The following is a 144,179-nucleotide window of genomic DNA, read 5'->3' as shown; positions in this document are numbered from 1 at the left end:
TAACCCTGGGGTTACTTGAGGACAGTTTCTGGTCAGCCAGCTAAAACATTATATTTGTTTTTGTGCTCCCTCTGCCCCATCTGGTGATTAGCTGTAGGGCATTGTTTACTGCATCTTGGGTGTGGCAATTTCCCACCTGCCTGGGGAGAATTCCTTGTGCAACAGCTAGGTATATAAGGATTTCCCCAAAGTTGAATAAACCGTTTTGGGTGATCTCCTTTTGAATGACCCAGGTCTCTTGTGTGTGTTCTTTGGATCTCCAGGCCCTTGCCTGACTCGCGTATGGTACAGTGAAGCGTGAACTCTACCAAGGGGTAACACAGAATCGGGAGTAACAGGTAGTGACTATGTGGGAGTGAGACTGGACATCATTTACTGAAAAACTCTTGTGTTGGGGGCCTTGTAGTGCCTACTGGGTACACATTATCTGCAAAGGATTTCAAAGTCAACAAAGTAGATGCCATTGACCTTTCCCTACTATAATGCTTGATGTTCAGATAGTTTACAGAATTTGCTTGGGGATAAGCTATCCTTCACCAGAAGAGAAGAGTAAAGATACCCTCTGACTTCGCAGGCAGCAGACACAACAGGCTTACACTATATGGCATTAGAAGTTAACAAAAAAAATTCTGATGAGAAAATATTTAAAGTCCAGTGGTAAACAGAAAACAATGAACCCTCACAGCAGCATTGCTGCATTCCCAAAGTTATTTAGAGAGCCTTTCCTTGACCTGAACAGCTAGCATACAAACTCAAGGCTCTCTAAACAGAAGACCCCATGTAAATATAAAGGGACAAAAAAAAAATCTTGGTTACTGTGATTTACACTTAATCATCCTTAACCAAGATTGGAAATATTGACCAAGTTTCTGAAACCTTGGGAGAACCTATCAATTACTCAGTTGCTGTGTTACGCCCATCTAATTCTGTTCCACACTGAGCCCATCTGCTATCTAGTCCTTGTTCAAAAACTGTAAATGGGATTGTCTCTATCAAATCCCTCCACTTAGAGCTCAGGGAAAACTATAGGAAGGGAGAAAGAAAGAATGTTAAGAGCAGAGGGAATGTAGAATGAAGAAGGACACTCAAAAGAAATCCCACACTTGCTCAGAATTGAATATAATAGATGGTTATTTATTTATGGGTAGATTCACAGATCACAGTCCTCTGCTGGAATGGGAAACAGCAACCGAATCCTGCAGCTGGAAAAGAGGCCTGATATGCGCTTTTACATCGGCATAAATAGTATAAAAGGCCATGCCCAAGTGGGCGGGTAACTTAAAGGCTACTGGCGATAGGAATTCCTACAGCACCAGGACACCAGAAGAACAAGGCCTTCTGAATCAATTGAGCAAGTCTCATATGAACTCACAAGGAGAAAAAGCAACAGCAAAAGGACCTACTTGGTCTGCTCCAGGACCTTTGCATAGATATGCATCTATTATTGCTTTTAGCTTAGTAGTTCTATATGAATGCTAAATTTTGGAATAAGTGGGTCTTTGATCCTTGTACCTGTTTTTGAGGCTCTTTTCTTTCTGTTGGGTTGCCTTGTCCAGCCTCAATGTGATCGCCCTTATTTTGTCTTATATTTTATTTTGTCATGGTTGGTTGTTATCTCTTAAAAGCCTGTTCTGTTTTAATGGGTGACAGAAAAAGACTGGATTGAAGAGAAGATGGGTGGTGAGGGACTGAAAGGAGCAGGGGGAGAGGAAACTATAATCAACATATTGTATGAGAAAATAATCTATTTTCAATAAATGAAAAAAACTTGACAACCTTGTACTGTGACGTTGTTACCCCGTTTAAAACGTTCGCCACATTCAAACCAAATGGATGACAAATGGGCATGTTAAAAAGGATTTTAAGACATGTGTGGATGCATATTCAGACAAAATAGCAATCTGACCACAAAAGGCTTTCACAACCCATTTTATTTTTTTATTCTCCTTGCTGTCTTTCTCTGTCTTTTCAATCAAGGTAACGGAAACGTTTGTCAAAAGCAAACATCCACATAAACTTTAAGTGCATCCTGTTAGCTCTCTCCGTACACACATTACAGGCACACTTGGAGAAAATACAACATTTTCTCCAGAAGGCGACTGTCCTCTGAACTGCCAATGCCATCTCCCTCCTGACAAGCTCCACCAAGCAGCTGTCACCAATGGACACTAGCTCTCGTTTGTCTAAACTGGTTGCCAATCTGCTTTTCTTTTTCCTTTGAAATTAAGAGCCATGGTACTACGAGGATGGAGCTGTCAAGACCCAGACACAAACCCTGGCCCAGTAATCAAGCAGGCAGCTTCTGGGTGGCTGCAGGGAGGAGGGATTGGAGCCATCACACACGGCACGGCTTAATATGATCACTTTGAGGAGACTTGAAAAGGAGTTCAAAGGCAACAGAATGTATTAACCAGCCAGGGCTTTCGTTTGCTGGAGTTTGATGTTATCCTCCGTATCCAGCTCCTGTCCATTAGCGTAATGAAAGCAAATCAAATTAATTATTTAATAAAAAAGATTTTCTTTTTAATGAAATCCATTGCTGATCAAATTAGATAATGGATGCATGAACAGTATGAACAGCATAATGCATGGCCCTCTCTCTCACTCTTTTTAAGCATTAGGCTGAGCTTTGCTCCGAGATTGGACAAGTGCCTCCTGGTGTCCATCAGCATATAAGCTGTTCTCTGATGGAAACCTTGTAGCTTTGACAAAGCACTGGTGTAAGAATTAGCTACCAGTTACCCCCTGGACTGATGTAGCAGGTACCAGATCCCTCTGTAGTGAAAATCCCAGGAGAATAGAGAGAGCCTGGTACCACTAAGCAAGTTAGTAGGACTGTAATCTTTGCCAGGTCATTTCTTTCTCTTGATATCAGATCTCTCATCCATATGGTCATCTGAATATCTACTCCACACATTTGTATAATAATCTTCAAAGAAGCCTCATATATAACAAATATTCAGTCTATGAATTTAAGTTTGCTTCTCTGTTGTTGTGATAGATATCACAACCAAAAGCAATTTAGAATTTGACATGCTTTCAGGTATCAGTGCATCACTGAGCCAAGCCAAGGCAGGTGTTCAAGCAGGAACAGTGGCAGAAACCATGGGTGAAAATGGCTTACAGGTTTTCTCTTAGGTTCACATTCTTTTATAGCCTAGGGCCTACCTGCCCACCAATAATACGTCCCACAGTGGACACGACTCGCTACATCAATTAGTAACCAAGAGGATGCCTGACATATATGTCAATGGCCAAGATGAGGGGCAACTCTTCAATTGAGTTTTCCTCTTCTCAGGTGAGTAAAGTTGAGAAAAATGTTTAGCCATCACAACATACAGTTTTGACCTTCTTTCCTGAACACTAATCTGTTGTACCCAGGCACTAAGTTTAGAGATCATTCTGAGAGGTGAAAGACATAGTGCAAGTTATGGCTAGAAAGGGTTAGGCACTTCCAGTTTTAACCAGACAAAATAGTGCCCTTGCTGCAGCTGCCCAATTTCCAGGTCATAAGCTCCTTACACAAAGATAATTCCTCTTTGTCACAAGAATTCTTCACAGGGGAGACATTGTTTATGTCTCCCCACTTCTCATGTGGTCCCAATGGTAAGTCAAAGTACTACAAAACCAAAGTCCATGTGAGAGGACCGAATCAGTTTACTGGGATTACAAATGGGGCATGGGTAAGGGGCTAGTAACGGGTAAATACATGGATACCCCAAAGCAAACACTTTGGAATGTCTTCACCCATCATGGATAATAGCCACCCCCAAGTTGCATAGATTTAAACCACTTCCCTTAGTTTTTCTCAGACTATGTACTCTAACTTCTCCCCAAGACCTCAAAATCACGGCGCAATTCAGATGGAATTGAATAAGAATGTCTAGAGGGTGCGAATTCAGTGGCCTTCCCCTTCTTCTTCCTTCTAGGAGGGAGTGCCAACATCTCAGAGACCCTATTTCCATGGACTATAAAAGGCAGGCCTATCTGATTTCATGATGATGGTGAGACTTTGCCTTTGAAGGTATTGCCTTACAACGCTACCACACAAATGTCAAGATAAACATGGTATGTTCAGGCAGGACCTACTAAGCCAGCACCATTTTACCATCCATGCATATGAAATACCTACAGCTCTGGATCTTGATTTCTTCTGAATATATTTTAAACAAGTTTAAGAATTCCATCAATGAACGTAATTTCTTCTTTAGCATCCTGCGTGCACTAAGCTTTTGTAAGAAGTATTCAAATAGGAAATATGGGACTTATAAATATGGAATCCTGCTCTTTATATTTAAGCCATGGTTTTATTCTTAACCTTTTAATACCAGCCGTAAGTCATTTGAGAGAAGGATGGGTTTGATTGCAATTTCACTATTTATCTACTGAGATTATGGACAAGATCTTCCATGCATATTGGAATATCAATATTTTCAAATTAAATCAGCCATCACAGTCTAAAGGTTAAATATTTTAATTGATCTTCAGCAAAATGACAGGATAATAGTTAAGTTCTTTTCTTAAATAGGCTACTTACGTCTTTCTTGTAATATGAGCTTCCTCATACTGCACACTCCCAGGCAGCCTTCTTCTGACACACAGGATATGATAACTACCCCCACAATATGCTAATTAGTAAGGGAATTAGTGAGTGGACTAGTTCTCTTCCTTTTAGAAAGAGATAAGCTCTTTCTTTTTGCACAAATAAGTCATTGCCTAAAAGGACGATTATATGACATTTAAAGGGACATAGCCTTTATTAGAAGACTGTTTGAGGTAGAGAAAAATTAGTTGACAGAGTTCAACATTCTTTCATGATTAAAAAATGTTGACAAAAGGAAGAATTCACAATGCAATAAAGGCCACAGAAGACAAAAGCACAGCTAACACCAATGGAAGGAAATTGAGAGTTTTTCATGTAAGTACTGGAGCAAGACAATGATACACATGAACACTGCTTCTAAGGGACGTGGTCCTCTTGAGCCTGCACAGAGTACTCACCCACAGAAAACAAACATAATTTCATCTGAAAGAAACAAGTGGAATTTTCAGATTATATTCACATATGCAGAGCTAGAGAAATTGAGATACATAAATATCTACATGTAGGGAACGGGATGCTTTGGTGTGTTGTACAAAACTGAGCTCCACATATTGAATTGAGTTTTCAAACCAGCATCCTGTACCAAAGATGGGTACAGGGTACCCGCCTTAGACAGGAATTTCTGAGGATGGCAATTCTAGCAGACTATTCTGATGATAAGTAGCATATTGAGAATATCTTTAGAGAGCACACCATCATCTGTTTACAGAGGAAGAAAGTGACAGCTATGCTATTATTGACCTTGACTAGGACTTCAAAACTACTACGGACAACAAGATGGGTCTTATGTTCCTCTGCAGCAAGGGACATTAATAGAGGTACTAAGTACTGCTCAGAAGCTGCATCTGACAGAGAAGGAACATTGGACAAACTGCAGCTTGTATATTCTAGTGGACAGCAGAGAGAACTGGATTTCCTGAACAATTGACAATAGTAAGATATGTGTAATAAAAGCAATGGACTCATTTATGTATATTTAGGAATATACATATATGTGTATACACAACCAGTGAAAATGGAGGCCATGAATTTGAAGGAGAAGAGAGGGGTGAATTAGGGGTTTTGGAGAGAGGAAAAGGAAAGAAAAACATTGGCATTACATTATGTTGAAAGAAATTTAAAAAAAAACAATGAAAGTTATATATGAAATCAAGGGCATATGTGGGTCATTTGACAAAATTGGAAGAAAGACATTGGAATAAGTAATTTAAAATATTGTCCGGGTATTAAGTTTCTAGTTGCCTTTTAATTATATTATGACAGTTTTCCTGCTCCTAGGAAGTATGCATTGATGTTATTAGGTTTGAAGCACTATATTGCCTATTATAGCTTATCCTTAAATATCAAGAAAGGATGTGGAACATCTGTAAATATTATGAAATGTTAACAATAGGTAAACCTGGGTAAAGGGTAGTAATTGTTCTTTTTCTGTACTTTCTTCCTCATATGCATTCCCTACACTGAAATAAAATGTGGACAATGTTTCAGAATCTTCTTTGCAATACAATGTGAAATAGTTTAAAATGTGAGCTATTTGGATGGAACTGCTTAGAGAAGGGTAAAGTAGGGGAAGGATGAACAGGCCAGATTTCCTAGTTCATTCCGTCTTTATCCCTTGAATGCTGTGTGTATGTCTCTCTGTCTCTGTCTCTATCTATCTGTTTCTCTCTCTCTTATATATGTGTATGTGTCTCTGTCTCTCTGTCTGTCTCTGCCTAAGTCTCTCTCTTCATGTGTATACAGGAAAGTATACATACTTACCCATATAAGGCTATGAAGGCAGAAAACAAACTCAACTATTCTTCATCAGGTGCTTTCTGCCTTGTTTTATGAAACAAGCTCTCTCATTGGCCTGAATTTTGCTAAGTAGCCTGCTTGGCCACATAGTCCAAGAGATATATGTCTGACACCATCTCCTCAGTTCCTTGATTGCAAACATGTCATCATCTGCTTTTTTAAATAAATATAGGTTCTGAATAATTGAAATCAGGTTTCAAGTTTGTAAGACAAACAGATTACTGACTGAACTAGTAAATCAGCACACTAATTATTTAAACACTTTAAATATGTGCGTTCTTATTTTATATGTAGGAGTAGTTGTCTTTTGTGTCTACATATGTATTAACTGCATGATATTCACACAGTACCCAGAAATGCTCTTAACCACTGGGCTATCTCCTCAGCTCATGAACTTCATCTCACAATATTGTCTAATTCTGATGTGCAAGCCAGAATCACAGGATTTGATGAACTTAAATCAGATTCTTCTACCCTTATAAATCTAAATATTGTAAGTACTATATTAAACAATGCATAATGAAATAAATTAATGTCACCTGATTCCTTTTAGTATATACTCAAACTGGATTGGTCTGTAAGATAGGCCCAGAAGGGTCCTTTATTTTTCTTTTATTGCCCCTATTTTGGGAATACCAAAAAGAGTTATTATAAATCATTCAGGTATGAAACAAATGACTGAACTAAACTTTTGAAATGACTTCAATTTAAAAAGTCGCAAAGCGTGTGTGTTCCCGCAGAGGCAATAGTCTATAATAAGAATTGCTCTGTGGTTTAGCGGTTAGCATTCAGGTCCTCGGCCAGGAGATACAGATGGAATTGCTCAAGAGCCTCATCTCACAATTCTCTCTAACTTTGTTGTGTGATACAGAACACCAACGCTAGGAGCCACCTTAGCTGAATGGAGGGAGAGATTGGAATTTTCAAAGATTAGTTTTTGAACTTGAATAGCCACTCAATATTCAGTTTCCATTTTCCTGGGACTGTCCATTTCGCCACTCCGACTGGATGGCAATACTGATATTGCAATTCTCTAAGATATTAGAGAATGTTAAAAAGAGAAAAGAGAAGGGTGAGGGATTTAGCCCAGCAGGGGATGACTTACCAGAAAAATAAAATCAAACAGACAAAACAAGCAAATGAACAAAAACATCCTACTCAAAAATATTGGATGTTTTGAGCTGTAGTTAATAAGGATGCTCCTAGAAGTTCTTTTCTTCTTCACTAACATTTTGCCTATGAGTGAGTCTCAGTTCAGAGTGAGCTTGTTAGAGAAGCATTCTGCCAATGTAATGCTATTGCCCACCAAACACCAGGCACCTGTTACCTTGTTGGCACTGCACCTGCTATGTGTCTGTCTCTGCACCAAGGGTCCCATAATTAACACAAAACAGCTTCATTGAAAATTCAGATGAGTTTAGAAAACAATTATATAAATAGGTCATTGTAATATGATTTGATGGGTATAACTAGGAAGAGGGCCCTTGGAAATGTTATAAAAAACTTCACAAATGACAAAACTGGAATCCTAAACGCACTGCAGAACACTACAGTGGACGATTCATAGCAAACAATGAACTGTCGCTTACGACTCGACAGTCAGGACTTTGGCGGACACAAGAGTTTCCAGCTGTCAAATACCATAATCTAGGGCCATGCACACTCGTGAAAACAGGGATAGGGTAATAACAAAGAGGTGTGGATATTCCTATCATAGTCACTTCAGAAAATGAGCACACAGAAAAAAAAAAAGTGAGGATGAAATTTGCTCTCTGAAATTCACAATTCTATACTTCAACTGCCCGTAACTGAGAACATGTCTATATTTGGACACAGGGATACTAGAAAATGTAATTGAGTCATTGAACTGAGTCTGAATTTAGCATAACTATTGTCTTATTAATAAGAGATTAACACACAGTGATTGAGACCCGAGTCTTTTGTAAAAGTTACAATTCATTTTAAAATAGTTTCAGGTTTAAAGAAATGCTCAAGTGATCATAAAGTCACCTATGTTCCGCTATAAAAACATTCCATGAAAATGCTATATTTAGTATAGTGAATGAACCAAGGCATCTGTATTAATGATGCTCTAAATTTTATTCATTATATTTCTTTAGTTTTTAATCTATGGACTTTTTCCTTTGAGAAAAATGTGATTAGGATACCATGTGATATGTAAATGCCATGCTTCCTTACATTCTACCTAACAATGGCAATATTTTAGATTTTGGTGATTTCCATAGTTTTACAGACTGTTGTTATTTTACAGATGATGTTTGAGTTACATTTTTCAGCTTTCCCACCAGCCTTAGGGTAACTTTTGGGAAAATATGACTATGTGCGACCTCTGTATGAAGGATGGGCTGATATGCACGCCTGTTGCAGTAGTACCTTTCTTTGGGCCACAAGCCAACTCACAAACAATTTATGACACAGAGATGAATTCTTATTAATTATGGATGCTTAGCTTTTAGCTCAGGCTTATCTCAACTAGCTCTTATAACTTAAATTAGCCCCTTTATATTAATTAACATTTTTCACGTAGCATTACCTATGTCTTTTCTTCTATCTTACACCTCATGTTTCCTTTCCATGTCTCTCTGGTGGACTCTGTCTTTCTTTCTCTCTGCCTGGAAATCAGACCTACACCTCCTGCCCATCTATTGGCCATTCAGTGTTTTATTACACCAATCACAGCAGCTAGAGATGACTAACAACTAACCTGTATTTCTTAATTATACATTACATTTTTAAATGATTTGCATAAGTACAATATCTTAAACAAGAGTTTGAGCAACATGTATACAGTATAACAAAATAGCATTAATTTTGTATCAATATACAAAAATCTACACCAAAGCAAAATATCTGAGATTGATGGTTGATTTTTAGTTTAAAGTAGACTCAATAATTAACATTTTTATCCTGTCATTTTTATATTCCCCATTTCTTTCTTTTCAGAAAGAGATCCCTAAATCTAACCTATTTTGTATAGCTTTATTCTGACCATTACCAATCATAACTTGTAACCCCCCCCCAAATGATGACAAACATCAATAACCTACCAAATGAACAAAAACTATCTACCCTACTTCTTTGGATTGTGGGCATCATATTCTCTGAATTGTTTCCTGCTCTCTAGGGGTGATGACATCTTTGGGAGACCTTGAGAATGTTTAGATAATTGTCAAGACCTGGAAAAGCTAGCTGTAGCATTTGTTGTCCAGTCTCTGAGCATTGGGAAAGTGCAAGGCATATCTATAGTCCTGGATAGAATAGTCTGAGGCTAGACCATCTCAGCTATCAGCTTTGAAGTTGTTCTAGGGGCAGAATATTTAGGAAACTGCAACATTTGCAATCTAAGAGGCTGGATCACCTGGATTATTTTTCCTTATTATTACCTTGTCTTTTTTTGAAAAAATATTCAAACATTAAACATATCAAATATATCTGAATGAACAAACATGTTAATGGAATATGCATATGCACAGTCAATTATATATGATTTTTTAGTTTTGTGTTTGAGACGGTAAAAGTTATCTTTTAACCTTTTAAGTTTGATTGGACTGTATAACCAACTGGTAAAATAAATCTCTATCTATGGCATTTATTAAATGATGGCATGTAATAATAAAACATGAGGACTCTGTAACTCACAAGATTTACCATATTGCAGCCGTTGTTACAGCTGTTCCCATGTAGGAGGACTAGAACGTACAGGACTCTATCTTGTGGTTTTTCTTTTGTTCCTCTCTTTATATTTATAGCAAAGATTTTACAGGAGGTCTCAATCAAATCCAATCTCAATTAACTTTGGAGGAATCCATTGCTTTTTATTTCTTTTGAAAAAAAAAAAAGCACAAACTCTCTTCCAATAGAAATTTTCAGCTTCCATTCTGAAGTCAAGACATCCCTAAAGTATAAGCTTGTTTAATTCATCAGTGCCTTCCACAGTCTAGTGTCTCTCAGGAGCTGCACTTTGCTCATCAGCATTCAAAGAATTCAATTCAAAGCCAACAAAGTAACATACAGGATCCAGGAGCCCTGTATATTTTCCATCTTTATATGACTTATTGTTTTTGTTATATTAATTTGCTCCTTAAGACTTTGTTAGTTTTAAGTATTTATTTTTTTCCTATTATGTCCATTCCATGTTCTTTCTTTAACATCTAAACACATTTTTTAAAGCATATCTGTCCAGCTTTTTTCTGTCTGGACCTTACTTTCTGCATATCTGCATCGTTCTCTGACCATGTGAGCCAAACCTTAAATGGCTAGACGACTACTGAGCATTTCCGGAGGCTGACTCCGACCCCCTCAGTTCCTACGAGTCTAGCCTCATGCCAGGGGGTACCGACCTGGAGCAGCATGTATCTGGCTCTGTTCTGGTACTTTGCTGTATCTACCTACAGCAAGACTTTGTACCCAGTGTTGGCTGCTCAAGTGCACATCTGTGTAGCATGACATCTGAAAAGAACCTTGTCTCTCTCTGTAAGATAAGTCTACTTCAGTGAGCACTTTCTCAGGTCCTATCTGGATATTTGAGGGCCCATGTTGGGCACCATAAGTAGTGAGTCTTTCTTTGTCTCATCAGCTATCTCTCAAATTATGATGCAGAGACTTATTAATTATGAAAACATGGCCAATAGCTTAGACTTGTTTATAGCTATTTTTGTAACTCAAATTATCCCATATTCTTTTATATATCTTTGTTACCTTTACTTTGTAATGACCATGTTGCTTGCTCTGTGTGTCCTGGCATATAATGACTAGATACTCAGAAACATTCAGTTTATCTATTAACAACAAAAGCAGTTCTAATATTTATACTCTAGCTTCTTCCACTGTAGTTTTTAATTATAAAACACAGGGCCACTTTATTTTTTTGCTTACCATATATCACTATAAAAGTAAATTTCAACTCCTAAAATTTATCTTTAAATATTATGAAATTGCCAATTTTTTAAAATAGTTCTTAGATACTGAAAAGATAACACAAAAAGCAAAGATTCTCATCACTTTAGGTTTGTATTAGATGAGTAAAATCCATGTACTTGTTAAAGAACTGAAGCAATAGTTTTGGTAAATGAAAATGAAATTATTTTGTACTGGTACTGATATTTTACACTTCTTAAAGCTCAGTGAAGGAGTACCTCTTTCTTACAAAATGTGTAATGTCTGAATATTGTATGATATTCATGCCCCAGAAATTTAAATTCTATTTTTTCCAGATTTTTTTTTTTCAAATCTATAATCTAGTTTAAGGTCAGAAACTTTCTGGCTTCTGAATTAATTCTGGTCATTAGAATGGTGACTGGGATTTATCATCTTAAAACTCATGTAGAACAACTTTCATGGAGTGGGCAATGTACCAGGCATTGAAGGGTGCAGGATGGATTAGACTCTGTCCCTGACTTTGAGAGGCTCATCAGTCAGTATAAACTATAGAGCCACATAACTGCAATAAAAGGAGGTGGATGCCAAATTGCAAGAAGTTTTGTAGGGCATATTATGGGAGAATGAGCACAAAATAAGTGTGAATTAAGGAATGGGTAGAATATAGATTAATCCAGGTTTTGTAGAAAGAAATGCATTCTTGGTATTTAGGACCATTTTTATGAACTGATTTGAACAAAAGAGAAACACAACCAGATCCAGTCCTTGTCCTCAAAGCCATAATTCTCTCTTTTGTGGAAGTTTAGCTCCAGAGCTGAGATTTAAAAAAAAAATGGCATGCTACATTTTAAAGCCCACCTTAGGATATTCATATTCTTGTTAAATAAAAAATAGTTTAGTAGAATAGTAAAATATTTTCTATAAAAATATCATTCCACCAGAAATCATACTAAATAATTGGCTAAGCATTTCCATTCTTTAAGAGAATTTTTTTTCTGTTCAGATTTTATAATATACAGGTGAATATTAAAGCAATAACAATTATGGTCACTTAATAGTATTTTTTTTTCTGCTATTTTCTAGGCAAGGCAATTTATTTTCAAATGCATTCACTGCAAATGGAGAGCTATTATTATGGTAATGGACTAAATGCAAAACAAATGTGGTCCTGACACATGGAAAACATTCCCACAATACTACCCAGCAAAGATGTGCAATTTCACAGATATTAAAATTATATGCTCCTTTATCAGTATGCCCAGTCATTACTCCACAGAGTGCTTCCCATGTGTCCACACTGTACTTGTTACCAAGATTGAAATGCCTGCTTCCTGCCTCCCGAATTCTATGTGTGGGATTAAAGCATAAGCCTTCTACCATGGGAGAATTGTTAACTTGAGATCTACATGCTATTGCTTTGTATTAGCCTAATAATGTCAGAGAAGATCTCAGAGGATATGAGAACCCAAGACTGATGGAATGAATGGAATTTTCCAGACTCATATATAATGTGGCAGTATTGTATGCAGCAGGATGGACGCTTACATAGAAGCAGAGAGGCTAGCAAGAGCTGAGAGAGGAGCAGTGGAGAAAGCCCCAGAGAACTTGTTCTGAAAGTGAGCGTCAGGGAAGATGGGAGATGCTTCCAAATTCTGACTCTGGGAAGACGGAGCTGGAAGTGATGTTTTCAGACAGATGCTTCTTTGAAACGACCATAATCCAGAACCGTATCATGATCCTATCTTCAGTCTGAACCTGTCTTGTCAGTCATTCACCATTTGTATTGTGCAAACATAACCTTGCCCAGCTAACTGTTCTCCATTCCTTCACACTGTATTTTGAGGCATAGGTGGCTTTTTATCTGAATAATCCCCATAGAGCATTAATGTACATAGAATATTGATGAGCTGAATAAAAGGAAAAAATTGATTGCTGATCTAACACCATGATGGCTCCAGGGAATCTCAGTTATATTATACTGGGAGAATGACAACTTTTCTTTATCAATATTTTAAGTATAAAATTGCTGAACTTCAATGGATACTGTCAAGATTAAAGAGGATAGCTTATAGAAATATGTCAGTACAAGTGCTTTCCCTATGAATCATGCTTAATAAACATGCTAGATCACATCTTTTCTTCTTTTCTTTTTATCTAATGGCCAAATCTCAATACCCTCAAACATGAGGCATAAGGAAGCAATCAACTGTAGTCAGGTTCATTCTGTAATTCTGCGCTTTGGCATGCTTCAGAGACACTGGCACAGCACTCTCAAAATTTCATTGTTATTCAACCTGCAAAAATAATCTGAATTCACTATCGGCAACTGAAGTGATACACTAAACATACATATATATAGTCTTATTTTAAAATGGAAATAGAACACAAAATGTTCTGATTATGGTCCCCCTCTCCCCCCCCCCAGAAAGCCTCCTAGATCCTCCCAGCATTCACACTCACCCCAATCTAGAAGATAAAATAAAAAACAGACCTGAGAAGGACAAGGCACAGGTCTGGCTGCTGGGGTCCTAGTAATGAGGGGTTTTTTTTTTTCTGGTTTACCTCTTCTCTTATCAGAGTTCTGTTGCTTAACAGTTTCCTCCCAGGTTGAAACATTCCATCTAGCAAGGAATCTCATTAAACTTGATATTGAATAACTCAAAATAATTTCCGGAAGCTCCTGAAACTAACCAAATTCTCTAGGCCCCACATACTGGCCATATACACAGTAAAGTTAGCAGAGGATCGTTCTCAAAGAAAGACTACCTTCCTAGAACTAGAGACTTGGAAGAGGTGTAGACCAGCTGAGCCATTTGGGAATAAGTACCCTCCAATCTGTTCATCTCCCTGCAGGCTATATGCAATGTGTTCCAGGTTCCCAGCTTTTGTGAACAGTCATGCATTCGAGGTTGAACCTTGGTGACACAGCAGTTTTGGGTCATTTCTGCCTCTGAGTAACTTCTCACCCATATCCTGCAAGTAACCTCAATAAAGCTCATTGGTTCATCAAGTTGGCCTCTTGTTGTATCTGTACGTAGGCCTGTTATGGGCTTCTTATCTGGGGAGAGTAGACATGTGTGTTGCTTCTCTCAAGGAAAAATCCTTTCCCACAAATGTTCCCCAGTAATAATTCCTTTGTTTTTCTCCTTGATTTTCATGGTGACTTATCCTCATGGTCTATTCCCTAATTTTGAACAATTTAGAAGCTATTCTTCTCTGTGCCTCTTATGGTACAGCATCAAAGTAACAATTTATCATAGTAACAATTGTTTCTGTTAATTTCTCCCTTTCTAATTCTACATGAACATGTTAGCATTTTGTTCTAGCCCCTAAGCAGCAATTAGCAAAGATCCCTGACCTTTCCAAGAGAAATAGCACCTATCAGCTTCCACCTGGATATCTCTACTTTATCCTACCACGTTTCTAAACTGCAGTGGCTGATCCCCTTAGGACAGTCATTTTCCAACCTGGGCCTTTGTTTATGTCCATAAGAAATGCTATCATTTTTGCTAATATTTATTGGATCTTCTGGTTTGAACATTCTTAACTTTTCAAGAATCATTATTCAATAATTGCCAGTGTTTTCACTTCACAGTACATGAAGACTACTACATGCTCAACGGACAAATCATTGCCATCATTGTGTGGTTATGCAATTGTGTAATCCTAGCAAAAGAAGCTTACGTGGAAGGATCACCATTAGCCCAAGATTAGCCTTGGTTACATATAGGGTTCCTGGCTAGTTTGGGCTACAGAATGAAGGTTTTCAGGGGACCAAACCGGACTCTCTGAATGTGGCTGACGGTGGAGGAGGACTGAGAAACCAAGGACAACGGCAATGAACATGAACTCTACAGCATGGACGGGCTCACTGTGAGCCTTGTCAGTTTGGTTGCTCACCTTCCTGGACTTAGGGGGAGCTGGGAGGACCTTGGACTTAACATAGTGAAGGGAACCCTGATGGCTCTTTGTCTTGGAGAGGGGTGGAGAGGGGGTATGGGTGGAAGGGAGGGGAGGGAAGGGGGAGGAGGAGGGAAGGAGATGGAAATCTTTAATAAAAAAATGAGGAAAAAAAAAGACGCAAGACAAAAAAAGTAACAAACACAAAACAAAACAAAACTGCCATAGCCTATATCTAGTGTCATCACCTTTCTCTTAGAAAAATCAATAATTTCATTTCTCATTATGTTGTCCTTCAAATGTCTTCTCTAACTCACCCTAAAACCCACGGTAGCACGCACTCGGTATAAAGCACAGATCTATTCACGGGATTCTCCAGTCAGCACGCGTTTAATTGTTCCCATTATTAAGAAAGAAAATACCCACAGCATTACGGCCCTGCAGTTTAATCTTTGAAATATCCCAGGTCAGTGCCTTAAGAACCGGAGATTATTCATCTTGCTTCCCTTCCGTCCTTTCTCCTTCACATATTTTAGGAAGACAGAACTCATTTTCACTGCCATGTGATCTCCAGACTGCTGGCTTGTCTTCTGCCTTCTCCTCCAATGCCATCATTTCTGGCCTGTCAAAGGCCTGTCATCTACCACAGCTCAGATTCTACCTCATGGCTCAAGGTTGGTCTGTTGCCTTGAGTGATATTTTCCAATATTTGAGATGGAAAACAAATTCTTTTTTTCATAACTCTGAAAAGAGAGTTTCCTTCATATGTCTGGGTTATACTCATGCACAGAAATCATTTAGAGCGATGGTTTCATTCGCTCTGTTATTTTAGTCTCTACATTATCATCAACATTAGAGCAGGGCCGTTGACTTTAGGTGTAAGATTAGTGAGAAGGTTTATTACTTCAAATTAGACCTTCTGATGAGATTCAAATGTTCCCATATAATTATTGCCAGCAAGAAATGATCCACCTCCATACATTTAATTGCAGTCTTTTTTTTTTTTTTTTTTTTTTTTTAAGGGGAAGGGGTGGAAGGGAAGAGTTACGATATTGATTCATTGAACTGAGTCAGGTAAATAACATTTAGTGCTGGCGGCTTTAAAGGTTCATCCGTTTCTATTTATTCCTGTAACTTAAAGAGCTCAATTAAATATAATGGGTTAAAGTATTAAAAATCTGATTATCAGTACTTACTGAGTGAGGCACTGATTAAAGCTTAGGGAAAAGACAATTCTATTCATAGGACCAAGTTCAGGAGGAAGTTCAGAGTGGGTTTAGCTACACTCCTCAACGACTGGTTTTCAAGTACATAAAAACTTGAGAAGTTGTCCTAATGAGATGGAGTGGCCCGCAAGAATGCAATGTTACCATCTCGCTCAGAGATGCCAGTCACATCCTGATACACACGTGCAGGGAGATACTCAAATTTCTTGTTAGCTAAAAAAAAAAAAAAAAAAAAATCAAAAAACGTATTGCCCTTGTTTTCTTGCAACTGAGTCTCAACATTTCAAGTCATTCAAAGAAATAGACTCTTCAAAAGAATCATTTGGCTGAACTGTCTATCAGCAACAAAAACGTATGCAAGGAAGAGCATTGTGCATAAATTCATAAGACATGGTCCCCATCCATAGTTGTACCTCATTCTGTCTTTTTTGTTCATGCATGTTTTAAAAAGCCATATATGGGATGTTGGCCAAGTTAACTAACCACAATAAGGTTCGTTTTCTTTCTTCCATAATGTGGATATGACCATTATGACAAACCTGGAGGTTTGTTGTGAGGATTGTATCAAATCTTTAAAGTCAAATTCACTTGTCTACTATTAACAGGGAATTAATCCATCTTTCCACACCTCTGTTTTTTCTAGTCATATTTTTAAATTGCCTACCACACTCATCTATTTTTTAACTGTATTCAGTTAAGAATTTATTTTTCATTTTATGTGTGTGTGTTGCCCGCATGTATGACCGTGCAACCACGTATGCATGCATGGTTCATGCAGAGGCCAGAGACAGATTTAGATCTCCTAGAACTGGAGTTACAAGCAGTTGCAAGCTATCATATCAGTGATGGGAAAAGAACCAAGGTTTCTGGAAGAAAAACAAATGTCCTTAACCACTGTGGCACCTCTACAGCCCTGTAGTTTAATATTTTTAAAGGGCCTACCATTGATATCCAGTTGGCACTCTTCACATATGTGACATGTGACACCGATACACTCATCTTGTGACCAGAAGTAACACACTCTCACTACAGAAGCAATACCGTTATTCAATAGATTAAATTTAACTAGGAAAGACACACATAAAGCAGGCATTGTTTGCACAGTACATTTGGTTTCAAACTGATTTCACAAGACTATCATTTGATCATTTTTATTGCAGCTAATATTATTTTATTACCTTTTAAAGTTTCCTCTCTAGTTCATGAAGTTTTCCATGTTGCTAAGTCTACAATTCTATATGAGAATTTAATTATAGGTGTTCCCCAGACACCCCACCCACACTGGTCCCACATGATCAATCCCATCAGGAGTCACGCATGAGTCCAGGCCATTTGAATGAGTTCACCAGACCCTGATCTGTGCTACCCTCCACTTACAACCAGGAGAGATTGGGCACAAATTTCCAGTTTTAGCTAATAAGCTCTTTGCAATTGATGGTGGTGGGGTGGGGAATCATCTTTCTTGCATGGCTTATCACTGGTTATACAGCCACAGGTAAGGAAAGATCTTATTCTCAGGAGTATTCAGCTAATACAAGTTGTATTATATTTTGTTGTTGTTTTAAAAAGAAACAGAAAACATGAAGTTCAGGGGATAGGGAGTCAGAAGGATCGAGGCAGAGTTGGAGAGGGGAAATATAATCTAAGTATAACATGAAATTCTAAAAGAATAAATGAAAAATTATAAAACAAAAGGACAGACTCAAATTTATAGAAGCAGAGGCACACAAGGAAACATTACAACGGACATCAACCATTTACAGAATATTTCAAATGACTCCTGTATTGAAAAAGTGGGTCTATGTTGTTCTCCTGTGTCTGGGCTCTATGACTGTGGGGTTAACAGAGAATGGTGTAAGTAACACAGCGCCAGTGTCTCCTTGGGTTTTACCAAACTGGAAGCCTCCCAGTTTCTGTCTTTGGGATGTTTGTGTTTTGGTGCAACCATCCCCTATGCCTTCAGGATGGCCAGAAACCCTCCTTTCCTTGTCAAACCACTTCTGTTCAGTATGCTAGACACTTCCCATTCTCTCTCTCTGCCCGCCACCATTGACACGCGCACACACAAGCTGTATATGTTCATTAAACAAAGATAAGGAAAATGTGATATTTTCAGTCATTATCTCAACATGATGATCTCCTTTATAATCAACTGTTCACCGCAGAAAGATATCCAAAGTAAATTATTTTAAATGGGCAAGATAAATTTTCACAAAATAGTGACAGAATTGTTTCAGGCATAGTTGGATTTATGTGTTATATTTTTTTGCCTTTTATTAAATATTTATTTTGAAGAAATTTATTATGAAAGCATTGCAAATAAGATGTTATTCACAAAAATTAACGGTACAGAGAGACTGCAATTCAATGAACTTTTAAATTGCTGTATTAGAGCAGGTACTCCAATTAGAAACTGTGGAGTATTACATACATCTTATATGCTTACCGTAGAATATCAATTTATGCACTATTCTACCACAGAAACAACAAAATGATCCACTACAGAATCCAAATTAGAAAAACGATTAGCAATAAACATGAGCTTGCTAATTCCTTCACGGTATGGCAAGCAGTTCTCTGCATATATGCTCCAGAGTAAAACAGCCGAGTCACAGTTTTTCGAGAAACCGCTGGACTGATTTCTGCAATGTAATAACTTGCACTCCAACTAAGAAGTGAATAGGGGCTCCTTCCTCCCTCCACCCTCCCCAGCATCTGTTTTCCATTTTAATGAAATAGCCATTTTGACTTTGATGAGGTGATATGTCAATGTAGCTTTAATTTTCATTTTATGATGGTTACGTAAAGTGAACACTTTTAAAAAAAAACCAGCTATCATTCTTTGTGTTTCTTTTTTAAAACACTAGTTGTTCAGTCCATTTGCTCATGGGTTGATGTAAATTCTATTGTGGTTTTATTCATTTAAATACAAGTACCCCTTGTTTCACAGATAAATGTCTATACAGTTCTCTAACATACGTCAAAGCAAATGCTTGACCTTAGTTAGCTACTTCTGTGAAATTCAGAAGAGAAAAACCTAACTTTTCAGAAAGGCTATAATTTGAGACGAATCTAGTCAAACGTATCTATAGAAACGGGTGATAGATAGATGTTGATGATCAGATGCTGTAATGTATTTCCAGGCCTCAGTTCAAGCAAACAGAATTCATTCAACCTTCTATCATTTTCCCTATTCAGATTCTCAACAAATTCAATGATACTTCATGCATGTTGGAGCCTCTCTGTGCTATGATGAGTCTACCAGCGGAAAGCAATAGATTTCTTCCACAAGACTCTCAGAGTCTTGTTATTAGTAACCTAGAACCAGGTTCTTTGGCTCAGGTGAATGATTCAAGTTGATATAATAATTTAAGCATCACATCACCTATGTTTGCTCTGCGATGTTATGAGGTTGGGGGTTCTACGTGAGACTCTGAATGACTTGGGTCAAAATCATGACCAGCTTTCCCTTAACAAATTGTGTATCATGACAGTTCTCTACATGTTTTCTATTGTAGCTATTTCAGGATTTTATTGAAGGGATTAAATTTTATCACTTTGTTATTTCAGTCACAACTATGTAAGTGGCACCATCAGAAGAAAACATTAATGTTCCATACCGGTATCATTACACTAACGCTTCCCATGTTACATTTTGTGGAGAATGTGCTAGACGCCAAACACCAGTGCTGGTCTTTGCACGCATTGTATCATCCAGTGTGGAGCTCAGTAAGATGTGTTCTACTGCCATCCTCAGATGCAAAGATTTCCTTAGCATAAGAATACCTTGCTATATATAAAAATAAAATAATAAATAAAACTATTTATGCTGTTGCATTATCTCTGGCATGCCTGTTAAGAATTTAACAGAAAAAAAAATAAGGTCAAGGAATAAAATCACCATAACATTATCCTAGTCTTGGCAAAATAAAATTCCTTTGCATTTGACATATGGCTACCAGATAAAACATATAAAATACAAGAAAACCATTTAAATTTAAGCTTCAGATGAGCAAATACTTGTGGTACCATCATGTCCTAAATATGCTATGATATTTAATAAAAGTAAAGTTAATCATTAGCTGTTTTTCTTGATATCAGTTTTCACAGGACAATTTCTATTTTATCTGGCAATCTCATTTAATAAAATCATTGGTAGATAACGTGTTTATACTCTAAGTGCAGATTTAAACCAAATTGTTATCCTGTCGTCTTGTTGCTTGAACAAAAGTAGAACTTCGCTGCTTTAGTTTCTCTTCTGTAAACTATAAGTCACACAGATTTAGAGGAAAATTAGCTGAATTAACACACAAGTTTAAGCGTTGGCCACTAAGACATTGCAGGAAAATAGGAGTTGTTATCTTGGTTTTCATGTAATAAAGCACATTTATCTCAATTTTTAGTTTTTCATGATTCTTTATTTTTCACACAACCTAAGGGATGTGAGTGTAGAAATGTGTATAATGGTCTCTCTGAATGTTTGTGGTGTGTTAGTTATCAATACTCAGTTTTCTGCGTCACTCTGGTAATCGGATTTTTTATTATTTTTCACACAATATTCTTCATTAAAATCAAACATAAACCTATTTAAGCTTGTATTTAAAGTTATGAGTTCCATCTGAGTGGTGGTTGAATGATATCTGCTAGTAAAGTTTAGTTTGTTTTTCTGTGACATTTGGGAGGCAGAAGGCGTAAAACACCTTCACAGGTAGAACCAAGTAGACTCTGTCCCATGGGTGCTCTTTCTGCTCTCCCTAAATGTCGTCTTCTGTTCTGGTGACCACTGCGTCTTTCAGTAGCTTCTCTAAGGCTACTGATTGTCAGGCCATGCCTGTCATCTAAGACCAGAACACATGGATGCCTTTTTTGTACTCTTCTCCTTGTTTAAGGCTCCCTACCCTACCCACTGTCTGCTCATCAAGATCATCTCACAATAGTAAAATTAATTAACAGTCTTGGTTGTAATTTACACCTAGCTCCCTGCTCTTCCAATAAGCTTGAAGCATTTCCTAAGATTTCTGAGTCTCCTTCAATGAACACTTAATACATACTCTAGTTAGATTTTTTTTTTTTAATTTAGTTGAAGGTTTTCATTCCTTTCTCCAGAATCTGCTATAAAGAGTTTGCTAGGAGCTAGGAAGAAAGTTTGGTGATTAAGAACATTTGTTATTCTTGCAGCACTCCTGTGCTTGGCCCACAGTACCCAGATAGTGGCTTACAATCCATCTATAAATTCCAATTCCAGAAGATCCAATGAATTATTCTGACCTCTGTGGGGAGGAGTCACATATGGGTTGCAATACATATATGCAGACAAAACACTAATCCACATAAAGTCAAATAAATCAATCAAAATCATTTTGGAATCACTGGAAACAAGATTGTTGCTCCTGGTTCACCGTTTGTTAAATAATAGGATAGGCCAGGGTTTTTACAACTATTACTCATTTGCCTTTAGAGCATCACAGATGCGCTAAATGCTTCCCACATGTTCTTCTCATAATTTTATAGCACATCTACACAATATGGATTAGTTTCTCATTTTATGTAAAAGGGAAGTATTAGATAGCTGAAGTAATTTTCCCAGAGACACAGTCCTCCAAGGCAACTGAATAAAAGTAGGATGTTTCCGTACTATCTGCTTTAACTGTGCATTCTGATGTTTCAGGAGAGTGCATCTTAAAGAGAAATTGGAGCCCAACTTCAGGTTCTGCTATTGGCTGGCTGTGAACACTGGGTCAATAAAATCCATTGAACTCTGTTCAGCTCAGTCCTATATTCACCAAATACCTTCTTCATATTTGAATCCATGCAACACAGCATTATAAGCAAATGTTGAAAAGAATTGTTAACTTCTTATTGAACTGTGAACCCAGTAAAGAAGACTAGGTTTACTTGCAAAAGTCCCACTGTGGAATACTATATGGCAAGTGTGATATATTATATCAGAGGTGAAGGGTTAGCTGAAGAAATAGAGGAGTAATAGAAAGCGGTATAGGGATGACCAGGAAAGTGGAGAAATTGAGCAAGTACCCCAAGTAGAAGTAACTGTGATCTTTATATTGTGCCTTCTTGACTTGGCTGAAGAATGCCCAGATATCTGGCAAACACTATTGTTGTGTGTGCCTGGAAATATGTGTAGAAGAGAGGACACCAGAATCAACAGATGAGTAAGCAAATTATCCCACAAATGGAGGAGGAGTGGGCTCTGGTACCATGCATCTTCTTGTATAGGACACAAAGGCAGCGGAGCAGAACAATTGTTTTCTGTTCATGTTGAAAATTCCTTCTTCTCCTTCCCTAGAATATTGATGTTCTGGTTCTCAAAATTTTAGCCTAAGGCTACATCAGACCACAGCCTTTCCCCTTTCTCCAGATCCTGATGTTTAGCATCTGTACTCAGAAAAGCAAAATTATTTTTTCCTCTTTCTTCCTCCCTTTTCCCCCACACCGTGCTGTTCCGTTTTACTGTGAAATCTTAACACGTGATATTTTTCCAAATTTGAGATTTTAATTTTTGAAATATTGACCTGTATTCAAATCATAGATATACCATGCCACCATTACGACTTTTAAGAGCAGGTGGAAACTCTGGTGGCTTTGTCATGGAGATACTAACACTTTCATTTACTATGAGTACAGTGTGATAGTGAGAAACAATTGTAGATAGCATTTTTTATCAACACACTCTTTGTGGATCAAAATAAACAGCCTGCAAGGATTCAAATTTAAAACAAGATTAATTAGTTATTGATAAATGCATAAATAAGGTAAGTCAGCATTTGACTCCCGTAACATAATGAGCTAATACATGAAAGCATAAAATGATGGAAGAAATATGTTTGTAAAATTGACTGCAACTGAACGTGGACTAAATTCAAAGGAGGATAACAGTTCAGAGAATCACGTTTACTCTGTAAGAATAATCTGAATAGGAAGTGGCTAGGAGTCCTTGATAGGGGACAGAACACTGGGAGAGTCCAGAAGATCTATGCTGGAGGGAAGCTGGTCATAATGGTGTGTCAAGTTCTAGATATTATTGAGTTATGATTTAGGAAGTGATGAGAGAAATATAGTCTTATAATTTCCTTTTCATGAAACCAGGAATTAACAAGGAAACAGAAAGATAGGGTTGAATTCGGGTGGAATTAAGGGACACTTTCCTTAGAAACTATCCTGATCCCAATTGTGAATTCTCGGTAGGATTTTGTGAGAGGGGAGGAAAACCAGGGGAGGGGAGTTAGGAGGCTTTTAAGACAAACTGAGCAGAGATATAAAAGCATGCTGCCAATAAATGATCCCATGGACTGACAATAGGTGAGAATTCCATCATAGCTACAGAGGGGCAACAAGCTAGGCAGGAGGACTTTCACTGGGAGTCACCCGAAATGCCAGATTGAAATCTTTGCTTTTGATTTGGGTGATAAGCAAGGGGAAACAAAGCTTTTGAAGCAGATGGGTCCTCATATTCACAAGCTTGGGGCTATAAAAGGAAGCACAGTGTAAGAATTGACAGACACACAGAAAACAGAAATCTGCTGATCTTCATGTTTCTTTTTCCAAGACTGACACACTGAGGAACAAATCCACCACACACAAAATGCACTAGTGAAAACATCACTGTCTATTCAAACAATGAGGGCAAAGAAGGAAGATAATATTTATAGTTTGAGATCACAGTACCTATGAAATAAATCAGTTTCTGATCTCACAACTTCATTAAAACTACAGTTACCCCATTAGACTTGATTCTAATGCATGGTTCAAATTATGAAAAATAAATTGATCTTTTTCCATGTTATAGGAGGGGGAAGGCATCTGAACCTACAATGTGGTCTTAGAAAAGTTTATGAAATGCAGTAATTTATTGAAGAGGTACTATGGCAATAATATGACAAAATTAAAATCTGTAAACAGTAATCTAGGGGGTAATTATAATGGTCGTGCAGAGATGCTGCTGCCATCTTTGGGAGCTCCTGTAATATAATCAAAAGCAAAAATATATAGTGTGTTTTCTGGTAAAGAGGTCTTCCCTAAGCTCAGGTATACCCATACATTTTTTGCCTTTTATCAACAATAAAACTATTTCTATCTAGCATATCCTAGGAGATCAGCTGCTAATCAAGTGACTTGGATTTGAAAAATATTGGCAAATGATAAAAACTAACTAATGAACACCTGTTTACCAATGAACAGGCTTTCATTGTTTAAAGACTGCTCACATCAGAATGTCTATTCTTAGCAATTTATCTCTCTCTCTCTCTCTCTCTGTGTGTGTGTGTGTGTGTGTGTGTGTATGTGTTTGCTTACACATGAGTGGGTGTTCACAAAACCCAGGAGATTGAAATGGATTTTGTGGAGCTGAAGTTAAAGGTAGTTGTAAGCTGATTGAGTGTCTGATGGGAAACAAACTGAGTTTCTCTCAAGAGCAACATGTGTGCTTAACCCCTTAGCTATTTATACAATCCCTAGACTAGAACATCTTAACTTTCATATTGTAAGAGGCATACTAGGAAGGCAAAACATAGCAATTAATGTTTACTGTTCTAAGAGTAAAATATCTGTAACATAGAGAGAAATGTTTAATGTGAATATATGAACATTATTATCTGCTTATCAAACTTTGCTCATACTTAGTTTTCAAGAAAAAACATAATTAATATAACTGTAAATATAATTCATCTGTCATTAGTTATTATTTCATGCATTCCAGTTGTTTTAGTTGCTTTTATTGGTGTGATAAGACACAATGAGTAAAGTAATTTACAGAAGAAAGAGTTTAATTGGGACTTAGAATTCAGAGGATTAGAATTCATGACCATCAGGGCAGGGAGCATGGCAGCAGGCAGGCAAGCATGTTGCTGGAGAAGCACCTGAGAGCTCACATCTTTAGATACAACCAAGAGGCAGAGAGAACTAACTGGGAAATGGTCTGGGCTTTGGAGAGTTCAAAGCCTGCCCCTAGGGAAACACCTCCTCTGACAATCCTTTCCAAAGAGTTCTACCAAAAAGGGAACACGTATTCAAATATATGATCCTATGGGGGACCATTGTCACTCAACCTCTACATTAGCTAAGTGAAAGTGATTTGAAGAAGAAGAAGCTGGCTTAGGAGACAGAGTATGTACAAAATGGACCAGCCACTTCCATCCCTTTCTTTAAGCTGCTATTGGTCAACCTTTGGAAATGACTTGCTTAAATTGTTCATTCTGGCTTTTGTTCTGTTCTTCTTTTTAACTGTCCTAAACTACATAAGTATCTTTTGGGGACTAAATTCCCTGTATTTGGATCACAGTCTTAATTATTTTAGAGCCTATGTATGATGGAAGCCCCCAGCTGCTCTCTTTCTAAGAAACTAGTTTTCCTTCCTCTTTGGTCTCATACTTTGTCACTCTTTGGATTCCATCAGTGTTCTGTCATTTGTCACTGTTAAGAGAACGAATGCATTGTGACTTTAATCTGCGATCTCTCCCACAGGCTCCTGCTTTCATTGCTTGTTATGGGGCTGGGAGTACAATTGGGAGGCTGCGGAACCTTTTAGATTTGGGGCCCCCACTGGTGTCAGGAAATCACTCCTGTTTGGCTTTTGATGATTCTTCTAGCTCTCACTTCTTAAAGCACTCTCTACTTCCTGGTCCTCAGAGACGGGAAAAGCCTTGTCCATATACCTTGTTGCCAGGAAGTTTCTCCCCAAAGCATCCCCTACCATGATGATCCTCTGAACCCAAGAGTGAAAATCAGCCTTTGCTTCCTTAAGTTGCCTCTATCAGGCAAGCCATCCTAGCAGTTCAAAAGTAACTGGGAGACTAAGGCACTGTGGGAAGAAAAGGTGAATGCTTCACATTCTTTCCCCTCTTGTCATGGCACCAGGATTCTGTCACTTTGTGTCTTTAAGGTGGCAACAATAGTAACAGCCATGTACTGTGTTTGCTCTGTGTCAGGCGCTGTGCTAAGAGCCTTTCAATATACATTCATCCTTGTAGAGGCTCTCAGTGCTGCATGGTCATTGAGCTGTAGTTAGGAACAACTGCCGCGTGGTTGCATGGGTATTCCTAACAGGTTGTAGCTAAATCGTACTCGTCCAACCTTCAAGGCCCTTTCCTTAACCAAGTATTCCCAAATTACTGTCCCAGTGAATACTGAGCTACTGATTTGGCTTCTCAAAGTAACAAGTGTCCAGAGGTTAAACAAACTGTGGGGAAACTACGTAGGATACATTTAGAATGCATATAAGGACATTAAAAGTTATAAAAAACAAAATGCAATCAAGAGGCCCATTTAATTTTGATTTGCTGTAAGCTTTCCTAATATATTTGAGCACAGGAGTCTTTTTACTCTCTGTACAAGATCTCATAAATCCCACATTTTTAGAATTACTCACATTTTCCTGTCTCGTATCCACAGTAATGAGCGTCTTTTTGCTCTTGTCTGCTACTTTTGCACTGACATAGGAACCTCCCTTTATCTCCACCCCTTCATCTTCCAGAGAGCCTTATTAGTCACTTATTACCAGAAAGCCCTTTTGTATCTGAAGAAAAAAAAAAAAGCACTGTGACTTTCTGAGCTCCAGGCATTCTCTCATGATTCTTCTGTCCCGTATCTTTTCACCTGGGACCTGGCTCACCTGCAGGAACATGATGGTGTCGCTAAGGCATAGTCTATACCCTTAGGACTCCCCAGGCTCTTCGTTTTGATGCTGAGTTAGGATAACATCTCTTAGGATATGGATCTGTGGTTTCGCACTCTGAATGTCATGCTTAGCTCTGAACCACTCTTTTGTCTGCTCCACAGACTCATAGAGTAAGAGCAAGAGACGTAGATTCTAGATTCCCAAGTGCAGAGTCCAACTTTAAGCATACTATTCTGAACACATTCACAATTTGGAAAGATCAGTTCCTTTATTTCTTGAAAAGGTATTGAAATTTTGATCTGAAACTCTGGATATCAGCCTTTGTGAGCTTTGACAATATAATGTCTAGCAACTGTTTTCTCTATACTTCTACTGTCAATATTCCTGTCCAGCCTTAAAGAGTGTTCCATTTTTTCTAAATTACCTGAAAGAATATTAGAAAGAGAAATGTAGAAAATTGAACTTTACCAAGTTAGTTTTCTATCCCTTGCTTCTTTTCTTATGCCAACAAAAGGATGTGCTCAAATTTACTGCTATGATATTATGAATATCACCTTATTCATAATGAGTATTTAACCAATGCTAGCTTCCCTCCAAAAATAAAAATTTTACTGATGACTTTATTAATATAAGAACTACATTTTCATTTGTCATTTCTTCATTTAGAGTGTTGCATATGGGTGACATCAGAGGACAACTTGCAGGACAGGATTCTTTCCGTCACTCTGTGGATCCTGGTGATGTAACTCAGGTTGGTAGACTTGGAAACTACTGCCCGTACCCATGGAGCGATCTCTCAAGCTCAAGTTCCATCATTTATCTGTTCTCAAGTTCTATCTAATATCTACCTCAAGGTCTCTTGCAGATATTTAAGTTTGTGTTGATCATATCAATAAAGCTTGCTGGTCAACCTGACCAATTTGAACAGTGAAAAGAATGAAGCATAAGATTTACCATTGATCATGGACTTGAACTGTGACTTCGGCTCATTGCTCAACTAAGAAATTATAGCCAAGTTATTGGACATCTCAAAATTCAGTTTCTTACGTCTAAAGTGTTCAGAATGCATCACCTACCATGTAATATTACTGAACATATTGAATAAAAACCACGAAGAACTAGTTAGTAGTGTGCTAATGCTATGCTTATTAAACTAGTTAGTAGTGTGCTCATGCTATGCTTATTGAGATAGTTAGTAGTATGCTCATGCTATACTTATTGAACTAGTTGGTGGTGTGCTAATGCTATGCTTATTGAACTAGTTAATTAGTAGTGTGCTAATGTTATGCTTATTGAACTAGTTAGCAGTGTGCTAATGCTATGCTTATTGAACTAGTTAATTAGTAGTGTGCTAATGCTATGCTTATTGAACTAGTTAGCAGTGTGCTAATGCTATGCTTATTGAACATTTCAGCAGCAGCAGCAGCACTTGGCAAGTGTAGTTAATAGATAACAAAAATAAAGAGTTTACAATTGCTGTTCAAGATTAATACGAAAGAAATCAGCAGTGTTCTCCTAGAAGCTAACAAGATTTCTCAGCATTGATTTTATCTCTGCCCTGTGGGCATATATAGAGTCAGACTGAAGAGTAACCAGGACCCTGCAAACAGAAGCGGATGACATATGCCAGGCTTTCTGGGTTCATGCCACCCAGTCGCCAGATTCAAAGTCCGGTAGCCAGGCTGTTGTTCATTCCCATTGAGCTTGGCAGAAGAACAAAGACAATATGAGCTGGACGAGGCATAGAATTAGAGTCTAAATCTTGGAATCAAATCACAAGTAGCCTGCCACTCTCCCCGCTTGAGTTAAGCTGTGCTTTTCTGACGTGACTTTTGTGTCCTGTCACAGACTGCTTTCTTTGAAGTCTTGATGTGGCAGACCCTTCCCTTTAGAGGGATGGATGATTACAACTATAACTTAGTCTTTTCAACCTTTCTGCTAAGTCCCTGACCCTTCAATCTAACTAGGATGCACCATTCCACATTGATTTTCCTCAGTTGTCTGTTTAATAATCAATCATAGTCAATTATATCACTTCTATATCAATTATCCTAGGTTATAAAATCTTATATCATGTCAACAACTATTCTACTAGTACATTTCCTGATCTCCAAACTTCCCCATTTATAGGAATATTCAAAGTGACCAAGAGTTGCTTCACTTCTAAAGGATTACTGTTTGGAAAAACAGCAAAAGAGTCTGGGACAAGGGTATATAATAACTCAGTAACAGACACCTTGCTTGGCATACAAAAGTCCCTAGATCTCATTACTGCATAAAATAAATTAATGATAAAAAAATAAATATGAAATGTTTACTCTGCTGCTTTGGACAACTGCTATGGGTAAGCTCAGTTTGGTTTCACTCCCTGGAAGCTTTATTATCCCCACACCTCACATTTTTTAGCATTATTAAGACATTATCAAGCATTATATGGAACATTTCTTTGAAGCAATTTCTTAAGGGATGTGTTGGGAAGAGGGTCCAGGGTGGGTGGAAGGGATAAATAAGAGCAGGATGGGAAGTCAGTGTGATCAATGTACATTATGTTCAATGCACAAAATTGTCAAAGAAAAAGATTACTGAAAAGCAATCCAATTCATGTTAGTCCAGTCATAGCTTGGAATATCATCCCTACCAGCACATTTAGGATGCTTTTATTACCCCAGAAAAGAATCCTCACCGGCAGTCGCTCCATCTCCTCCCCTCCACTAAACAGTGGAGGTGTGATGCGCTAGTGTACGAATACTATCTGGAACGCATTTTCAGAAGTATACATCTGAGGGACCTGTACCACATCCCGTTGGTTCCTACAGCACGGAAGTGTGGTGTAGCCACCTAGCTATTCTTTCCCATTTCACATGGGACAAGTTTGAAGCAGGAGGTTTGGTGATGCTATACAGTTATCGTTAGTAGACTGTGGTTTGAAGTGGCAGAAACTGGAATCTTGGCTCACCTACCGGAAAGTTGCCAGGTAATTCCCTAGCGTCAGTTTCTTCAGCTACACTATGGGGCAGAAAGTAGCCACTTCATATGGAAACCGTAAGGGCACAATGATAAGCCGTAGTATGTAACAGAACAGGCTGTAGCTAATTCTGCCCATATCCCTGCTCTAAATTCCTAGGAGACTGGGAAAGAAAACAGCTTTCCGACTAGCGTGAGATGACTTTGCTTTGTCTCATTGTTTCCTTTGAACTGAGTCTCACCTCCTCTCATAATGTGCTCATTGTGAGCATCCTGCTCCATCCACAAAAATTTCAAAACACTCATTTGGGTGAACTAGTTGCAGCTGCAACCCCACCAGCAGGAGCAGGTACTATATATGCCCAGTGCTGATTAGCATCCCCGCAACTCATTATTCTGATCAGCCAGAAGCAATTTACAATCATCTTTAAGCAAGTGTGCATCATTTTCATAATTGACTTGCGGGCGCTTTGACACAACAACTTGTAGCTGTCAATCACTGTCAACGGATAAAGAAGGAGGCCTTCTGAAGAGAAAAGCAAAGACACAGCTCCAGGCTGAAGAGACGGCGGCTTGAAGGTGGACTCGTCTGTCTGTGCGTCCTGCTCCCTGTTGTCATCTTCAGGCCTTGTCCAAGGACCCTCCCATGAAGGAGAATAGGTTAAGACACAAGGCAGAACTGAATGGTGCCAGAGTCGGCCTGCAGGAAACTTGATGTGTGCCACCCGAGGCGTGGCAAGGACTTTTACTACTTGATTTTAATCCCGAATGATTATTACTTTCTCTTTGCTAATTACAGTGAGAAAGAACTGGGCTCACAATTTCTTCCTCACAAGGGATTATACATTTAATACAACTCCAGAGATAATAGGTAGCTTCTAGGAAGATACACAGACAGATAGATAATTCATAAATCTAAAAAACAAACATCTGTAACAGGAAAAGTTAAAATTTAAAATATATACATTTGATATATTTATTTATGGTTACCAGTGAGAATGCTCTTCAATTTTAGGGTCTATGATACCTGATAAGGCAAAATATTCAAGCATTCACTTGGAGTTGAAAAATATTTTCTAGGTAACTGTGGGGAATTGTTTGGGGCTAGGTCTGTGTAGACAAGGCACAACACAGACTCTGTCACCAAGAAAGACAGCCTGTACTCAGGAATCTGTGTCTCACATGGATCTGAAGGACAGGTAAGCCAGGAGGTTCACAGAGCACTGAGCTATAGGAATGAGGCATGTGTGAAAGTAGGGAGCATGACAATGGAACATTCTCTCTCCCCCCTCCCACTCTCTCCCTCCTTCTCTTTCTCCCTCCTCCTACCTTCTATTTCTCTCTCTCTCTCTCTCTCTCTCTCTCTCTCTCTCTGCTTTTTCTGTGCTGTAGATACTGAATGTCCCACTATTTTCCATAGAGCAAGCTGCTGGTTATATTTGCAGAGTCTCACAGCGTGATAGGCGCTGTGAAATGATTGTGTGAAGGATGAATGTTGGATGCAGACAGCAAGCATCATGCTTCATTCTTGTCATTTCCCCTAAGAGCCAAGTGCGGTGCTTTACAGTCACATGTCCTCGTTGCCTATGTGCAATTGTGAATAAATAAAATTTCTGAAACTGAGAGCATGGAGTACCAGGTACATGCATATCTCTTCGTTCCATCTCTAGCCACCATTTATCAGATATGAATGAATTCTGCTTAAATCAATGTGAATCTCCTAACATCTGGGAAACGCAAAGACAGAAGCCCATTTTATTATAATTCTTCTTGAAGACTCTGCTCGGTGCTGGATGCTCATATCCCATGTCCTCTTATTGGTGACATGTCATTGAATCTACTGCATTTTGTAGTTTCCTGAATGCCCTCTCTTGTGCTTCTAGTGATGTGAGCTTCCATATGTCTGTGTACACATACAATAATGAAGATCACTTAAAATACTGGAAACATCTGCCAGCAGGTGATAGCACACGCCTTTAATCCCAGGACTTGGAGCCAGAGGCAGGCGGATCTCTGTGAGTTCGAGGCTAGCCTGGTCTACAAGAACTAGTTCCAGGACAGCCAGGGCTGTTTTGTGCTCTCTCTCTCTCTCTCTCTCTCTCTCTCTCTCTCTCTCTCTCTCTCTCTCTCTCTCTGTGTGTGTGTGTGTGTGTGTGTGTGTGTGTGTGTGATGTGCATGTGCAGACATTCTGATGCCACAGCATGCATGTGGATGTCAGAGGACAGCTTCAGGGTTAGGCATTCCCTTTTACCTTGACCTTGGTTCCATACACTGAAGTCAGGTGCCCAGGTAAATGAGTTCATCTTCAGAGCCATCATTCTCGAGTCTGTGCCACACATTATTTTTCTAATTCCCATCTCTGCTTTCAGTGTCCAAAGCCACTGAACAAATTTATATTTATAATCCATTTTCCTACCTTCAACCTCTTTCATTCTTTACCCCACCCCCAGTATCAATGACCTCATCTTGATAAGTAGAATGAACCATTTTGTTCTCATCCTGTTTGGCCTCTCTGCGTGCTAATAACTGGTAGTGACACTCAGCTTTATGTTGCTGTCATGGTCTTCCTTGCTGCTTTGAAGGAGCCTTCTTTTCCATCTTATATGCATGCTTAGACTCAGTTTCTCAGCAGGCATATACTGGGACTACTCAGAGTTTTTATCTCACTCTGTATTTTACCTGAAGAATCTAAATGCTAAGCCTAATTTTGATACTCAGGAATACTGATAAATTTTGGGATGTTACAGACGAAGAAGACTTCTCTTACAAGCTCTAGACAGACCAAATTCTCAGGTTATGACATTGTACAGCCATCTGGATATATAAAGTTGTTTACTGACAACTTCCATTTTCTTATGCCTCAAATCTAAGACCACACTAATTTTATCTGAATAATTACACCATCTTCAAATGTATAACTTAAATCTTACCTCATACCCTAATGGTCTTAGGAGAAGACATTTTGGTGAAGACTTTGGTCTCACGAGATCTCAGAGAACATGTTTACTGTGCGAGGACACGGCTTGAGGCTCTGCAGGTGAATGAGGAAGCAGGTGCTCACAGACACCAATGTGTTAACCCATTGACTTTGGATTTATCAGGTTCCACAACCTCAGAAGTGAGATGCACAGCTGGAAACCATAAGAGAAAACCCAGCAAAGCAGGAGGGAATGAGTCTTTCTCCCACTCCCTGCTTTCTGATTGCACAACCATATAGAAGCAGGCAAGAAAGGCACCCTGCAATTAAAGCTTCCACAGACAAGCTTCCCTGAGAAGCGAGAAGTGAGGAATGTGGATCCCAAGGAATAAATGAAAATCTACAGCGACGACCTAGAGTTCATTCACCTAGAAGACTATGCACTCATTTGTGGACTTGTTGATTACCTTTTCCTTATTTCATCTGTAAAAGACTGTTTCTCTTTCCTCTATTCTTTCTAGGCAAGGTTTTCCTGTATGAAGAAAATGTTTAATATGAATAGCTTCCAGAGAAATGCAAATTAAAATAATAATGAGATATCTCATAACTGTTATGAGGTGATTAGGAAGAGAACAGGGAAGCAGCTGTGGGCAAAGATTTGGAGAAGAATTCCTGTCTTCCATTGGTATTAATGAAACTGGATATAGCTATAATGGAAAATGGTATGAAGAGTGCTTATAACACTGACATTAAAATTCTCACGTGAACAATTCTATGATTTGGTATATGCCCATGGTATATGACTGGAATCAGTACGCTTCTATCGCATCCATAAGTCTCCGTTGGTTATTGCAACATTAAAAACAGCCTGGCTCGGGATCAGCACTAGTATGGTGAATACATGGGTGAATAATGAATATATGTCAAATATGTAACATGCAACGTGACTTAACTTTCATTAAGAAACAACGTATGCCGTTTGTGACAACATGCCTGAATCTGGCCGCTGCCACAGGCCATGCCCGAAACAAAACAAGGACGGTAAGACAAACACTATATGACCTCACTCATCAAAAGTCTCCGAGTTTTATCATTTTAGAGGTGGTGATGAATGAGAAGAACTAGGTCAACGGATATAATGTTTCCGTTTCTCTGGGGGTCGGCCGATGAGTGTATTAGTTTGATTCAATTATTTCACATTGAATACTAAACACCCACAAATACATACCTGTTTAATGAGCAGATGTCTAATAAAAGGGCTCTGAAGAATAACTTTGAAGGTGATGGGAACTTTGTGTGTTCCTATGTACAACAAATTAAGTTTTAAGTCTTCTTTGGTCTATCTGGTCTCAATGCTTGAGGTTACAGTAACCACACTGCACTATTGGCTGTGTTCTAAAGCTATTTCTGAGTCTCTGTTTCCTAAAATAGGTGTCAGATGCAGATGGTGTAGCCACCATTTATGAAATGATTCTTACAATTCACAGTCTATGATACATGACACTAATGTAAGTTAGAGGAGCAATGGGGCTGGGAGAAGGTTTGGTTCTCATAGTTCCTCTGTGTGAACATTAGGACTTACGTTATGATTCTCACACACAAGAGTGGTGGTGCACGCTGGGCACCACATCCTTGGGTGAGGATGGGCATAGATTGTCAGTCTGACCAATCACCAAGCTCCAGTTTAGTGAGAGACAGTTTCTTAAAAAAAAAATAGGGTGGAAAGTAATAAAAGAAAAAACTATAATAAAATAATTATTAAAAAGATATATCAGAGTTGGAGCAATGGCTCAGAGGTTAAGAGCACTGGCTGCTCTTCCAAAGGTTCTGAGATCAATGACAACCACCACATGTTGGCTCACAACCGTTTGTAATGAGAACTGGTGCCCTCTTTTGGTCTGCCGACATTCATGCAGGCAGAACACTGTATACATAATAAATAATAAAAGATACATCAATATCTGCATTATAGTCATCCACGCAATCTAAGGTAAATATGTTAACTAATGACTTCTTGCAACTTTGGGATAAGTAGGTGGCCCTTGATTAATGCACACCTTTAACGACTCGTTGGTAAGGCCACCCAATTTTACAGTGTGACTTTTTGATCCTTTCTATCTAGAAGTGAAGACATCCGTCTAGTCTGAATCTTACTTTCAGAAACAGAATGGTTCATAAATGTAGCTGTGAGTACTCTAGCCTCCAATCATCCCTGAGGATCTTCCTTTGGAACGCAATTTCAGCATCTCAAATTGCGGAAGCCAGTTGAATCTCACTGAGAGACTCAGAGCCACGCTGCATCAAAAAGCAAAAGTGAATGGCAGAGCTATTCGATGCCGAGACTGACAATCAATGTAACATGCATGGGGGAAACAGTTCCCATGCCAATGACCGAAAGAGGCCCCAATCTGCCAGCACTGGCGTCATTGAGTTTCTAACGTCTTCTCCCAGTGTTGGTCCACTTCTTCCCTTCAAGTACTCTTTGTTAATAAACGGAGTCTGCCTCAAGCACTATCCCCATATAGCTGTCTAATGTCTTGCTCCAGGTCACAAAAACCTGAAAATCTGGTGGGGCCTGCCAGACACCAATATTCTCCTATAATATTGTGGAGATACTTTGACACACGTCTCCCTCCCTTCCTGGTTCCAGGAACCATCAGTATGTTGAGTTGGGTTCATCCTAGACTTTACTGTCTAGCTGTTGTTACAGAAATTGCAGGCGCTCTCCCCACTCCATGGGAGCCCATGAATCATGCCTGCAACTGGCCAGATGACCGGAAGAACGGAAAGCAATGGTAAATTATCGCTGTGTTAAGTCATCATACTTTGTAGTAGTGTTCACAGAACAAAGGCTGATTCAAATATGCTTTCTAACTTTACACGTTTTACAAGGCAGGAAATATTTAGTTCCACATCCAGTGGCCTAGCTAGAATTTAAACAGAGTTCCGAGGGAATCCCGATTCCATGCTGGAACGGAAAGTGACACACTGCCTTACTGAATCTGTTTCATATTTTCTAAATGATTTTTAAACATTTCGAAGAGTCAAGCACATTGTCCAGAGTCTTTTATTTTCTACTACTGACCTCCCATTTAGAAAATATTTATACTGCCACAAGCTTCCAGGCCTAACACAGAGCATGCAATTTTGTTTGAAGATGTAACAATGCAGCCACCACTCTCTGTGTTGCCTATGCCAGCCCTAAGTTCCAGGTGGCATCCGACTGCAGTAGAATCAATCGTGTTTGTCAAACACTGACCTGCTGGCTGAGTTTGTGATCTAGCCTGGATCTGCATGGCACATGAGCTAAAAGTAGATTTAATAGTTTTAAATATTTGAGAAAGAAAATCAAGAAAAGCAATGTTATTGCATGGAATTTGAAAATCTCAAGAAATTAAAATTTTACCATCTATAAAAATATTTGTTAGATCAGGTTCAAACCCATTATATTATGTGGTGCCCTTGGCAGATTTGCCACTGCATGAGAGCTGATCAGTTGTGACATCAAGAACTGATGTCCCAGCATGCCCTGTTGCCTACTGAACTTTCAGGAAGGCCACTGTAATCTTCCTTACTTGTGGAATCTACACTGGCTCCATCCTGAACTTATTTAATCACTATAGATCATAGTGACTCTCTCTTAATTGGCATTCAAGTAGAATAGTACAAGCCACTTGGGGCACAGAGATACAAATCTACACATAGACCTCAAGGTGAAAACTCGGGTTCAACTTTAGTTTTCCCCTCACACTATTTCAGTTTCCTAAGTTGTGAAAATGGAAACAATAGTTTGCTTTAGGGATCTTATGAAGAAAATAAAAGTGGTATTTGAATACATAGAAGGCTTTATTGTGTTTATTAAGGATACAGTAAATAGAATCAAGCTTTAAGCAAATTAACCTGACAGCAAAAAACAGTTTGGCTTTAAATTGGTTAGGACTGGGCACCTTATTTAAAGAGTACATATTTTTTATTAGAAATTCTGCCTGATGCCAGGGACACACCGATCGATTTAAACATTTTATTCAGAGAAAGCACCTCGCAAACTGTCTCTCGGGCATTCCAAGACACTGGATCTCTTAATTTATTGGCAATATGCTAAAGAAGCAGCAGTTGCAATGTGGAGACAGTTATAATTTGGTTGTATGTACTGTGGTCAAGGTAACAACATAAGACATGGATTCTATGAAGAAGTATCAATGGTATTCTGCAGTCTCCAACACCAGAGTATGGTCCCACTGATGGAAATGAAATATGCAAAAGAGGTAAGGAAAGGGAGGAGATCAGTGAGCTTACTTTTATTCATATGGAATTGAAAAGATGTTGGCTCCTCTCAGTGGCGAATTCAGAGTCATTTTGTAATGGGGAATCACCCTGGGTAGTAATATATATATAATTGAAGCCCATTCACAGAGTTCAGGGAAGGATAGCATGTACTTTTTGGTTATTCTGCAACAATATAATTTGGATCATATGTTTGTGTATCCACTGCGCTAGCAGAAAGGCATGCATGTTTATGTTTGGTGTTTACCCTCCATCAGCAGTTTAAAAAATTACTACCCTGCGTCGACTCTATTAATGACAGTCTGAATTTGGAAGGCTTGATAAGTTGTTTACAAGGAAGTTCAGAAGGAGAAATCAGCGAGTGTTTGCTGAATACTGTGAAAATATTTTTTTTCTCAGGATGTGTTGCTGGAAACGGCAATTAGTCAATGTAGGAAAACTGGTGTGTCTTTACACATTAAATCATGCTAAAACAAACAGCCCGGCCAAGTCAGCGTAGCTTTTCAGACAAATAAACGCAATTATGGTTAAAAACCAAACTGTCTCACACAATTCCTGTTTGTTGCCCATGAATTCTCATTAGAGTTCTCGGGTGAGCCCAGAAAGAATCTTCAATGTTTGCATTTTTACATAAAAAAAATAGTAAGGAACAGAGAGATGAAGGACTTATAGACTCAAAGGCAAATAGGTTGAAAAATAGCCTGAATTTTTCATTGCTTCTTTCTGCAAACTCTATCCTATGCTTGGGAAGTTTGTGTTTCCTTTCTGACTTCTCAAGAAGTTTCTGTGCATCGCCTCTCACTTTGCCCGTGAAATGGTAGAGTAGAATATATTCAAGTAGTTTCATCACAATTGCTTCTATGCCAACCAAAATTCTCCTTTCCATAACAATTGTAACATCTATGAAGGAACCAATGCCATTTTAAGTAACCTAAGTTCCTCTTCCCCAGATTTTTCAATGAAAAAGGTGACCTAAACTGATTGTGTACTGGGCCACCTACAAAGTTTGGTTTGAGGATGGAGACACTGTTCAAATTTACATTAGTCACAAAGAACTTAACTCCAGGAACATATGTCAACACAGCCCTGCTCTTACCTATCAGATGTGCTCCAGAAAGTTGGCAGTAACACTTAACCCATAAATTGAGTAACCAGGGAGATAACTAAGGTCTTGGTGAAGTTGTTGATCAGGTCTTTGACATCAAATACAACTCATTATGTGACTAAATATGTCTCTCTAACTTGCAACAGAAACATTTATTTTCCTTTCCTTTTTTTTTGAGACAGGGTTTCTTGGTAGTTTGGGGGCCTGTCCTATAACAACTAGGTCTTGTAGACCAGGCTGGCCTCAGACTCATAGAGATCCATCTGCCTCTGCCTCCCAAGTGCTGGAACCACTGCCCAGCTAATAGAAACATTTCTAATTCATGGAAAATCACCTCAAAGCATACTCAATCAATGGACTCTGTGGTATTATGAGGTCGTCTACAATGTTCATATTCAAGAATCATCTACTCAAGAAAAATTACAGAAAAAAGTCTTCTAATATTTAAAGTACTCAAAATTATTCTTTTTTGGGCTCCTTATTTAATCATTATTTTTAGAGGAACTATATAAAGCTTTAATTAGTATATGGTATGAAAATAGAATTGATACTATTAACTTAATTCAACAGTGTCTACCAGCATATTGTAGAGGCTGGAAAGACAGTAGCCCCTCAGTCCATGATGGCTCAGAAGTGTTCATTCTCTGCTGAAGACTCAGGGCATTCCCAGAGAGATGCTGGAGTTTAGTTAATATTGGAAAGATGAAGAATCTGGGTCCTGGCATTAAAGCGAGGCAGCCATGATAGCAACAGCAGGACAAACACATATACCATAAAAAGGCAAAGGTAGGCAAAGCAACATTGCTTTCCTTTGGATATCTTTATTCTAGGCCATTATAGAAAGATACTGCCCACTGAGATATCTTCCCAGAACTGTCCAGATGCTTATTTCTTAAGTCTAGATATAATTACCCTTAGTAGCCACATCCTTAGTTATTCCTGGCTGCATGCAGGTGACAGAGGAAGTTTGGACATCCCTGAAGGAAATGAACACTAGAAATCAAAAGAGTACTTACTTCTCCAAATTGGCACCCATAAAAAAAAAATCAAGTCTAGAGCTAAATGTTATGCAAACACTTTCTAGATACCTCGTTTTGAGAAGCATGCTGATTTATCGATACTTCACAGTGATTAAACATCTAGGAATTTTAGGACCTGGAGAAACATAGCAACTGTTAAGAGTAGGTACTGTTGTGCAGCTCACAACCCCTTGTCACTGGAACTTCAGGGGATCCATCACTCCCTTCTGACCTCTGCAAGCACCTGCACCCAAATCCTCACACCCACAGAGCCATCTTTCCGTCGCTGATGTTTTCTATTGTTATAAGGAAATGTATTTAGCTATTTTGAAAATTCACAGAAGAGAGCGGATCTAACTTCTCCACAGCTTAATAATCCCTCACCATGCCAAAGAATCAACCTTTTTATCCTTCTGACAAACACTAATATGCAGTAGCAACATTAAAATTACTTAATAGAGAGAGGTGAGCATGTACTAAGGCATGCATGGGGAGGTCAGATGGCAATTTGTGGGAGTGGGTTTTCTCCTTCCACCATGTGGGTTCCAATTATTGGACGTAGGTGGTCAAGTTCAGCAGTAAGTGCCTTTACCTGTTGATCATTCTGGCCGGCCTGCTAGCTACATTTTAGATAATTAGTAATTAGTCATATATTGTCAATGAGAACTATATTGGGCCACTATATTTAGAAAATATGTCAATAATAGTTTATAAATATTCTTCATGAGATAAATCAGGATTGGTGTCATGTAAAAGTTAGTTTTTCAGAGTATTGTATTTTAAGTTTAGAACATAATTTTCACACTTATATAAAAGTTTAAGTATTACTTTAGGTACTGAGCACAACTTTTATTACAATAAAGACTATTATTTCTCAATGTTCAAACACACAAAGAAGTTAAGATTATGCTGGAACAAATATCCACTCAGCAATCAATCGTATTACCTTTCCACTAAAGATTTAATTTAGTTTTATACTTATTATGTAAACCTATTTCTTGGTATAAATGAATCCAGTTTGAATAGTCTTAATTGTCTCTCACCAATTTACATGGGCTGTGGAGAAACTTTCTATGTATGATTTATAATCAGTGGGTTTCAGAATTTGTAATACATCTTCCTTTATTATAGTAATCCCATTAATTATTGCATAAGTTATCATGGCTTAAATAAAAATTTCTATTATTTTCTTGTCTTTCAATAGCTGTGTTGAATTGTCAGGGAGCAGGTGCTTGGAATACAGGGACATACTTATCCTTATCCCTCCTGCTACTCCATACAAATTGCCACAGATCAGAAAATTAACAGTGAGCAAATATGCATTAGACTCCCCATTTTGGGGACTAGGAAGTTCAAGAACATGGCACTGTATTGGTCAAGGTCTTCAGGTCGAGTCATAACTTTTTGGAAAGCCAAGGGAGCCCATGGCGACAAACAACATTAAGGAAAAAGCACATATTTGATCAAAACTCACTGTCATAAACTTTCTTAATCCATCCTTGAGGACAGGGCACTTTTGACCTCATCACCATTTAAGGATTTGTGTTTCTATTATCATTCTGAGAACAAGTAAATTTCAGCATGTTTTACCTCGTTTTAACTCTTCTGCATGAGAAGTCATTCTTTCTTTTTTGCCCACCATCTGGTAAAATAACTAGCGCCTGTGTTCCTCTCCTCTATGTCTCGTGCTAATTCCAGTCTGAAATTTGTCTCTTTACATTTCATTAGTCTATGTCTATCTGTCCTAATAGATTGTGGGATTCTACAGCAATAAAGTCTGTTGAAAGTTACATCAATATTTAATTGCCCCAAAGACCAAGAAAAATATATTCAGTCACTCCCTCTCCATCAATGGAAGTGCAGAATTGCAAGGCAGAGAGATGAACAGGGCTCTGACTGGGGCTGTAGCACAGGAAATCATCTTGCAAAAGCCACAGGGAGAAATCCTGGGCTTTGGGGTGACTCAGCCAAATACAAAAGGCCAAAGTTATTGTGATTTACATATTTCCATTTTGAGACGTCTTCCAACCTTTCAACCCATATGGTTTTGGTAATTATTTTTAAATGGAAATTTAGATAGCAGCAGGCAGTAAGTATTTGAGTTAGAATTTCATATGGAGAAACTCGGTAGGGTACTTGGCAAGCCTTATTTTCTCCTCTACAAAAAAACCAAAGGGGAAAGTTGGCATTTCAGATCTTAATCATAGGCACTCTACTCCTTTCTCACTCGAACCATTATTTGTAAGAAGGTGGAAATGACTGTGGGCTACGCACTTTCTTCCCCCACGGCCTTCCTTACCACACACATATTGCAAACTCTTGTCACGGGTTCAGAGTGGGTTTACATGTAAATAACCACAGGCTATTACAGTACACAACTCCTGAAGAGATATCCATTTGGGCCAGAAGACTGACAACCTCAGAAAAGTGGCTCTCCACTAATAATAGCACAATGCCTGATGAATTTTCCTAAGTCGGCATTCATTGCTACACCAATGTGATGTTTCTCAAAACCAACTCAGTTTCCATAAACTTAAAGAATACAAACTTGAGAGTAATGTAAGACTTTTATAATTAATATATCTTATTTATATTTGGATGATCAGTGTGTGTGTGTGTGTGTGTGTGTGTGTGTGTGTGAGATTGTGTGTGTGTGTGTGTGTGTGTGTGTGTGTGTGTCTTCAGTTGAGGGTGGTAGCCCAGGCTCTCATCAACTGGCAATGTAGCATATTGAATTCATGATCTTCCTGCTTCAGGTTTCTTAGTACTGAAATCATAAATCTACTAACATGCCCAGCTAAGTAGAGTTATTTTAAAACATTTTTTTTCTAAAATATACCAGATTGTATAGCAAGTTTCTATTGTCTTATTCTCCTAAGAAACTCATAAAACTAGGAACCATTGTAATGAGAATAGAAAAAAAGGGGGTCTTAAAAATCCTATCAGCACAAAATCTGATGGCTCTTGGCCACTTACTGAGAGATGGATTTGGACAGCTCACCTAGCTTTAGTTTGTTGAGATTTCTAACAGTTAATGCTCAGAGAACAATGGCAATGTGAAAGGTTTAATAATATTACATGCATGAAACATTTTGAAATTCATTTTCCTTCCTTTTTTTTTCCTTTTCTATGACACTAGTGGATTCACCCTTTGGTGATCAGAAAATCTGGCCGTGTAGTTTTGGAGGCCCTCACATATTTTCCAGTTGCCCTGTATCCAGATGGGCAGCGTGAGTCAGCACTCACGGGATGAATGTGCTTAGAGAACCAGTTTTCATGGTTTCAGCACCGGTGACTGCCTTATGGATCGCTATTCCTTTTATATGTCATCTGTAAGTGCACGGATGAGTCTTTCTCCTCTTTTTTCATATCTGTGATTACTTTATTATTATTTTTTAACATCCAGACCACTGTTTCCCCTCCCTTTTCTCCTCCAGTCCACCCCCCCCCCACACACACACAACACCCCTCTCCCCCAGTTCTACAGAATTTTCTGAGCTCCCAATGCTGTTTGGCAGTAGGTATCTGTATCTGTTTCCTTCCTTTGCTGGATAAGCCTTTCTGATGGCAACCGCACTAGGTACCAATCCATGAGCACAGCAGAATGTCATGAGGAATCACTTCACTGATTTTATTTTTAAAATCATTGCAGGAAGGCTGATGACTGTGTCAGTGTGGGTGACCCTTAAATGATGGCAATTGGTGCAGGAGAAAGGAAAGCAGGCATATTGTGCCTGCCATAAGAGTCCATCTTGAATTCCAGCTAGATTGCATGGTAAACCTTACTAAATGCAAGCAGGTTGTCGGAATCTTATTAAGTAATAACACGAGATCCCTCTCAAGGAAAGCAAGGAAGGGTCTCTGGAAACCTGGTAAAGTGGAGGAAGGAGAGGAAGAACCACTGAGGAATCAGCATGAAGACACTGATGAAACATCTTTATTTCTCATAAATGAATCAAATGAGGAGCAGTTGAGGATCCTTTAATCTCGGGTTAAGCACTTGCTGCTCCCGCCCACATACGATTACTGCCAGTTTATTTCTCCTCCTGCCCTTATACCAAAGGTGACAGCTAATTAAAGAAAAGATGAGTTGCATTAAAATATTTTAGGTGAATAAATAACTAGAGGAAATTCCAGATAAATGAACAAACAATTTCCTTCACCGATAGTAGCATAAGGAACAGTAATTAGAATCAATACAGGGTTTGTGAAGAGTGTCAGCGAAACCCACCTAATTAGGACAATTAATGGCATTGTCTAAAACAAATCTCAAGAGGTGACTAATTAATTTATCCTAATGTTTACGACAATGAATATAGTACCAAACCTCAAATACATCTGATTAGGGACAAGAATTAAGAGTGTTTCCCATAATCAGTTTGTAAGTGACCCACACAGCATTAATTGATATTAATAGCTAATGAAAACAATAATTCCAAACAAAGCATACTGTCTAATATGAAAATAGGAGCCTATAGTTGGTATTGAGCAAAGGACATTGTGAATCATAGGATCTTGACTGGGCCCATTCTCATGCTACCAATTCCAGGTAAATCATGGGTAGTAGAGAAAAATGGGGTGACATTCAAGACTTTATTCTGGCGAGTACAGTCCTAGGTTTGTTTGTTTTAAATTGATTTGGTTTGGATAAATACCTTAATTTCTCTTAATCTCTGTTTTCTGTACTATCAAATGGTCATCACCTTGTCTGCTTTAAACATTTGTTATAAGATGGAAACATGCCTACTTTCTGGCTCTGTTTTAACACCTGTTGTGTCTCATTTATTGAAATGGGAAGAACATAGTCTCTGAATCCAGCATGTTCTACCCTGTCATAAATTATGTCTTCTCTTAGCTTAAGTCTATTTACTAGCAAACTGTAAATAAAAGCTGCCAAACAGGGTTATAGGAACAGAGTTAATTGGGAATGAAAAATAGAATCTAATCACCCAACCTACTGTTAGCTTTTGTTCCATTTTCTCTTTCCAAGAATACTAATGTATTTATTTGTAGTCTCTTAAGCCACAATCAGCTCACTCCTTAGCCTTATTCAATGCTGCTCCATCTCAAACCATCCCATGGTGCCGACATGCCAGCTTTATCTATCAGGCTTTGTCTTATTCTCAGAGATGAACGCATTTCAAGCAGTCTGCAGCTTAGCTTGGGTGAGAATAGTAGTGTGCCCTCAGGATCACTTTATTGAATTTGGTTGGGATAGACTTTGCCTGTTCAATAAATCCAGCAAAAAAACTTCCTAGGTGTTTTACAGCCAGGAACAACACTGAGTGCAAAGCTTGTTTGTGTGTGTATTCCATCTCCTGTTCTGTTCTACACAGTGTCCATGTAACAAAGCCAGAGTGTATAATTTTCTTATAAATAACCAATCAAACAATCATTATGTTATATTGACTTCTTTACGAAAATGTTTCAGACATTTGGTCTTTCAGATAGCGTTGATGGCAGTGTTTGATTACAGATGTTGAGATCAATACGACATTAATGAAAGGAATATGGGGGTGGTGATGGTAGAGATGAGAGTGCTGGGTTGGTGGTTACAGTAATGATTGTGGAGATTCTTGCTGAGCGAAAGCACTGTAGAGTGGGCTAGTTTTCAAAGAACGAGGGCCTTTCACACGGCCAATTTTAACTGGAAAGAGATGGTACCATTCATATCTCATGAGCTGGGAGTATGATAGAGTGTTCCACAACAAAGGGTATGGTAGCAAGAGATGAGGCTCTGATGGTGGGAGTAGGTATGGTGGCCATGAAGGCCACAGCAGGAGTGGTGAGTCCTGATGATGGTGAGGGTGCTGGTGGTAGCTGTGGTAGTGATGGAAGATGTGCTTACGACAATAACTGTAGTACTAGTGGTAATAGTGACAAAGATGGCAATGATTATAGTCATGATAATATTGATAATATTGGTATGTATTAGTATAATATTGGTATATTTGCAGTAGCATTTGACGTGACTCTGGATGTGATAGTGGACCCTTTTCCATAAAGCTTTAAAACATACAAGTTACTTTGGGAAAAAGCGTTTCATTGATCTTCGGAAGGAATATGTAGATAATGTTTTTAAAACTGAGTAAAGTGAATAAAACACAGACCTTTAAGGATAACTTATGAGATAAAGAGGGGCATCAACCAGCAACTGATGGGATCAGATGCACAAACCCATAGCCAAACACTAGGCAGAACTTGGGGATCCCTGCAAAAGAGGGGAGGAAGGATTGTAGGAGCCAGAAGAATGGTGGACTCCATGAGAAAATGTCCTACAGAATCACCTAAGCAGGACTCATTGGTGTTCACAGAGATGAAAGCAACAAATGTAGACCCTGTATGGGTCTTAGCTAAGTCCTCTGCAAATATCTTATGGTTGTATAGTTTGGTGTTTTTGTGAGGCTCTCAACAGCAGGAGTTGTGAGGGATCTGTGACTCTTTTTATCTGCTCTTGGGTCCCTTTCCTTTCAACTTGGTTTCCTTTTCCAGCCTGGATATGAGTGCTGTTGACTAATCTTGTAGCTTATTATGTTGTGTCTGGTTCCTAACCCTGGGAAGCCTGCCATTTCCTGAAGAGAAACTACGAAGGAATGGATCTGGGGAGGAAGGAATGTGGAGGAGCGACTGGAAGGTGTAGAGGGAGGGGAAAATTGTGGAAGGGCTGTAATATATGAGAGATAAATAAATAAATAAATAAATAAATAAAGTCTGTAGGTAAGATTTGCTTTAGAATTCTCACCTTGCCCCTTCTTTATCATACATCTGCATAGCCAACTTATGAGCCCAGTCATTTTATATTTACAGGAATGACTCACATATTTCCATGAATTTTCTTAAAATTAAATATTGAAATTATAATTAATTTTTAGGAAACTATACATGGAAAAGATATATATATATATATAATTTTATAAGCAGACAGTAACTTCTTACATTCTTGACTATATGCTTTATTAAATCAAAGTTTTCTGTTTAGATTTTATTCCATATTAGTTTTGTTTAATCTAATAAAAAATGTATATCCATTGTCTTAGTTAAGGTTTCTGTTGCTATGAAGAGATTTCATAACCAGAGAAACCTTTATAAAGGAAAACTAACTGAGATAGAGGCTTACAGTTTAAGAGGTTTAGTCCATTATCATCATGGCAGAGAGTATGGCACCTGGGGGTATGGTAGCATGCAGGCAGACATGATGCTAGCCACATCTTGACCAAAAGGCAAAAGGAAATTGACTGATTCACTGAGTATATTTGAGCACATGAGAGATCTCAAAGCCCACCTCCACAGTGATGTACTTCCTCTAACAAGAGGCACATACTCCAAAAAGGCCACACCTTCCATTAGTGCCACTCCCTTAGGGGATCATTTTCTTTCAAACCACAGCATCCATGAATACTAAACAAATTCTCATTCAACTGTAAGAATTGGGTACATTTTATACATCATACATAATAAAAGCGAGTTTAGTCACCTTTGAGTCACCCTTCAACAATGCTAAAAAGAGAGGAGAGACAGATAAAGTAGAGCCAATACACAAGCTAGAATTCAGTAAAAGCACTGTTGTAGAGCATATAATGGGCAAGTAAGTTGTGCCCCAATACTTGGGGATACCAGCAGGTACCAGGAGCAATAAGAGGCAAGAAACAGCTCCCCTTTTAGAAAAACAAAATGTGGAAAGAATAAAATCCTGCAGACAAATTGCTGTTTGTCATAGCTATGCTAATTTATTTCAGACTACTAGAATCATGCATTAATATCTGTTGTTTTAAGGTATAAATCTTTGGCCTCGTATTATGAAAGTTATAGATACCTAATACAATCTATGAAATTTCCTACTGTTTTTCAAAGATGCTTTAGAAATAGTTTGTCTAGTGTAGATTTTTAATATTCTTTTCACTGATTTACCATTAATCTAATCTCAGCATCCACTCCCTAAAGAAAGAGCAATCCAAATCAAGAAAACCAGCCGTCTATTGTGACTGTAAATATTCCTGACGAATGTTCTTTAGTTTCTGTTTGAGCTGAAAGGAATGGAGATATCCTAGCTAGGAAAGAGGCAGTGTTGCAGTGACTGGGAAGCAGGGAGGCCACAGCAATGGGAGAACACAGAACTTTAAGAAAAAAAATGCAGAAAGAAGAGCTGGGATCTATACCTACTAGGCTTTAGAGGAAATGCAGATTAGAACCTTGGATGATATGGTCTCACAGACAGAGGGTCCCCAAACAGCTCATGTCACACTTCCCTGTCAGCTTACTCTGCTCTGCTTTCTCTCTGCCTCTCCTCCCCAGCTCAAGTCATGTGTTGGGACAACATGCTGCAGTCGCTGGCTTGTACTGCGTTTGTGTCCAAAGCAATACCCGAGATTAGCTATGACTCTCCTTTAGTTTGCATGAAGGCTAATGGCTAAAGTTTTCTTCGAAAAGACATGTTTTGAACCTTGCTTTTCCATCTCTCTGTCTCTGTCTCTGTTTCTCTCTGTGTGTGTGTTTCTCTTTATCTGTGATGACATATGTGTGCAAACCATCCAACAACTATTTGAACTTGGTGCTGTCCTTTGACCATGTGGGTTCTGAGGACAGAATTCAGGTCATCAAGTTTGGTTGCAAGTGCTTTTATCTACTAAGTGATATCACTAGCTCTGGAGACTGATTTTAAGAGTGCACTGTTGACATTTGAGGAACAAGTATAGTTATTCAGACTCTTGATAATTAGCCAAAAGTCACTGAGAGGGCTTACATAAATGAAACCCATCTCCACAATACTACAATTACCTGTAGGGTTCCATAATGTTTAGAGTAGTGTCACTTCTGATCTATCCTTGCTGAAATAATTATCAAACCACATGTGAATTTTGTTAAACTTAATGGTAGATCTTGTGGTAATATTTTGCTTGTGATTTAACAAATAAAGCTTGCCTGAAGACCAAGAGCAGAGCTAGCCACTAGTTAGTCATAGAGGCCAAGCAGTGGTGGATCATACCTTTAATCCCAATACTTGGAAGTCATGTGCTTTTGATCCCAACACTAGGGAGATGGAGACAGGAAGGAATATGGCTGGATGGAGAGAAGACTGTAAGTGGGGAGGCGACAGTAGCTCAGGCATTCAACACATTCAGTCTGAGAATTTGTAGAAACAAGGTCTTGCTCCCTTGGGTCTGAGGGTTCGGTAGAGGTAAGAACTTGCGAGCTGGCGGCTCTCCTTCTCTGATCTTTCAGCATTTACCCCTATATTGGACTCTAGATTTTTCTTATTAAGACCAATTAGAATTCATGCTACATCACCACCTCAATATATTCGGAGGCTTTTTGTGTTCTTTCATATTAAGAACATTCTAGGAATAAATCTGGCCAATAGACATGACTTGGGCAGTCTACAAGGTCCCCCTGTTGAGTATGTTTAGAGAGTGAAGGGATGAAACCCAGAGGATCCCAGTGACTAAGCAAAAGTCAGGGAGGATTCAGAAGCCCCCAAAAGAGCAGGTGCCCAGCACACATCAAGAATTATGGATTTTAGTCATTTTCTTCCCAAAATTCAAGTGAGCTGACTTCCTGGCGACTCTCACAGAAGGCAGCTATGACATTAATAGGAAACCTGAACTACAATCCTTCATTTTCTTTTCATTTTCATAAAATTTTTTAGCATAATAGGAACTATCAGAGAGCCAAATCACTGGGATATGAAAATCACAGAATTAGCATTTACCCAAATGCCTCGGCTTAGCCCATAACTGAAAGGACTCATTTTAATCACACCGAGCTGCTGCTTAGTCACCATAGAGTTCCTTGCAAGCTAAAGAGCGCCTTCTTCCCCCAGATGAAACTAATAGGTTGGTCAAAGATTTGGATTAGTGAAGCAAAGGGCCTTCAAAGGTTTTGAGGAAAACAATAAAAATAAAATAAATAAAACCTCATCCACATTTTCAAGTTGTCATTTTGCAAAACACACTATGAAAGTTTTTTAGAATAGGTCAGTTGAACGACCACCTCCTCTCTGTTTCTTGGTTTCAGAGTGCAGGTGTAAGCTCAGCTGGAAGTGAATTATAGCCACAGTCTTTGCATTTAGTGGATCTGTTTTACATCAAGATTATTTAATTTTCCTGTTTTATAGTCTATAGGAAGATATTTTGTCTGATATTAAAGACCAACAATCCTCCACTAATTGCCACTAATTGATATATTTTATTTCCATTCTGTTTGTTGAAGACTAAATGTTTGGGGAAATTTACATAAATTCCCTTGATTTTGAAGTTGACTTTTTCACTCTGAAATTGAAAAGCAAGTGTTGGGGTTTATATTGTCAACCTGACGAGATATAAAATCATCTAGCAGACAAACTTCTCTACATGTCTCTGAAAGCGTGTCTAGATTTAGCTAATTGAGAAGAATTATTCTAAACATCGGTGGCACAATTCCATCCGCTGGACTCCTTGGCACAGTAAGAATGAGAAAAGGAACTGGGCATCCCCATTCCTCTCTCCCTTCTTCTTGACTGGAGAAGGGATATGACCAACAGCCACACACTTCGGCTGCCCTGTCTCATTTATCACATTAAATAAGAATAGTATGAGTTAGAGGCACAACATTACAGATGCTCTAGGTTGAATTTGTGGTCGTAGCTTTAATCATGTACTTACTTAGATAGACTGATTTTTTTCATGATAAAAATATAAAGCCAGAGTGATGTCAGCAATACAGGGGAATAACAAACAGGGAATATCAGTCTTCTCACAGAGACACAAGGTAAAACAACTATGTATGCATCAGTTCTCTCCAGAGAAAGCATGAATTCAATAGACAAACCTCTACACTCCACACTACTGAGAAGATATCCACATCAAAGTCGGTTGAAAAAACCAGCAGATACAGCTGTGAACTAACTCTACCCAAAGTACAGCATTTTCCAGTCTCAACAAAGAAAAGCAAAGCAAAAATCTTCAACTTCCAACTTCACAGACAAAGAGGTCTTGTACCATACATACAGTATTCAACCTTTACAGTTCTTGCCAGAGGGCCCAGCTCTTGTATCACTGGGTTTGAGGAATGGCAAGAATACATCATCAGAGGAGTCCCCTCAAGCACAATGAACAAAGGGATGTTTTGAGGCCCAGTAGCACAACTAGTGGCTACAGTGACTGGAATGATACCAGCTTACAACTTAACCTTGCAAAAAGTTTGGTTGCAAGTTTTTTTATTTCAGCAACTCCCTACAGTTCTGGAGTCTACCAGTTCAATAACCGAGAATCTACAGAGCAAACAAAGAATAAACCTGCTCCAGATTAGGCAGGAAATAGAGGACTTCCTGGAGTTTCTTTCCTGGCTTGTTGCAGTTAATTACAACCCTACAGTCTCTCTTTGGAAAGAGATAGAGAGAGTTCTTCATGGCTGAACAGAAAAGAATATGACTTTTCTTGTTGAAGTACTGTGTACTTAAACACCCGAAACTTTGCATGCCTCAGTGTCTGACACTTCTGTTTCCTCAGACAGGCGAGTGGGCAGCTCCTGCATTTTCCACCCTAATTTGATAAAGTAGTAAATCCAGATTTGGAGAGTCTTCCTGGAATAGTTTCTGCTTTCAATCAGCATCCTAACTCGCGAAGCTTCAATGGCAGGACTGGCTACTAAATCACTTATCAATGGGAAATATTGGAGTTTTGAAATATAGAATACCAAGATCACAAAGGAAAATCCTGACTTATGGACTAAGTGGCTATTGCCTTGGGTTCTATGTGAGTCGTCTGAATGAGCACACAGATACAGACCATAGATGTTCCTTGATGTAGGACTAACCAAGTAGGAGGTACATTATGACTCTGAGGTTCTTTTCTGGTAAAGAGGAATTGGAATGCTTTTGTAATAGTCCATTGTCCCTAACTACATCCCCAACAACTGCAGTCTTTTATATGGAAAGTTCTCTAATTCAAGGGAAAACCACTTGGAAAAGATACAGTAACTCAAGATTTTTAGAAACACCTATGGCCTCTGCATGAGTTGAGGGGAGAGAAATATTATGATATGAGGCCAGTCTAACAAAGGCTGTGATTGGTGGTTCTTTTATCTAATAAACATAAAACAACATATAGGCCCAAAGAAATTGATGAAATATAGAACATGGCACATAAGATAATAAATCTCCATAAACTATCCCTGGTAAAATGGAAATACATCACTATCTGACAGCAAATTCAAAAGACTTGTTATAATAAGTTCAGTCAAGTAAAAAGAACATTGCCAGAACTATGTAAAGACGTTACCAAAGTGATACATGATTTTTTTTTAAAATCGAATGTAGAAATCATTGTATTCAAAAAATAACTGAGAAAAAATAATTACACATAGGGTTCAATAACAGACTAGACTAAGTTAAAAAATCATTGAATTTTAAGGTATTTCTGTGAAGTAGTTACATTTCAGAAAAAAATAAATAAGTAAGTACATAAATTATGGGAAACCATAAAGTATATAACATAGATAATCAAAATATTAGATGGCAATTTTTAATAAAATATAAATAAACTGGAAAAAAAAGAAAAGAATGTCACAAAGTGACTAAAACACACTCAAATAAGTAATAATAGAAATCCCCCAAAGTCTTGAATTAATAGGAAAGGCAGAATAAGAAAATTCACTGGTTGCTTAAACAACAAAATATGAAAGATATCAATATAAATAAAAAATCAAAGGTTAAAGGTAAATATGGAATAACAGCACATAAAAGCAACTTTTTATACAAGGAGACATTTATAATAGGATGTGCTTTATGTTTCATAGTAACCATGTAGAAAATGTTCACGTAATTGATCAATACAGAAAAATAAATGACCAAAAATTTTATAACTACAAACAACAGCAGCAGCAGCAGCAGCAGCAACAACAACCGCAAAACATCACAGAAGAAGACAAAATAGAGGTACAAAAAGTTTATTTACAATATAAAACGAAACAATTAACAACATGGTGATAGTTTTACTATGTAAATAGGATCAATTATCTGATTAATATACTAATCGGAGACTGGGTAGGTAGTCAAGTATACACAACATTTTTCAAGCAAGCCTGAGAACCCCAGTTTGCATCCTCAGAACTCACACACACCAGATGTATATATACATATCTATAACCACAGCACTCATACGTTGTGATGGGGGGGGGCATGGAGAATCCCTGGAAGGTAACTTGCCAGCTAAGCTGGTATACTCATGGAAACCAAGCAACTGATTCTTCCTCAAAAAGATAAACACTGAAGACCAATATCCACTGATGTCCTTTTTTTCCACACATACCTGTGGTACAGGTCCTCTCTCTTAGATCCAAGCATGGATGCACACACAAATAATACAAGTGGTTTAACAAATAAAATGCACATGGATCTACTGTTTGCTGCCTAAAAGAGTCACTTTACATTTGTGCATGAAGTTAAAATGTAGAATGAAGTTAAAAGGTGTAAACAAGAATTAGCTACCAATGAAAATAAACCCAAACGTAAAGCATCTCTAGATGCAGACAAAATGACATTAAATAAAAACAGTAAAAGAAAAAAACAAAGGTCTATGCAAATATATTATTAATATCTTTGAAGATACAATCATCAATATATACACATCCATATCCGAGCACCTATGTAAAATATAAAGCTTATGTTACTAGATCTAAAAGTGGTGTGGGAAGTCTTCCCATATCTGTGTTGCTTTTATTAGTTAATGAAAAAATAATCTGGCTTGTCCTGTGATAGGGCAGAGTTCAGCTAGGCAGAGAAAACTAAACTGAATCCTGAGAAAAAGAAGACAGAGTCAAAAGATGCCATAGAGTCACCAGAGAGGGAAGACATGAGCTGCAAGCTGGAATCTTGGTTAATTCTAGATGTAAGAGCTAGCTACTAATACGCTTAAGTGTTTGGCCAAACAGTATTGAAAATAATATAGTTCTGTGTGATTTTTTCGGGAATCTGGGCAGCCGGGAAAGGAACAAGCAGCCTCTGACTACCTTAATAAAATAATAGAACAGATCATCCAAATAGAGTCAGTATAGACTTATTTATAACAATAACAAACCTGTGCTTAAAATACATTTTAGAACAAATGGATCAACCAAATATTTGAAGAACATTCCAATTAAATGCAATAGTATTTATTCTTCATAATATGTGTATAGAAATCAATCCAGGAAAGTCCATAGATGTGAGCACCAAAAGAGTCCTACCTCATCTATGATACCTGAAACCATAGCAATTGTCCATTCTATCCACAGTACAATGAAAGTTGACATGAACACCAGGAGAAATCTTGAAACACTCACAAATGTTTGGAAATTTAACATAAACTGCTGGGCAGCCACTGAGTCAAAGATCAAATTAAAGGGAAAATCAGAAATATCTTGAGACAAATAAAAATAGGCATATGGCACACTTAAATATGTGGGATGTGACACTAGTAGTCATGAAACATTTGTAAAAACCATACTAAGTATAAAAAGAAGACCTACTTCACAGAAAGAGCCCAGCATTATTCTTCACATTAGTAGATGGAAACAAAATAATTTCAAAGTAGAAAGAATCAAAATTATAGCCAAGACTAACAGAGTGGAGATTATAAAAATAAATATAAAATGTAACATTAACAGGTGTTGCAAATGATAACCTAACTGATAATCCTCCAGCCAGGCTACAAAGAAGACAAAAATAAAAGTGGGGGATTATGACAGATACCACAGAACTATCAACACCTAAGGAAGATACTAAGAAAAACTACATGCAAGAATGGGGTAATCTAGAAAACACAGAGGGATTTCTGGAAACATGCAACATATTAAGACATATATACGAGAAAATAGAACATATGAAAAGACCAATAGTGCAGATAGACATTGGAGTCAGTGAGAAAGATTTTCTCTTGGTAGAATTTTCAGAGGTACTTAGAAAGAACTCAGATGTCATTCTTCCTCCACAAGGCCTTCTGAGTAAATTAAAGAGGATGGAATTTATACTTCTAGGCTAAATTTATAATTCAATATTATTGTTACTTGATAGATAACATGGCATGTACTATGCAAGAAGAGAAAACTAAAGCCCATTAGCCCTGATGAATACAGATAATACACTTAAAATATGAAAACTAATTCTAGAAGTATATTGAGTTACTATTCAGCATAATGAAATCGGGATTATTTCAAGGCTGTGATGATCGTTAAATGTGTGCAAATCAAAAAATACTAGAAATTACAACAACAAAATGAAAGTTTCAAACCACGTGATCATCTTAATGAATAATAAAAGAAATATTTGGCAACATTTAACTTTCATTCATAATAAATATATTTAGTTATCAAATAAACTTAATAAAAAAGATATTTAAAATATGTCAAGGTAATAATAGGTTAAATTAGCAGCATAGAAAGTTATGAAAAGTTGTATTTCTTTGTTCTGTGGGCAGAAACAATACAAGGATTCCCACCACACCAGTGCTTCCCCATACGGACTAAGAAGACTCAGAGAAGCAACTAAGGAATAATAAGGAATTAAGCATCCATATGAGAAAGAAGGAGATACAGTGTTTTGGCTCTCTTTACTAAAATCCTGAAATGGCACCAGTGTTTTGATCAATTCAGTAAAACTGCATGTTATAAAAATGTATAAATCTATTGCATTCCTATATACTTATGATGCGTAAAAGAAAAAAAAGCACTCCCATTTATGAAATTATCAAAATAGTTTGGAGCAGATAAAATTAAAATTGGAATATATGTTGACACTGAAAATTATAAAATACACACGAGGATAATTAATAAAGAGAGATAAGTGAAGAGGCAGTTCAAGTTCAGATATTGAAATTTTTCTCTTTTCAAATTTCCAAAGTACCCTAAGCAAACATTATGCTCAATCAAATCCCTTTTGAGTCTTCCACATCATGATAGGAAGAAAAAAACCAGAATTCATAACATCTCAGGAAAGCAGAAGGGATCCCCACAGTCATTAATTTTCTGTCACTTCAGCGAATTATCTGAAACAGTACAATATTTTGTGTATTTGGGTGGGGATGTCATTTTGGCTCAGAGTTTCAGATGTTTTGATCCACAAGAAGTTTGTACCCATTGCTCTTGGCCTGTCTCAAAAAAGACTGGCGTATATGACAGAAGCAGCCGCTCATCAGAGGATATCTGAGACAGACGCTAAGAGGCTGGGTTCCCGTCCTTCAAGGAAATACCCTTATGGTCATCTTTCAGACCCTCTTCTTCAATGTTCCCTGAATCTTGGGTGGTAGGAAGTTTATGCCCCATATAATATGAGTGCTTATAATCACTTATTCTCAGTCTTCGATCAGCTAGGAATCTTCACGTTAACTGTTCTCAGTTGTGAAAAGAATCTTCCCTAACCTAAACCAAGAGCAGATCAGATTCTGGGTCAGCTCTGGCCTCCTACCAAAGGTGACAATTTTATATAGATTGACACACGGAGAAATTGTTAGATAATAACAGATGCCAAGATTTTAACTGAAAGCCATCTATAAGCTATTATGCACCAACGGCAGCTGACTTTACTATTAAATTAATACAATTTTATAACTAGACTGGAGAGATGGCCCAAACACTAAGAGCACCATCTGCTCTTTCAGAGGATACAGGTTCAATTTCCATCAGCCATGTGATAGGGCACAGTCATGTTTGACTCCATTTCCAAAGCAAATGATACCCTTTTCTGAGCTCTGTAGACATCAGGCATGCACCCAGTGAACAGACATCCATGCAGGCAGAACAGTCATACCCACAAAATAAAAATAATAAATTATTTTCTTTTAAAAATTGGAATAAAGAACTACATGCATGTATAAAGGTACATGTCTTTCTATAAATGTGTATGTGTGTATACATACTTCATATATGATGTTCCATAAATGAATTCTACATGGAGGTTTCCAGATGGAGAAAACTGGAGAAGATGTTTTCTACCACCTATACCTATATATCTATATCAGCAATTATACACTTACCTATATAATTATTGGGTTATTATTTTCATAATGTTCTTAGAACCAATAAAATCACAGACTATTTACAAATTTGCCCACATTCTTGCTCTTAAACTGTTTTATTTTATAACACTGATATGCTAATACAAATTTTTGAGAGTCTGCTCTTAAATTTTCTTAAAACTCATGATCCACAGTTTAATATTGGGTTACATAAATTAGAAATTAAATGCAACTATAAATTTCCCAAACTCACACTGTGTAATAAATATACTGTGATGTGCTGATGATTATGAATGTCTATTAAATCTACGGGGTAGAGACGCCTTATATTGGCCTCTCATGTTGTGCCTCTCCCTCATGTGGAATTCAGTAGTTGCCTTCATCATTCGGAAACTGGCATGGCAGTTATATTTTCATCAAAGGCATCAGCAAACTCTCAGTGAGAGTGTGATTTACAATTTTGCTGATTGTAGATTTAAGGGAGTGTGGAAGAAAATGTTAATAAAGCAAAATAAATTTGAACCTGTCAAGAGCAGAGCCTTTGCATCATGAATAACACAAATAAATGAAGGAAATATGCATCCAGGATTTGAAATTTATTAATAAATTAGCAGAGAAGTCACTCGCTTTCACTGACAAGTGAGTGAAATGGCCACATAACTCTCCCTTGTTTCCTTCTTGTGTTACTTATTAACATAGCCAAAGCTTCATATAAAATTGATACTGAAGCTACTCTCTCTTGTCATTTGGTACTTTGGGTTGACTGCAAATACGAGCAAATACTGGATGTGTCATGTCAAGAAAAAGTGTCATCTATAATACCAATGACTGAGTGGAATTTAGAAAGCAATATTATTTATTAAACTATCATTTGCAATTTTTGTGTTAAGGATGCTTTAAAATTGTAAAGTTTATTTTACACACAGAATGATTTCCTTGATCACTAGCCTATTTGCCTATATAACATGGAAAATTGTGAATGAGACTATTATTATCTTTATTTTGAAATATTATGGGAACAAATTGGGATTATTTAACTAAGGGCTGAGTTGGAAAAAAATGTAGAACAAAAAGCAAAATAAAAAATACTTGTATTTTTGAGGGTATTTTATATACACAGTATTTTAAAAGTTTTCATATACTGTGAGCAATGTCTCAAATTTCAAAGGTACATCACGGCAATTCCCCATGTTTTAAAGTATTCCTTTAAAATGCCTTAAGTAATAATATCCTAATAAGCAATTATTTATTATTACTTTTCCTGATTCCAAATCTGTCTTTTTAAATAGACCGCTTATTTTTTTTAATTTTCATCATTCACCTTTTGTAATGTGAAGTAGGAAAACTATGGAAAATATATTTATGATTCAGAGCATAAAAGTTTCCATTTGCTTTAAAGATTGAAATGCTCCATAATTTATCTTGTATTTTTGGAGGCTATTTAGTATTTTATATCTATGTGTCTTCGGGCTGCATATCTGCCTGTGCATCATGTGCTTGTCTGTAGAAGGAACGGCAGGCTGCGTCCCGCCACCCGGTTAGCTTTACCCAAAATAATTACATGGACACTGTATTCTTTTAAATACTGCCTGGCCCATTAATTTCAGCCTCTTACTCACATCTTGATTAACCCACATTTAGTAATCCGTGTAGTACCACGAGGTGGATTGCTTACCAGGAGAGATCCTAACCTACGTCCATCTCTGAGAGGAGAGGCATGGCAACTCCATATGGCCACTGTCTGAAGTGTCTGTCCCACTGCGTTCTACCCAGCATTCTGTTCTGTTTACTCTGCCTACCTAATTTTCTGTCTCTTAAAGAGCCAAGGCAGTTTCTTTATTAATTAACCAATGAAAGTAACATAGACAGATAACTCTCCTCCATCACTTGTCTGGTACCTGAAGAGGCCAGAGAAGATGATGGAATCCCTGGAACTGGAGTTGCAGATGTTTGTAAGTTACCATGTGGGTGCTGGGAATTGAACCAAGGCTTGCAAGAAAATCGTGTGCTTTTATTCAGCTCTACATGAGACCTCAAGAGCTCACCACCCAATTTTAAATTTTGACCACTTCGGTCTTGCACAGGTTTGTGAGGCTAACAGTTGTGGATTGATGAATGTAATCATCATGTCATGTCTGGAAAACAGCACTTATTGGCATTCTTCTGCCTATTCTCCTCTTACATACTTCCCTTCATCTGTGATAGTCCCTAAGCCTTGAGGAGAGGGCATAATACAGATGTCCTATTTAGGGTTGAGCACTTATGGCCACTTATTTTCAGCATTCACTGCTGTCATAAAATGAGGCTTTGTATCAAGGGAGAGAGTGAGACAGACTGTAAGAGCTAAAGTTGAAATCTAAGTTTTAATTACAATACAAATGCCTCTGATCTACAAGCCCCTTGTCTGCAGTTGGACAGTTCCTGAGATGCTGGAGGCTCTTGTTTATGGGAGATAACAAAGCCACATGTTTTCACTCCCCTAAACAAGTTTGGTTGGTCAGTCTATTCCAGATGTGCTTGATCATACACAGGCAGAAACTATGTCAAGTTGTACCCTTGCTCCTGTTTAGATGTAGGCAGGAGATACGCAGGCGGAAAGTACATGAGGATGCATGCTTGCTCCTGATTGGACCTTATGGGAAATGCAGTGAATTATGGGTTTTGTCTTCCTAAGCCCCTGCAAAACTCAGAGCCATTTCCTAGGAACCCAGGTATGGCATTTCCCAGAACCCAGCACCTGGCCAGTATTTAATTAAAACTTGCTTTAATTTTGCTTGAAACTGTGGTAGTGAGTGGTTTTATTCTCAACCAATGGTAATAACATTGTCTGAAGATTCAGACCACTCACCCAAATTCTAAAGCTGGACTTTCACTCAAAACTTCAGAGCTGAGGGGCCACTTCAGCAGGCATGTGCTTTGAGGTGCTTTGAGATGCTTCAAAGGTCTGAGGTCTGCCTTTAATTTGCAGACTGTCAAAGTGAAATGCCATGCTGAGAAATGCAACAAACATTTATGGAGCCCTCTTGGTGAGTTATAGTCTGTTTCTGTTTTGTGGGATCCCTACCTGGGACATGGAGGAGGTTCAATGGAACCCCGATATTCTCCCTTCCAGGGCAAATAGTAAGCCTGTCTGCTTGGTTGTGATTGGTTGGAAGTTTTGTCTATTTCAAATGGAAAGTTGCTGTCTGTCCTGTTAGAAAACTGTGTCTGCCTGGTGTGTTGGAAAGTTTTGTCTGTGTTTTGTAGTGTTCCTGTAAGTGTTATTTAAACATAGACTGACCTCTGAAACTGTAAGAAAACCCCTCAAGTAGATGTTTCCCTTGAAGAGTTGTTGTGGTCATGGTGTCTCCTTCCAGCAATAGTTACACAACCTAAAACACCATATAGGTACCAGCTGCTGAAACAACTTGGTCTAAATATTGTGCGCCCTGGCCTTGCTGAAAGCTGGATCAGTCCAGCTGATGTGATTGCTCCCTGTCTCTTCAGTGGGGTCACTGAATTGGATGCCTCTGATGAATGCCTGCCTCATTGCCTGGATTATGTCCTTGGCCTTGACTAGCATTCCAACTCTCTAAGCCCTGACAGTAGTGTCCTAGTTTCAGCAGGAAGTAGTTGTGGAGAGAGATGTAACCCCTTCTCCCTCAACACGTGAGAATGTTATATCAAAAGGATGATCATGGCGTATGGGACAAAAGAGTTACCTATATTATTTATTGGTATACCAGGAAAGGTAGCTATTAAAATCACATAGAGAAAGAGCTATCAACAAGTAGATTCATTAGCTGGAATAGTTCTACAATATGATAGGGCACTCAACTTGCTCTATGTAAAACAGAAAGGATATTGTATAGCTTTAAGCAAAAATTGTTGTTTTTATACAAGCCACTCAGGAATCATCTGAAACATTCTGGATGTTCCCCAAAATACTTGCAAGTATTTTGAAGTATAGCTAGTCCCCATTCTCATTTCCAGACTCCTCCCAATAGTAACTCTGATATCAGTCAACACAGAGCCTTTGGCCCTTCTGCTTCTGTTAATTACTCTTGGCTCTTGCATCATTGATGCCTTAACTAAAATTATAATTCCTGCCTGGTACCATTAAGATAAAGGTTATTAGATCCCAGTATAAACAAGTACCCATCACAGAGTCAGGATCTGACTCAAGATACAACTCAAGGGGGAAATGAGAGAACCTAAGTTACATTTTAAGTTTTAACTACATTGTCTAAAAAACCCATGAAACAAAAATGCCTCTGATCTGCAAGCCCCTTGCCCTAGGACAGATAGTTCCTGAAATGCTGGAGACTGTTGTTTATGGGAGGTAACAAGTCACATGTTTTTACTCCCCTAAACAAGTTTGGTTGACCTACCTGTACCATATGTACTTGGTCACACGTGGGCAGGAAATATGTTAGAATGTGCACTTGCCCCTGTTTGGATTCAGGCAGGAGATATGCATGCAGGAAGTTCATCAGGATGAATGCTTGCCTTGATGGAACCTCACAGAAAATACAGTGACTTTGGGTCCTTCTTAAGTCCCTCCAGAACATGACTTACAGGGATTTTGTGGAAACATAGTTATGGACCTGGTCAGAGCCCATCTGCCTGGCCAGTATTTAATTAAAGCTTGCTTCAAATTTGGCTTTAAACTGTGGTAGTCATCATAGCCTCAACTAGTGGGATTTTTAAGATCTAGGTCAACTGTGACTTTCTCCCAAAGATGCCATTTTCACAGAGTGAGACACAGGGAAATACGAGATAATTATAGATGCTGATTGTCATGACCAATCCACAATGTATAAGAATGAAGGACAGCAAACTACATCAGAAACCAGGAAGAATCAAGGGTAGCCTTTCCCCAAGAGTTTTCACAGGGAGCAGACAAATATCTGTTGTTTGAAGCCACTTCTATTGATGAGAGAGCTCTTAGAACTACACCCCATACCGCCCTCACTTTCATGCATGCGTATATTCAATACACTTTCTGAAATGCAGATGACATGCCAGGCACTATTCTTATTTCTTCTCATTCTTTCTTCTCTGCTAATCAATACAGCCCTGCAGGAGTGGGACTTTATCACTACATTCTCTGTAGCCTCCACAATTATACACACAGAAGAGCATGCTAATAAATAATCGTTGATTAAATGATTAAATGCCACTCTTGCTCTTTCTTAGTGAGGTTCTTTTAAAAGTCACTTGGATCTCTGGTAAAGAGTGATATTCAAAGAAATCTTGAGGGTTGTGAGGGCAGTGGGTGGGAAAACACAGTCTTTAACTGGCAATCACCGTTCTATCTAAACAACAGAATATGTGCATTTTAAACAAACAGATCTTAGAGATTTCCCTCATTGCTCTCATCAACCATGCAAATAAAATGCTATTTCTCTTTGATTGTACCTGAATGTTCTTCACTTCATCAAGGTAAAAACAGTCAAGTGGACTTTCAATGAACTTGAAGTAAATGTTTGAGAAAGCCCGAGGAACAGTTCAGCAGAGTGGATAAAATCAAGTCTCACTTGGGTAGCTTAGATTTGTTCCTTCCAGTCCCAAGGACCAAACTTGAGAAAGCATTCAATCCCTCAAAATCTGTAGTCCTCATTTTTAAAATGCCAACAATAATTATAAATTACATATGAATCCTGTGTGAAGTTGTGTTTCATGCTGTGTGTGGCATAAAGGTAGATGAGAGGTAGTTTTTTACCCTTGTATCACTTTCATAATGATGAGAACAGGAAACAGAAGTTAATTGGACAATTAGGTGAAGGACAGAAAAAGTGAGTGATTTCTTTCACTGGGTCAAAAGCAGAAAGAATCCTTACACCTTTTGCCACCCTCTTCCTTCCTTGGAGGTCATAGATGCCAGAAAGTATTCTATTGCTATTTTTCTTATCTCTTTTTTTTCTAAAGGAGTATGTCTTTCCTGGAAACCTTTCATAAGGAAATTATAGAAGTAGCAAGGCACTTGGATACCAGAAATGGGAACTACCCTAAGTGGCTTTTTGCATCTCCAAGTTTTATTAACTCTAAGGCAGTGACAGTCAGTAGTGCCCCACTCCTGAGGACCCTTCTGTTTTATAGGTGCTCTGCCTTCTATCTTTACCTTAAACTCCTATTATAAAATCTTCCTAAACCTATTGTCTGTGATCTGTGAGTCTCTTAGAATTCTCAATACTGACTCAAGCCAAAGTTTGTGTTACCATGAACATATGACTCACTAACTTCTGTGTCCAATAAACATTCAAGAGCTGAGAGCAGCTCAATGATTCTCAAAAGACACCACCAGGATTTCCCATGTGGTTAATACAAAGACTCATATAGCTACCATTCATAATTACAAAATCTTAATGCTTGTTTTAGTTTACATGTGTTGATGTGGCAAAATATTGGATGCAGAGTGATATAGAGTGAGAAGTATTTTCCATAGACGTAGAGGCTGGAAATTCAAAATCAAGGTGTCAGCCTCTGATGTTTCCATCTCACAGGCTAGAGGAAGGAAGGCACAGCAGAGCTGATGCATGTGTTCTGGTGACTGAGCAGTAAAGGAAAGGGCACCTACCACCAATAAGTGCTTTTTACAAAGCTGAAAGTCCATTCTCTACAACTGAATTCCCTGAGGACTAAATGGCTGCCAGAAGTCCCCAGGTTTCAACATTGACATATACAGGACCAGATTTGAACATATAAACTTCTTGTCACATTTGATCTCTAGATGTATTCAGTTTTGTGTGTTTTTATTAACTCATGGCCCATAAAGATGACTTTGTGGGAAATGCGCTTGTACTTATCTTGTAAGCCTTAAGATCTAAGTTTGATCTCCCTGATAACCATATAAAGAGCCTGAAAGTGGTGCCAGGCGCATGCCAACTCACTGCTGAAGATGAAAAGGCAAGATCCTTAAAGCTCTACAGTCAAGCCAACGTAGCCTAATCAGTGAGTTCTATGCCAATAGGTGAGCTATTTAAAAATGAAGATGATAAAGATGATGATGATGAAGAAGATGATGGCAACAATGATAATATAACAATATGAACTCTGATAGAAGGACAACAGTCAGCATTGTTCCCTGGTCTCCAGATGGACGGACACACACACACACACACACAAACACACACACACACACAAGAATTTAACACTAATTCAAAAGAGTAAAATATCAAATATCTTAAATTTAAGAGATATTGTATATTCATTACTAGTTCTATATATAACCACCACACAAAGGAAGACCAATTTAAGCATTGTTTTTTGTCTCCAAAAAAGCAGTTACTATAAACATTAAAAAACCATCCTTAGAAACAGCTTAGATCCTGCTGCAGCAAGGGGTTGACCATTTATATGTTTAGCCACAAAAATCTAGAATAGCACATTTTGAACACTATGTAGTACACAGTGAGTTATTTAAATACAGGTGAAGCATTTACTTTGCTTAAAAAACAGTTTCACCTCCTTAGATGGGATAAGCACACTGACAGTTTGTTTAGACTCTCTGTTGGCTCATGAATTTGCAGCTCCTATGCTACATTTTTCTTTTTTCCACTTTTTGATGCTGGGAATTGAACCCTGAACTTTGCACATCCAACTTATGATGGGAAGGTTAATCATAGAGAAAGCAAAGCAAAGTCCATACAAAAAGAAATGCTCAGCCATCATAAGATAAATTTCCTTCTGCAGCATCAGGTCCAGGGGTCTATTTTAAGCTCCTTTACTTCACGTAATTTGCTTATTTTCTGTCGTACACATCATTATTATGAGTCCAAAACAGCCTGGGTCTTCAGCTGTCTCCCCTTAGCTCTAGACATTTCCTGCCACATGACAAGAGCCTGTATCCCTTGTTGAATAGAAGGAAATCCATTTGATGTCATTCCTGGGACTGTCTGTGCTTAAGCCAAATGTGTCATCACTGAGCCCACAATTAGCTGCATAGCATAAATGTGAATGTTATCTACTATCAATATTTGTCATTTTTATTTAAAAATTATTAGCCTTTTCAAAATTTGAAGAGGAGCACATGGATATAACAAAACGTGTATAGAGGTCTGTGGTGATTTGAATGAGAATAGAGTCTATAGGCACATATCTTTGAAATTTTTATCTCTAATTGAGTGGAACTGTTTGGAAAAGATGAGGAGGCATGACCTTGTTTGAAGAGGTGTCTCTCAGGTCTGACATAGAGCTTTCATAGAGGTGTCTCTCAGGTCTGACATAGAGCTAGTGCCACACCCAGTGTGCTGTCTCTCTCTTCTGCTTGTGAATCAAGATGTGAGCCCTCAGCTGCCTGTTGTTATATTGAGAGGATAGAATTTAGTTTTGGAAGACATTGTGTCTACTCTGTGGCTCTGTATTCAGCATTGCTACCTACAATAGTGTGGCTCTGTATTCAGCATTGCTACCTACAATAGTGTGAACTTGATGAGACTTTCCCCAACATTCTATCCCATGCCTGTATTAATGTATGCTGGTTTCAATTTGAAAATTAGTTGTGATCTAGAGTCTACCTTCTCTCATACCTTTCATGGTGCTCCTGTCACTGAAAGAATCACATGCAAGAAACCTCCCCAGCAGATCTGAAACTGTAAAATGGAAAGGAAAGTACTGGAAAATCTTGAAATGAGATCACACACTTCTATCTTCTGTTTTCTCATATCTATACGTTAGCTATAGAATAATTTTAGGAACAGGAATTTTGTTAATTAAAAATTTAAAAATACTTTATATTTTTAATTACTTCTTATTTTCTCATAAATCGCCTTCTTATATCTCCTTTGGGCTGTGTTAAGCTCTTTCTAATATATGTGTCTGAGTCTTAAACCCTAGCACCAACACCTCTCTAATACTGTGTAACCAACAAGACAGAGGGATATTACTATCAACACTTGATCTTTGTCCCTCCCTTGGTGGGGACTCTTTGGTACACAAATAATCATAAGTTGAAGGCACTTGCATTTCAACAGACATCTAAGAAAACAGAGTAACATCTTCTGAGGACTGATCAAATTTTTTTTTCCTCTCTCATGGTTTATTTATTTTTTTTTATATTTAAAAATTTCCATCTCCTTCCCTCCTCCTCCCCCCTCCCTCCCCTTCTCCTCCCCCTTCCCTCCCCTCCTTCTCCCCCTTCCCTCCCCTCCCCTCCACCCATACCTCCCCTCCCTCCCTCTCAAGGCCAAGGAGCCATCAGGGTTCCCCACTCTATGCTAAGACCAAGGTCCTCCCAACTCCCCCCAGGTCCAGGAAGGTGATCGACCAAGCTGAGAAGGCTCCCACAGAGCCCGTCCATGCAGAAGAATCAGAGCCCAGAGCCATTGTCCTTTGCTTCTCAGTCAGTCCCCGCTGTTGGCCACATTCAGAGAGACGGGTTTGGTCGCATGATCCATCAGTCCCATTCCAACTGGAGTTGGTGATCTCCCATTAGTTCTGTCCCACCGTCTCCATGAATGAACGCACCCCTCTCGTTCCTGACTTTCTCCCTCAAGTTCTCTCTCCTTCTGCTCCTCATGAGAAAGAAAGTCAGGACCGTGAGGGAACCTTCAGCTGGCGACAGATGGGGAAGGTGACTGAGCCCCACATTGGAGCACTGGACTGAGCTCCCAAGGTCCTGATGAGGACTGATCAAATTTGCTGAACAAATTTGCTGCGTCTCTCTCTTTCTCTCTCTAAAGTAGTTATGTTCCCAGCAGGGAGTCCAGGGATGGAACTCACATTGAACGCCTGAGTGCTGTTTCTATTTTTGTTTATTTTGTTTATTTATTATAGAGACACTGTGACCTCTACAGCATTGTCATAAACATCCCCAATTCTCATTGGCTCCCTTCAGCCCTGTTTTCCTTCCTAGAGATAGCTCTTCGTTCTTCCCCTATTAGTCTTTTCTTCCCTCTCCCTCATTAGAGAATTAGGCCAACAGCTTCCACTATTTAATAGCTCCTTCTTTTCTATTTACATGGGGTCTGAACAAATCTTATTACTCTAACGTCCATTTCAGTTTACCGCAAAGACACTGAGATTATGGAGCCAGATGTAGGTCCAACTTTGATCATCCCTATCACTTCCCCTGCCTTTAGTCTAATGTCTGAACTTTGTCCTCAGCTCTTTTCCTAGTCCTCCTCACTCACTGTGACATTCCCACCAGTGCCACAATCATCAGGTGACCTTGTAAACTAGCCTCAGGCTTCCTACGCGTGTGTAGAAAAATCTCCTCCACTTATCAGTCAAGAAAGTGGCTTCTTGCTCAGCGTCCTGCTCTGATCATTGCCATAGCTTGGAGATTTTCATTACTGCCTTCCCTCAATACCCAGTTGCTTATCTCTTCCCCTGAAATATTAATACTATAAATGTAAATTCCTCAATGCCTTGTAATTCTCTCTTTCTGGTGACATAAAGATTATTAGTCTAATCTTCACGTCTCATAACTCTTCGAGGTATGAAAAATGAAACATTTAAAAAATTCTGGTACATATCGAGAGGTATAATGAGAGGGTTGGATAATGAGATAGGCAAAATCATTTTCATAAAATAAACAGGCTATGGTTTACTCATCTTCACGGTTTCTCAGTCAGAAAACGTGCCAAGGTATATTTATTAGACAAACAGTGGGTATACTTTTTTCTACATAAACAGATATGGAATGAACTATAAAGAAAGTTCAGTCTCATATATATATATATATATATTACAAATAATATATTATATATATATATGTTATTTTATTTGAAATACTAAATATTTTGCAAAAATGACTAAACACGGTACTGCTATGCCATTTCAAAGTCAGAGTATTAATAAAAGAGAAACAGTCACTATCTGAAGAACCCTGATGAGCTTAGATATGAAATCAGACAGGCAGACTTGCCTCGGGCTATCTTACCCATCTAGATGGAACTCTGTAGAGGTGTGTTCACAGAATTCGCCAGACTCTATCACAGTTTTGTCTGGACTTGCCCTGAACAGCTTCGATAATAGAGAACCCTTCGCCTCCCATCACAACTTGTTCCATTAACAACTCTGCATTATTTTTTTGCCAACCAAATGAAAAAAAAAACAGTACATATGTGTATATAGACTTTCAGAAAGTTACTATTTCACTGTGATTAATGCAATTAAGGCTAATTTTTAAAGACAGGTGATTTCTAGACTATTGAATGACAGAAAGGAAGGTATCTCTATTTCCAGTAGGAAATAAGACTGCAGAATACTTTGAACTCTAGCTGTCCACAAAATTTGTTTAGAAAGCCCTGAAGTCCAGGCTAGGCCACAAGCTACCTGGACAGGTCAGTCAAGTTAGTGAAGAAATCACAGACAAACATGCATTTTCAGCTAGCACATCCCCCCCCAAGAGTTATGTTTGATTTTAGGGGGATGTTTGTCGTCTTACCTTTTGTTGTCTCCACATGAAATTCAGGTTTTGGGACCATTTGGAGTCCTGGCCTCCAGCTGCTCTGCCCTGCTAGAGATCTTTACTTTCCTTCTGATTTGACTTACTGAAAGCTGTGTCAAAGTTGTTTACCAGCTCTGCTTCTCCAGCACGTGTTGCCTTGGCCTTGAGGATCAGAGGATAAGGTTTTCACCTGTTGGCCCACCTGACTGTTGGGTGTATAAGCCTCCGTGGTGCTATTGAATAAAGGGCTTCTTACCAGTAACTAGAGGTCCGTGTCTCTGTCTCTGTTTGTGTGTCTCTGTATGTTTCAACCTCCAGCCCCTTGCCCGAAGCTCACGAACTGTATGGTAGGGCATAGAGCGCAGACAGGCCTTGTACATTGCATTCAGGTACATAAAAGAGGTGAGAGAGATGAATCTTTGGTGAAGACAACTTGTTTCCTTTGCAGAGTTCCTGGGTTCTGTTTCTAGTACCAACATGACAGCTTATAACTATCTGCATTTCCCATTCTACAGTATCCAATGGCATCCTATGGCCCCTGTGGGTACCAGGTACACATATGTTGCACATTCATGCATATAGGTAGACACTCATTCATAGAAAAACACTAAACAAAATCTTAAATAAAACAATGTATGTGTCATATGTATATGTGTATATACATACACATAGACATACATATATATATGTGTGTTTCTTTGCTTACATACATTATTTTATTCTTGCGACAGGATAAATACATGCAGTTTATACTTGCAATATGTTCTCTGTGCTCAGCTAACTCTCCTCTAGCCTGACCAGAGCAAGCACACTGAGAACCACACTGTGTCTTTCTGGCACTACAGGCACCTGGATCACTAAGGGAAATCTCCCTAACACCTCAGGAGTAACTGCCCTTTTTCTGGCATGTTTATGGGGATCTTGTGACAGGCTGTCTTGGAGGGTTTAGAAGGAAGTCTACAAAAAATCAGAGAATGGAAGAAAATTCGTGAGTATATAATTTCAGGACTCTGTAAGAATCCAAAAACTAATAGAGAGATGTGTCAAGGCAAGGAAAGAGAGTAACCCCCAATTCCCCACTCTCCTTGATGTAGGATGCCCTTCTTATGCTTGAACATGTGTTGCTTTTATTGGTTGATAAGTAAAGCTGTTTTGGCCTATGGCAGGACAGAATATTGCTAGGTTGGAAAAACAAAACTAAATAGAAAGGAAGATGAAACTGAAGGAGACGCCAGCAGTTGCTAGAGAAGGAAGATAAAGCTACATGGTGATACACAGATTAATAGAAATTGGTTAATTTTAAGATATAAACGCTACTTAGCAATAAGCCTGAGCCACCGACCAAACAGTTTATATTTAATATTAAACCTCGAAATGGATATTCAGGGACTAATGGGTAGGAGAGAAACTTGCAGTTACACCCCCTCCCTACCCCAGTTCCTAGGAGAAAAGTTCTGTGGAGATGCCAAGTGACACTCTATAGAAGCAGTCCCAACCTGTGAGTCATGACTCTTTGGGGGTTGAAAGACACTATCATGGGGGTCGCATATCAGATATCCTGCATATCATTTATTAACATTATGAATCATAACAGTAGAAAAATTATAGTTACGAAGAAGCAATGAAATAATCTTATGGTTGGGGGTCACCACATCATGAAGATTTGTGTTACAGGGTGACAGCATTAGGACAGTTGAGAGCCCCTGCTCCATAGATTCATGACTCAGATTGAATGGTGCCAAACATAGAGTTTTATGGTTTATTATCCTTTTATAATCTAAGAGTGACATTTTCCCTCATTCCTATTAAGACTTAAAGTACTTCAACAAGTGGGGCTTTCCTATAAAAAACTTCAGTTTTACTTGAGTTAAATCAGATAAGTAAATCAATGTTCTTTAATAAATATGTTTATATACATTTAAGGATAGTGAATTCTACATTAGAGTTTGTTAGATTATTTTTATTAGTTTGTATGCTGCAAAAAAGTATTTGCTATACAGCTGTTTGTAGAAAACGTGTATGGAATTAAATGGAAGCTTCTCTGATGAAATACTAGAGATGGTTATATAAGAACTTAGGAAGTGATTTATTACTATGTCCATTTAGCAAAATCATAGTATTGATTCACCCAGACCAAAGGGCTAACCAATCACAGGCTAGTGAACAGTACCGGGCAAGAGTTCTCTCTTCTGGAACATAGTTTAAATCAAATAAGAAAGCAGTTGGTCACTCCTATAACATCCACTCTGCCATTAGTGGGTATACTGTGCTAGAACATTCATTCATATATGTTTCAGGATGTACAGCTGCATAATACTGTTGAATACTTTTCTCCCATATAGAATAATCAGTTTGATACTATAAAACCTTGTCCATAGGAATGATACTATGGGTTGGTACTAGACTGATTTCTTCATGTCCCATAACTCAAATATATGATGCCTTCAGCAACAGGGTCTCTTACCACCATGTCCTAGAGGAAAAGCAAGAACATTCACAAAATCCTATAATATTGGTAGCAGAGCTATGAGTCTTTATGGCTAACAACTCCAAAGGAGGTAACACCTACCTGATAATGCACTCTTTATTTGGTATCTGAAGATATCTAAACGTGTTTGTTATTCTGTTATAGTGTAACTCCATTTAAACTCTATTTATACATGCATTTATTTTAGGAAGCTTCTACAATAGTTAGTTTCCATATAGCTTTTAAAGGTCCATAATGTTATCCCCCCCCCCCCATATTCTCTCTGTTACTCCACCCTCCCATTCCCACCTCATTTAACACTTTCTGTTTCATATTCTGTTTCCACCTCCATAACACCTGTGCTCCGTATTTCTCTTGAAATTCTCACTATGACACTTTACTAGCCTGCTGACTTGTATGGACATTCCCATTTAAACACACATGACCAGAAACTCAAAGTTAGCATCCATATTCAAGAGAGATTGTACAGCAGTTGCCTTTCCAGGACTGGGCAACCTCATTTAAAATGACTGTTTCTAACACTTTCCATTCACCTGTGAAACCTGCAGTTTTTACAACTGAATAATCTTTCATTATGTATATGGATTGTATATACATATACAACACAACTCAAAGTGGAATATCTACATCATGCCTCCTCCCTCCAAGGATCAGGGATTATTATAGAAGAGGGCCAAAAGGATTGCAAGAGTCAGAGACAGTAGATGTCTTTAGCCAAGCACTATTGGCTAGACATGAGAGCACCATGCACACCTCAGCTCCCATTGGCTGTGATTGCATACAGAAGACCTGTACAAGATCAAGCCAACTGAAATCTCATTATGAATGGAGCAGCGACTCATGGAGCCCCACCACCAGCTGAAAATCTATTGGCTATTGATGGTTGCTAAGGGAGAAAGAGTCTGTTTTCTTTATGGAGTTTTTTAAAAATAAAGTGTTACTGTAGGGGGCCATCAAAATTTTAGACTGAACATCTTTGAATAAACCATGATATTCCATCAGTTTATTTATTTATGAAATGGAAATGTGATTGTAATCTTTTTAATAATATTACTTGGCATAGATAAGTAAAGAGCAGAAATTATGAAACTGTTTATGTTAAGTTTTTGGGAGGGTTGTTGTTTTGTTTTTGTAATTCACAAAATAATCCTCTGTTCTTTCAATGGGGTTTTTTTATTAACTAATTGAAATATGTCAGATGGTTTAGTGAGACAGCTGGGAAATAAGAAGCCAGAGTGGTTTCCCTGTAGGAAGCATAGTGTGCTTCCTGTCTTCCCAGGTGGGTCCACATGACTAGATGAGGTGGGGTTATTACTTTCATTAACATGACTATAAGTAATGAAAGAACATGTACAGCTTTGTTTAACAATCTTGCTCAGAATCCCCAGCAATTAGCAGAAACATATACTACAGGGCTCCTGACAAAGGACCAGCGGTCCCAGGGAGTCTGTATAATTACCAAAAATTTTAAATAAAATAGAAACCACAGCATAGCCAGGTTGACAATTGCAATGAGTCTTGTAAAGCTTTGTCTCTGCCCTTTGAAATACCCAGCTTTTCTCGGGTCACTGACCCCTATTGACCCAGGGATTCTCTGTTTAGTAAGTGACTGAGGAAACATCTAGCAGGCAGGTAGGATAGCTGAGCTGGATGACTTAGCACTGTTTTATTAATGTCCCCATTTGAGTCTGAGCCGAAGCAGGATTTGTCACGCCAGATCCCCTGCAAGCGGAACATTATTTATGTGAGCAGGTACGGGTAAGTAAGTGAGTTAATGTCGCAGTGTTTCTAAAGCCAGCTGTTCCCGAAGCAGGGAAATATCCGGCTGTCATAAATGATCAATGGTACGAAAGGGTCCGAGCCTTGCAAATTTCTAAGTAAGATATTCAGCGAAGCTCTCACCTACTTAAACCAGCTCATTCCAGAAACCAAACCATGGGACCTAGAGTTTCAGGCTCATGCTCGGAAACCGGCACCGCCTATCCTAGAGTGTCGCTAAACTGGAAACGTCGCGGCCCTTGGGGGCGCATGGAAAAATGAATATTATTTCACATCTGTTTCTTGCCTGGTCCTGGTGGGCCTGATATTTCTCCACATGGCTAGGTGGGAAAACCAATTTAATTTGATTGAGGTATGAAGAGAAACTGACAACGAGCAAAGCAGAATGCTTGCTTTAAGGTTAAATGGGAAGCTCGACTGTCATTGTTGACAAATTCATCTGTGGGTACAACTTTCTCCTGTCAGGTCTCTTTACACTGCTGATGTGACTATAGCTCACCCCTGGAACATCTGGCAGAACAAACATTCAAAGATTTAAGGATCGTCTCAAAACTATCTTTCGGGTTCCTGAAATACTCGGCGCATGTTTTAGCCTGTACAAACACAACCAGGATTATGAAAATGGAGAAGAGAGGACAGACCTAGGCACGACTTTGTTTTGTTGTAGCTGTGTGATCTTAGATTCAAGTTTTGGTAGCCATTATCAGTCCATATAGGATGAAAGCAGCTAAAGCAGCGTGAGAAACAACCACGCTCTGCTGTCTTTGAGAACCCAATCGGCAATGCTAATTATTTGAATTAAGCCTTCAGAGGTGGTAAGGAACTCTTCTTTTTGGATTGTGTGATGATGATGTACTCTCCTTTATATAAACAATCCTTGGGTTTCAGTTTTCTTATCTTCTATTCCTAGCCGAAGATTGAAAGAATCTCAAAAGTGCTACTTCTGACTCTCTGGACATCAAAAACCTCTCCCAGGACATGGAACATAAAGCATTCCAGGACAATATTGAAGGGAAATGCTGGCTCTCTAAAGGAAGATGGACTATATCCCAATTCACCAGTCCTCTCTGCTCATCAGCCACATTCTTGCTCGTCTCCCCAGGGAGAGGCATCAGATTAGATTTAGCAGGATCCATTCTGCAGCAGGCCTGTGCACAGCCTGATAAGCGAGTGAAGGGAAGGGAGAGCCTTGTCTGTGCTTTGTCCCTGCAGCGCTGGCTATTTATTCCGCGTCCACCCCAATCGACCAAAGGCATTTACTAAATTTTGTTTGATGCTGCCACAGGACTCCTTTGATAGCCCTAGTTTTGCAGCCAGGATGAAAAGATTGGCAAGATGAGGGTTCTTTCTCATCAGCTCACAGGACGGCAATGGCAGGCGCAGGGTTGCTTGGGGAAAATTATTCCTTCACTGAGCAATTAAAATCCATCCAGTAATTGTGCCAACTGAAGGATTCAGTGAGTACTGAGCCAGTTCCCATCCTGTGTGGATGTCGCATATTTCTTTGAATGAGATGCTCAGAACATTCCCTCCACAATAATATGCACCCTGTGAAATACATTTAAAAATGAAAACGAGGCAGAGTGTCACATGATCACAAAGTGGTTTTCTCTTCTGACCATATTAATACTGTTAATCTCTTCCATTGTCTTGGAAAAATCACAGGTATATTTTCCAAAGCTTTTTAGCCACATGAGATAAATGCACAGCATGGCTTTGAACTTCCATTGAAATAAAGTGATATATTTGTTGCTATGTCAGTACAATATATAAAAGTTATATATATATATATATATATATATATATATATATATATATATATATTTCTTAGAACCTTAAATTGTAATACATTAAGAAAAAGATACCATAACTAATGCAAATTCAATACTTTGGTGAGCATAACTGTTTTGTCAAGATATATGCAACCTTTGTATATGTTAGTGTTTTCTTTATTTCTATTGCTATGAAAATCAGATGACTGACTGCAACTATTGAATTTGTTATTTGTGTTCATAAGTCAAAGAGAGGCATAGATTTCAATTAGAGATTGATGATAATAAAGACATTATTTCTACACTCATGTGAATGGCCCACAATTCATGCACATCTATGAGAAAATGTGTTGGGTTCGAAATGAAAAGACTTGGGCTGGCATTCTTATGCTGACACATTTGAAGTGTGTGATTCAGGCAAGGCATTTTGAAAACTCTGAGTCAGACTTTCCTCAATCATATTTTCCTGGGAGTTTAGTGAAAATTGAATGGTAGGTAACACCCCATAGAATATTTCTTGAGCACTTCCCCATGTCAAGCATTTGACCAATTGCTCTGGGGCATTGACTGAGTAAATGTAGGAGAGACATCTTCAAATAACAAAAAATTAATCCACTAATATATATATATATATATGTATATATATATACATATATATATATTAGCAAGCATACACACATATTCACACACATGGCTTTTTAAACAAGACTGGATAAATTAAAAAAATCCATTTTAGTCTACTCTCTGCAAGGAAATTTAAAGCCTGCAGGTGTTTTTCTCAGTCCCCAAAGGGAGTCATACTAACTCTCCTGATGGAATTAGTGCAGAGAGGGAAGAGAACTGTATGAGATATTGTCTACAATCTTCATTTTGTTGGCAGTCACCCTGAGGGAAAGGGGCTCCTCAGAAAAGTGTTCCATTGAAGCTGTCAGACTCTTGCCTCAAATGCTGTTTTCTGCCTGATGGTCCCCTTTCCCTGTTGTTTTGAATTGGTGGGAGTTAGAGTAGCCATCAATACATCTAACCACAGAAAAATAGACTGGACAGAGAGGATCTGACCATTCGGGGAGAATTTTAGGCAAAACAAAGACTTCTACTTTTGCAAAGTTATTCCAAAGGCATTTAAAAATATTCATATCATAGAAGGAAAGGGCCCACACTTACTTTCATGGCATGAGTACACATCTGATACCTCACCAAAACAATGACAGCTTTTAAACATTACAGTCCTCTTGTGATAAAAAAAATTTTATTTCAGGAAATATAGGTATGCACCAATTTAAAAAAATGTGTCATCATAAATTACGATTTCAATAATTTAAGAGAATTATTATATGAGCATGTCTTTAAAAGCTGAGAAGCATTTAAAATGTTTTATTTCAAATTAAGTGGTATTAAAATACAAACTACAATGACATAAGTTTTGTTTATTTTAAATATAAAGCTAATAAATAGCATTGAAAAAACAAAAACATTAAGCATATTATCATCATGATTAAATCATTTGAAGAAACTAATGATACATGTGACTGTACATTTCAGACTGAATATATGGCTCTGTGTAGAGTATTTGACTAGTATGCATGAAGCTCTGAGTTCAAACAAAATATGTTGTATGGAAAATTCTTTTTTTAATGAGAAAAATTTAAGGCAAAGAAAATGGAGAAAGAAAACCAGGTATGCTTTTCACGTGGAGGAACAAGCACACGGCTCTTAGGCCATGGACACGTGTAAGTCCCACTCCAAAAGACAAAACATCCACTTAATGCACGGTAACAATCAACTTGTAACTTACATAATCCAGAAAGATGGAAAGTTTGACAATTCTAAATCGCTAAGGAAAAGGTACACATTAATCATGAAACTGTAATTTATATGTTGCAGAGGAATATTTGACAGTCTTCTACAAATCACAGACACAATACGTGGGCACAAGTGAGATGAAGACTATATAGTTATTCACGGACAACGTATTGCTTGTATGTAGAATGAATAAATGGTGTGTAAGAGGACCGACATAATTACACAGAATATGCAATGTACCTTCTTTGGGATTGCTAGCACTTCTTTAGCCCAGTTCAATTACTTTATTTGCCTTCATAAGAAACAAACCCTCCTTATTGATGAAGCTCTGGGAGTTGAGCTATCAACAACACACAAAACTCTCCTAAATACTCTATTAAGTATTCTATATTTTATATAAGGATATTAGAAGATCACATAAATTGCCACAATTGACTTATTTATCAATATTAAGTTTTATATATTAGCAAGTGAACATGCCACCTCCTTTAAACATTTGTATGCAATAAATGACTACAGGGTACCTATGAAGAACATGATAGATGATATATATATATATATATATATATATATATATATATATATATATAAATAAGCAGATAGATAGATGGATAAATAGATAAATTGATAGACATATAGATAGATAGATGATAGATAGACAGACAGACAGACAGACAGACAGATAGATAGATAGATAGATGATAGATGATCGATAGATAGGTAGATAGATGATAGGTATGTAGACAGAAAATAGATTGACAGATATATAAGAGGATCAATATATGGATGGCGGAGAAAAAGGTAAGAGATGGATAATAAGTGGTTGATAGACGCCTGCCTCTTCTTCCCAGCAACCCCTACCTATTGCACACACTCATGCTTTAACCTCTCCTTCACACTCTAACACTATTCTTTCAGTCAAACATAATACAGCATGAAGGAGTCTGAATTAGAACAATACTTTTCTCTGAAGCTGTTATCTGCAAAGACTGAGTTTCAAAAATTGAGTTTAATGGGTCACAAACATTTTATTTTAATATGAGAAAATAGAACATATTAGAAAATATGAACCGGCATTCTAAATGGGTTTAAATAACGATTTCCATTTAGATTTAATTAAAATTTTATTTACGTGGGGGTCTGTTTTCAACATGCAATAGTTTCTTAAAGGAGTATAAAATAATTATCCTAAAATGTTGAAAATTGTTGCTGCATTTTAGAAATGACAGTAAAAAAGAAACGAGGAAGATGCATCCTCAGATCAAACTATGAATTCATTTTCTGGGACCCCTCCAATTACACCGCTGGTATTGCAGAGAATATTTACATCTTCTCTAGTTAATGTTTTAATGGTCAGGTTAATTGACCTTCAAAGCAATTCTCTGTTCTCAGATATGGCAGATTTAGTTACGTTTTCTGTCTGTTTCAGTTATTTCTTTTATTTATTTACTTTTTTTGTGTTAGAACACCAGACAGAAACACCTTCAAGGATGAAGGCCTTATTCTAAGCTGATGGCTCCAGGAGGTACAATCTATCATGGTTGGGTAGGCCATAGGCAGAGGGTGGTGAGACAGCTGGCTCTGTGAGGTGGCCCATCAGAAAACAAAACACTCAGATTAGCACAGTATAGCACAAGGTTTAGCCTACAATTTACAAGGCTGCCTTTAGTGACTTGGCTCTTCTACTTGATGCCCCACATGATGAAAGTACCAATAACCAGCTGAAACCCACTATCAGGTGTCAAGCAAGGGATCAGACACAGGGGCCTATGAGTGATCCATCACCTTCAATCTGTGTTTTGTGCACTGTGTGTTCCAAATTTAACCGCCTAAGAAGCTGACTTGGGGATGCTGCCCACGTTCATGCCTATATTGTTCTCAGCAAACAGGTATGACAAGCCACATTATTTAATTATTTATTAACTTATTGAAAACTATGCAGCACTCCTTGTTCAGATTCAAAAATCACTGACATACATAAATCTAATCTACATGGGTAGTAGAAAAAGGCAAGGTCTCCTGAGTAAATTGGGAGCATGGGAACCTTGGGAGAGGGTTGAAGGGGAGGGGAGAGGCAGGGAGGGCAGCAGAGGAAAAGGTAGATCTCAATAAAAATCAACTAAAAAATCATTGTGATAATAATGCTGATTGCAAACACACCAGATATGGGGCTGAAGATGGGGATAACATAATTACTGAAGGTAAAGAAGACTTGGATTTTGCTCTAATACAGCTCATATTGACTCCTATGTGTGAGCCATGAATAACACTGCCATAGACACTTAATGACTATGATACACAGAAACAAGAACTCGAAACAGAGACATCATTTTGCCAACTTAAGCTTAAATCCCCCTTTCTTATTCTAACTCATCATGTTATTTCTCAACCTCATGCTCTTTTTCCTAAAACGTAGATTATAGTACCTAAATGTAAGAGCTCTTGCTAGGAGGACCAGAAAAGGACCCATTAAAAATGCATTTGTACCTGCTCATAGATAATCAGCCATTACTGTCAGTAACTCCACACGTTCTAAAGAATTCTTCTTCCAGCACGATAATTTGGAGAAACCTACATAAATTTTTCTAGCGATAGGGTATAAAGATTCGTAAATGCCTGTCATATCTATTGACTGTAGTTGCCAATCTGTAGTGCTTGGAAAATATAAATACAGAAGCTGTCTACTAGCAATGTGTTTAATGAGAGCAACAACAACAACAAAACCCAAGATCAAATGCAATACAGCGCAGAAACGTTTAAGATTTCCACATGTTCAACACTACCAAAGCATTTCATTTGTCCATCTGTGTAAGTCAACAAAAGCAAGCCTGTTTGGTCTGGGAGATGGCTTGTGGGCTGGAGCACTTGGGATGCAAGTGTGAGGACTTAAATTCAGATCCCTGGAACTCACATAAGGCCAGGCATGATGGCATTCATCTGTAATCTACTAAAACCCCAGGCTGATGGGACGCAAAGATGCATTCCTGGAAGCTCACGGGCCAGCTAACCATGGATGTGCAGCCCTGAACAAGTTGCTCTATCGCAAGATGAAATGCAAGGGTTATCACCAAAGGTTGTCCTCTCACCTGACAACACACACACACACACACACACACACACACACACACACACGGGTGCATGAAGCACACACACACACACTTTCTTTCTTGATTCAGTAGTAACTGGTTTTGCTAAGCAATCCTACACCTATCCAAGGGTAAGCCTCTTTCCTCCTGACATGAATAAAAGCTGAAGCTATTTGGCAACAATCATTTTGCAGCCTCTTAGAAACACCTATTTTAACCTTTGCTCCGTTCTCATGCCTTAGCATTTAGGAACACCTGGGGGAAGACCACGATTATGTGGAATTAGATTGCTATTAGAGAACAGATCATCACTCAGAGGGAAAAGCTCTATGAATTTGTCTAGGCCAAAGACCTGCCCTTACTTTTGAGAAAGCTTTATGTAAGGTCTGACATTTCCAAACGAGGCATCAAATATTCTTTGCTGCTTAATTTTGCTAGCTGGGACTCTAAGGCTTTTGAAAGGGAAAAGGAAAAAAAAAAGAAAGAGTCCCTTCTCCCTGTCTGTTCTGTCAATCTGCTCCAGCAAGGAAAGGGTGAACCCTGCCAGCAAAGGCTTTTCATGAGGTTAGATCAAAGGACTTAAGAGAGCAGAGAGAAAAGGTTATTTTCTTCACATTAAGAATGTTACTCTTGAGAGAAGGCAAATGACTTCCACTGGGCAACACATGGATTCTCCTTGTCTCTTGGAAGGGGCAATTTACTAGGTACTCGAGAAATAGCCTCAAAATTACATTTCATGCACATTTTCATAGACTCCTTCCTCTTCACATCTGAGCTCACACTATTAACTTCATTCAAAGACAAGTGGAGACTCGTTGGGACACCATGCTTCTGACTGACATAGCTCAATAATAAACATGGTTATGGCACGTGATTCTGTGCTGGAGGCTAATGGGTGGCACATTTCTCCTGTCACCTGCTGTAAACTAGAGCGCTCCCCATTGGCAGCCTGCAGAATCTGAATTCCCTTACCTCAGAAGACTTTCCATAGACCTGAGCTATTGAAAGACCCACTCATTCACAGGAAAATATAAGAAAACTTTTATTTTTATGTATTAACTAATATATAGGGCAATATTAATGATTATTAATGGAGCACTGTATTATACGGTGATGCGTTTAAATAGCACATTCTCGCCCTCCCCCCCCCCCCTTTTTTTTGAGACAGGGTTTCTCTGTAGTTTTGGAGCCTGTTCTGGAACTTGTTTTGTAGACCAGGCTGGCCTTGAACTCACAGAGATCTTCTTATCTCTGACTCTGGAGTGCTGGGATTAGAGAGGTGTGCCACCACTGCCCAGCTAAATAGCACATTCTATACTGTTACTCATCTTTATATCCCCAAACACCTTTTCTTTTCTTTTCTTTTCTTTTCTTTTCTTTTCTTTTCTTTTCTTTTCTTCTCTTTATCCGGAAAGTTTCAAAATGCCTTCTTTTGACTTTTTGAAATGTACACAAAAGTCTAATAAATATTTAGAGGAGATGGTGAAGAATGGCTTAAACAGTTCTTGCAGAGGACACTGGTTCAAATCCCAGCTCTCATGCCAGGCAGCTCAAAGCCACCTGTAATTTCAGCTTTGGGGGATCTAATGCCTTTGGTCACCACGAGATTGAGAAACAGTGGATATCTGAAGGAAGTAAGAGAAGGATGAAGAAACACCCAATAGAGTCAAAAGAAGTTTAGTCCACAGAGGCAGAATTTCAGAATCTCGTTCTTGATAAAAGAAAGGATGAGATCACAGAGAGTCTCAATGAAGTGTTTCCTTATAGACTAATACTGTGCAAAAATGTATTAATTCCTTGGCATATTAGAGTAACTGTATCCACACCCTAATCACGATAGAATGATAATTAATTTTAGGCATTCAATGAGTCTGAGCAGAATCATAAAGGAAGAGGTTTAGTCTTTTTTTAATATGGTTTATTTTTTTTATATTTAAAAATTTCCATCTCCTTTCCTCCTCCCCCTTCCTTCCCCTCCTTTCCACCCATATCCCCCCTCCCTCCCTCTCCAGGCCAAGGTTTAGTCTTAAATCAAGAAGAAAGGAAATGCAAGTTAGGGGAAAAGCAACTTTCGTATATCAAAGAACATTTACCTAAAATGCTTCCACAATTCAAACAAAGGTTGAAGGGTAATATTAGGTAGATGTTTTTAAAATTGTTAACACTTGAGTGTTTCTGATCTATAAACCGTCAGTTTGCAATGGTACATCCTGTTATCAGTCTTAGTAAGAAAACATGCTCTATTTGATCGAATTTGAGAAAAATTATTCTAACTCATTTTCTTCCTGTGGTTCTTGAGGACTCCTTGCCTGCAATATTTTAAGTATATAATGAACACTGGCTACATAAACAAATGATATATGTAACAAGGAGATTGTTTAGAGCATTATAGTCTCGTTAATAACTATATTTGGGGTTAAAAACCTTTTTAGATGTTCTGAGTTCTTGGCTGAGTTGGTCATTTTTTATATATCTGGTCTATTTTGATCAGTCCACTGGGGGCTTTATTATATTTTGGTTTTGCTTTCTTCCCAGCAGGTCCCACATTAGACCACGGCTTATACCTAGCTTCTGTCTAGACGGGGAATCAGGGTGCATTGCCCTCTCGACCTCCCCCATCTTGTGGAACTGAAATCGGCTTGCCATTACACTTCCAATCACCGTTCAATAAAACTGCCAGCAGCCTGCTGGTCACCTTTGCCAGATGTCTAGTTTCTTGTTTGAATGTCCTCCATCTTTTCCAATTGCCCTTTTGGTAGATTCAGTGCTTAAGTGACTATGACTTTGCAATGCACGCGCCATAACCCCAATTTCCCACTTGTTGCCGTTTATTTTCTGCGGAAAACTGTACTTTATTATAGACCTATTCATCTATGAGGTGGGGGGAATACAGTTTTATTGAGTCCTAAATGGGCCATTTCCCCACCTTGCCTGAGTAGCAATTGGAAAGCAGGTTTCTGCTCCTTGGTAAGTTGATTTGGCAAGAAGGCTTCATCAGAACTATCAGAGTCACGGGCATTCCTCAGTGTCACCTCATAGCAAACATTACTTATAAAGTAAAACCTAAGGGCCAGAGCTGACAGTTCAGCTTCAGTGCGTACATTTGAATGTTTGATAGCAGGGTAATTGAAAAACGATTCTACTGACAAGTCTACCTGACAAATTTGGTTACTTTTGCTTATATAATGCCTGATGATCAACTTCAACCTCAACTTAAAGGTATTTTAAAGGCATGAAAAATTTAAAACAATTTTATCTTTTCATGGGGTAACATGATATATGGGTTATATTTACTACACATTTAATTATATTTCTCTGACATAACGCTGAGTAACTGGTTAAGATATAAATGGGTGATTGGCACAGAGTCCTAATGTTTTGAGCTTTGGTTTTATAAATTTTTTTAGGAGCTTGGGCAAATATAAAAATGCCTTTGTTCATATCTGCTCAATGACTGTAACAAACTTCCACAGGATGAGAACTTTTCAACGAAGAAATTTCTCACTGCTCTGCTTACTGAGAATCCCTGTCTCTCTGTCTCTGTCTCCCCCTCCTTCCCTTTTCTCTTTTCTTGCCCAATAAGTGTGCATGAATATAGAGACAACTACTGCTATGTCTCAGGAAGTTCATCCCTGAAAACAAACGAATCTCTCTTCCAGAATCCCTTAGCTGTGGGCTGGAATCCATGATCTCTCTTATCCTTGCTAGAATTCTGACTGGCTTAACCTTGTGTAGGTCTTGTGAATGCAGCAGTCATGGTTGTGGGTACAAAGCTGCTACTGTGTCCTGGGCTTTTTCCAAAGCATCTTCATCCCATTGGTTAAGGTTCTGGCCTTCCATACCATGAGTTCATCACTTTTCTTTTCTTTTCTTTTCTTTTCCTTTTTTTTTTTTTTTTTGGTTTTTCGAGACAGGGTTTCCCTGTAGTTTCTAGAGCCTGTCCTGGAACTAGCTCTTGTAGACCAGGCTGGCCTCGAACTCAGAGATCCGCCTGCCTCTGCCTCCCGAGTGCTGGGATTAAAGGCGTGTGCTACCACCGCCCGGCCGAGTTCATCACTTTTCAAATTTAATATTATCACACTGGAGATAAGGTTTGAACAGATGAATGCTGGGAGATAACATTCAACCAAAACACAAGGGCAGTAAACCCTTTAATCAGACCCCTGGGGTATAGTCTCCCTATTTCTCTGAAATTTCAATGGGGAGTGTTTTTTATTGGTAGTTCTTATAGTTCTTATAGGTGTAAACACAAGTTAAACTAGTGAGCCTCTTTTTCTGAAGTACTTTCCCTATATTTGAAACAATTACTGCCTATTTCATAAAAGCACAGCTGGCTGGGTCTGTGCCGCTCGGGGCTTCAGTGCGGCTCCCTGTGATTTGTCACAGCTATTGTGTGATGTGGACACGATTTGTTGTCGACAGTTAGTGATATTCATATGATAGAATATACTTCTCAAATAGCTAAGCTTTTCACCTGTCTGTTTCCATTACTAATCAGTGAATTCCTTGCTGAGAGAGATCCCTTATCTTGTTTACCTATTTGTTTATAGAAACACACCATTATTTCCAACAAAAGCATATGTATCAACCACAATGAAGATAACTGCAAGAAGTACTTGAGTCTTAACACATACTAAATACTTAATAACAAGTCATACAGTTATGAGAAAAGTTTTCCATCACTGATCTCCACAACAAGCCAGAGATCTAGACAAATACATCAAGTGCCTCCCCAAATGTGATGCAGAACGCCTTCCTTCTGAGATGCTATTTTTTTTAACCTGAAGTCCTAGTTGAAGAGCATTTTAAAGGGACTAATAGGTACCACTAGAGAAACTGTGTATGTCCTGTTGCCAGTGTCCCAGTAATGAACCAAAGCAATAGGCAAAAGGCAAAACAGGGCAGGATTTGGTTGTAGAATGAAGCAACTGTGATTGGAATTCTTGTTATTTTTCCAATTTTTATGGATTTAGACTTTTTATACATTCATATATTGTATTTTGCAAAACCCATTGCCCTTCTCTCCACCCCCAGATCCTTTGCTATCTCACCATCACCTTCCTTTCTAACTCCATGAGCTCATTTTCTTTATAGCCTACTGAGTCCATTAAATACTGGCTGTTAAATATGCCCGGGTGTTGGAGCGTCTAATAGAACAAAGGTAGCCTATCAGGTGACTCTTCCTCTCCTAGAAGTTATCAACTGTTAAAGTCTACTAGAAGGCCTACACTCCAGATAGTTTAAAAGTCTGCTACGATAGTTTGCAGGAAGACACAAGAATAAGATGTGAGAGATATGACTGATTCCAGAAATAATTTTACCCACCAGCTCACTCAACATATAAGAAAATCAAAATACAAGGAGTGATAGGGAGCTTCCAAGATAAAGAGACTCTGATATTAAAGTGTCACAAGGAAGATCTGATTGCTACCAGCTATTAGGCTAGGTCAAAGTTGCCACCTCGTACCTTGCCACCTCAGTATGGCACAGCAGGCAACAGTATAGTGTGTGGGTGTACACTTCTATCCTTCTGTGTGCATTTGTGCGTGTGGGAGCTATAGGGAGACATCAGTGTCCCATTCTATCACTCTCGAAAAGAAAGGAAACGTTGTCTTTCTCAGTTTGTACAGAGAGTGACGTGATAACTTGGGCGCTACTCCAGCCTGAAGGAAGAAAAGCCAGTGATCTACAATTGAGGACTGAATCCTTCGAAATATCAGCAATAGGTACATCGCTGGACAAACACAAGAGAAGATTCTAAAAACAAAAACAAACTAAAGGAGGAGGAGGAAGAGGAGGAGGAGGAGGAGGAGGCCATCCACCCACTATAATTCACTCAGTTTACCACTTTTATCTTCCTCTATAGAGTTCTTCCCCTTTTATTTTATGCTTAAGCCATTCTGAAGTCTCCCGTTACTAAAGTTCAGACTACAGATGGGTATCATAAAAGCACAATAGCAACCGTGTAAGTTGAGAAGGACCCATGAGGTAAGCGAGCAGTTTCTGTAGACTTGTTTGCCATAAGCACTGTCTTAATGTATTTTACAACATCATGTCAGTTTATACACCATATACTAGCAACTCTATCAAAAATAATTGGGATTGATTGTTAATGTATATGTAGAGAAGTTACAAACAAAAAAGCCAACATTATATGGGTGGTACTGAGTTATTTTTAAATATTTTTAGGAGCCTTAAAATATTATAGCCCCCATTTACATTACTCTAGTATAGGAACCCTTCTCTCTCTCTCTCTCTCTCAATCTCTCTCTCACTTTTGAGATAAGGTTTCTCTGTAACTTTGGTTCCTGTCACTCAATGAGATCCACCTGCCTCTGCCTCCCAAGTGCTGGGATTAAAGGCGTGTGCCACCACTGCTTGGCCACGGGCACCCATATCTTACATGACCCCTATGCCTGTGATTGATCCCACAATTTTTTTCTTAAAAACGTCCAATAGCACTTTTTTTAAAAAGGTAAAGTGGGGAATTAGTGTTGAAAACTGTTTGAATTCTATTCACTTAACTTGAAATAGCAGCATGAGGTTTCCTTAAACTTTACTTTCTGAGTGAAAGCATCCTTTAAAACCCTAACAGCACTTTAGGCTTTAATTTAGCTAGGATGGATAACAAGCTGTATTATCTCCTAAAAGAAAAAAGGCAAGAGCGGTCAGTGGTGTCACGGGAATTGTAGACTGTGACTACATGCAGAGACTTGATGCCATGTTTGACCTCAGCCCCCCTCAATGGTACAGACGGCAAGCCAGAACCCAAAGAGATGCTGCTCAAATCTTATCTCCCCTTAAGGGCAGAGGCAGGGTTCAATCCAATTTCATTATTTCCCAGTCACATAGTCGTTGCAGAGGAGCATCAGATGCTGTCTCCTGGGACACAGACAGACATGCTTTGTCTGATGGTACAGAAAACAAAGAAAGCTGATACCCTAGCTTGCAGAATTTAGGACACTCAGAAACACCTCTCCTTCTCTAGAAAGGTACTACTCTGGTCTTGTCCGAACTACCCATTGCCAGTTTCCCAAGTGACAGACATGACAACGCCTCACTATGACGGCGATATTCTAGTTACACACTCTCTGTTGTGTCTCCCAGCCTTACACTACTGTGGCTCCGCACATCCGCTTTCTGACTGCACCTCTCCTTAGGCACATTTCCTTCTTTGTAACTCTCAGTTTGTGTACGTGTTGGGTCTGTGTCTGTGATGGACACCCACACCTGTGTGCCCGCTGTCTAGAAGAGGACATTGCGTGCCCTGCTGTATTCCTTTCTACCTGCTCCCTTGAGGTAGTGACTGTCACTGAACTCGGGGTAATGTTTGAGACCAGAAAGTGCTGGGCATCACTCTCCTCCTTGCCTTAAGCTTGGGATTATACCTGTGTGTGTGCTCCTGGTGGCTTTTCAGGTGGATTCTGGCATCTGTGCTCAGGTCCTCTACAACGAGCCATCTTTCCATACCTTCCAGATACAGTTTTTAATTCTAAGTCCAGTTGAATTAGACATGTATATGTATATGTAACATAGCTATGTACATATTTTATATGTGCATTTTCCAGGTACCGGATACACCCACCATAATATTGTTCTCAATATAGTGTTCTCTAAATGCTCATAACGAATTGAGAGATTTTGCATTATGACATGCACAAATAACACAATTATAATCTTCTAACTCTAATTCTATATCTCTTTATACAGAGTCTGCTTTGCAATTCTTTCTCCCTGTTGAATACTGGGTAGGATGGGGAACGGTGAAAACTCAAATTTGGAGACATGTATCTAATCAAACCAGCTCTACATCCTATTGATTCACTATCCTAGATTATATTAGCTTGCAGGAAATATGTATAGTGATCTTCCAAAGTAAAAACAGGTTTCTGGGGGGAAAAACTTCTTTCTTGAGAATATTCACTATCCACTATTTTTTTTATTTGGAAGCAAAGGAAGACTACAATTGTTAGCACTATAATTCAAAGTGACACCTGCACTGCACAGTGTCATCCCCAGAGATGCAGAACGAGTGTAATCCACCTCAGTGCAAGCAGTGTTATTTTCTACAAATTAATTTAATTGGTTATAAAATAGCAAAAGGAAGTGGCTGTGTGCATCTGATGCTCCCTTGGGAGCAGAGCTGAAAGTGGCTTTGAGAAGATGCAGGAAACGACTGAAGAGCCCAGTGTTTATCAGGCTCCCTAGCTGCAACATAATTTTATATCAAAACGACCTGTGTGAGCTGTTCTTTAAAAAGTAATTGCAGAATGCATTTATTTAAATATACCGATACATTAGGACCAGTCATGCTAATGGGGCACAGTTTTAATTTATTAACATGATTAAGCATTCTTCTATATATAATTTGTAGCTGCCGGATGAATTCATTCAAACACCTGAAATGGTGCGCAGTGTAACAGACAAGATGACTTGGGTGTTTAAATTGCACTGGAAGTTCACGATGGCTACACAGTGACAGGATGGCTTCAGTCATTTTCTTTACTAAACATAGGACGAGTTGGAATCAAATAATTTACCAATGTTTTCAAACATTACCAATGTTTTCAGATGCAAACAATAAAGTCCAGGGAGCTGGGCAAGGCAGGATTGATGAATAAATCAGAAACAAGTGCATTAACATTCAAACTGTGCCTGAGTTTTGGGGAATACTACTTAACTATGTAAAGACGTGTTACATTTGTTTATGCTGTGAAACATTACTTTAACTGTGTAAAGTGTGTTATATGTGTTTCTACTGCCTTTGTCAATAATGTAAAACGTGTTACTTTTGTTTACACTACATTTCTTTAATTGTGTAAAGATGTGTTGCGTTTGTTCACCTTGTCTTGGCAACGGATTGGTCTAATAAACAGCTGAACAGACAAAAATCTATGTAGAGAAAGGGTAGGTGGGGCTGGCCGACAAAGAGAATAAATAGGGGGAGAAATCTAGGTTCAAGAAGAACAAGAGGAAGAAGAACGAGCAGAGAATGAGGGAGAAAAAGAGGGATATTCCCAAGGCAGCCAGCCAGGCAGCCTCCAGTCAGCTAGACTGCGTAGGACACACAGAAAAAAAGTAAAAAGTCCCAAGCCAAAATATAAATGAAGACAAAAAAAATTAAGATATAAGAACTAGCAAGAAATGAGCCTAAGTTAGAATGAGCATTTATAACTAATAATAAGTCTTAGTGTCATGATTAGGGAACTGGTTGGTGGCCAAAAGAAAAAGCCTGGTACAGTCTGGATGAATGAATGAATAAAAAAATTTCTAAATAATAAATATTAAATATTATTTAAAGCAAATTTATATTATATATTTGTATTATTTAAAGAATATATAAGCAAAATATAATAAAGAAGAAAAATAGTAAAAGATTGCATATTTAAACTATATATATATATATATATATATATATATATATATATATATAATGAGATGAGGTTGTAAAAGTGATATCTATGACAAACTACTTTTGGGAAAGGAGTATGTACTGGGAATTGAACCCAGAGCTACATATGTTCTCTAATGCTGATCTATACACTTGACTTAAAGGTAATTAAAATAGGTTTTATGCTCTCTCCTATATGCTACTTAATCCTTAGACCCCACATGGCAACAAGAGAGAATCAGTTCAGGCAAATTGTTCTTTCACATCCAAATGCTCCCCTGGCCTACACACTCATGTAAATAAATAAATGTAATAAAAAATTTAAGACGAGGAGACAGATAGTACAAAGGCATCCTTTGTCAGTTCCTCATTCATTCTAAGGACGATTGAGAGTCCACATAGAAACAAAGTATTGTCTCACAAGTGAAAGATTCAGAAGAAAAAATAAAACGAAAGTCTCTGTGTTCACTATAGAGTCTTGTTAGTTGGGGGAAATTGTAGGATAGGATCTAAGAACTCACATTCTGACCAATTAACTGGTTTTTGCTAGTCTCTTTTAGCTCAAGAAAGAGAATGGCATATGTGGATAGAGCTCTATGAATCAAATTTCTCTTCCAGAAGAGTATAGAACCACTTAGAACATGTATTGAAAGTAACGATTTAACAGAACTATAAATATGTGAATTCAAAGTTTCAAAATAGCTGAGTCAATGACCATAATCTGAAAGGTAGAAGATTTTGGCTATGTTTACTTAATTTTGTCTATAACTCATTCTAAGAATTCCCTTATGTGATGGCAAATCTAACAATTAAGGTAAGAGTGACAATATTCAAGGGACATTTACAGATTCACAATGCACCTTAAAGTCAAGTCAGCTCACAGTGCTGTTTCAGAAGATGGAGAAAAATAAGTGATTCCTCACTTCCACAATCTGACAAATACACGATCCAGACAACAGAACAGATTCCATTAGGTGTTCTGTTCCCAGATTGCTGAAACCCAATTACAGAATCACTAATGACTTTTCATTTTATAGTCATGTGTATAAGGGTATTTTTCCTCATTTTTTCACTTCAATTTTATCTTTTTTTACCCATAATTGAATGTTTCACGGATGGAGCTGAAGGTCAGTTGAGTAACCTAATGGAGGTGAAAGTGCAGGAAATACTAATAATCTCTACTTTTGCCTAATTCTTCCTCATTTATGGTACCTACACTGCTTGATAACAGTTTTGGGAGTTTTATTATTTTCATGTTTGTATAAAATAATAAAGCAAGGTGAGGGAGGCACTAACACATTTTCCCAAATTAATATTGCTTTACAAACATAAACATTAATACGTAGGAAACTGAATAGTTAGTGTTTGTTTCTGAAGGCTGGATTCAAATGTCAGGGGTGGGTGTGTTAAGAGAAATGGTTTGGGGGATTCTCAATATTTAACTCATGACAAATTCTGTGTACAGTTTGAAAGAATAAAGCTTAGTTATCATCTCTGACTGCTTGAAACAAATTAATTGTGAATGTTTATTTTCTCACTGAGGAGTGTTGAGGAACTATAATGAGTAAAGAACATCAGATTGTCCTCAGTAGGTACTCTTTCATAGAAAAAAATATGGACATAGGCACAATTAATACTATTACACGCATACATACAAACACTTGATGGCTCACACTCTAAAACCTTCGGTTTCCATAGTCAGACATATAGGTGCATTTCAAATAAGCAAAATATGATAAAGAAGAAAAATAGTAAAAGACTGCATATTTACAAAAAACGCAAAGTAAAAATGAGTGGGCCTTGATGGTAGTTGACAGCTATCTCGTGTCATTGTGTTTTTTCCCTTCCCGTCACCCACATTTTATTGTCTTTTTAAAATAACTGCCTTTGTCTTCATAGTATGCTTATGGAGCATGTTGCCTTCTTTAGTTTATAGATGCAGAAACTAGTTAAGCAAGTATAATAACTGATAAAAGACCACAGGGATAGTTCGTGCTTGTGGAGAGATAAATCTGAACCTGGACTAACCAAAAGATCCAGTTTTCCAAGAAACTTAGAACCTTGTAAATAACACATCTGCTGCACACACCAAGAAGTAATAACTGCATTTTCGACATGACTGGACTGCTATACTCATGAGATCATATCAGCTATGAACTGTAGTGAGGAGCTGCGGGCTGCGTTCCTGCCACCCTGCTCCTGATCGCCCGGCTAGCTTTACCCCGAAATAATTACATGGAAACTGTATTCTTTTAAATACTGCCTGGCCTATTATTTTCAGCCTCTTTTTCACATCTTGACTAACCCATATCTAATAATCTGTGTAGCACCACAAAGTGGTGCCTTACCAGGAAGTTTCTAGCGTACATCCATCTTGGGCTGGAGCTTCATTGCATCTCTGTCTTCTCTCTGAGGAGAGGCACAGCGGTCTGCCTAACTTAAGAGAGGCATGGCATCTGACTGATCCTTCTACCTCACTTCCTCTTCCTGTTCTGTCTACTCCACCCACCTAAGGGGCGGTCTATCAAATGGGCCAGGCAGTTTCTTTATTAGCCAATGGGAGCCCTCCATCATTTCCCCTTTTTCTGTTTAAACAAAAAAGAAAGGCTTTAACTTTAACATAGTAAAATTACATATAACAAAACAGTTATCAAGTAAGAATTACAGTTACAATATTTATATCTACTTTAACTTTTATCATAACAAAGGAAAACAACTATAATTATCTATCTATTCTTCTTCAGCTCCATCAAAGACTCCAGAAGGACACAATATTACCTAAGTAAATAAGAAATATGCAATTTCCAAACTCTAGAAATCACAGAGACATTGTGCTACCTGGACAGTCACCCAAAGTTCTTTTGTACTGTCGGGGCATCCATCTTCGGCCTACAGGCCCATAAATATCCAGCAGACATTTCTATGCAGCAGGAAATTTCGAAGGCAGTTCAGTCACTATCTGCTGTGTCCTTCAGAATGTCTCGCAGACTCTTTCTTGAATCAGGAACCCCAAAAGATCATCTCACATTTAGTCCTCTCTCTGTGGGTTCTTCGTGTCCAGTTTATGCCAACAGTCCAGGCAAGAGCAGTTTCTTGCCCAAGTGGCTATTAAACTCCATAAGGATCCTTTTCGATGCCCATCTTCCTCTTGAAGTAGATTGGTGCTGCCAGGAGCTGACGTGTCTCATTGTCATGAAAAGCCTTAAGTTTTAAAACATCTAAAATGCGATATTCTGTAGTCTTTGAAAGATATGAAGAATGCCTATGTAACTTAAATATATCTCTATATAGTTAGAAAATCTAACTAACATAACTACAAGTTTTACTATTATTGATAACTATCCATTAACAACCTATATACATTACATTTTTAAATGAACTACACAATCACAATACATTAATCAGTATCAGAAATACACATACATATAACAAAATTTACCTTAAATTTAAATCACTAAAGCAAAATCCATATCAATGCAAATTATTCATCTCCATATCATATCCCCCTTTAAATGTAAAAGAACACTTATAAACAATATTTGGGAATATGGGCGCAGTTATTTCTCTCCAAACTGCTTCATGCTGAATGGGGGCGCTGTTAATCAGATCTTTCATGGTGTAACCTGTGTGCCAGGTTCATCTCAGTCATCAGTTGGGTAAAGTAATTTTCTGAAGGTGTTCACAGCAACCTTTCAGGAGGGCGTGGTCTATCATACCATATTGGGATAGAAGCAATCCACAGAGTCTCATTTTCTGTAAAAACAAAAGAAGAATCTCTTTTCCAAAGTATCATATCCTTAGATCCAAATTCTGAAGTCAAGGTATTTTCAAGATATCTTTCTTGGATTAGTTCAGCAGCATTTACAAACAAATATCTTTTAGCAGCTGTTTCTCCTTCCTCAGCATTCAAACAATTCAAAGAGAGCATAATAGTATACAGTATCAAGATTCTCTGTATATTTTCCATCTTTGTACAGCTTTATTTTTACCTCTATTTCGTTTATTTTTACTTTTATTTTTTAAGACAGGTTCTCTGTATATCTTTGTCCTGGAATAACTCTGTTGACCAGGCTGTCCTTGAACTCACAGAGATCTACTTGCCTCTGCCTCCCCAGTGTTGGGATTAAAGGTGTGCTCTACAACACCTTAAACTCACAGAGATCTGTCTGTCTCTGCCTCCTAGGCACTGGGATTAAAGGTGTGTGCTACCACACCTCGAAGTCACAGAGGCCAATTTACCTTTGCCTCTCAAGTGTTGGGATTAAAGGTGTGTACTACCACACCTAACTACTTTCTTTCTTCCTTTTTTACCCTAAGAACTTTAACCTTTAGCATGCATATATTTTTAACACACTATAAATCATTTAGAGGTTTTCTTTGTTTTTGAATCTCTCTTTACTTTATCTTTCTCTCTCTCTTTCTGACCACACAAGACTTTAAATTACTGAGCAATATGGGTAGGATTCAAGCCATGGCTTTGCCAGCTAGATCCATCCCATTCCTTAGCTTTCCAGCCTCATGGCAGAGGTACTTGCTAGAGCCATTTTTATTACCACAACTCTGTGGCGTTTCAAGGTACTTGCCAGCAAGCAAGCTGCAACAGTGTTAAACAACAATCAAAAGCTCCACAGTCAGGACCGCCTGCTTGAAAGAGTCAGAGTTTGCCCTGGCAGGACGGCCCAGAAAGCCGGCATTTTAAAACAGCATAACTTTTTTCTTGCTACAGCTAAAAACCGAAAAACATGCATTCAGCTTTTCATCAACACCTTTTAAGTGTTTCGTGGCAGGACCTCTTAAAAGAGCTGCAGGTTTTTGCAGCTAAAGCTGAGTCAGGAAGCCTCTCTTAGATGAGAGCGCTTGCTCTAGCAAGCAAAGCCAAACCCGAGAAATTGCTGCTACCGAGAAAACATGCTTTACTCTATTCTTTCCCAAGCTTTCTCAGGTTTTCTGTGGATTCAGTTATCCACGTTGGGGGCCATTCTGTAGTGAGGAGCTGCGGGCTGCGTTCCTGCCACCCTGCTCCTGATCGCCCGGCTAGCTTTACCCCGAAATAATTACATGGAAACTGTATTCTTTTAAATACTGCCTGGCCTATTATTTTCAGCCTCTTTTTCACATCTTGACTAACCCATATCTAATAATCTGTGTAGCACCACAAAGTGGTGCCTTACCAGGAAGTTTCTAGCGTACATCCATCTTGGGCTGGAGCTTCATTGCATCTCTGTCTTCTCTCTGAGGAGAGGCACAGCGGTCTGCCTAACTTAAGAGAGGCATGGCATCTGACTGATCCTTCTACCTCACTTCCTCTTCCTGTTCTGTCTACTCCACCCACCTAAGGGGCGGTCTATCAAATGGGCCAGGCAGTTTCTTTATTAGCCAATGGGAGCCCTCCATCAATGAACCAGATAAATTCTATTAAACATGGATGGGGAGGTGGCCAAAAGGTCCATTACTGGTTCCTCAACCTACTGACAGTTTGTGGAAGCAGAAGGAAGTATAGGTTTTTTGTTGTTTGTTTGTTTGTTTGTTGGTGGCATAACCAATGGTTGGTTGACATGTTCTGCTGGATCACCCGACACCCAGGTACATAGGGACAGACTAATTGTATGCAGTGGGGTGCTTTAAAAAAAAAGACAAGGGAGATAAGGTAGAGGGTTTGGAAGTGTGAGGAGGACATGGTGAAGGAATGGAGAATGGAAAGAAGGGATTATACATTGTAAACATTGTCATATATTATATACAAGTACGGAAACTTTTAAAGAATAAATTCTGAATAAAATAGAAGAGAAAGACTAATTCTTTACTTTGAAATGCTCTTTTCTCCTATAACTCTGAGCTATCTATGTGAACAGTATTAAATACTTACGGAAGAAATCATCGCCTCTGTCTGTTTCTGAGAGCCTCTTGTTTACATAACTGTTACCTTCTCTGTTGCATTTATTCCAGTCTAGCCTAGTTATTGTGTTAGTTGATTGCAACTATCAATGTTACTATCTAGATCAGGTTGATTTGCTGGCACATCTGTGGGGGATAATCTTGGTTATTCATTAATGTAAGAAAAACCACTAGACAGAGGAACTAGAACAGTATAAAAGAGAAATAAGCTATCTGAGAGCAGGCAAGCAAACAAGCATGGATATATGCATTTATCCTCTCTTTTCTCTCACCAGTAGATGTGATGCTTTAAGTTAACAACCCAAGCAAACCCTTTCCTGTCTAGGTTGCATTTCTTAAGAGTATTTGTCACAACAATGCACATGAAAACATAAACAACTATTTAGCTCTCTCACACTAGTCTGTAAATAAAATAATAGTAATTCATGTTCACTTCTCCAGGTTGTAGCCCGAATAAGTTAGTATCTATAGATACATGATTGACAGAATATGAATACCACTCCATAGTTTTCATAAAAATGTTCCCACATGGGAAGGTACCAACTTGATGTTAAACTAACTGCATCCTAGACTGCCAAGTCCCTATTTTTTTAATTAAATATATTTCATATGAGAGCACATAAAAATATCAAAGAATCACTTATAGTGGTAGTTTTGTCAAAATTAATTTAATAGATTTAGATAAGTAGTTTAAATCCTCCTGTACAAAACCAACCTGATACTGCCATTTCAATTCATAGCAAATGAACCATAAAAAATTGAGGACTGCAGTGACAGTCAGAACAAGATACAACCCTTTATGACCAGCATACAAATTCACAAATAATTATCATCTATTAATATCATGTGCATGCATGATTAACCCTAGGGTGGTTAACATTATAAATATTTTGACAATTCATTTTTAGAGGTTGAAAATATGAGTCTCTATCGGTGGGTTGAAGGTGAACTCTGACCTTGTTTTATTTTCACTGTTTCTCCAAAATTCCCTATATTCTTTATCTGAGAGACAACAGAGATCTGATTACAATGATGTTTATATGGTATTCTGAGAACTGATTGTTTTCTTTTGAAGCTGATGTATACCTTAGCCACAAAGCTCTCTTAAAAGTAAAGAATGCCCTGGCCATGCCTAATTACTAGAGGAGACAATAGGTGCTCTGCTTTGTGCCATTTTGCTGTGCCTTCTGTTGGAAACCACTCCTCAACAACCTCTCTGAGAAGTCTGCAGGTAAGAGTGGCACAGAAACCACCTAAATGCCCCTCCACTGAAGAATGGATAAGGAATGTGGTATATTTACACAATGGAGTACTACACAGCAGAAAAAAATAACGACAGCTTGAATCTTCCAGGAAGATGGATGGAGCTAGAAAACATCGTTTTGAGTGAGGTAACCCAGACCCAGAATGACAATTATCACATGCCCTCACTCATAAGTGGTTTTTAAGCATACAGCAAAGCAAACCAGCCCACAAATCACAATCCCAGAGAACCTAGACAACAATGAGGACCCAAAGAGAGACTTACAAAGATCCAATCTACATGGGTAGTAGAAAAAGACAAGATCTCCTGAGTAAATTGGGAGCATGGGAACCTTGGGGGAGAGTTGAAGGGGAGGGGAGAAGCAGGGAGAGGAGCAGAGAAAAAATGTAGAGCTCAGTAAAATTGATAACAAAAGAAGTGGCGCAGGGGCGCTAAGCTGATTCAGCTCAGCTTTGGCCAAGACCATTATTCTTCTTTGCCCTCCAGAGATTTCCTGGCAATCTTCAGTCTACTTCCCATTATAATATTCATGTTTATGCATTTATGTTACAAAAACTGGGGCATATATCATTGTTGTCAACATATTACATAAGAAAATTAGAGCATAGGAAGAATGAGGTTTTGACTTAAGAGACTTGGCTAGCACCTCAAGGCAATGGAATCCAGATCCCTACCATATGGCACAATGGGAAACATTCTAAATGGTATATCAACTATTCTCTAACTATACAAATTTCTTGTATCACTTTTTCCCTGGGCCACTGCCAGGATCACAGCTGAATGTCTGGAGACACTAGTTATATTTTATCAAGCATTTTTTAAAAATGTCCAGCAATGTGATCCAGCTTTTCTAATATCAATTTATTAAACTTATGAGAAGGCATAATTATTTCCATTTTTCAGATGAAACCAAGGACCAAGGAGATTAAATACCCATGACAAAGTGAATAAATTCAGATCTCCAGCAATCATATGTTAATTCTACTCATTGTAAACACTGGCTTTTTCACGTTTCCATTGCCCTAACTCCCTGGGGGACGTTTCAAACTATGGTAGATGTCTTGGGATGGCACTAAGCATATTGAGAGCAATCGAAACTAAGTGCATAGTGGCCAAGGTTGCTGGACTCTGTCAGCGCTCTATAAACTGAAGGTATTCGCCACAAAATGTCTGGGGAGCATTTAATCAAGGCTTCTTTTCCATAACAGAGGGTTTTTTTTTAAATCAAGTTGAGTATTTAAAGTATTTTCCCACAGTTGTGGGCACTTTTCCTATCTGCTGAAGCTCAGGGGAATGTAGAAGACTCTCAGACATGGGACTGCACATGACAGCTCTAAGGCAGTTATCCTGTGTGTTCCTCTAGGAATGCAATCATTTAGAGTTGGAAATAGCAAATGAGGGCAGCTGACATGTAAATAATGCAACTTAGCACCTTTGATCCTCTCTGGAGCAGTGTAAATTAATTCTGATAACTGCCTAAATCAAATATACAGTGAGAGAATTATGAGATTGCCTTGGGAGCATGGTGGAGGAACTGCTTGCTGCCGTTTGTGGTGGCTTAATGTTCACTTATAGGATTTCACTCTGCAGTCTGTTCATATTTATCTCTCTATACCTGTTGAAGTCACCTGAGCTATCACAACAAACCACAGTTGGATTGTTTTTCCACTGGTAACATACAGATGATGGCAGGTGGTATAAAGATTATTTCATATGCTCTTTTCTCATTTGCTCTTATTAAATGCTAATGAGCAATAGTTTTAGCAGGAGGGAAATGTCATGGTAACAGCTAAGAGGACAGTACCTGTTGGGGAGATGCTCTTTGTTTCCCAAGGATGGTTGATCTACCTCACAAGGTGAGAAATATACATAAGTCATTTCACGTTGATGGTCATTGTCTATCAGTGGCTGGTTGTGACTTGATCTTGCTTAAGTCAATGGTGTGTGTGTGTGTGTGTGTGTGTGTGTGTGTGTGTGCATGTGTGTACGTGTGACAGTGGTATGCCACTGTATAATTTATCCAGAAGTACTAGGTGAGTAATGTGTTTCACAGACTAGAGCATATTTCTAGCCTTGTATTATTTTCACAATAGATCAGAGAAAGCAAAGTATCCATATCAATTGTGAAGAAAGTAAGGCACAGATGGTTTTACACCTCCCTTAGTTCACAGAGCGACTGCATATGAAAGGTCAAACCCCAACTACTGACAAGACATTACACAGTCAAATTCACCGCCATAGGACACATAGTGTTTAGCCAGCTCACTGAGTATAGGAGTTGCTGGTGTAATGAGGACTCAGCTTGCTTATTGTCTAGAACTTACAGTGCTCCCATACCTGGCTTAAAACATCAGCAGCAGCAGCATAAGCAGCAGCAGCAGCATTATTAATTATTTTAATACTGTGGGGAAGCAGTTAAGGAATGCATTCTCCACATCAAAAAGGGAAGGGAAGATCTGCGATACAGGGATGTGTTTTTATTGTTGCTGTTTATTAAGCCAGGGTAATGGAGAATCTTGCTGTGAATCTGTTTTTCCCCCTGGGTAGAATCTGAAAGGTAAAATTTTCTAAATGGTCATTGAACATTAGCGTTATCCATTGATAATATTTTCTGGCTTTTGGCATACCTTTTAAGAGAGGAATAATGGTTGAGACACTTCCTTCTGCTTGGAATTCCACATCTGATTCTAGCTGCTTTTTGAATGGGGAATGAGGTCTTTTAGGTTGATCAACCTGATACACTGCTGCTGATATCTTAGCTGTGGAGAGAGAGAGAGAGAGAGAGAGAGAGAGAGAGAGAGAGAGAGAGAGAGAGAGAGAGAGAGAGAGAGAGAGAGAGAGACAGGAGCAGAGAGAGGGGGGGGGGAGAGAGAGAGGGAGGGAGGGAGGGAGAGAAAGGATTTCAATGGAAAAGCACCTGGCTCTGATGAGGATTTAACATCAGATGACAGAATTATGTGCAAGTAAGTTCACCATGTCAAATGAGATACAGCACAGTGACTCAAGAGCATTCTTCCAGATGATCTGAGGACCTACAACTGCATCATGAACTTTTCACCACTTCAACATGGTCACACTGAGAGATCCAAGAAGCACATGATTGTGTGGGAATCCCAGTTTGGCCTCATCCAAATCACATCACATGTCTAGGTGTTGGGGAGATGTCATGGATTCATATTCAAGCGTGGAACACAAAGAGCTTCTTTAAGGATCATCATACATGATTTGTCAGACAGATATCTGGGTCTACCCACTATCCTTCAACAAATCTGCAATAGGATAAAGGATGTTAGCAGTTGCCATATATTCAGTTCAAACTAAGATTGAACGGGGACTCCTGGAAATGATTTTTCATTGGAAGACTAAAAACAGTGAAGGCAAGTGAGTGGTTTCCTTTTGTTCTAGTTGAGAGTATATGGGCTTTCTCTCTTGTTTTTAAGAGCTCAGTGCTATGGTGTGCTGAATGCATCTATTAGTGGGTTAATGGGATTTTTAAAAGGTTATAAATTATCTCAATTAGCTTACAGAGGTCATTCTACAGGATACACCAGTGTTTCAGAAAATACAATAAATCCATCAACATGTAGAAGACCCATAACAGCTTTTATCGGCTTATGGAGGGTGAGAGATTGACTAGTGCAGAATCCCTGTAATTGGTACAGCACTGACGTGACAGAAAGCCTGGTATTTTAACTGTTAAAATATTAAATTCTCCAAACTGCATGTTTTCTAAATAAAATTTATTTATTTATTTTATATCCCAGTCCCAGCTTCCCCTCACTCCTCCCAGTCCCTCTCCCTCCCTGTTCCCACTCCCCAATCCACTCCTCCTTTGTTGCTTTTTAGAGAAGGGCAGGTCTTCCATGAATATCAACAAAATATAGCATATTTAGTTGCAATATGACTAAGCCCCCCCCCCCACACACACACAATGTATTAAGGCTGGGCAAGGAGAGCCAGTATGAGGAGTAAGCTCCAAAAGTCATAAAGAGAATCAGAGGTAGCCCCTGTACCACTGTTATGAGTTCCATAAAAGGAGTAAGCTATCCAACTGTAAAATGTATGCAGAGAGCCTAGGTCATTCCCATGCAGGCCCCACGGTTGTGGTTCAGTCTCTGTGAACCCCTGTGAGCCCAGGTTAGTTGGCTCTGTGAGTTTTCTCACAGTGTCCTCGACCCCTCTAGCTCCTACAATCCTTTCTCTCCCTCTTCTGCAGGATTCCTAAACTCTCTTCTCAGGGAGATCTGGCTGTCTTCCCATTTACCCTCCCTGTTCCTTAACTAGTCTCTCTTGGCAATAGTTATCTTTTATCTTACAACAAATATCCAGTTTTTTAAAACAAGAACACCAGGAAAATTTGAAGACAAATGGATGCAACTAGAAAATAATCATCCCAAGTGAGATAACCCGAACTGAGAAAGACAAAAATGGTATGTACTCACTCATAAGTGAATATTAGTTGTAAGATAAAGGATAACTTTGTGTCTTTAAACACCAAATTCTCTCATTGGTGGCACTAGCTTGAAGGTTGTGGAACTTTGTGACATGGAGTCTATGAGCAGTGGTAGGCCATCAGAAACATGTCCTAGAGTATATACCTCCCAGTGTTTGGTCTGTAACATCACCTCACGTCTCCCTTTCTTCCTGATTTGTGAACTTGTGAAGAGGCCATGATGTAAATCATAGGCCAAGTCAGTCCACTTACTATGTTTTCTCTGCCACAAGTGAATCTCCATGGTTCTCTGACAGAAGGAGCAGGGACAGAGGTGGACCTGCTGGACTCTCCTTGGGGATGAGCAGATGGTGAGTGTCGAACAACCCAGCCTTCCCCACTGACAACCGGGGAGAAACACACCCACTGAGTCAGGAGTCTGGAAGCAGGATCTCGTTTAACAGTATCAAGCAGGGACATAGGCTTGTGAACTAGGCTCGGGACGTTACATTAGGCCTCACCAAACTCAAGTTAGACTTAGGAAGTTACACTGGGTCTCATGCCCAGGCCTCCATATCCCCCTTTTGTTTTTATTAAGAAGGATAATTGCCTCGCCCTGGGGCTCCTCTGAACTTCAGGGGGCAGATGGTGTGTGGGTCTCCAAGGAAAAGAAATCAAGGGAGCCATTAAGCCAAGCAGCTACAAGAGAAGTACTTAAAACTCTGAACTAATGCTACCTTCAAGTCCCCTGCCCCCCAACACTAGGACATTTGTCTTATGTGAACAGCCGAAGAACAGGGCATGAAAGACAAGGGAAAGATAGAAGAAGCCTTAAGATTGTTTTAGAGCCATTACTTCCTTCTACCTAAGGAGGCTGAAATGGCCTCATCTGTGAGCATCTGACATGGGCCAGCAGCAACGCCTGCAACCCTCTAAGCAAAAGGTGATGGTTAGTACCTGATCCCCAATCAACACCAGGATTTACACCTATCTCTCCTGATGTCTACACTTAAGAATAACCAAAGGGCACAGCAGAAAACAAAGTTGTGGTCTGGGGGAAACCAAAGACCCGATGTTCTCTTTCCACCACGAAACAGCAGAGCACCCCTTCAATAGCATCCCACACCTCTAACCGGCTGACAAAACCACAAACAGGCACAAAGGGTTTAGGCTTCTGGACTCTCAGAAGTAGCCTAGGAAGGAGTTAATCCACAAGGCAATCAAGATGGTCCCTGGGCCAGATGCTCTTCCTAATGGAAAATCAGGAGGGTAGAGTAGAAAGCCATTACTAGAAAGAGTAATGGGGATGGCTCGCCCACTGTTGTCTCTCCCTGATGACTATCTAAGCTCTGCTTCTCAGAGTCACTGCCCCAATGGTTTGCAAAAAGGCTGGTCCTTCACTTGGCTGTTCGGTATAGGGATCCTCGGATGCTTAATGCAGCCACAGTGGCTGCCTCAGCCAACACTGAGTGAGGATGGGGGTGAAGCAGAGAAGTTGCTAATGTGGCCCCATTCTAGCCTGCCCACCTACAGGAGTAGAAGGGACTGAATGGCTTGGTGAACTAGGCAGGGACTTGCAGAGAGCCAGGAGTTGTTGATGTTTGTGCAAACTTTCTGCACAACCTCCATTTGAGGAGAGGACCACTGATTCTGATTCTGTCTTCAGTCCCAACCAGAGCCAGAACCCCGACGGTTTGCAAAAGCTAAAGATCAGAACCAAGTCCAGATCATAGAGAGCCAAGCCAAGGAGAGTTGAGCTGTGATCCTGCAACATGGGTGGGAGGCCAATGTAGAAGGAGCGGCGGGCTGTGTCCCGCCACCCGGCTAGCTTTGCCCAAAATAATTACACGGAAACTGTATTCTTTTAAACACTGCCTGGCCCATTATCTGTAGCCTCTTATTGGTTAATTCTCACATCTTCCTTTAACCCATATTTAGTAATCCGTGTAGCACCACGAGGTGTGGCTTACCAAGAGAGATCTTAACCTGCGTCCATCTCAGAAAGGAGAATCATGGCGACTGCATATCGCGACTGCCTGAAGCGTCTGTCCACTCCTGCTACCCAGCATTCTGTTCTGTCTACTCCGCCTACCTAATTTTCTGTTCTCTTAAAGGGCCAAGGCAGTTTTCTTTATTAATTAACCAATGAAAGTAACATAGACAGATAACTCTCCTCCATCAGGCCAAAACAATTTAGTTTTCTACAGCATGAACTCCTACAACGATAGAACCAGGTATGTCCCTTTTATACTCTTTTTCCAATATTTATGCTTCTTTCCAAAGCCCTAACACACCAGTACACTAGTTCCTGTGTATCCCGGAAGACTGATAAGGTTACCTTTAACAGAACACACTTAGAATGGCCTAAATTTTTCTATGTTCAAGGCCAAGAATGATTTGACAAAACAAATAACAGCCTAGGTAATGAAATAGTAATCTCTTTTCTAACATACATGCACATTACCCAAATACAAATTGGAGGCTTCCAATGATAGCACAATATCAGTCTATTAACCCATATGGCATGCTTTCAATTTAAATGAATGAGTATTTGCTATTTCAAAAGATCAAACAAATTACTAGTTTTAAGTATATCATTACTAATTATTAAATTTCATGACATTTGCTTCAGAAGTTGCTGCAAAATTGACTTAATAGCTGAATTTCCAGAGGGTTTTTTTTTTTTTTTTTTTACTTTTTGACTTAACCTCTACCGGATACCATCGTGTCCTCTCCAGAATTATTTTCTACATGGGACTTGTTATCAGATGGCATGAAGACAAGCTGATGAATAAGAAACAAAGAAAAAGTGATTGTATTATTTAATTAGCTTCCTTGTGGTTAAAAATTCTGGAAATGAAACTTCAAGGCAATGAAAGTCACTCTCAATTAGGACAGGCACACATCATATGTGATAGCAGGCCATCTGTATGATGTGTCAATGTTATCACAGCCTCGAGTGATAAGTTAGACAGGTAATAATCTTTACTTCATTGAATAGTGCTTCTCACAAATCATGTATAATTTTATGTTTCTGAAATTTTGTTATAAAACTTTATACTACATACCCATACAAACATCTAAACAGCCTGGTCTTTCCACACCATGGCTGTTTGTTGAGTTTTAGAATATGGGAAGATTTCCTTTCCTACACTACCTTTAACTAACTATCTACCTATTTTCACAGCACACAATGCTTGTTCAAGAATCACTCTGAACAGTGGATTATAATGCATCCACGGTTCTGTACCTCAGTTCTCATGTTCTGACCTACCTTCTGTAAATTTAATCACTTCCCCTAAAGACGGATATAATAGCACTGAGTACTTTATTTTCCTTGCCTTCGAGCATATAAACATTTTAATGAAAATATTACTATGCAATAATTACATATATTTCTCTTTCTAACTAGATTCTAAGTATGGATTATTTTAAACTAAAGAAGAGAGGTAATTGCTGGAAATTTAGGGGTCAGGCAGCCTCAGGTTTAAGTTGTCTCTAATATTTACTAGGAATAAGTTACTTAACCTCTCATGGATTCTTCATGGTTCTTGTTTTTAAAAATGTACAAAACAGAAGGCATGGTATTTGTCTCGTTATTTTATGGTAGCAAAAGATATCACACTGAAATATGCAAAACATATTTGATACATAATATATGTCCAATAAATGATAACTAATTCTGCTGATACTTCTGCTAGGCTACTATTGTTTTCATAGTAACAACTGAAAGCTAGGAGATTTAAGAAATATACACTAGTGAAGATTGTTCAGTTACTTCCAACTTAGAGATTTTCAGGCAAAAGGATATTACAGATATTATGGAATAATATTCCTCACAGCAAGCTGACCCTCACCTATGCATTGACTTGATCTGACAGACCTTGTCACAGTGTACATGAAAGAATTGCAGCTGCAGAAAGCCAAGCGGTTCTTCTGAGGAATCAAACCCATAGGAGATAATGAAAACATGCATCACGTGTAACCTTTCAGGCCAACTGTGCAATTGAACATCACAGAAACATAATGGCTTTCCTAGGATGTCAGAATATTCTCCATCCCTACCTACACCTCATTCATCAAAAAGCTCCATGCTTACGGATTCAATCTACATTCAGCAATAATATGCTCTGTAAGCCTGCATCTTCTCTTCAAAACCATCAAGGCCCCAGGAAATTATTGTGCCTGATTACCATGCTCACTAAGTAACAAAGGCCCCAAGAGCTGAAAACCATGCCTGCTACACTATAGAAATTAAAAAGAGAGAGCGCAGGGAAGTCATGTTAAAAATAAACAGTTTCAAAATTTTCATGAAAAAGAAAAGTCGATGCAATTTGCAACTTCATTTGTTCCCGTGACAAGCTGATAAAATGTTGGTGGTCCAAATGCATCAGAACATCTGACACAAATTGAAAGTGACTACACATTCCATTATCCCAAACTCCTCTGGTAATAGAAAATGATTGCTAAAGACAGTTTCTAATGTGGCGCAGAAACATGAGGCTGTCGATGAGAAACAATACTGTCGATTATCAGGAAAGACATGCGTTCAAAGGGAGGGGAAATCTGCAATGATTTGTGATCCCAGCTTGGGTGTTTTGGTGCCCGGCTGTGCAAAAACATTCATTATGTGCTATTTCAATATATAAGGAAAACTGTTATTAATGGAATACATTTAAAGCTTGTAGAAAAGTGATTCGCGGAGCCATGAGTCATTAACAGAAAATAAAGACTGTGCGACCAGTCGATAATTAAGCTTCCCAGGGTGGTTACTACATTTTTATAAAAGAATCTCACACATACTTAAGTGACAGTCTCTGCAGGAAAAATAAACAGTTGTTTAAATTGAAATTAGAAAGCCTGACACGTTAGAATTAAGTTTCTATAAAAACTTCCGAAAGAGAGAAAAGTTAAATTTGGGCTTGGAGAGATGGCTTCACAGCAAAGAGCACTTGCTTCTCAGTACTCACACGTGGCTCACCATCCGCAAGTTCAATTCAAGTGGAACAACACTTTCTTCTCACTTCCAAATATTTGATTTTAAGTTGAATTATTTTAAAAGGCTTGACTATTTCTTCCATGCTCACACTTGCTATAACTTTATATATTGTACTTTACTCAGTTCTGAATGCACTCATTTTATAGCATCCTTCATAATCATGTGGTAGTTTAGAGACCATCTCTAAATTTGTTAACTTGTAAAATTGACCCGCTCAACTCATTTCACTCCAAGACATTAGAGAGAACACGGAGTTCCTGAGTATGACTTTGTTTGTTTTTGTGTTGGTTTCTTGTTTGTTTTATTGTTTGTTTTTGTTTTGTTGAGACAGGGTTTCTTGTGTAGCCTTGACTGTCTTTGAATTAGCTCTGTAGTTGTGACTGGCCTTGAACTCTCAGAGATCTGTCTGCTTCTGTCTTCTGGGGGCTGGGATTAAAGGCATGCACCATTACCGCCCAACCCAAGTATGTCTCTTAATGGTGACTCCCTAGTGACCAGAATAACAGCATAGATAGTATTAGCTGTACTTCTTTCAACGTCAGACAAGAGAAATCCACTGAAGCAGCATAGAGACTTAACTGGCAGGCACTCTGGAGATGCCAGGGAGGCAGAGGCTGTAGGGCACTGAGGGTCTAGGAAATTGGAGCTTGAAACTTTTCTATTCTACATGCTAGCCTTATGTCTTTAACCTTTCTTCCTGTTTTATTTCATACTCCATGAGAGCGGCATCCCTGCTGTGTTGACAGTCATGGGCATCAGAACACTTAGGGTATGCTACTATACTCTGAAGAAACAGAAGCTACCTGAAGTTTGTCATATGAAACACTGCAGAAGAAACTGAATTGTTCAACCAGGTACGCTTACCCACCCAGACAAATCACTGGTCAGGATGTTGGATGATTAATTGATAGGAGCCTATGCTTAGGGGATGGGCTTCTGGAACGAAGAACTTGGGTTGTAATTTGTAAACATTACAGGTCAGAGTTGAGCAAGCCTCCCACAGAAGGATAGAAGGAAAGCGTTATAACCAGCAGATTTATCTATGCATTCAGCACGGTCAGGACTAATCAAGAACGCTGGGAAACAACAAGCTTCTAATGTATTATTTTTAATATTAAATGTAGGTTTATGTTTGTAAACACTCATCATAATCATTTTTTTTATTTTCAATAAATATTAAAGATGTGAAATTGTTCAAGATAACATATATGCCAGATTCAAATGTATCTCTAAGATTTGGGTATGAATATTAAAAATGACATTGTCATTTTAATGAAGCCTCTGGCCTAATTTGAAACAAGAGATAGCACCAGTGTGGCTCACACTTTTCATTCTTTTTTCTTTGAGGAAAATGCAATGTTTCTAACTTTAACCTGCAATCTGCAGGCCCAATAGACATAGTATTTTGAAAATTAAGTGTGCAATAATTTCTAACTTTCTTTATATTATGGCACAGAAAGGGGGGAGAAAGGGAGAGAGAATCAGGAAGGGAGAGAGTGAGAGAGATTCCTCAGCAAGCATATTTGAGTTATTGTTCTTTTCTCAGACTTGTTAATTAAATCCACCAACAAATAAAACTGAATCACCGTACTTCTCCTCATCCAACTGTATTTTATCAGATAAGTAGATAACACTAGAGGTTCCAGATTACCGATATTATTTTTGCTGTTACTTCATGTCTCTTTATGAATTAGGCAACAGAAAACTTCCTGAATGTAGGGTCCACGCACCATATCTATTTTGTTCATTGCTGAATCATCCGTGGACAGTTAAGCATTTGGTAGAACAGCTAAACAACAAGCAATTTCAAAAAACTAGGTAGATTGAAACACCAATGTCAATATAGAATTACTTTAATTCAAAATATTATTGTAAGAATATTGTATTGAATTTAAATAGATATACAAATTATATAGGGCTCCATATTTGGCATTTCCTTATTTTTACATATCACCCCAAATATGTTTCTAATGTGTATTCACCTTACATTATCTAACTTTCCATTTACTTAGTATGGACACTCATACACTCACACTCTTTTTATCTAGAAGTTTCCTGATATTATATTGTCAGTAAATCCCTTTCACCCTCCTTACGGTGGAATCTTCTACCCTCATATATCTATAATGCAAGTTGATCATTTCTCTTTTTATCTTTTTTACTATGATTGTGATTTAATTACCAGCACCTTGAACTGTGTAATCTACCTCAAAATATGTCTTCATTTCTTTGGAAACTAACAGAAAATTAAAATGCACTCAGTATAATGATTTTTTTTAATATTTATTTATTTATTATGTATACAATATTCTCTCTGCATGTATGCCTGAAGGTCAGAAGAGGGCACCAGACCTCATTACAGATGGTTGTGAGCCACCATGTGGTTGCTGGGAATTGAACTCAGGACCTTTGGAGGAGCAGGCAATGCTCTTAACCGCTGAGCCATCTCTCCAGTCCCCAGTATAATGATTTTCATCCTACTCCTATCTCTGTGAAATCTGTCCTTACACCTCTCCACGGGTCATGTCAGAGAGTCTTCATGCATTTATTGTGGGGATAGCAGCAAGTCTGATGGGAGTGAAGTTTAGTTAATTGGGACATGACAAAACTAGATCCTGAGAGACACTCAGTTTATCCACGCAAAGGAAAATTTGTACAAAGGTTCAGGGGTTAATTTGGGGAAGCAGAAGGGGTTTACAAACGAAAAGGGAAATGGCAAATATTACCTGTTCAAAATTATGCAAATGGAAAGGGGGATAAAGAGAGAACGAAAGGGTAAATAAGGCGGGGATATGGCACAGGGAGAGGAATATGACAAGGTGTAGCTGACAATAAAGACAGTTGAAAAGTCGTAGGGAGACCTACAACTGTAGACGCTGCGCGCGCACGCGCGCGCACACACACACACACACACACCGGAAGAAAAATAAAATACTTTCCCATACAATATCAGATAACAGATAAAACAAACAAAAATGCCCTTAGTGCTTGATATTGAGTATCTTCTTTTTGTGATATTAGATATTAGAACTTCTAAGACTCCTCACCCAAAACAAAAGACCCTCACCCAAACATTATAGGCTCTTGTCATTGCTTCTAGTTACCCTCATTAACTTTATGCTATGATCTTATTTGCTAAAGATACCATATGTGTGATTCATTGGACATGAAGACAAATCTAGCTGATACCTACCTACCTTATAGTATCATTTCTACCGCCTAATCTCCATCGGATTAGATGATTTTTTTGTTTGTTTGTTTTCGAGACAGGGTTTCTCTGTAGCTTTGGAGCCTGTCCTGGAACTAGCTCTTGTAGACCAGGCTGGTCTCGAACTCACAGAGATCTGCCTGCCTCTGCCTCCCGAGTGGGATTAGATGATTTTTATGTTTAATATGAGATAAAAGAAAATCTAACAACCTTATGCAGTTCTGAAATCTGAAAGCTACAGTAATGAATAGTTGAACAAGATATATCACTGGTGTAAAACTGCAAAAAAAATGATATGGAAGTGAAAAGAATCACGTTCTTCTTGGATTTAAAGTCTACTCCACAAGGCCCAATCTATTCTAGCTAATAATAAGTGTGCACCCAGATCATCACTCAGTGTTTCCCAGGTCCTGAGGGAGAATCTACTACTATTACTCTGCAAAATGGAAAGGTTCCTTATCGTCAAAAGCATAGATTAGCGTATCTCTTACCCTTCATTAGAGAAGATTCTATTCACAATACAGCGTGTTTAATATCAAGATCCACAAAGGGTCCTCGCATAGAAAATAACAGACCGTGAAGCATTCGGGATGATATAGTGTAACAGATACATCACGTACCCTACACTCAAGGCTCAGAGATGATGGTAGAAGTAGGTTCTGAAAGCCTGTGAGAGCCAGAAAAAAAAATGAGAATCTTTAAAGAAACATTATTTTCTGGACACAAGAAGGCTGTTGAACACATGAACTCACGGCAGGGGTGATTGGTCATGGCAGGCACAAGATCAAGCCATGTAGAATCCACTATGGACCATGAAGAGACTCACGAATTCCCACCCCTACATGGAGAGGCTATTGACAACTGATGGTTAGGGAGGAAAGAGAGTAAATTTTGTTTAGGAAGATGGTCCCTGATGGCTGTAGGTGATCCTATATACATGCATTTATAGACAACACTAAGTGGACACTATGAGTTTATAAAAAAGGCAAAGAGCACATGGAGTTGGGAGAAAAGGTGGCAGGGGAAAGGGTGAGTACTGTAGGGTTGAAATGCGGTAGCATTCATCAAAACCTATCATGTGTGTATGAAATTATCAATTAAAAAAGTAAGTGAAGCCTGCCAGGATTTATATACTGTGAATTTCCAGGAAGATACAGCACTCATCTTACATTTCACGATGTTTTCTTAAAGAAGCCCTTGCTCGGCCGGGCAGTGGTGGCGCACGCCTTTAATCCCAGCACTCGGGAGGCAGAGGCAGGCGGATCTCTGAGTTCGAGGCCAGCCTGGTCTACAAGAGCTAGCTCCAGGACAGGAGGACAGGCTCTAGAAACTACAGGGAAACCCTGTCTCGAAAAACCAAAAAAAAAAAAAAAAAAAAAAAAAAGAAGCTCTTGCTCGAATTATTTGTGATATATTTTATGCCATGGATGATTTCTTCTGTCTGCTCCATCTCTTAGCTGACATTAGCAACTTTCACTGACTTCATGGCAAATAATACATGACTGCACAGAAAGACACTGTCTCAAAAAATAAAACAAAATTCAAAATTAAAGGACATGATAAAGAAGAGGCACATTTTCCTAGGAAAATGCCTTATTCGAATATATAAAATAAATAATTTGATTAACAAGTGTCTTAAATTTGAGGATGTGCCCAGGGTTCTAGAGTCCTAATAATTGTATTATTCTATTTATTTGTGATACATGGCTGGATGAGTTTATGAAGTCTCTGAAATAAAGATTTTCATCCATATTACTGGTTTCAATTTCATGGTAATTGAGAGGAAAAATAAAATAAAATATGCTCTAGTGCTGGATAAATAATTTCCTAATGAACAAATACTTGTTTTTTTTTAATTAAAAAGAAATGGCATGGTTATTAGATACTTATTTCATTCAAATTATATGCCTTTTTGGAATTTTAAAGATCTTAGAATCAAGGTAGTTAATAATCTATCCCACGTTGTCAAGTTATGAGCATTAGGATCACAATTGGAATGCACAAAGAATTATTGAAAATAAGATATTATAATAGCAATTGTTATAAACAGTACTGAAAAGGTACACAATAACAAAATGTGACATATATGTAAAATTATATTTTATTTGTGTTAATGTTGGGGAACACAATGAATATTGAACTTATAAAAGAATGCCAAATCACATCTTGTAAGTGACATCAAGCAGAGAATTACCACAGCCAGTTTTTATCTGTTTAATTACCAAAATTAAAAGAAGTGCATGGTTTTAGATAATTGCCTTTATCACCAATAATATGTTCAAAAGGCTGAGAGATTTTTTTGTTTGTTGTTTAGAAAACATTGCTAATCACATTGAAGCCCCTGTGGAATAGAAAAAAAAAATCTTAATGGAGTTCTGTGAACTTCTGAAAACAATTCTTGACTTTAGGAAAAAAGTATTCCAAAGATTTCAGACTTAAGAGTCAGAGGCAGTGTGACTCAACTTGCTCAGTAGCAGCCTTGCCTAGCATCCTTCAAACAACTGAGGATGTCAGGACCTTTTCAGCTTCGCTATGGAATACTAAGGCCATCTGCATCTGCGACAGATTTGTACTGGGGTATTCCTAAAAGAAACAAGGGTATTCATAGAACTGGAGTCTCAGAAGCAGATGCAGACGCACAAAGTTTCCTCCCACCCTCGGTTCTGTAGTCAGGGAAGCCTGAGGCATTCGGCGAAGCCACTGTGTGCAAACCCTAAGGACTTGTCTTAAGGCTGAGGTAAATAGGATTGAGTAGGAGGTGGTAACAAAGAAGATGACAGACTTCTCTACCACTAACTTGCTTTGACTCTCTCTTAATCAGGGTGCATCTGGTCAATGGCATTCTGAATAACTACTTTTTCTCATCTGCAGACATAGTGCAGGACCCCTCAAGGATGATTAGTCGCCAAAAATCCTGGACCTGACATACAGCCATCCCCTCTTGGTGAGAAGAAGAAAGCTTTCCCATTCTAAAACCTACAGAGTTGTTGGTCTAGGGAACCAGTTCCTGAGATCTGGGGATAGGCTGATGATCACCTCACACAAACGATTCCATCCGAAATGTGCTTGGGGACTCAACTTTCCACTGTTCTCTTACACATGAGTGGGGCCTTTTGAAACACTTTAGTCGTCCATGGATGTGACCCCACGCACATTTCCAAAGTCTCTGGCTCATTTTGGTGCTTTTCAAAATGTGGCTAAATAAGTCATTGAATACCGATAAGACGTTGAGCTCGTGTCTACACAGATACCCTGCATTCTAGCATCTTCAGAACAGGAAGTTACTTTGCACACTGCTACACAAGAACATAAACACCCAACCAGCCACAAAAAAAACTTTAATCCTGCTTGCCAGACATGATAGTGCAAGATTAGTGACACATTTGAGAGAGAAAGTGTCAAGTTCCAACTTGTGAAGGAAGGCTTAAGTCGCGTCAGATGTTGGTTGGCCATTTGCACAGTCTTTGTCATAGAATCTTTTTATTATTATCCCTTAAAATTGTAAATCAACATCATATTTGCAGAGCCATATTATTTTTCTTTCTAAGGAGGCAAAACACTCACTCTTTCCAAGGCTTGGTGGATACATTGTCCACACTTGTAGGTGCCTCCTCTTTCTGTCTCTTTTCCATTTGAAACAGGTGAAATGCGCATCACATCTTCACTGTTTTCACAACACATACAAGGGAGGCAAGACATTCCCATCAGAACAACATGGGTACCAAGGGCTGCATCACTTAGTCATTAAATGGAGAAACAACACAACAGCATCCCCCGACACACACACCACATACACACACACACACACACACACACACACACCACACACACACAGCTTCCACTCTCTTCTTTCTGCTTCCTTCCTCGACTAATTCCATGTGTCCACCTGTCCCTTTCATTTCCTAGTCTTAGAGGATAACTTGTAGCTATAAATGAAATAATTATAAAAACTAAGTGACCGAGTAGCAGCTCTGAGAAAAATGTCATGGATTTACTATGCAATCTCAAAACAAGAGCTAGGATTTTAATCATTAAGTTAGCTTAATCTTGAATTTGTATTGAGTTAATGTTAAGCCCTGGACATAGGTCAGTCAATATGGGGGTTGTACTTTCTGATTTCATAGGCCATATACTAGTAGTATGTCTGCCATTTAGCTGTGTGGATGAGGAGTTTACATCAGCCTGGTTTACATCATTAATCACATGAGATTAATGGCCATAGCATTAGTTGCGGTTGTATAGTAATAGTTGTCTTTCTGTGTTTAATGTTAATCATATGCCAACATTATTCTCCCCACTTTGCATGCATAAGCTCATTTAGTGACTCTTCTACATGGCAGAGCTGACTTTATTTTTATTGTAATTATTTGGTGGTTCTTCTGTAGCTAAGCAACAAAGGATTTAGAGTGTCGTGAGGTAAAAGACGTCAATGGAAACTGTGTGGTTCAAACCCCTTTAATCACAGCACTCAAGAGGCAGAGACCTTGTGAATCCTAGGTTAGCTTGGTAAATATAGTGAGTTCCAGGTCATCCAAGGCTAGCTACATAGTGAATCTTTGTCTCAAAAAGTAACAAACAAACAAACAAACACAAGCTATATAAATTCAACATCATTGGGAATAAAATCTTAATGGGAAAACACTATGTTTACAAAGAATGTCATAGTGAAAAATGTGCTAAAAATAGTTTATAGTACTGAGGGTGTAAGGGAGGAAATCTTCAGAGGGAAAAACTGTATCCCAAGGTTTATTGTCTTGCTTTTAGGGTACTCATCTTACTTCTCTTTGTCAGAGGGATGGGCATGGTGGTCCCCAAAATGGACTGCTCCCCATAACAGATGACACAATAAACTGCCTTCAGTGTACCCTGTTACTTCCCCTCATGGTCTTTGGAGTTTCTCTAAACATATGTAGGAGAGAATATAGAAACCATTTTATTTCAAACAAAGAATCAAGTTATTAAGCTACATTCATAAGACATGACATAAACTTCTAGATTACATCACATAGCTTCCTATTATACCTCTACTTTGCCACGCTTCTGCCACCATCACTCCTCAGTAAGCTGTCATCATTATCTCCCAGTTCCAATCTCACAGTGATCTAGCATATTTATCCCTATTCCGTGTTGTGAGAGTCTTACATACTGTATTACAAAGGTCCGATAAATAATTAGGAAACCATAATTCTGTGTTGACAAAAAGAAATCCCTAGTGAATTGTTTAGAAAAATCAAAATATTCTGTTGAAGGAAACTTCTGCATGCTTTACACGGATGACAGTCTATAAGGTCATCCTCATGGCTCTTCCTTTAAATAATTTTCATGTCTCCTATCAAGAGCCCGATAATTTCTTTCCTTGGAATAATCTCTTTGCTCTCCTTGTATTTGAGAATATCCAGAGGCACTTGAGTTTTTCCGAACTCTGAAGTGTGTTCAGAAGTGTGTTATTTATAGACTAATTGGCAAAGCCATGGAAGCACAAGGGTGGCAGCTCAATTTCTCATGCAGACTTATTTGGTTAATCGCAATTTGACAAGCTGGCATGTTTAAGGTTAATGAGAAAATTTATTTTCAGTGACATACCAGGCATTTAGGAGACCAAGTCGCACTAGTAAAGAACCACATACTGCACAGACCCTGAAACTTTTCTTTAGGGATAAAAAAGAGCAAATCGAATGCTTTGTTTAACTCTAGATTAGAAGAGAAGGGGGACAGAGCTTTTTATTATGAATATTTAATCATACATAATTTCTCACATGAACACACTAGAATACTTAACAAAATATCTGATGTTTCCACCGTTGCGGGCTCATGAGGAAAATAACAGCTGCAAATACAGGCTGATCCAAATGTATGAAGGGGTCTCTTCCATTTTGCTTTGTTGGAAAGTACAAAACAGAATTTAAATATTTTTCCAAAAATAACTGTTTACATCTATACCAAGAAAATATCATGCGTCCTCAAAGAAATAACATTTTAGAATAAACTACCATTTCTGAATACTGAGATATAACTCATTCCTAACAGCATTCAAACAAAGAACCAAATAACCTTCAATTTAGGTCAATGGGATAGCAAAAATTAACGAATGAACATTTGCTAAATAAATATTAGGAGCACTTATTGTCTGTCAGGCCCAGGTAAGAGGCTGCAGGAAGTACATGGTATTGCACAATTACTGTCTGGAGAGGCATGCTGAGCAATGGGAAGAAGCTGCTGTATTTCCAGTAGGCCAAGGTTAATACACTTACGACTGAGAAGCTCTATGGTTAGCCTGTTGTAAATGAATACTGTCAAGAGCAGACATTTTGTTCCTGTTGAGCAAACTGTGTCTGCATTTAATTAATTCTGTGAAGGTCTTCAAATCTTCATCAATTTTTCCTTATGCATCAGAAGACCTGGTAATCATGAAGCTCGGTAATTTTCCTGATGTGTTAAAGAAACACATTGAAATAATCCTAATGTCTTGTATTTGTTGCTAATAGACATGCTTGACATCCATTATTCTAATATGCATACAAAATTGATTCAAAACAAAGAAAAAGAGATTTGAGATCTCTATGATGAAGAATCTGGACACGAAGCTGAAGTAAGTTAATATTTGTAGTCTGCCCCCTTGGTTTCATTATATCATTTAAATGTATCATCTTATGGATTCCCACCATGGATGTGCACTTGAAGGACACATGCAGGCTGTTAGAACAGCCTGGACCTATGCCCCATGCCATGTATTCAGTAGGTCGTGGGATGGAACCTTTAAGAAACTATGGATACTTTGACTTGCAGACAGGCTTGAATTCATGGCTTGTCCGATTTGTTTATCTGAAATATTCCTTGGAAATAGGTTTTATTCATATCTCAGGGACTTTCATAGATTTTGCTTACAATGCTTCTCCTAAGGAACATGCTTGGAGAATACTTCCCTAACCATATCCCCCTTATGCACTGGTTCTATCCAGAATATTCAAATGACAACAAAGAACATTGCACATACTTTTAATTTGCCATATCACTGCTAAATAGCTTTTCAATTCTCCTGCATACATAGCTCTCTTGACAAGTTGATTCTGAACTCCATAATAGCATAGACTCTCTAAGCAACTTTAAGTCTTAAATTGTATTGCCTCCTCCAGACACATAGGAGTACCCACTTTAGTAGCAATGATGATGCCTGTGCTTATGACACATCATTGTGTCCCAAACCCTGTATTCACGAATTGATTTAGGCTCCCCAATAACCAAGTGAAACAGATGGGACAATTGCTATTTTCCATATTTACAGATTGGAAAACTAGGGCACATAGGACCAAAGTTATTTAATGCCATGCTGTCTTTGGGGTGGATGTGTTGATTTCACGCCCATATGGCAGAATTATGGGCTTGATTCACAGGTTAGAGGAGGGAGACACTTCTAATTGCAATAGTCTTTTAGTGTTGACCATGTATACTGTTTGGGTTGTTGACTTTACCATAATCACACTGAGAATGATATGTGTACTTTGAACAATAATATGTGTGTAATATTATATATATATATATATATATATATATATATATATATATATATATAAATAAACATATCACATCTGTATATACAAGTGTGCTTCTTTGTGCAGGCCCATGCTTCTGTGACGGCCAGATAATTTGTTGCACTGTCTTCCGAAATTGCTTTTTCACCTTATTATTTTAAGAAAAGGTTTCTAAAAGAACCTGGTGCTTTTGATTGACTCAGACTGTCTAGGCAACAAGTTCCCTAAATCCTGCTGTCTCTGGTCTCAATCACTGGGATTGTAAGCGTGTTCTGTCATCCTTGGGTTTATTTAGGAATTAGAGACCTTATACTCATGAAGCAAATCTTTTTGTACACTGTTTATAAAATGTTCTATGCTATCTCCTCAGGTCCTGAAGAATCCTTCTGAAGCCCATTCCTGGATAGGACGGATCTTCTGCATGGAAAATATTTGTGCTAAATGAGGGGGCCAGAGGTGTGCGTTGAGCCATTGCCCTGCCTGTACCTTCAGAAGAAAACCGATGATGTAAGCCACCAAGGCCAACATCTGTTGACATGCTGACTTGCCGCTGAAAACAACATTGAGTGCATTTGTTCACATTTCCAGATTATTTAAAAATAAGTAGCAATGGGAGTTATTAAATTGGGCAATCTGGGTTCTAAGTAGCATTTATATACTTTTTTTTCTTGATGCCTTCTTTAAAATTAAATTTTTAATAACCTTTAAGCCTTGCAGCCTTGAGGGAATAATTTCTTTCACAGTAGTTCAAAGGTTTAATTTCACAGTAAAGCTTTTGAAATATGGTATTATCCCCTTTGTTCTAGAAAATTACTGTTTAAGAAAATCATATTTCAAAGTAATGATTGTAATGAGAAAAAGATATGAAGCCCAACTTCAGAAGAAAAAAATACTGATAACCTCGCCTGTGATGTCCTCTTGTGAGTTTTTCCCTTGAGGTTTCTAATTTGTAACAGTTTGAGAAACGTTTGGAATGGTACAGTCTCTGCTCAGTGATATGGACAGAAGCTCAGGTCCAGGAGCAGGGAGGGCAGTAGATACAGACATAAAGGAAGCTATTAACTCTCTTATATAAACACAACGCAATATGTCTTTACTCCTGCTGTTCGTTCCTGCAGTGCTATTTCCAAATGCTGTCTGGGGAGTTCTAGAGCCATTTCCTCAGAAATTAAAGTTGTGTGTGCAGCTCGCAACGGAAATGGTAGGAATGGCTTGTGTTTGGGGTCAGAGAGACGGCTCAGCACTTCAGAGCATTTGCTGCTCATGAAGAAGATCCGAGTTCACTTCCTAACACCCACAAAGTGGCTAACAACCATCTGTTACTCCAGTTTGAGAAGAACCAACATCCTTTCAGTACCTCCACAGGCATATGACACACACATGGTATACACACATATGCAGGCAAAACATTTATACACATAAAATAAGTGAATCTAGTGTAAGAAAAAGAAATGGATTATGTGTAGACTTATTCAACAGGAACAGGAAGTGGGAGAAAACTGACAGACACTGAGCACCCAATGTTCACTGGACAGGGTATCTTTGAATATATATATATATATATTTATATATTTATTTATATATATAAATATATATGTATATACATACATGTATTATATCTTTGTATTAAACACACACACACACACACACACACACACACATATATATATATATACATATATATATATATATCTTTGTATTAAAAGTATTAAAGGACGAACTGAGGAAAGTAAGATATATTAGAGACAATAAGAAGGAGACTAAGAAGCATGAATGTTACATTTAGAGCTACAACACTCGAGGAAAAATCATTAAAATTCCCTTAGCCTCTCTGCACATGAAAAATGGGTGCAGCATTATGACAGCAATATCCCCAAATAAGCAAAGCAGAGAGACTGTAAACAAGCTCTGAGAACTCTGTCCTGCCATGCTGCAGACCACCATAAAGGCCACCTTGGTGGCATCTGCTTGTGTAATTGTGTGACTGCTAATGGTTAGAGCTTTCCAACATGACATTCTTCAATCAAAAGATCGATTTAGATACTTTCCACAAATCCATTCCCAGACCTGTAGTGCTGGGATTATATTATGTTCGCCAGATATTTATCATATGTGTGTTGAAATTTTAAAATAACATTTCTATTTATGCATTTCTGTATTCATTAAAGTAGCACGAGAACCTACAAATAGATGATCACCAGCTTAGGGCCAATTTCACCCAGAGGTCTGATGAAAGAATAGCATGAATGATTTGTGGTAATGTGGGTCAGAAGTCCTACAATACTCTGCTCTTGAAGGTAGTGCCATTTAACTCTAGTTTATGTACTGATAGGAGCTCATTTTCAGCACCTGCCACTTGCTGTGCTTTTAAGTGCTTGGCTAGTAATACTGTCTCTAAAATATCCCTGTAACTCCAAGAAGTGAGTGCTATTAAAAGCATTTGGGGAGAACAGATTTGGAAATGTGAAGGAAGTTTTTCAATGAAAACATTGAAGTCAAGACTTAAAACTAGGTTTTTCTGGTTTATTAATTTATCTGTTCAGCAAAATTTACTAAGTGCTAACTAAGTGTCAGTCAGATACCATGCTGGGTGTTGGGAAAACAGTAGTGACCAACATTGAGCTAGTCATCATACATGCAAACATTATTTAGTGGCATGCATGAGGACATAAAGCATTCAAATAATTAATTATAGAAAATTATATGCAACAATTGAAACATATTTAATTATGTTTAAATAAGTACTTTTATGATCCAAGATAAAGAATTTTGCTTTTATTATTACTGTTGTTATCATCATCATTATTGTGTGCATGTAAATATGTGATGTGTGTAGATGGTATATCCATGCCACAGCATAAATGTGCACGTCAGAGAACAAATTCATGAAGCTGGGCCCCTTTCCCCATGTTTGTATTTTTTCCAAGGAATGACTCAAGACCTCAAACTTGTAAGACAAAGACATTTACCACTGAGCAAATTGTGTGCGTTCACGCTCTTCCTATTTAAAATTATAGATGCAAAAGATTGTAGGAGTGAGAGGGGTTTAATACCTCCAAGAAAAAGCTGTTTTCTAAACACAACAGGATTAGTACACATATGAACTATAACACTGTGACATCATGTCCAAGATACACATGAGATTAAGCCAAACACAATCGCGGAGTGATGTTGGAAGTCCTGTCGCTTTTTTTTTTTTTTTTTTTTTTTTTTTGGCTAATGAATAAAGAAGCTGCTTGGGCCTATGACATGGCAGACTAGAGAACTAGGCGGGAAAACTAAACTGGTAGAAAGAAGGTGGAGTCAGTGAGACGCCATGTGGCTGCCACCAGAGGAGACAGATGCCAGAATCTTGCTAGTAGGCTATAAACTCGTGATGATACACAGATTAATAGAAATGGGTTGATTTAAGATATAAGGGCTAGCTAACAATGTTTAAACTATTGGATAGAAAGTATTGCAATTAATATAGTTTCGGTGTGATTATTTTGGGAGTCTGGGCGGCCAGAAAAATGAATGAGCAGCCTCTGCCAACACGAGGGTGGAACAGGGGAAGTGAACACAAAGTCCTACCGTTACTCACGAAGATATTTTTGACTGATACTTGCTAGGAGAAGAAAATTATGTTTTCTCCAAAGACAAGCTGCTGCTGGTATAAAAACCAACAGAGTCCATGTTTTCGTGAGCTTTGTTTGTTGTTTTGTTTTCTGATTTTTTGAAAGAAATATGGAATTGAGTGCACACAGAGAGGGCTTGTATCTGAGAGGACCTGGGGGAGGAGAAATAATATGATCAAAATATATCATGTGACAATATTTCCAGTAACTTTTAAAAGTACATGCAAATTAACTGCTTTCTGATAGACAATTTAATGAGAAAGCATAAGATAGTGGATTTTTTTCTATCTTCAAGGAATTTATTGATTTATTTCAAGAAAAGGCTTTGGATGCATCCAGTCTTGTCTTGAATTAGATGTATAGTCCTGGCTTTTCCTGAATGATGAATCTTTCTAGTTCACCCCCCTGACTGTTAGAAATGCAGGTCTCTGTCCCAATCCCTGACTCTGCAATTCATTTTTGAATATTTTAGGAATAATTTACATTTTAATGTTAAGTATAGTGGTTCTATTTAACTATGACACTGTATTGCTGTATATATATGTGTGTGTGTGTGTGTGTGTGTGTGTGTGTGTATTATTATCTTATAACCAAATGGTCCTGAGGCTTCTAACATTCCTTTGGAGTAAATGTCTTTGCAGGTATAAAAACCAGGTTTCTTGAATTAATATATTTCTATCTTGGTGTAATTATTTTTTTCCTTAAATAATTTCTTATCTCCAAACTAAGGGACCCTATTGGAGTGAGAGTTTTATGAACCATGATCTAAGTGAGTACAAAATATCTCAGTCGAAAAGGGAGACACCATGTGACAGTCTCCTTTTCCCTCCCCAGGGATCACTTGCATTTATGTGGCAGTGAGCTTTATACTTTGCAATAAAATTGCGATTATAATTACAGAATTTTCTCACATTCTCAGAGTTTTTCTAGCATATTTTCAGCTGGTGGCAGTTGGTTGGGAAGTTTGAGTATCCAGGGCAACCCTTTTACTGCTGAACTTTAGCAAGTAAATGGTCCTACAGGATGCTTTTGGAGTCTAATATTTGTGGATAATTATTTCTATGATTTCATCAGATGGGGGTGGGGTCAGAGGTTGATAGAACTGTCTGATTTTGAAACAATTCATGTAAATTATTTAGGTAACCCTCACAGTGGTAAGAAGTTTGTGCCTTGTTCTCAACAAATAAATCATGACCAGTCTTAAATTGTCATCTTGCCACTCAGAATTTGTGCAATCTTTTTTAGCTTCATTTGCCTACCCATAAAACAAAAAAAACCACCCAAGATATTACTGTGAGAAAGATTAAATTAGTAACTGTAAATCTAATGGCTTTCCCCAAAGTAGACATATGTCATCTGATGAATGTTCAGGTTCAGCCTTATTTCCTTCATTTCATCTGCTTCGACGTAAGTTCTATACCTGGCTTGGAAATAGCCTAGCACTGGGGACATTCCTGACATTGTACACTTTCAGAAGTGAGCATAAAAGATAAAATACTAAGGGAAACCATACATTTCATATGTATTTTCCCAACTGTATAAAGGAGAAAGATGCAAGCAGAAAAGGAAGAAGGTAGGAAACAGGAGGAGAGGGAGGAAGGGAAGAGGTAAAAAGGAAGGAAGGAAAGAAGAAGGGAGGGAAGAAAAGAAGAAAGATTAAGTCTGTAAAGTATGGAACAACTGTACACTCAGTCTGTGGCTCACCAAGTTTACTTATCTTGGTGTATTGTACAGTTTAGGGTTAGGCATTTGTCAGTGATGGTGGATGGTTCTGGGCTTTGGAAGATATAGTCACTACTGTAGAGGATATAGCAATTAAAATGCAGGAGATAGTAGAATAAATGACACTGAATTCATTAACATTTGCAGCATATTAGGTATGGGACATGTTATCCAGGGCCAAGAGACATGAAAGACAGGGAAGCAGTGTTGGAGCATTAGCTTCCAAAGAGCTGGCGGAGGTGCCTTTAAGGGTTGCCTCTAAATTTCTAAGAAAAGAGGAAGAAAAAGGAGGGGAAAAGAAATAGCTTCTCTGATAAAGCAGAGCAGCCAGCCAGCCTCCGCCTGTTTTGCAATTTTCAATACACAGTCCACTTTCACACTTCAATAACTCATTTTCTAAGCACTTAGAATCCAGAAAACTGCTTCCACTGATGTAGCTGAAATGCCAGAACAGAGTTTAGTAGCCAACATCTCCACTCATCTCATCTCATTCCCTAGTAAACTGTGTCAGAAAACATGTGTAAATAGTAGCAACAAACAACTGCCCTCATGGCCATCTTGGGAGGGGACGCCAACTGCCCTCATGGCTGTCTTGGGAGGGGGCCCTGTTTTCATTGCGTTCTATCTTTAGTGATTCTCATAGGTAACCACATAAATTCTCCCCATTTAGTTTGTAGTCGAAATCTCAGACATGGAGGGGTTGATTTGCCCTCAGGCTGCTCTGGGTGGCTCCATTCCCTATGACAAGAGTTGAGATGAAGCAGATGACTGTCCTCAGGTTGAGCTGAAATAGAACTTTGAGGTCACCTGTCTTTACCTTTGACCCATAGAAAAGTAATTTCTATAAAATATTTTAGAGGATAAATCCAAATACACTTAAATTCCTCACCGAAATCATGAATAAATTACTACATATCCAAGAAAAATAGTGAAAATGTTAAAATCATTATACATTTTCAGAGTTACGTCTGCTGTAAGAATTCATCAAGTCTCTCTAGCTCTTGGAAACTATGGTCAGATGACACAGCCACAGTATGGATGTAATGGGCTTTCCTGTGTTTGGGTATTGAAAAGTGACTTTGATGCCAATTTGCTAAGCTCATCCTCTAGAGATGTCATATTTCAGTAGTCTTGAATTTTAGGAGCATAAAACAAATATTTGGCAAGTGTCTACAACCACTATTTCCATGACCTAAGATGTTTGTTTTCAAAGAAACAGAAGAGATTCGCTCAGTATTTTATTTAATGATATTCAGGGATTATAAGCAGCAAGGACAATTCCCTATGCTTCTTTTTCTAGTATACCTGTAGAGCAAATCAGACAGAACTGCTGCTTCATGAAGATGCTAAACCCACTGTTGTACGACTTTGAACAATGCAGGCTACTATCACCGAAGAGACCTTAAATAAATGCACCAATCAAAGCAAATTTAACAAGAAAGAAGTTCGAAACAAACTAACAGCCATTATACATCACTTTGGACTACATCTTCAAACATGTAAACTATGCATCTTATATATTATCTGTCTCCAGACCTTATAGAAGCATTGATATGATTTTTCTGATTCTGAAAATTTCATAGATTAAAAACAGCTCAAGAAAGGTCAAAGAAACCATTGACATAGACACCAATGTCTTGATGTATGTGACGTCATAACTTTCCAGATTTCAAAAGGCGAAATCCAGAGCTTGGGCAAGCTAATGAGCCTGCATGAGGCCCGAGCAAGGACTGACACCCAGCTATCCTGGACAGTAAGGAAAGCCGCCTTTGCCTTGTACTGAAATCGTGAATATCTGTGAAGAACAAAACAAATGCTAGAATCCTAAAAAAGTGTCAGTCACCCCAGCCACATAGATCTTCGTATCTGATTTCTATCAGATAAAATCTGAAATGAAGACAGGCGGCGGTGGCGCACGCCTTTAAGTCCAGCACTTGGGAGGCAGAGGCAGGCAAATCTCTCAGTTCAAGGCCAGCCTGAACTACATAGTGGGCTCCAGGACAGCCAAGTCTACCCAGAGTAATCCTGCCCCCTAAAAATATCTGAAATGAAAGCTGCAGTATCAGTGGAAATATGACCACCCAGATAGCTTCTTATTTAAACTACAGAGTTGTTAACTGTAGACAGTCTCGATCTTCTCAAACTTAGAACCAGGTGTTAGCTACAACTTCATGGATGAGAAATGTAGGACACTTCCAAGACAGGCCCATGAAAACCACATGAGTGACGCCTCATTGGCTCCATGCCAGCTGGCTGTCAAGATGAAGCATGATCTGAGATGTTAGATACTAAAGATATTGACGGCTAGCTGGACTCTACTGTTCCTCTAAAGGGCAGGGTGTCCCCAGCACACCTACTTACTCTCTCCCCAACTCTGCTGGTCAATAAATGAATAGGAAACAGATTATGAGATATGCATAACATTTCTGAATACATGTAAAAAAATCTACTTAAGTCAAACTTTTTGCAGAAGAGCAAAATACCATAATAGCCTGAATTTCACTTCTCTTTAGAAAATAATTGTGAGGTAATTTTAGTCAACAGAGCAAATAAAAGAGAAGGGCTATTTTCTAATTGTGAATAGATGTGCTCTTTGCTTGCTAATAAACTCAGAAGTGGACAACATTCATGAAAACAGGAAGAACTAGAAACTGCTTTGAAGGGTTCACTGTGGACATGTACATTCATGCAGGGAGGGAGAGGGAAGAGAAAAATAATATTCTAAAAATCATGGTGCGTTTAACAGAAAAGTTAAAAGAAAAACTTTTTAAAAACTGCATATTTTGAGTAAGGCTTAATAATTCAACATCAAGGTCAAATTTACCTGAAGGTGAAAGATGAAACTCTCTCCTTTCTCTCTCCCATTTAACATCCCACCTCCCTCTCTCCCTCTCCTTCTCCCTCCCCCTCCCTGCCTCCCCGCTCCCCCCCCCCCCCAAAGCACGAACAGAAACACACACACCTGGAAACCAGGAGATATTTACCTATAAACCTTCTCTTTGGGATTCATTAGGCGTCCTCTGCTAACACCTGATAGCTTGGTTCTTTGTGTTTTCAGGTAAGTAAACGGTAAACTCATGATTACTAAGTTGCCTATTACTTGGCACTTCACAGTATGCCAGTGTCCCTGGTTCCTCTCTCCTTCACCATGACTGGCACCATCTGTTTCTTTTTATCCTAGCTACAGTGACTTTTGGGCCTCCACTTGGCATTCTCCCAGAAGCCTTGACCCATTGGGGAATACTCTTTCAGAGAAGGTTTCAGTATTTCAGTACCTCACAGTTTCCCAACATGTAGAACTTTTCCTTAGTAGAGTTTCATCCTTTAATTTATGTCTGGGATCCTATTGTCGTAGATAAGAAATGTATCTTTTACTTTAAAAACAGACTGTATTTTCTGCTACACTCTTATGCAAAGGCCATGTTATATTTAAGTCATACAAATGAGAATGGGAACGTGAACATGCAAATCTGGTAACAGTGTGAATTGAGACATGAAGAGAGGCATCAAGCACACAAAACATTTTCTTGAAGGCTGGAAAAATAGATCAACGGAGACAGAAAAAGATTTGCTTCAGTGCTTGAGACCTCGTTTCTTGCCAAATTCAAGACATACAAACAACAATATTGACTTTGTAAGGTCAGAGTTACTGAGTTTTAAACAAAATGACTCCAGTGGAAGGAATATTTTCAATGCATGTCAAGAAAGGAAAAACACATTTCTCAGGGGACAAAGCTCTAGCTTGCAAGTCATTCGCATTTTAATCTGTAGACACAGACAACCATATTTTCCAGTCATTTCCAAGGTAACAGGGGAAGAGTTTATAAAGAATCTAGAGCATGTCAGTTATTATATTAGAGTAATTCATTTAATCATTACTAAAGGTATTAGGAGAGAATCATGTGATCTACATATCTATCATTTATCTTTTTCTCTGTGTATTCACATATTCCATTTAAAACAGATACACTTTCTGACTGGCTTAGAGTCTTGCAGTTGGTGAGGAGTTGGGCTATTATTTTAAAGGAATCTTTGTGTGCCAGTGTGATGACTAACTGCATAAAGAACTTGCTATGTAAATGTGAGGGTCGGACTCAGATTCCAGAAACACAAATAAAAAAAAATCTAGGTGAGTATGGTAACCTACCTGTAATCTCAATGATAGAGGGACAGACTGGGGAGCCCTGGGGCTAGCTAGGTAGCTATAGTAGATGAATTGGTGGTTTCTGTGTTCACTAAATTTGATGGTTATTGTTAATTGTCAGTTTGACAGACTCTGGAGTCACCTTGGGGATGGCTCCAAGGCATTCGTGTGAGTAATAATTAGTTGCATTAAATGAGCTGAAGAGATCCATCTCTACTGTGTGCAAGGCCATTCACTAGACCACTCAGAGAGAGAGAGGGGGGGGGGAGGGCGGGAGGGAGCTGGACACTAGGAGCTACTCATCCTTCTCTGTTTCCTGATTGTGGAGATCCTTCCTAGCGACTTCTAGCTCCTGTGCCTTGGATTCCACGCCATGTAGGACTCTATTCTTGAACTGTGAGCAGGATTAAATTCTTTCTCTCTAAAGTAATGTTTGTTGCGTTTTAGCAGTGCATCCTAAAAGAAACTGATCAGGGGGAAGATATCAGTACATTCTATAATTTTAAATGCTTTCATTAATTTCCAGGATATTTGAGACAGGGATAAGAGGAGTAAAATCACATTTTTTCTGTAAAAAAGTAAAATGCATTTTAAAGAAGGAAATAGTAAAGAAAAAGAAATTATGAAAAAGAAAAGATTGGTACTTCTCATATTAGATCACTGAGTGTCAGACTCACTCATTTCATAGCAACTTCCTGAAGCAATAGGAATTCTTTCAAAATCGACTTTGGTCATGTTGTTGAAATGATGAGAGAGGTTATCTTCCCCAAGTAGCTGTCCAATGTCAAGTGGTCAACCCTGAAAACATATATATGTACAGGCAACATTATGTAGCATGAAGAGGTTATATTTGAGACTACATATGTTTACATATACATATATGGATGCAATGAAAATGAGTGAGAAGGAGGACATGAATTAGAAGGAGAGTTGGAAGGAGCATACGGGAGGCTTTGGAGGGAGGAAAGGGAAGGCAGAAACGTTATAACTAAATTGTAAATTTCACAAAATTAAAACCATTGAATGCTTATGGTTAGGTTTATCAAAGGTATAATGCTTCATATGCATGGAGCTGTCCATAAGTTTTCTTTCAGAAAAGAAAGATTTGAGTGGGAAGGCTGCTGAGTGGGGTGAGAAGATAATCCTGAACCCTTCTCAAGCACTGGAATATTTGAGTGGTCACTGGGCTCAAAAAAAAAGTCTGTGGTGTCAAATGTGTTGATTCTCCTTAAATGAAGGCATCTTTCTGAAGGGGTATATGGATGGCCAAGCCCAGAATTCACCAGGCCTTGTAGTTCATGCCCTATGGCTTATTAATAGTGCCCATTTCATTTCTTAAATATCTAAGCTTGAAAAACAAATTATATTCTGCCTTGACTCTTGCATTATGTCCCCTGTTATCATAGACCTGAGAATGTAGCAGTACAAAGTAATAGGGGGCAGCATGAAGGTCATTGCAGCAGGAAAGCACAAGATACTTGCTACTGGCATTAACCAGAAAGTGGCAGAAATTAAAGGATTAGAAAGCCCTGAAATGAATTTTTTCATTTTCTCCCCTCAGTCTGGGAAAAGCCAGTCTAAGAAATGTCAGAGAGCATGGGGACTTCTGAGATTGCCAGAATTGTAGAGAACCACTTTCTCGGGCAGATTTTGACTTTCAAGCTCCTTGTTTCAAGGGCAGAAAAAGTTGTGTATGTGGAACAGCATGGAAAAAAGCCAGGTGCCTTGTGGCCAGAAGAGAAATATTCAGTACAGAAGGGAAGCTATAGTGTAGTATAAGAAAGTTCTTTAGGAGATGTCGATGAGCAAAGATATCTTTCTGAGCCCCACACAGTAACAGTGTAATATGATTATGCATTCAAGAACTTCGGTAAGCTGGCCTGTTTCTGTGCTTAAGGGAAGAAAGAAGGGGACCAAATTTGGAGAGACTAAGTTCTCCAGATCTCATAGTTTTCTCAGCAAAATGGAGCTGAATCCGACCAGCTCATTACAATGATCTTTCTTAGTCCTTTGCACTATACCTTGTTTTCTAGGCATTCTGCTTTTATTTTCTGAGTGGCTCATAATTCTACCTCAGTCTATCAGCTTTTCTTTTACCAGGTAAACTAATTAGACATAGCAAAAGGATCAATTAAGCCAAAGTGATTGGAATAATTTTGTCTCTTTCAGTTTATCATCCTAACTTTTTTCTTGTAAGTGAATTCGCATATTTGCAAGAATAAAGAGAATTTTTAAATGAAGGTTGCTCAATACACACTTGAAATCAATCAATGGTTAACAAGGCTTGGCCTTGAAAGTAATGAATATTTAATTAAATATCCTCATCAAGGAGACTTAGTAAATTACTGTCAGAAGTATTCCTCCGATTAGCATCTTCACAGCTCATGAATGTACCTAGAGCCACAGAATAGATAAAGCCATCAAAATTCAAAGGATGTTGAGCCAGTAAGGTCCTTGGAAATCAGCGCATCTGGGGCTTCCCAACATGTGCTCTGCTCAACAGCGCTGCCAGATCTTGTCTAAGAACAAGGGATCCTTTTGTCGAAGGAGCAGTGAGGGCAATCACTTAGGTGACTCCCATGCCCCATTAGTGAGCAAAATACCAAGAAAAAAACCCTAATTAAATCTACTTAACCAGCCTTTCATAAAACTGATCTTTCCATTAAAAACTAATCTATGTACTTTAGCTCACAGCAACAACCCACGGAGCAGGTTGTGCTTGGAATGCTGACTGACTCTATTTTCTGCTTCTGTAACAAGATACCAAAGTTTGGATGATTTAGGAAAAAAAATGAGAATTATTTTCAGTAGTTTTAAAAATGGAAACATAACTGGGGAGCCTATCTCTTTTCCTTCTGGTAGGAATTCTGGCTACTTTAGTCATACAAAAATAGACATAGAAAGGGATGAGGAATGACACCATAAAAAGGGATAGACATTCAAGATTTCTTGGCATAATAATTCGCTTTCCTAAGACTTTGCCTCATGAATGAACTCCATGAAGAATAGCTTGTATGACTCCAAAAGTAGATATGTCTAAGATCTAGTCATTTGTTACCACACTTCATACCTTATTTTAAGATTCAGTTATTTAGTTAGATTATCTAATTGTCAAGTGTGCATTTGCTTCACTATTAGAGATTGAAGAATGACAGCCACCAGGAGATCTCTTTTCTGTTCTTCTGTTTCTAGGTGTATATATTAGGTCATTAGGGTTGCCTGCTGGGTGCCCTTAGCTGCTAAACCATCTTCTACCTCCAAACTTCATTTTTTTAAGGCCACATTAAGAGCTCAGATCCTTTGGTGGTTTGAAAGAAAATGGCTGAGAAAGGAAGTGGAACTATTAGTAGGTGTGGCCTTGTTGTAAGAAGTGTGTAACTGTGTGGATGGGCGTTGAGGTCTCTTGTGCTCAAACTTCACCCAGTGTGACAGTCAGTTGACTTCTTGTTGCTTGCAGGATGTAGGACTCTCAACTCTTCCTCTAGCTCCGTATCTGCTGCCATTCCACAGTGCTCAATGCCATGAGGGACTGAACTTCTGAAACTGTAACAAAGCCCCATTAATTAATTGTAGGCTTTTTTATAAGAGTTGCCATGGTCATCATGTCTCTTCACAGCAATAAAAACCCAAACTAAGACAGTTCCCAAGGCATAAACCATTTAATGATACACTCAAAACACTACCAAATCATTGCAAATTTATCTTGGAGGCTGTTGATTCAACATAAATTGCACACTATTTGGGGGTGGAATAAAGCCCAAAGATGTGGGATGACTGATCCTGGACCATATCATATACTTGTAGTTCACTGGTCAGGTCTTCTGTTTTCTCACATACACATAAGCCTCAGAACCTAACATTAGAACAAGCACCCTGTGTTTTCACTGTGATTTACTGGTCTTCACTGAACTCACTGTGTTTTTGTTGTTGTTGCTCATTTGTTCTGTTTCCACTTGTACCCCAGGGACCAGGCTTCTCTACTGTGGTAGTAAAGACAGATCCTCAGCTTCACTTCAACATTTAATCAAATCTTCATTGGAATCCTTCCCTCACTCTTTTCCTCGAGCTGTTAATTTCTTTATATATAGCTCTACCCTGAATATTCTTAATTGTGAAAGAATTTGAAGGGATACAGTGTTTAAATTTGATTTACACAAATCTCTTAAGTGGTCTTCATTGCCTTTACTGTAAAGTATCCTCGTTTCTTTTCTGTTTGAAGAGGTGCTAATTAAATGCTTTGAGTTAATTTAAAATTAACAGTGGATGTAATTTGAGGTCTTTCTATTGAATCAGTGAGTTCTCAATGAGAACTCCCAGGTCAGGAATGTTCCTGATTCAGGTGTAGTGAATGGAATTGAACGGAGATTGTCTGACAGAGAATCATGAATCGTGTGAAGTAGAGGGAACGCCACAATTCAGTGCATCTTGAAATGAGAACAAAGCAGGTTGTTTAGCCTCACGGACTGTTTCCACACATCAACTGAGACAGTGAATTTTCAGCAAGACTTTTATCTGGTTGAAAGAGATTAACAATTTTGTGTGTGCTGGTGAAATCTAGAGATTACATTGCCCCATTCGTGTATTGTGAGGATAAAAAGAACTAAACCCACACAAAGGGTGAGAACCATTCCTTCTGTTAGCACCAGCAATTAAAACTGGAACAGTTATCTGTATGCTACATTCCATAGAAGCATTTAGATAAGCCACAAACTGGTATGCCAATCCATTTTTCTTGTAATGGCTTTATAGAGGCCTTTCCTTTATTGTGCAGTGCTATGGATTTCAAATTTTCATCATGGTGACTTCCTGTGTCTGTTTATATGATGGGGTTAGTATTCCATTGCTGCACAAAGAATTATTAAAAATTCAAGATTATAAAACAGTCTATGTCTTTGACCTTACAGATTCTGTGGTGCAGGAGGTGCCTCTAGGTCAGTGATTCCCAATCCATGTGTGGAGACACTTATGGAAAACCTCTGTCTCCAAGAGTATTTACATTATGATTCATAACAGCAGTAAAATTTATAGTTATGAACTAGAAACAAAAATAATTTTATGGTTGAAATAGTTTATTCAGAATTTGTTTGTTTTCTGTAAGGTTATTTTCTTGCTCCATGATTCTGTTTCGTAGGATATTTTTTTCAGTGCTGAAAATCAACCACAGATCGAGAAAAGGGTAACAGCACTAGGAAGGCTGAGAACTACTGTTTTATGTCCTTTAGGACCCAAATGACTTTGAGCTTCGAGTCTCACTCAAGTCCACGTAACTGGTGACCTAACTTCTTTTCTCATTGCATGACTGAAGCTCCCATTTTGTGTAGACTGTGAGATCTTTACTCTAGATAGTTGTTAGCTATTTCTTTTCTTTGACCCTCTTTGGCTTGGCAGCTCACTTCTGCAGACACAGTGGGAAGACTTTAACATCTTTCGGTTACAGATCATGAGGCACAGAAGACACAGATATCATACCCAAGACTGTTCAAGTTCATGACTGAAATGCAGGATTAAATCCAACTTTCCCTGCAGAAACCAAAAGTTTGTTCTATAAAAGACATCATCAATGGGGTCTTGGCAGATGTACATCCCATGAAGTGTTGGTTCCTAGGTAACAGTGTATGCTAGTGCCCCAGCCCATCCATATTCTAGACACACAGACAATTTGGTTCATAGATGCCATATTGTAATTCTAGATTGAGGAGATGTTAAGTATGCAGAGAGACTTGTAGCTCACTATCAAGAAATAACCCTCTCTATTAAATATTCCCCTGAGGAGCAAGGGATCGAAATTAATAAAGAGAACAGGAAAATTGGTGTGACATGGTAGGTAAGAGGTCAGGTTCTAAAATGAAGCAGACATGGGTATGAGTTTGATGCTTTTACTACCCTAGGCCAATTGTGATGTTTCGTTTCTATGAAGTGGAAATGGTAATTCCACTAGCATATAGACGATACAATGAGGAAAAGTTTTCTGTACAGTGTTTGCAACACTATACCTCATGTGTTAGCTATTTTCCAAGCTCACAATGAAAAGGAGCCAATGCTATGCACACTCATACTCCCTAGGGTGTTTAGGATCTCTTCCAGCACCTATAGTAGTCAGGATTTTGCATTACAATATTGCACTTTTAAACTTCTTTAGTGAAATTGTGTGTTTATATATCACAAATGGGTAGCTTGGTACACATTTAATTTTTGAAATGCGATGCTAGCCACACACATACTTGGAATGTTTTGTTAGCTAAAATGAAAATTAAAAGGAAGCAGATGACATTAACCATCTAATGATTTTGACCTAATGAAATATATCCCACATATCATTTCAAAATGAAAATGACTTGAGAAAAAGTCTACCTTATACTTTTGTGTGTATTAAATTTACAAAAAAAAGTATACACTTTATGTTTAAAACTATTATGTCAGTAACATTTCAAGGCATCAGTAACCATGTGTGGATAGAAGCTACCATTTTGGATATTAAATATAATATATGGAACTATTAAAAATTCATATTAATTACATATTTTGCATATTTCTAAAAATTGGGGGTAAGGTTACAATGCAGGAAGGGTTTCAAAAATATTATTGTTTCTATATATTTTATACAAGATTCTTCTGTTCATATCTTTTAATACAGTGCATTTCTCACAAATAAGATGCCGGTATTAATACATTATTCTTGCCTGTAAACATGTATGTTCACACCGTTTGCATACATGTTCACATGGGTGTGTGCAGATGAGTACTCATTCATTTTATTTTTGGGTGTGAGGGTGGCTGATAATGAACTTCTTGGGCTCCACATATATCCTTATTCTGGCACCCAAAGCTGCACCTCGATTAAAGACATTATACTTCAGCTTCTGTTTTTTCTTGTGGATGCTGAGAACCATGTCTTCTTATTTGCATGACAGGTGCTTTACTCACAAACACATTTCCATGGGCCACTTAATGCATTAATCTTTGCCATATTTTATTCAGATTTTATTAATTTCCCTTCATATTATTTTTCTCTCCATAATTACATTTAGTGGAAGTTTTTCAGTGCTAGGAATCTAAATCAGGCTTTGAGTGTTCTTGGAATATGCTCTTCTACCAAGAAACATCTTCAGGTATACAGGAACACATTTATGATATCATAATGCTTTTAATTATCATATCATATATTATTAGGTTTGTCTGATATGTAAAAGTTTCTTATGCTATTTTGAGAATTTTGGAACCTATCAATGATGCACATCACTGTGGTAGTGATGGCATCTTGGATATTGGAATGCCTTTGCATGTAAACTGTCTAAGCGCCCATGCTAAGAACAACCACTCTCAAATCAGCTTCCTTCTGAACTTAACCAACCCTGCAGAGTGGCATTTATCACGATGGCCCACAGTGAAGTTAGTTCCACTCATTATACTTCTATTACCTTCTCTAAGTAACTAAGGATAGACCACAATTACAGGATGTATTATATTATATTATATATGAATTTACATAATATATAAGTATTATTTGTATTCTGTATGAGGAATTGCATCTTTTTCTTTTTATTTGTATTTTATCAGTTTTTAAAACATCAATGTTAACTTTATTTATATTTTAGGTAATGATCACTTCTACAATATTTATTTTTGCTCATTTTTTTCCAGCAGTAGCCATAAGGAGCTCTTTCTGCATACAGTGCCCTTTTGACATAGTGTTATCATTTAGACTTCTGGTCAACCACAGATTTTGCACTGAAAAATGACCTGAACTCATCTTGTACATGTCATGCTCTCTAAAATCTGTCTTTTCTTCCTTGCTATGTTTTATTAGAAAATTCTATTAGAGACCAACTTCTGGGTGCTATGTTCTATTATCTTTTGATAGAATGTCCTGTCATCTTCTATAAATGTATAGACTACCTTCTAATTTGTTATCTCTACGTCTTGGATTTTTGACCCCTATTTCTCAGACGGTTTCTGCTTCAGACAGTAAAATGCTAGCTCTATGTTTGAACTGTCCTTTGTTCAATAAGAGATTGCCTAGCATTTCTACAGCAATTAGGAGAAATGAAAGTGGAATGGTTTCTCGGGACATCATTCATCAAGAGGTTGTGTCTCATATTCCTCTACTACTGCAGCTTGGTAGAAGTAATAGCCACAAGCCAGTATATTCAGAATAGTGTGTTATAAGAAGCTGGGCTAATTCATCTGCATCCATGGCATTCTTTAATTACCAAATATAGACTATTCATACGTGCTTTTGTGTTTTAAAGTACAGTAAAGTAAGCTGGAATTTTGGTTTGTCATGACCCATCAGCAAGAGACTATTTTTGAGGAAAATATACCTATAAGTACTCTTGACCTCTGTAACTACAAGCACATGCATTTGAGTTTAAACACTGGACACACAATGTCATGTGACCCTAAGGGAAATGAAGGTTTGTTTAGGTGTGTTTTACTGTAACCGTTGTCCTGCCTTTGTTGCTGTTATGTGACTATTCTTTTCAAAGACACAAATAAAAAGCATTTATGAATGAGTTGTCACTGGGAATTCAGAATTTGAATTGCATTTATCTAAGGACATGTCGTATATTTTAATAACACAGCCCCATTGATTGTCCCTGTGAGACCTATGAAAAACAGAGAAGAGTTTAACCTCCTCCTAAAGTATTCTTATGTTCTGCTTATTGCACAGTGATGCAAAAAATATTTTTCTCAGTAGTTGATGGAGTCAGATGAACTACTGAAGAGCTTTTTGTGGCATTAGGTAAAATGTGGCCAAATAAGACATGTGTTTTCTTATCTTTAGGCCCAGTTACATTCCCTTATCTTCTTTGCCACTTATTCGAAACATTTAAAACAGGATTGAAACACCCACTGCTCATTCTTCTTTGTGAAAATTATGTACGTGGCTTGCAGATCTATCCAGCTTACAACCAAAGGGTAACTGATGGGCCTATTATTAAAGTAGTCCTATTCGTCAAATTCCAAAGTGGGTTTTGTTCAATCATTTTGAAAAATGAAAAAAGCACATTGAATATAGGTTTGTATGCCTTTGCCACGAAATGAATGACTGACACTTCAGACGGTCAGAACATTGAATTTCTTCAAAGGTTCGCCCACAGGATAGAGTAGATGTAACTGCTTCTCATGTTTCCAGAGAGCCTACTGAACTTTAGAGCTTAACCTCTCCTCTGCCAAATTAATTTAAGTTTAGTTTTCTTGCTTGTTACTATCTTCTGTCTTAGCAAGCCTCTGGGAGGTAAGCTAATAAATATTAAGTTAGGAAGCATGCTCTTGAACCAACCTGGAGCACAACACCAGGGGTAGTATAATTGTCTCCATTGTGGTGGTTCTTTGATAGCTCTCCTTTGCAGCATTGCTTTAGCTATTCTGGATGCCTTTATTGTCATAAGAATTTTCTTATAAACTCTTCAATTTTTAGTAAAAACATTAATGAGATTTTTGGAGGATAGTATACTATTGAATCTACACATAATTCCAAGGAGAATAATGATTTTTAATGACAGGTCATATTTAAGGACACGGATTTTATCTCTTACTTTTCTTTAATGTTATTTCTAATTGGGTGTACATATGTAGTAATATATGTATGTGTTCTCATAATTGTAGGTGTATACAGATATGTGTCTGCAGCACATGACGCCTATCTGTGTTCTATGCACTGCCCTACCATTCGTGAGCTAGGCAAGGGGCTGGAGATTGAAACACACAAAGACTCACAGGCAGAGACATGGGTCATCCTTGATGCCAGAATGCCCCAAGAATGTCCCCTTTATTGTGTCCAGGGGCAGTTTATACAGGGATAGCCACGCCCCAGCCTAATGCACCAGAAACCACTCTCCTGCCATCAGGAACTCCTGAGGGTCTCGTGCTCACAGCAGCTGTAGGCACTCAGATCAGGGGAAATGAAGTTGTTTACAAGAAATTCAGGTTCTGGGGGCTCACTGCTCCCAACATGTATCATTGTTAAATGTCTTTCCTTGATAGCAATCACCATTTTGTTTGCCTGTTTATTATGCTAAATTGATTGCCAGTGAGCTTCAGGGATCTGCCTTTCTCTGCCCTCCTATTCCTGACCTGTCCTGGGGTTCTATATGAGGTTCTGATGCTATCTGAGGAGCTTTACAGGTTTTCTGGGGACCCAAACTGAGTTTTCATACTTGTGCTATTGGCTCTATATTTTTATTTGTTTTTAATTTATTTATTCTTCTTTCAGACAATACATACTAACCATAGTTTCCACTTGATCTACTCCTCTCAGACTCTGCTCCCCACTGACACCTCTTCCCTAGGTCAGCTTCTCCTCTTATTCAATTCAAAAAAGAGCCGACAATGTAGAAATAGCCCCCGAACATGACATAGCAAGATAAAATAAGACAAGGCTCAAACCCTTATATCAAGGCTGGACAAGGCAAGCCAGTAGGAGGAAAAGAGTCCCAAGAGCAGGGGAAAAGGTCAGAGATACCCTTACTCCCTCTGTTAGGCGTCTCACAAAAACATTAAGCTAACACCATAACACAGAGAAGCTAGAGCAGATCCATGCAGGCTCTATGGCTGCCACTTCAGTTTCTGTGAGGCTACATTTTATTTTTGAAAATCAAGCAAAATATTTTGTTTTCTTTGTAGATGTCTAGTATAATTTCTGTCAGATAGACTTACATTTCAAATGTTATTTTAAAATTCAAATTTCATCTTCCTATTGAACCCTATCGTTTTCCTAAAGCATGTTTGAGTTCTAGTAGCTTTGGGTCCCTTTCACAGTAAACAATCATCTCATGTTATTACTTGGAGCATAACAGCTTATGTTTTATCTGTATTTAATAATTTTATCTCTTTTAATAATTATAAAATTATAATCTTCTTTATTCTTGCTATTATTTTTCTGAAACCTACTTTAATATCATTAGTTGTCTAGATTGATGTGAACATGATATATTTTTTCAAGAGTTTTTTTGCTTGTTTTTTTTTAGTTTTTGTTCTTTTATAACTTGTATAGCTTTATTTAACATGTGTTACTTATACTTGGTATATGAGTTTTTAATCTAATCTTATAACCTCTAGCGGTGTGATTATACTGCTCATATTGAATCTTATTATTCATGTACTTGTACCTGAGATAGGAAAGTCTGAAGGTCAATTTACGGGAGGATCCTTTAGAAAGAGAACATATCTGGGAGACTTGTCATTGGGGAAGATGAATATGGAGAGTTAAGGGTTGTAAAGAAAGCGTAAGTGAGAGAAGGGTAAGAAACAAGCACAGATAACAGCATGCAGAACCACCTAGGTCATGGTAATGGTTTTAGTAATTTCCTTAAAAGTGATGAGAACTCATTGGAGGTTTAATCACATTGACTACAGGGTGATAAACAGACTTCGGGGAAAATGAGCAGCAGAGTACCGGGTGTTTAGGAAGCAATTGGTGTTTCTATGCCATGAAGACGGTGGCACTTTTGGAATATGGTAAAAGCACTGGGGGTAAAAAAAAAATGGGCAAAGAAACCGGAGAGCCATCTGCTAGAAGCAAATGAACAAGCCCGACCTAGAAGAGAGCAGAGAACTTCATTCAGGTGATTGTTTCATATCTCTCAGAAAGGGAAACTAGTCCATTGAACCCTCGGTTTTAAAGTCTGAGCTAGTTTCAGGTAGTTTTCTGAAGAAGATTGAAATACCTGAACTTTTTGCTTTGCGCAGTTTTCAGAGCTGCTCTTATTTACTTACTTCTGTTTTTACCTTTATGTTTATACATGCAATGTCAGCCTACATACAGAATATCTGTGACAGATCTTTAAGTGCTGATCTCACAACTACCCGTCTATACAATTCTGTCCAGATATCTCTTTATTTTGCAATAACTTAGCAGCTTCTCATAACCTGTCCAATCAATTTAAAAAATCCTACACTATATGAGGTACTAGACCATGTAGCTGCTATATTTACAAGAAATACAGTAGGGAAGTGGATTTTACCATTTCTAACTTTGAGAAAGATCAGTGTGGCTTATAATTGGCTCTAAATCATGAGGGCTCTGGATGCTGCCATGATGGGGCTGTCTTCAGGCTTCAGGATGCTTTCCATCCTCTATTTCCTTGATCAGAACACCCAGTCCCCACATGTTCTAAAGAGCACAATAAAATTTCATTGTATTTTCAAAACAGAAATTAATGACCATCTTTCGAAATGCTGAAGACTTAAAGAATATAATATATAATTACCATTTCCTATAATTCACCATATGATAGCTCAAAGGTTTGTATTGCACATTTCTATAATTACTTTCACATGTAATTACATTTACATAATACATGATTTTATTTACATGATACTTAAAGTGAAGACTCAGATTTCAGTAACTTTTTTTTAACTACTCCCAAATGGAACATATTATAGCTGTATTTATTTATGGAGGAGAAAGCACAAGCATACACATATAAATATATGTAAATATTAATCTATCCTCATTCAACAAATATATAGAAATTTATGGAATGGTACTCACTCATGTAGGTATAAGTAAGTTTAAAAGAGTCAAGATTTGTATTCATTTTAGAGTGTCATATTACTGTCCCTGTGTATTGTCAAAATAAACATATGTTATTCCCCTCTGAATAACCAAAAAAGAAGAATATGGAAGGACAATGGAAATAAAGTCCATTAATTATTTTCCTAGAACTACAGATGTTCTAACTAAGGTATGAATGACACCCATGTTTAATGCATAATTAAAAGACTTTTGATAACCAAATCTTCCATATGGGTCAAACCTAGACCTCTGATTTCCTGGTAAACATTTTAGACTCAATGTGGTCTCATTTGGATAGATTTTTCCACTAGTAAGGTTGTGATAATAAAGAGTCCTTTGGGTACTTACTGATGGATGTGTGTGTTCATCTTGTTATAGATGGTCAACAAGATTTAGATACATTATTTCCTGCCAGTTTTTTTCTTTTTGGAATTTTATAAATATTTAGAGTGGGTTTTGTCCATTATTAGCCAAGTTAACTAAATAAAATAATTTCTTTTTTGAACTTGATTTCCAAAGAACTTCTAAAAATATATGATTTAATAATTTTATATATTCATACATTATGGTGGCTTGAATGAAAAAAGCTCATAAACAGTGAGACTATTCAGACGTTTGGTCTTATAGTAGTAGGTGTGGCCTTGTTGGAGGAAATGTATTGCTAGGTCCAGAGTCTCCCTCTTCCTGCTCCCTGCCAACCCAGATGTAGAACTCTGGGCTACTTCCAGCACCATGTCTGCTTACCTAATACCATGTTTCCTGCCTTGACGATAATGAGCTAAACCTCTGAACCTGTAACCCAGCCCCAATGAAACATTTTCTTTTATGAGAGTTGCCATGTTCTGTTGGGTGGTAGTGGTGCATTCATTTAATCCCAGCACTTGGGAGGCAGAGGCAGGCAGATCTCTGTGAGTTCAAAGCCAGCCTGGTCTACAAGAGCTAGTTCTAGGACAGGCTCCAAAGCTACAGAGTAAATCCTGTCTCAAAAAAACAATAAATAAATAAATATATAAATACAGATTGATAGATATAAAATAAGTTGCCATGTTCTTGATGTCTTTCCACTGCAATGGGGACTTTAGCTAACACACGCAGTGTTTGGAACAAATGCACATATATTCCCTCCTCTCCAACCTCCCCCACCTCTTTCCCACCGCTTTCCTTTGTTAACTTCACAGACTTATTTATCCTTTAAAGGCACTGAGTTTATTTTGTGTTTCTGAAGTATGGATACGTAGACCCATTAGCAACTGATGGTTGCCGAGGTAGGATGTGTCAGTTTCCTTCAAGTAATTTTGGTTGCTTGTTTTTCTCTTTCAGTTTATAAGTTCAATCCCAGGTTTCACCAAATGCTGAATAATCACCAAGCCACTGGGATTTAGCCCCAGGCCTAGAAAACATCTCTTTAATAAGAAGATTTTGAACTTCAGCATGTAGAATCTCTTAAAGATCCTGGGAAATACTTTTATTGCTGAGATCCACCGTTAGATATTTGGGATGCTCTACTCCTTGAAAAGGCCTAAGACTTTGTGTTTCCAACATTTGATGATGCTGATGTTGCTGACTGGCAGAGATCACATGATGAGGACTGCTGATATAACTCTTAGGAAACTGTGGGAAAGTATGATAGGTGGGAAAGGGTAGGAAAACCACATTAGGTCCTAGTTACTGTCTTAAACTCTTAACTACAGAAACGTTATCGCAGTTCAGTAGACGGATAGTGCTATGTCTCACTCAGCCCTTGCTGTCCGTGTCCTGTCTTGGGAACGGCATTCCTCTGCTAACATCTATTTCTGTCTCCTAAGAATATAGAGATCAAGATGTGTCCAGGTATATTTTTTCTAAAGGTTTTATTCCAAAAGATATTCAAAGCAAATTTCTCTGTTATAGAAAGATTGTTAGTTGGAGAATTAAGTGGACAAGAGCAATGTCTGCAGTTTCATGCGGGTTAACCTCTCCTGATCTAATTTTCTCATATCGTATAATACCATCTATGAAATCAGAAGAAATCAAAACAAATTTAAGACCCCAGTCTGAAAACATTGACCTCCCCATAATAATATACATATAATTGCAGAATATAGGTAATATTTTGGGACACTTCCTTTGTATTAATAGAGTGATGAAAGAGAAAGAGCTTACATGAATTTTAGAGTTCAATCCTTGGACACTTTGGGTAAGACAATTATTCCTGGCCTACAAATGTACAATCTGCAACAAGGAAAACTTAAGCTGCCGATGAGCCACTATAAGGAAATGAGGGAGAAAGCTGGCTGCAAGTCTGACTATACTTAGCACTTCCCTTAGAATATAAAGTGAACCATGTGATCAGGGGGTTATCAGAGGCGACATTAAAAATAATGTTTAATTATACTAAAATAGTATTTAAAAAGGAGAAAGCAATTCTTTGAGAACCCTTGATTATATTCTCAGGTGTGTCTTTCTTTTACCATCTTTCTTTCCTTTAAGCCTTGTGTTAAAATACTAAAATATATGTACTTTATCCCCCCAGTTGATTAATTAATTACTTGAACAGCGATATTAAAGCCCTATAGGAGAAACCCTGATCTCCCCCAACACATGCATTTTGTCTAAATAATGGAAAGTAAGAGGGTGCCATTTTCCTATAAACACGAAGGTAGCGGTATACATTTTGAGACAATATTACTTGTTTATTTGTTTGTTCAGTGAGAACTTGCTTGAAAAGTTTCAGTGATTCTGATGAAATTAAATGGAGCCATATTTTAACTGTCATGGTCAGAAACAGCAGGCACTACAAGTGTCAGAGTGGGGGGGTGGTTATACAGAATGGAGTAAGAATGGTTTCAAGATACAATGAATCCTGGTCCTGGGCCTGGATGGTAGCTGGGTTGGTCAGACACTTTGCCTCAATGCCACCACCATGGCAAGCTCTTTGTCACTGCCCTGGCTACTCACCCAGAGCAGCAAGCAGGCAGCAAGGAGCAGGGGCAGCTCCCCTGTTCTATTACACTCACACCACAAGGGTCACCTCTCTAATTTTTCCCAGCTGGGGTATATGACCAAGCCTCCCAGTTGCTGCAGTTGGTGAGAGGCAGGGCCAGCTCTTCCGTTCTTTGACCCCCCAGGCCATCCCTCCCACCTGCTGCAGCTAGCAAGGGGTGGGATAGGGTGGAGGGCATATTTTCCCTATCCATGCCACCACATGGTGTACGAGGGAAGGAAGGGACAGATGCCATTCTCCTGCTCTCTGGTCCATTCTCCTCATGTATAAACTGAATGGACCAGTTCTGCAGATCCAATGCTATAGAAACCCCATGACACCAGACAACAAAAGGATATACAAGAAAAGTCCCAGTGAGGGCCCAGTATCAAGAGTACCAGAAGCCAGACGCCTGGAGCCAAACTAAGGATTCATAGCAAAAATAAATAAATAAATAAATAAATAAATAAATAAATAAAAATAAAAACTACAAATAATGATGGAGTAAGGAGCATACTGTGCAACACACTGGGCCACACTGCAGCTTCTAAGCTGAAACTTTTTCATTCTTCCTTTCTTCCTTTCTTTCTTCTTTCTTTCTTCCTTCCTTCCTTCCTTCCTTCCCTTCCTTTCCTTCCTTCCTTCCTTCCCTTCCTTTCCTTCCTTCCTTCTTTCCATCCTTCCTTCCTTCCTTCCTTTCCTCCTTCTTTCCCTCCCTCCTCTCTTCTTTCTTTCTTTCTTTCTTTCTTTCTTTCTTTCTTTCTTTCTCTCTCTCTCTCTCTCTCTCTCTCTCTCTCTCTTTCTTTTTCTTTCTTTCTTCTTCCTTCCTTCCATTTTTCTTTCCTTCCTTTCTTACCTCCCCCTTCTCTTTCTTTCTTCTTTTTCTTTTTCATTTTGTTTTTCAGCTATGCTTTTAAATTTCGTACCATTTTGAAGAGGAGGTCACAAGGGCAGAGGGCAGGGCCCAGGCAACAGAGAGATGTGTCATGTTGGGATGTGCAATGTAAATTCCCAAATGAGTGAATAAGGAGTTCTTAAAAATGTTGGGGCAGCTGGCCCAATCCCTGCGTTCAGGGGCGTGGCTGCCCCAGAGGAGAAAGGTACCTTTAAAAAGAGCCCGGTTGGGAAGAGATGCCCTGTTCCCCCCGACACACTCGATCCTCTGCTTCGCTGGAGCCTTGGCTTTGTAAGTGTCTCTCTTTCTCCTTTTATTAAAACTGATTTATTCTAAAAGGACTATTTTTGGTTATTTCAAATCTCCCACATCATAAAAAGAGATACACGGAATCTCACTGTAGTGTCTCTTCTTCAACCAAGAGCCATGACGACGTCTTACTGATGAGCATTGACATCAGAGAAGACTCAATGGAGCTTCCTAAATCTATGGGAATAAAGCCTCAGAGAAAATTACGGCATGGGCCGTGGTCTCAGGAGACCTAGATATGTTTTGTTTTGTTTGTTTTTTTGTTGTTGTTTACACGTGTTGGTTGTTAGGGGACACAATCTGATTCAAAGAATCTCTTCCTCTTTATAATAATCACTCAAAAACTTAAATAAAAAGCAAGAGACTACTAGAAAAATCACCCAAATGCATATTGGAAAAATTACCCAAATGAAGATTAACTTCTTGAACTATAAAGTCTTTATAAGTTCATTGGTACAAGTATTGTCAAACATTGCTCCTTGTCAATTATTAAAAACTGAATGGATAACACTAAAGAAAGAACACAAATAAGACGCAAGTCTAACCAATACGGCCAATTTAGTGATTGCAAACTATTGATTTTGTAACTAGCATTTTAGGTCACTAACAGAAAAACACCACATGATATCAGTACTTCAATAAATAATGATGACTCTTTCTTAAGAGTCCTTCTGTAGTTTTTCAATCCGCCTGCAATTCTGATTATTCTATTTCTCTTTCCCAGGTGTCTGCCAACATCTCCCGTGACAGCAGATAAGACTTTATTTTGCCAACACTTTAAAATTGTACATCTGGTTTTAAGAGTGGACACTGACCTATTTTCGTGTCTGCTCTTATCCAGTCACAGAGTTTCACAACTTTAGCCAGTACCATTTTTTTACTTGATAGTAATGTTTATCTCACCATGCCATCTCCCCCTCCGAATAAAAAAATGAATATGCATGCAGAGACTGAGTCTTTTGGCTTAATTTGTGGTTTTAACCCTACATTTTCAATTTCGGGGAAGCATCTGTGCCACTAATCACTGGTACTTTCATTTCAACAGGCAAGGCATTTAAATGCTGATTAGAATAAGAAGATGCTGTGGACTTCCAAAGCATCTCAAAGGCAAGAACAATGAACATCAGATTACACTGGGAATGTGGCTAAGGACATTTAGGCAGAATATGCGTTGATAGGGTAATTATTAGATGGGGTTAAATATAATGTAGAAGTCTTAACAAGTGCTTGTATAGTTTCTTTCTCACAAAAGAGATTTTTGCATTAGAAAAAAAAGTAATAAAGATTTCTTCTAGCAATTTCCAAAATCACTTTCTTCAAGCTCCATTGTAAGAGTAGTTTAAAAGTTTCGGTTTGTGGCATATTATATATGTTTAATTTCAAGTGGATAATTTTTGAGCCTGAAAGCCATACCTGATTTGGTGGGTTTCTTCTTCACCCCATGCAGTGAAAATCAATAGATCGATCTTGTGAGACAGCTACCTGGAGTGATCTGAAATGAAAAAGACATTTTGAAATTAGGGGGAAAAAAAAACCTGCAAACTTTAATAATGGTGGAACCATAATAGGATGTTTTTTAGTCAATCAGTACTTCCTGTGTATCTGTATACCAAGCCATTTCATGCTGACACAAGAAGCAAAAAAGGAAGAGAAATATAGCTTGTTACTGAATGATGGTTTTGAAATAAATAGATGCTAAATGAAACACAAGAAGGGATTTAACTATTTCTATGGATGAGTACTTTAAAATTATTTGGAGAAGAAAAATACATAAAAATGTTATCAGTTACTGTATATTAAGTAAAGATTTCTAATATGGCAGAAAGTAATTTCAGAATGGAAGGTTAAAGAAAAAAAAATCTAACTTGGTGGGGTTTAAAACAAGGCTCCCTAAAAGTTCACCTTATGGAAGGTCTGTGGAAACAACCTCTTACAAATCTTCAACCCCATTTCTAGAGGATAGCTGACTCATGGAGAACATAGTAAACTTCGTTATATACACAAGTTTTGTGAAACACACTCATAAATACACATGTGTATTATCATGAATGCATACAAATTATCCGCCCATATATCACTTGTCATATACAGTTGCATATTATTGCTATGCTGCTTAAAACTACAGACCTTAATGAATACAGTCAGCAACTGTATTCTAATGAGAACCACTTGGCATTGCACCAAAAAGCCTAGTCTCCCTAGTCAACTGTAATGCCTTCTGTGATGCACATGACAATGGCAAGTTGCCATTTGCTTCACATTTGTTGAAACTGGAACTGTGAGGGCAGGTAGGGCTCCCTTTCCCTAGATCCCAATATATTCATTGCAAGTGTCCTCCAAGACTCCCTATCCTGAGACAGCCTGGACACCTGACCCCAGAGAATATAAGAAGTCGAGCATCCAACAGCTAGGGCATTAAAAAATTTCCGTACCTGAGACTCTCTAGAAGGTAAATGCTTTCTAACAGATTAATATCGTTTAGCCCATCATATAAAAATGCCTACAATGAAAATGAGAAGCTGGAAGTTCACTGTGGAGAGAACACTCTGGAAATCTCTCAAGCAAGAAAGTCAACACCAATGTGGCAGCAAGGTCTCCCTGTCATTTCGGTTGCTTGTTGATGATGTTCACAGTATGGGTTCTATGGTCTGTTTGCTCTTTGGTTGCTTGTGAATGTCTAC

The sequence above is a fragment of the Arvicola amphibius genome, chromosome 12, assembly GCF_903992535.2.
Source record: "Arvicola amphibius chromosome 12, mArvAmp1.2, whole genome shotgun sequence".
Classification (NCBI taxonomy): Eukaryota; Metazoa; Chordata; class Mammalia; order Rodentia; family Cricetidae; genus Arvicola; species Arvicola amphibius.
This window is presented reverse-complemented; position numbering follows the sequence as displayed.